The 104,860-nt window shown below is 39.7% G+C and overlaps 3 protein-coding genes and 1 long non-coding RNA gene across 14 annotated transcripts; 2 read left to right on the top strand and 2 right to left on the bottom strand.

Annotated features, from left to right (window-relative positions):
• Positions 1-6,472: 6,472 nt before the first annotated feature.
• LOC113016822 (PI-PLC X domain-containing protein 1-like) lies at positions 6,473-13,755 on the top strand. 2 transcript variants are annotated; one of them, XM_080296774.1, is made up of 7 exons: positions 6,473-6,711; positions 6,880-7,016; positions 10,231-10,356; positions 10,439-10,594; positions 10,999-11,129; positions 11,741-11,811; positions 12,675-13,755. In XM_080296774.1, exons 1-7 carry the CDS (start codon positions 6,609-6,611, stop codon positions 12,947-12,949), a joined length of 999 nt encoding a protein of 332 aa, XP_080152900.1. In that variant the 5' UTR covers positions 6,473-6,608; the 3' UTR covers positions 12,950-13,755. The 2 variants fall into 2 exon arrangements, with proteins under 2 accessions (XP_080152900.1, XP_026015745.1); XM_026159960.2 differs by having other exon boundaries at positions 11,023-11,129.
• Positions 13,756-13,966: 211 nt separating this feature from the next.
• Positions 13,967-32,527, bottom strand: LOC113016582 (NACHT, LRR and PYD domains-containing protein 3-like). 4 transcript variants are annotated; one of them, XM_026159484.2, is made up of 18 exons: positions 32,421-32,527; positions 31,159-31,203; positions 30,905-31,007; positions 25,599-25,709; positions 25,391-25,501; positions 24,392-24,470; positions 24,083-24,284; positions 21,613-23,404; positions 20,630-20,803; positions 20,346-20,513; positions 20,068-20,232; positions 19,225-19,398; positions 18,788-18,961; positions 16,596-16,757; positions 16,066-16,239; positions 15,015-15,188; positions 14,887-14,933; positions 13,967-14,790 (listed from the first exon to the last, which is right to left on the bottom strand). In XM_026159484.2, exons 2-18 carry the CDS (start codon positions 31,175-31,177, stop codon positions 14,252-14,254), a joined length of 4,368 nt encoding a protein of 1,455 aa, XP_026015269.1. In that variant the 5' UTR covers positions 31,178-31,203; positions 32,421-32,527; the 3' UTR covers positions 13,967-14,251. The 4 variants fall into 4 exon arrangements, with proteins under 4 accessions (XP_026015269.1, XP_026015270.1, XP_026015268.1 ...); XM_026159485.2 differs by lacking the exon at positions 32,421-32,527 and having other exon boundaries at positions 21,613-23,287; positions 31,159-31,311; XM_026159483.2 differs by lacking the exon at positions 32,421-32,527 and having other exon boundaries at positions 31,159-31,311.
• A 12,163-nt stretch (positions 32,528-44,690) lies between these two features.
• On the bottom strand, positions 44,691-101,810 carry LOC113016060 (uncharacterized). Of its 7 annotated transcripts, none has more exons than XM_026158557.2 (43): positions 101,538-101,810; positions 66,152-66,693; positions 63,430-63,510; positions 63,291-63,350; positions 61,726-61,801; positions 61,279-61,350; positions 59,420-59,562; positions 59,320-59,337; positions 58,474-58,680; positions 58,371-58,397; positions 58,186-58,248; positions 58,022-58,105; positions 57,893-57,943; positions 57,653-57,793; positions 57,464-57,517; positions 57,118-57,162; positions 56,916-56,978; positions 56,032-56,163; positions 55,756-55,821; positions 55,647-55,673; positions 53,531-53,629; positions 53,413-53,448; positions 52,437-52,523; positions 52,210-52,242; positions 52,066-52,101; positions 51,909-51,968; positions 51,528-51,605; positions 51,288-51,323; positions 51,134-51,187; positions 50,688-50,759; positions 50,526-50,591; positions 50,410-50,437; positions 49,939-49,971; positions 49,821-49,855; positions 49,579-49,695; positions 49,345-49,492; positions 48,698-48,762; positions 48,343-48,471; positions 48,212-48,244; positions 47,764-48,126; positions 47,480-47,677; positions 45,801-45,910; positions 44,691-45,709 (listed from the first exon to the last, which is right to left on the bottom strand). In XM_026158557.2, the coding sequence occupies exons 1-43, from the start codon at positions 101,611-101,613 to the stop codon at positions 45,499-45,501; spliced, it is 4,155 nt and encodes a 1,384-aa protein (XP_026014342.2). In that variant the 5' UTR covers positions 101,614-101,810; the 3' UTR covers positions 44,691-45,498. The 7 variants fall into 7 exon arrangements, with proteins under 7 accessions (XP_026014342.2, XP_026014338.2, XP_080153013.1 ...); XM_026158553.2 differs by lacking the exon at positions 101,538-101,810 and adding an exon at positions 77,130-78,039; XM_080296887.1 differs by lacking the exon at positions 101,538-101,810 and adding an exon at positions 76,668-76,822.
• LOC145424084 (uncharacterized) lies at positions 52,093-60,752 on the top strand. Its single transcript, XR_013905038.1, has 3 exons — positions 52,093-52,558; positions 57,478-57,541; positions 58,476-60,752. It is a non-coding gene; the product is annotated as an uncharacterized LOC145424084 (long non-coding RNA).
• Positions 101,811-104,860: the final 3,050 nt, after the last annotated feature.

The raw sequence follows: 104,860 nt of genomic DNA on the forward strand, positions 1-104,860 counted from the left end.
TCCTGGGAGTCAATATAGAGGAGAACCTTTCCTGGAGTGTGAACACCTCCGAGCTGCTGAAAAAGGCCCAGCAGAGACTGTACTTCCTGAGAATTCTCAGGAGGAATAACATCACACAGAGACTGCTGGTGTCCTTCTACAGAGCCACCATTGAGAGTGTTCTAACTTACTGCATATGTATTTGGTACACTAGCTGCACAGGGGCTCAGAGGAAAGCACTCCAAGGGATCATTAACACCGCCCAAAAGATCACTGGCTGCCCTCTCCCCACACTGGAAGTTCTACACAACGCCCACTGTTTTAAAAAGGCCCAAAACATCATAAAAGACACCTCACATCCTGGCCACTCCCTGTTCAAACTGTTGCCCTCAGGCAGACGGTACAGGGCAATCAGAGCAAGGACTAATAGACTCAAACACAGCTGTTATCCAACTGCAATAACACATCTGAATACTACAAAAAAATGTCCATCACGCCACTCTTTTTTTTTTTTTTTTTTGTCTTTTTTGGCCTGTCCCGTTTGGCTCTTTTGCCATCAGAATTGTTGTCTAAAGGCAAAGAAAGATGCCCAACGGATTTACTTTACCAAACTGACCATCCCAGCCTTGCCGTAATGGTCCATTTGATTCACCTTTTATTGTTTATTTTATTTTCACTTACTGAATACGGGACAGACTTGACTGGGGGAAAGAAGGGGAGAAAGAAAGAGGGAAAGAGAAACAGCTGAGAAGAGGGACGGGGGAGAAGGGCAAAAAACAAAAACCAACAGAACGGGCAGAGAAAAAAAAATGCATATATCAATCACCTGGATCACCTGCTGAGAAAGAAAAAAGAAAGCAAGCAGAAGAGAACAAGAGTAATAGAATAAACAACATCACAATGATATATGGGAATATGACAGTAAATACTAAATATTAAACATTATTGTGCAGCACATAAGATCAACAGAACACAGTGTGCTTTGAGGTAGGAGCCAAAAAGGGTGTAGTTTGTGGGTGTGATCACCCGTGTGTACACCTGTGAGCATGGACGCGCTTGTTTTTTGTTTTTTAAAAGGTTCCTTCATGCAATAATCTGCTAGAGGGTGTGGGGGGGCCACAGCCCCGTCCTCCAGGGCGTGAAGCAGGTGTGGAGGAGATCAAAACTCCAGACATCCAGAGGCCCTCAGAACACATCACGCCACTCTTGTGTTAATCTATGCACGGTCTGAAGCATGTGTGTGGGAATGTATGTGAATGTTTTACTGTTACATCTTATTAGTATTTTAAGTGTTCTATCTATTTTATTTATTGAATTTTATTGTTTTATTTATATTTTGATATTGCTAGGGATGATGCAATGATCGGGGACCATTCTTCATTTCGTTGTTCTCGTGACAATGACAATAAAGTTTCTGATTCTGATTCTGAAGAACGGGCCAAAATTTCTCAACAGTGATATGAGAGACTGATGATAAAATCATATTCTTGTCATAGTCAAAGTTACTTGGGTAGACGGAACGCCATGTTCCACATCTTGCATTACCTTTTAAAGCTTTAAGGAATAAAGGAAATTACTTTCTGTACTTTTTGAACCCAAATATTTGCCCACTATTCTTTAATATAGATTGTTAAAGCAGTTTGTGTTCTCTTACATTGGCCCAAGTGTTCATTTCTACCCCAAAAATCATGTCTGAATGTTACGCTGTGCTGCCTAAGTGCTTTATTCAGTATTCAGTATTTGTTTTCCACCTTGTCCCCTGTGGACAGAGATTTAATTATATTATGTGCCACAGACGATGAAATCATCAAATTATTCGTATTCTCTGAAACTTTTTTGTTGTTTTGTTCAACTGTTTTCCACCAGATACTTTTTAAAGCATCACATAACTCTTCCAGACTTTTTTGTTTTCCAGTGAAAAACATGAATAGCGTGCAACAGAACAAAACAGAATAGAATAGAATAGAATAGAACAAAGAGCCTCTATTGACATTGAATTTAGGATACAGCAAGACTTGGGGATCAACTCCGGTCACATATTTGAATTTACAATTTAAAAAAAATGTTACATAAGCACACAAGCGGCCACTGATAAAAGGAGAATTTAACATTAGGCACCACAATATGGAACGCCAGGACTGTCATAATGAATTTATTAAATACACCATTAAATTATTTATTAAATGTGGCAATAATTAATTAAATGTGTCAATAATTAATTAAAATGTGAAATATATAAATAATTAATTAAATGTGTCAATAATTAATTAATTAAATGTGTCAATAATTAATTAAAATGTGAAATACATAAATTATTAATTAAATGTGTCAATAATTAATTAATTACATGTGTCATAACTATTTATTTAATTAATTAATTCCAATTTTAATTAATTATTGCCACATTTAATTAATTATTTAATGGTGTATTTAATTAGTTCATTATGGCAGTCCTGGCGTTCCATAGTAGTGACCTTCAAGTAGAATTTCATTGACCCAGTGTTTTCAGTTTTTCATGCTCTGTTTATTTCTCACTCAGTCTCATTTCTTGTTTTGCTGTGCCATTTTCCATCCTGTGTCATTAGTCAGATTAAGTTCACTCACCAGTCTCTAATCACTCATCATTCAGTAAATATATTTAAGTCCTCAGTTTCCACCAGTCCATTGTCTTGTCATCAAGGTTGTCACTGCCATCGTTCCCATGTGTGTTGTCAGATCAGCCAGCCATTCAGTCGTTCAGCCAGTCAGCATTCATGTTCTGTCCATCCACTCACTATAATAAACCTCCGTATCCTGCGTCGTGAGTCCTGCATTTGGGTCATCTCCTCCTCGCATCCACACACGAACCCTGAAAACCTGGATGATTGAGCATACATCAAGACTAAGAATTTCTAATATTAGACAAAGATACCACAGTTAAATACAAAATGCAGTTTTTAAATTATGATTTAATTTGTTAAGAGATCAAAACTATCCAAACCCACCTGGCCCTGTGTGGGGAAGAAAGATTTGCCACTCTTGTAAAAATAATGAATTAAAAGTAATTAACATCATTTTTTTGAAAGCTTAGTTCAATTTCACTGTGTGACAAAGTGAAGCAGGTTAAAAGATCTCTAAAAGCAACACATCACACCACAAGCTAAAGAAACTAGTCTGGAAAGGGTTAAAAAGCCATTTCTAAGGTTTTGGGACTCCAGTGAACCACAGTGAGAGACATTATCCACACATGGAGGAAAGTTGGAGCAGTGGTGAAGCTTCACAGGAGCGGCCGTTTTATCAAAAGTACTCCAAGAACAACTCATCCAGGAGGTCACAAAAGAACCAGAAACAACAAAGAACTGCAGGCCTCACATGTCTCAGTTAAGGTCAGAGTTCAACAATAAGAAAGAGACTGCACAATTTTTTTTACCACTTTTTGAACTTGTTGAATTAGATTAAATTAATTTTAGTTTTTTTCCAAGTTTTAAGAAATTATTGTTTCTTGTTGGTCTATATTTCTACAAGAAATAGATGCCATATGTTTTTCAAAGAATCAAGTTGGAAGTGCGTTCTGGAACCAACCACCTGTTTTCTTGCAGTATTTTTGTTTCAGAACTTAAAAGCTAATCTCACATTTCCCTGAAAACATCTTGATAATTCCTAAGACTTTTGGGAAAATATTCTGTGGACTGATGAGACACAGGATACACACACACGCATGTGCACATGTACACTGATACTGATACGCCCTCACAATCACCCTCCCTTCCCCAAATCCAGCGCCTCCTCCCATTCTTACCTCTAATCCGATGTGGACAGCGGATCAGCTGGAGGTGTGACTGAAGATTGCAGTGGTCCCAGATCCAGCTGTACACTCTGGAATACTCTCTCATGTTGCTTGTCTGTGTTTTATTGTGTTATGGTGTGATGGTATCTGTGCATTCCTGTATTATCCTTTTGTGTTACACATTTCGCTGTTTTTTTCCTTTGCTACCTAGCCTGACCTGTCTCCCCAATGTGATGTTTGTGTATTGTATGTACGGTCGACAAGGTCTCGGTTGTGGACAACTGCAACTGACAAATTATGGCTATCTCATCTCATCTCAAAAGTAACATTTTTTGGAAGGTTTGAGTTACATCTGATATAAAACTAACAGAGTGACCTTGTCCAAGTCTGAATTTATCTCCAATTGAGATACTTTGACCTGACTGCGACCTCAAACAGGCTGTTCATGGTTGAAAACTCTCCAATGTTCCTAATTAAAACAATTCTTCAAAAATTCCGCCAGAGCGATGTGAAAAACTCATCATTTTTAGTTATTGCAAATACTTGATTGCAGTTTTTGTTGCCAAGGGTGACACAGCCAGATATTAGGTTTAGGGGCCAAGTACTTTTTCACACAGTGTCAATTAGGTTTGGATACCTTTTGTTCTCTTAATGAATGAAATAATCCTTTAAAAATAGAACTTTGTAATGTCTTGTGTTATCTTTGCCTATTATTAAAATATGTGAATCATGTAAGTGTGACAAATAAGCAAAAATAAATATGCTTTTTACAGCACTGCGTAGTTTAAATGATTTACAAATGAATGGGTTTTATTTTCATTTACACTCCACTCAAGTAATACTCTGAATTCGACTGAAATCCACACAAACCATTGTTTAAAAGACAGTCCTAAATATTAAGCCTAAGATGAGTCCTGGACCTAGATTACCCAGAAATCAATAGGATAACCTAATAGTGGAGCTAAAATAACTAGAGAAAATAAAGGTAGGTGCCTTCTACTTTTACCAGTGTTACTATTACTATTACCAGTAAGTTTGATGGTTTCCAGCCATAACTCACATTGTCTCCTTGACAATCTATGTACTGAAGGTCCTTCAGGAAACTGGGTTTGAGTCTGTTATCCTCTCTCTGCTTTCCTGTAAACAGTCCAATCCAATAAAAATGCCAAAACTAAATAAATTTACTGAGTATCAACTGAGACACAGTAACAAAATTGTAACCTGAAACTTAATCTAAAAAGATCACAGTGTCATTTGGCTGTCTGAGTCATACTCCAACCTAACAGTCACAAGAACAAGTAAGTTAATTTCATAGGGTCACAAGGTAAAAAGGTTCAATTTAAGGACTCCTCATAATTCAAGCATCTCTAATTGTCTAGTTATATTATTTCTAGAGCATTTACATGTGAAAACAGCTTCACCTTATTATATGAAACTGAAGACAACCATAACAAATTAATGCTTTGAAATCATAACTTAATTTTATTACATTTAATTTTTGACCGTGTGTGTGTTTTCTGTGTCTTGATTTAAGGCCATTTTTCATGCTGTCACGTCACACTGATTTCCCCCTAGTGGTCACAATATGTAATTACACAAAAACTGCCAAACTTTAACTGCAATAGAAAAATGCACAATTAATTAATTGATAGCAATGACATTTTAACAAATATATAATATATTAACATCACTATAAAAATGTATAAATAAGTAATAGTAATTAATAGTATAATATAAACAAAAATTGGCAATCCCTTCCATCCGGTAATTTAATGAGTACCAACAACCTTATTGCATCTTTAACCTGATCATTCATCATTCATTCAAATGGTTGCTGCAGATGGCCACCCCTCTCTGAGCCTGGTTCTGCCAGAGATTACTTCCTGCTAAAAGGGAGTTTTTCCTTTCCACTGTTGCCAAGTGGTAGAGTGTATTATTGTAAGGTCTTTACCTAACAAGATAAAGTTCCTCACGGTTGTTGTGATTTGGCGCTACATAAATAAAACTTGAGTTGAGTTAAATTGATTTGAGTCTTGGGTTTTTTTTCCAGTCTCTTTGTAAATGTTCTGTTTCTTCCAGTAAATTTGCAAGTGTTTCTTGTCAATTAAATTTTTTTTACATTTTCAATGTCGATGGAAACCCTAAATATGGCCTTTTTTTTGTCTTCGTACATTTATACATGTAAATGCAAACTCCACACACTTTTTTATTTTTAACGTTATACAGCCTACAAACTGGATTTGGCATCAGAGCTCTTTATACTTCGGTTTTTCTGTTTGAGCTTTAATGAAACGGCCTTTGTATTGCAACGTACTGTACAACAGACCCCAGTGAAGCAGAAGCATCATGTAGTTCAGCTTTTCTCCTGTAGATGGAGAAAGAGGGCCACTCCACGGGCCCAGGGGGCAAGAGGGTTTGATGAACTTGCCTAAAGCTTAATCTGAAAGGGTGCGGAAGTTGAATGGGGGGGGATATTGTTTTTATGAAAAGCAGGGCTAAATGACAAGACATCAGGAAAAGCTAAAATCTGTCGGGGTAGGACAAGCTCTGTTGTCTTGCTCTTTTTTTGTTTACTTTCTTTTTGTTTTTATTTTTTTAGTGTCGGGGGTAAATTGACTACTATGGTTCTCATTTAAAATGTAAAATTAGCACACATTGTTACCGTACTTTTTACTTTAGTGTTCTAACGCTACTGTTTTTTTAAGCAAGCTCTCGTCGCGTTTGGTGATTTTATTTTGAAAATCGCTAAAGGAAGTGGAGATTGACAACAACCGGAAGAGTTGGTAAATAAACCGTGTTCAGATCCCGAAGAAACTCAAAGAGCATGCTGAACATCTGTAGTAGGACAGGGCGGTAATAAGACATGGAGGACAAACAGCGGGAGCAGCTCGGAGGAAACCCGGACTGGATGTCGCGTTTGCCGGAGGAGCTGCTGGACGTCCCGCTGTGGAACCTGGCATTACCTGGTAAAACAGGAGCAACCAGTTCAGCCAGTTCAAGACAGAAAAGAATAGAAAACACTCTCATACAGATCACGTGTTTATTTTAAAAATATAATTATCCTTAATTTCAGGTTAAACTGTAATAAAAAAATTGTCTCAGATGCTTGTTGACAGGCTCTTCTCGCACCACAGGCAGCCATGACAGCATGTCCTTCAGCCTGGATGTCTCTTCTCCTGTGGTGAGATCGGAGTCCTGCTTCCTCAGACTGACTGACAGGCTGTTCCCCTGCTGTACTCGACCCTGTGTTTACCGCTGGGCCACCACGCAGGTATTTTACGGTCCCCCTAAAGGTGAAAGAGAACCAGGAACCTGCACCACCTCAGGTGAAGCTCCCTACCTCGTAAAAGGTTTGGGGAATTCATCTGAGGTTTTGATAATTTGATAATTACTGAACTACCGTAGTTTGGAAGGAGGAAGGCAAGGCAAGGCAAGTTTATTTGTATAGCACAATTCAACAACAAGGTGGTTCAAAGTGCTTTACAGAGACATTAGAAACAAAAACAAATAAAAAGCACGATTTAAAATAGATTAAAACAAGCAAACAAACTAACTAACTAAATAACAAACAAACAAAACAGTATGTAAAAAAAAATCAAAACAGATAAAATCAGAACAGTAGATAAAATCAGTAGTTAAAATGTAAGTTTTGAAATTTAAGCTTAAAAGTGTGGATTTGGTGCTTTATTCAAGTGCAGCTGAGAACAGGTGAGTCTTCAACCTGGATTTAAATAAACTGAGTGTTTCAGCTGATCTGAGGCTTTCTGGGAGTTTGTTCCAGATATAAGGAGCATAAAAGCTGAATGCAGCTTCTCCGTGTCTGGTTCTGACTCTGGGAACTGATAAAAGACCGGATCCAGATGACCTGAGGGATCTGGAAGGTTCATACTGGGTCAGGAGGTCACTGATGTATTTTGGTCCTAAACCATTCAGAGCTTTATAGGCCAGCATCAGAACTTTAAAGTCTATCCTCTGACGGACAGGCAGCCAGTGTAAAGACCTCAGAGCTGGACTGATGTGGTCCACTTTTTTGGTCTTAGTGAGGACTCGAGCAGCAGAGTTCTGAATGAGCTGTAGTTGTCTGACTGATTTTTTAGGTAGACCTGTAAAGATGCTGTTACAGTAATCAAGCCTACTAAAGATGAATGCATGGACTAGTTTTTCCAGGTCCTGTTGAGACATCAGATCTTTTATCCTCGAAATATTTTTGAGGTGATAGTAAGCTGACTTTGTTATTGTCTTAATGTGTTTTTCTAAGTTTAGGTCTGCATCCATCACTACACCCAAATTTCTCGCCTGGTTTGTGGTTTTTAGATGTATAGATTGAAGTTCTCTGGTGACCTGTAATCGTTTTTCTTTGGCGCCAAAGACTAAACCAAAAACTGTTTTTGTTTAGCTGGAGAAAATTTTGGCACAACCAGTCATTAATTTCCTCAATGCATTTACCAAGAGCCTGTACAGGGCCTTGGTCTCCTGGTGACATTGTGATATATATTTGTGTGTCATCTGCATAGCTATGATAGTTTATTTTGTTGTTCTTTATAATCTGTGCCAGTGGGAGCATGTAGATGTTAAACAGAAGGGGTCCCAAGATGGAACCTTGGGGAACTCCACATGTGATACTTGTTCTGCTCAGATGTGAAGTTACCTATTGATACAAAGTATTTCCTGTTTTCTAAGTATGTTTTGAACCAGTTTAGCACAGTTCCTGAAAGACCTGCCCAGTTCTCCAGTCGTTTGAGTAATATGTTGTGGTCAACTGTATCAAATGCTGCACTGAGATCCAGTAAAACTAAGACTGACATTTTTCCACTGTCTGTATTCAGACATATGTCATTAAACACTTTGGTCAGAGCGGTTTCAGTGCTGTGGTTCTGTCTAAAACCTGACTGGAAGGCATCATAGCAGTTATTCTGTTTTAAGAAGTAACTGAGCTGTTGAGAAACTGCTTTTTCAATGATCTTACTTAAAAATGGGAGATTTGAGATCGGCCTGTAGTTGTTCATTTTGTCTTGTCAAGGTTGTCCTTTTTCAGTATAGGTTTTATTACAGCAGTTTTTAGTGGTTCTGGAAACACACCTGATATTAAAGAAAAGTTGACGATCTGTAACAGGTCTGACTCCAAAGTCTTTGAGACCTTTTTGAAAAAACTTGTTGGCAGGACATCTAAACAGCAAGAGGAGGAGTTCAGTTGACCTAAGATGTCCTCCAGGTCTTTGCTGTTAATAGGGTGAAACTGTTTTATGGTGTTTAAACTGTTTTTCGGTGGACACAGTACATATCCTGGATCTGCTGTTGATGTACCAATTGCTTGTCTAATCTTTTGGATTTTTTCTGTGAAGAATTTGGCAAAGTCATTGCAGGCCATGGTCGAATGAAGTTCCGCTGGCACTGACACAGGAGGGTTTGTTAGCCTGTCAACTGTGGAAAATAAGACCCGAGCATTATGGCTGTTTTTAGTGATGATGTCAGAGAAGTAGGACCTCCTTGCATTCCTCAGTTGTAAATTATAATTGTGAAGTTTCTCTTTATAGATGTCATAATGAACCTGGAGGTTTGTTTTTCTCCATCTGCGCTCAGCTTTCCTACACTCTCTTTTTTCATTTTTCACTAGTGTGGAGTTTCTCCATGGAGACTTTTTCCTTCCAGAGATAACCTTCACCTTAATGGGAGCAATTGTATCCATTACATTTAACGTTTTTATGTTTGATCATGACTTACTGTATACAGTACTGTGTAACGAGCCGCCCCTCATTTCTTCATATTTTGCTTCTAATCAGACTATCTTCATTTTTTTTTTTGTTAAAGTGGTCTTGAGCGGTTCTCCAGGCTTTCCGAAGGTCCTTGAATGTTTTTTTTTGGACATCTGGATGCTTATTTGATCATTTCCCCCCAGTACTTAAACCATTTTCAGAGGAATGGTTTTTTTGTTTGTTGAGGCACTTAACACTAAGGTATGACTCATTCCAGCATCCAAAAAAGGCTCCTAACGCAAAGACGGAACAAGTGTTGTGTCTACACATGCAAATATCTAACCAACTTTAAACTGTATCTTTAAGCGTTTTGTTACTAGAAGCCTGTCACAAAAATGGGTTGAATGTTAGAAAAATAACAAAGATAAGGGTTTAACAGACATAAAATGTTCTTTTTAGCACCACCAGCTGAAAACTTGGCAGATCTCAGCAGTGTGTCATTAAAAAGTTTGAGGAAGCAAGTGCAGAAAAAAGAAGAGGCGGATCTATAAAACTATTTAAAAAAAGTGACTAGCAAGTAACCTGAAACAGGAAGAAAAAGCTGAGATATGTCATACTGCGCAAGAATTAGACTGAAAATCAGAGACAACAGGTGTGATGGAGTGATGAATGCAAATGTGAAATTGTACAGAGGAGATCAGGAGAGAGATACAGCCATCTGTACAACATGGTGGAGTCTCTGTCATTGTTTGGTTCTGGTGTTTCAATATTCATTCTCTTTCTTGGCTACAGCTATCGGTCCTTTCTGATCAGTGTGATCTTGGTGTTCGTTTCTTGGACCTGCGGATCGCCAGAAAGCCAGCAGGGAGCAGCAAATTGTTTTTCGCTCACGGCATATACACGCTAATAACCGTCAAGGTCAGTAAACTACACCAAAACTGCATTGATACTCAGAGTGAAGGCTAATTTACAGCAAATTTTAATGTCTGTCTGCATGCAGGAGGCTTTGGATGAACTGGCCGGCTGGCTGGACGCTCACCCCAAAGAGATTGTAATCATTGCCTGTTCACATTTCGAATCTCTAAGTGACGAAGACCACGCCCATCTGATGGAGTTCATCCTTCTGCTGTTCAGAGGGAAGCTGTGCCCACCACAGGTAGATAGACATTATTAGGATAATGATTGATTTCTAAAGTTTAATAATGCCAAATATTCACTGCTTTCAGCCTCTCAGATAAGGATTTACCATTTTAACTTCAGCAGATATAAATACATGGAACTGATCTCAACCACAGGCTCATTGGGAACCCCCGACTAAAACGAATGCATTTACGACTGTAGTCCTGCAATAAATCCTTTAATCATTTAGGTCATGGTGTTCAGTTTCTGTTGAAACTCTTTTCGACTCAGGTGTTTCAAATATCAGAGGTATTTCTCTAGTCCAGAAACCTGCTAATATACCACACCACAAACGTCACGCTCCGAAAATTAAAACGTGTTGCTGTAATCATGTTATTAGCCTGCATTGGTTTTGGCACAGTGTGCCTAATAAACTGACAGTTTGATTCATGTGTATGCATGCAGGAAACTCCCACTCTGCGGTCATGTTGGTCAAAAGGTCAGCAGGTCATTGTTTCCTATGACGACCAGGAGCTGCAGCACCCTGGGCTGTGGAATCGGATACCTTATTGGTAAAATACATAGACTGTATGTAGAAGGGTTAGATAGACTTCGTAGCTTAAGTGTCTTCGATTCCGTGATTTCGGTTCTGATTACTTTCTCTGGCAATATTAGTTGTTCTTTTTTTGTTTGTTTGTTTGTTTTGTTTTTGAGCATCTTGGTGTCTCAAAAGTATTAATAATAGATGTTGGTACAGTGACTTTAAACCACACTGAGAACAGCAACAGCCAAAGGTTCAAATATGACATAATTGGAGTGTCATATTTTAATGTGTGTTCACTGTCAGACATAATACGTGCTTGTTGGTTTATTTATAAATGGTGTGACATGGTGTGAAATACAATATTAAATATGTAAACACTGGTTGCATGTAATATATACACGTATGTAAAGATAGTTTGTTTCCTCCTATTTTCAAACCTTAGACCTTATGTGGTTTTCTTGGTCTTCTTCTCTCCCTCCTTCTTTTTGGGTCTTTGACTGGTGACCAAGACTGGTGGCCATTAGGGGAAAAAAACAGATTTAAAGCAGTGCCTGATTACTTTTACTTTTCAAGGCTACTGTCTGCACAGTTGTTCATGTCACTAACACTGAAATGATTGAACCTGTCCTGTGTGTTCAGGTATGCTAACAGCCCAGATCCTAAGAAAGTGATCACCTATCTGGAAGGCCAGCAACGGCAGGGAAGACCAGGTATGAGGTTGTTAGAACAAGTAGTGCAGTGAGGGAAAGTAGTAGCATTACAGACCTGTATTTAAAATGTTAGAGCAAAAGTACTGGATACAGAATATACTGTAAAGGTAGTTTACTGGATTTAATAACCTGCCAAAGGTACAAATGTTAGTTTGTACATATATATGCATCCCACACAGCCTGTGATGGCTTTCAGTACCACTGTTTCCTCTGATGCTGCTTCTTCTGCTGTAATTTTTTTTAATCATCAGGAAGCCAGTGGATAAAATTGGAGAGAAACTCCACGGCAACACAGCCACGCCACATACAACTATACTTGCTGCTAACAATGTTGGACACTTTTGCGGGTTTATGTAGTAGGATTGACAGATTCAATGCAGAAGTATAATTTATGCTTAAGCTCAAAATTCAAAGCGTATTCAGACTACGCAGGTTTTCAATAAAAATCCAACATGGATTCGGATTTGCTGCCCCCATGTGGCGAACGTTTTTATTGAAAGTTGAAAAGGTTTATTCAAAAATTTAAATGAAATGTTTTTATTAAAACAGAATAATTCCTTTAAATACCAAATTTCTAATATTCATATACTGTTGATTGAGCCACCAAAATATATAATATAATTATTATTAACCTTTTTTTTTTTTTTTTAAAACTCTTGAGATTAAAAATCTTTTACAAGAACGTCCTGGACAAGATGGACAGAAGTATTCTCATAAGTTTAATAATATAATAATGTCAGTGACGTAGTAAAAATACTCTGAAGTGTACTGCTTCTGCAGCTAGCTGGGATTTATTTTACCTCAGGTTTTATTTGCTGTTCGTTTCTTTAAGCACCGGCCTTACAGACGGTTTTGTTTTCCAGATGGTTTTTACGTCACTGGTCTGAACCTGACAGAGACCATGTTTTACGTCTTCCTGCACCCTTTCCAGAGCATGAGGATGTTGACGTTGAACTCTCTCTCACTGCTTCTCCAGTGGGCGGGTGAGCAGCAGCCAGGACCCGAGGGAGTCAACATTATGTGCTGTGACTTCGTCAGTATGAGCGAGTTCTGCTCGCTTGTCGTCGAGCTGAACTACAAACTGGTGGGCAGAGGCTGCAGGAAGCTGCCAGCATCCTCCAAAATAAGTGCCAGTTAATAATTTTGTGAGCCTGCCATCCTGTTTATACAGTTGTGTGCTTGATGTTTTTGTTTTTTAAGCATCACATTACCGTCTACATGTTTATTCAGGTTAATTTCAACATGCTTTACCTAAAACTATAAGGAGGTACACAAGTTACATGTTCTTTACACATTCACTGTGCAAGTGTAGTTAAAGTTTTATATTTTGCACTACTGGACACTTTTCCACAAATATTTGCACAAATATGACAATCTATATATTGTATATGCATTTTCTTTTTTATTTTGACTTATTTTTAATTTCTAATTCATTTTTCTTTTTCAATGATTTTTCTTACCTCATAACTCGTCTCTGTGCTGTGAACTTTTCTTTAGGGATCAGAAAGTCTTATCTTTGCATTTCACAATGCCACATGTTACAAATTTTAGTGTTTACTATCAACATCACGAATGCTAGCAGCCTTTTAATTAGCGTACAGCTATACAATAGTTAGCTTGGAGAACAACGTGCTGAATACTAGGTCTCTTGCACTATATCTTGTATGATGTTACATTTCTTTTTTGTTTTACTGTAAATTAATCAAATGCTGGTATTTCTAAATAAATATTTTCATATTTATTTTTCACATTGTATTTTATAAACAGCTGTGTGGGTGCTGTTTGGTGATTAGCATTGTCACCCCACACCAAGCAACTCTTGAGTTTGAAACTTTGCCTGCGTGGCTTTCTTCTACAGTCCAAAGAAACGCATGGGTTATGTCACCTGGTTATTCTACATTTACCGTCACACTGCCTGAATAATAAAAATCTGTGATTTTTGTACCTGGATTTGTTTGTAATTAAGATATTTAGAATCCTCAGATGATGCGCACAAACAAAATGATGAAGGCCTGGCTAAAAATGACTACTACTAATAATATAATAATAATAATAATAATTTTCAGTTTTCCAAAACGCCACAAGCTACAAAATGTTCAGGATTAAATAAAATAAATAAATTACATGTGAAAACAACAACAAAACAACAACAAACAAGAACTTATAGTTGTTTACTTTTTTCATACCAAGCTTGATGTCCAAACTTTGACTTAATTAGCAAAAAAGAAGCAACATCTGTCAGATATTCAAATATTAAAAGTATAGAAAAAAAACTTTTTTTAGACAAAAGGTGCATTTTTTAAAATCTCATTTTTAAAAACCACAGCCTCTTCTTTTTAACATCTATTAAATATTTTGCTTTTTTTTTTTTTTTTTTTTTTGCTGCATTACTGAGACCTATGGCTATTTCACCAGGAAAAATTAGCCTTTTTTGGATAGATTATATTTCTAACAGTGACACAGAAGAGTCTATTGATAAGAACCCAAACCCAGGGTAAAGTGGTTCAGTGAAGGCACCACAGAAAAAGGTGTACAGGTGAATCTGTGAATCAGGCAAGACTGCGTAGAAAGCCAGAGTGCCTTCAGTCCAGTCTAAATATACTCCCACTCTTTCAGAGGCAGAGGACAGAGGAGCAAGGAGAACTGTTTTTATATTATTGTGCCAGGCGTAGATGTTTTTATCATTGAACTCTAAATTCCATGATTTCTCATTCCATCCAAGCCTGCTGCCATCTAGAGCTCCCCTCCTTCTGACGCTTTTGTAAGTTGCTCCAATATCAACACCTCCTTTCCACTCCACCTCCCAGTAACAGCGGCCTGTCAGACCCGTTGTACAGAGCAGCTGGTAGCACCAGTCGAATCTGTCCGGGTGTTCAGGATATGGCTGCTTCTCTGGTGACAGTCTTACTTTTCTGTTATTCTCAAACAGGACAACATTTTTGTGGGCTGTGTTTGGGTCCAGTGTTAGTTCACATGCATCTAAGGAATACACAGAGAGGAAAGGGTGAAATACAGCAGTAAGTCTGAAGGTTTTAAATCAAACCAGAAATATAGTGTTACATCTTATATACTTACACTTCCTCAGACCAGATTTCAGCCTCTGAAGACCACTGTGGTCCTCGCTGGAAGGGGAAAATCAAAGTCAGACCAGACTGGAGTCCTTTAGCATTTCTACAGTTCCTGTACTCCAATGTACATCATACCTGAGGGAGTCCAGTCTCCAGTTTGGATCCTTCAGTCCCACAGATCGTAGCTTTACTCCCAACTCATCTGGATGGTTATAACTGAGGTCAAGTTCTTTCAGATAGGAGGGGTTGGACCTCAGAGCTGACGCCAAAGACGTACAGCCATCTGCCGTGATCAAACAGCCTGACAATCTGCAAGAGTGCAAAACTGAAGTGATCCATCCACCTAAAACTAATATATAATTTGCATGATAATTGGTGCAGATGGTCATATGCAAGTGAGACAGTGTAAAGTACCTCTCAAGTGTCTTTCAAAGCAAAAAAGTAATTCCTCAGGTACAGCAGCTAGTTTTAAAAATGGTCTTGTTCAAGATTTGCAAAAGAAACAGAAATGTGCTCATAAGAATCTGCACTCAGTCTGTCCACCACAACTATGAATTCATTAGTCTGACTTCAGACAAAAAAAAAGCCCTCTCTTGCTTTGTACACTATGCTATCTGAGAAGTTAAATGAAAATGTTTGCACTTTCATAACTGTGGCTGTTTGTGCATACTGTTTAGTGAAGATGTTTTATTTATTTATTTATTTTTTGCTTTTTTTTTCTGTTGTGTAGGTTTAGGTTTTTATTAATTATTTAGTTTTATTGACTCTGCAGCAGTTTTAAATGTAGCTCTTAAGGGTTATTTTCATTGTAGTTTATAACCTTTGTCTTATGGAGATGGAGTGTGTGTGCAAACACAACATTAGTTCAGTTTTATTTACATTATGCCAATTCACAATAACAGTCACCACAAGTTGTTTTTTTTATATTGCAAGGTAAAGACCTTACAATATTAGGATGAAGCCCCAGCCACCAGTTGATCCCCTATGAACAAGCACTTGGCAACAGTGGAAAGAAAAAAATCCTTTTAACTTGAAGAAACTGCTAGCCAGGGTTTAGGAAGGGGCAACCATCCTGACAGCAAATCGTCTACTAGGAAAAAAATGGGTCCCCTTGTCACAGTTGGCTGCCTGTCCAGTCTTTTCACAATGACCCTTACGGTGCAACACATATTCCTCAGATGCATACCCAAACGTTTGTAGTCTACAGTGTGGGCTCCTCAGTCCAGCAGAAAGCAGTTTTACTCCTGAATCTCGTAGGTCATTGTTACTCAAATCCAGGTGTCTCAGACTGCAAGAGTCAGAGCTGAGGACCAGTGAGATATATTGACCACATTTCTCTGTGAGATTTGTGTGATTCAACCTGAAAAATTAAGAATGTTTCTCCATGTAATTTCTGTGATCCATTTACCTTTGACTTTCATTATCATAATGAACAAAATATGTGTGTGTGTGTGTGTGTGTATATATATATATATATATATATATATATATATATATATATATATATATATATGAAGCTTAAACATATTTAAACTATGGTACAAACCAAGCCAAATTAAAGGATATTAGAAGTCTCAAGCATTGGCATATTTATAAACACCAAAGATTAAGTCAGAAACTCTGTAATTAAAATTAATTAAGTGATGTTAAAACAATAAACAGCACTAAAATAAAATTAAAATGTTTGGCTAAGTTAGTGTAAAAATGTGACCTCACCTCAGAGTTTCCAGTCTACAGTGTGGACTTGTCAGCCCAGTAGACAAAAGCTTGATGCCCGAATCCCACAGGTGGTTCTTACTTAAGTCCAGCTCTCTTAGACTGGTAGACTTTGACATCAGAACGTCACAAGTTCTTTCTGATAACCTGCAGCCACTCAGGCTAAAGGATTAGATTCAGTAAATGTGCGATTTGGATTATATATATATATATATATATATATATATATTTATTAGGGGTGCAACGATATTCGTATCGATATTGAACCGTTCGATACAGTGCTTTCGGTTCGGTACGCATATGTATCGAACAATACAACATTTGTAATTTATTTTATCAATTTTCCTTCTGACGATGCTGTCTGTGTTGAGCGCTCAGTGAATCTGTGTTCGACTACTCCGCCTAGGCTGCACTGTCGAGCGCAGATCCACTGAGCGCTCAACACAGACAGCATAGTCAGAAGGAAGAGAGCAGGGCAAGCTAGCGAGACAGAAGTTAAGCTCTACTTGCAACAGGCAAATTGAACCTCATTCAGATCTGGCGTTTGGAATTATTTTGGTTTTCATGTGACGTATGACCCTGAAGGTAAGCGAGTCATGGACTAAAGTAAAACAGTATGTTGGATGTGCCATGCAATGCTCAATTACATTGGTGTGAACTAGTGTGTTAGCGCAGTTAGCTCGTTAACGTGTTTGCCGTCTAGCCCCATGCACGGAGCGATCGGCGGTAGCTCGTTAATGGAGATTTGCCGTGTTGTGGCGTTAAGGTCATTTCAACGAGATTAACCTGAAAGCACTAGTGGGAACACAACGAATATGACTGCACATTTACGCCGACATCATCCTAGTGCAAAGACAAAAACAACGAGCATGCTACTAACTTTAGCCGAGTCATTTAGACAGCTGTTAGCACATGATTCTCCTTATGCTGCTGAGAATATAGCCCAGAAGAAGCGGATAGTATAGCTTTTATTTTGGAAAGAGCCATTTCTCTGTAATAAACTCTCTTTTCCAAAGATGAGCGATTCCTCAATCAGATACAGGGCTTGCAATATCGCTAGCCCGACGTCCTGGAGCTAGCGATTTTTTTCAGTCGGGCTACCAAAATCTTTCTCTTCCCTGCCCGTCGGGCTATTGTAGGAAAAATATATGTCAATGCTTTTGCATTCTTTCAGAAATGTAGCTGGGTAATTATGTCATTGGCATCGGTGAGCCACTGTCAATATGTGACATATTGAAGTCGCGTTTGAATTTGCGCTTGTTTTTTTGCTTTCACTTTGCAATCGTGCGAACTGTGTATAGAGAGCGTGATGATAATTTGTGCACCAATTCCTCTGACATCGTCTTATTAATCGTTAGCTTACTATGCAAACATGACAAGTGAAATCTCCCACAGCTTAAACATGTGAGAGGTTGATCGCGCAGAGAATCGCTGAGCTTATGTGAGTGAGCGTGTAAAAGCATTTCAGTTCTGCTGAGCCAAATAAGACAGGTCAGGGTGAAGAAGTGACAGCCAAAGAAAAGCTTACCACAAAACGGAGAAGTTATGACAAATCAGACTATAAGGCAAAAAGAAAGTGCAGCTTTATGGTTTCATGGACAAAAGAATTTCTGTGGCTGCAATATGATGAGCTAAATAACCGGGGCTGCACATAAGTGGTCCACAGGTGCGCATTCGCTGTCAAAATAAAAAACACGCACAAGGGTTAGGGTTAAATTTAAAAACTGTACTTTTGAGTTAAAATATATATTTATAATTTTAATAAATGACAAATTAAAAATGCATGAACATTTTTTTGTATCGAAAAAATATCGAACCGTGACACCAAAGTATCGAACCGAACCGTGAATTTTGTGTATCGTTGCACCCCTAATATATATATATATATATATATATATGGAACATTTAAATATGTAGGATTAAGGTATAAACCATTCTACTACCATTTAGGTATAAAGCATGGCAGAAGAGATTAGAAAACTTTAAAATGTCAGTAACTGTTATAAACAGTAGAACAGAGTGTACCATGACATAAAAATAACTTTCTATATCCATCGCACTGATATAGCTTTTTCATTTAGGTGCACCTACAAAAAAAGATTGACACAAATTTTGCTCAAATTAAAAGTAACAAATAACCAAAACCGACATTATGTATAGAAAGTATTAGAGTTTACAAGTTAAAATCTGACCTGAGAGTTTTCAGGATGCAGTACGGACTATGCAGTCCTGCAGACAAAAATGTCACTCCGGAATCCTGCAGATCATTGTTACTGAGGTCCAGATCTCTCAGACTTGAATACTGGGAGCTAAGAATTGTTGAGATGTCATTGCAGCATTTCTCTGTGAGGTTGGTTTGAGTTAACCTAACAAATGAGATACAGGTCTTTAACGTGTATACTTTAGAGCATTGTAGACTATGTTTTTAAAAAGGTCAATTTTATAGAAACTTGCAGTATCCATAATCAAATACAAACAAAAAGTTCTCTGTACCAGGTTAGCTGTTTTATTTATGAATAAGCATCTTATAAATAAGAAACATTTTACCAAAGGACAAAGCATTTGCAATTACATCTAACGTCACAGTTGCAGAATCAAGGTAGCCAAATATGTCTTAACCTGACCTCACCTTAGAGTTTGGAGTTGACAGTGTGGACTTCCAAGTCCCTCACAGAGCAGTTTTACTCCTGAGCTCTGCAGGTCATTGTCACTCAAGTCCAGCACTCTCAGACTAGACACCTTTGTGCATAAAGCTGATGATAACCCTTGACAGCATTGCTCTGTGAGACCAGTTCGACTCAATCTGATAAAATAAAAAAATACATCTTAAAATGTTTTTAGACCAAACATTTATGGGATGTGATACAGTGGCGTAGGAAACGTGTTTTGTGTAGGCCAAGAGAGTTTGATGGAAGTTGCCATCACACTGTCTCTATCATCACATCTCTTGAATAAAAAAAAAAGCCAATGGGATTTTTAAAAAGAGATTACTTTTAAAAGAGATTATTTTTAAAAAGAAATTACTTTTGGATGATTCTGCAAAATAAGTTCTGCAGGACATGTTTTGGAAATTTACATCTGTTTTTAAAGATAAATTTGATTATGTTGATTGTAATGTTGAACAAAATATGCAATTTTTAATGATCTCTGAAACATAAATTCCAAGTAATAAAATACAAATTTCAGGCTACAAATGAATAATATCAAGTTGTGTGACTTGAACATCATCGATACGCTTCTGTAAATGAAGTAATGATGCTAATTATCCCCCAAAACTGGAAATGTCTGAATTAGGTACTTGCTAGCAAACACCTTCTCAGGGACACTTGAAATCTTTATAATTCTGTTGTAGAACACAAGTCTGAAGGTTAGCCACAGATTTTATTATAAGCATGTAACCAAAAACTAATTTTAAAAAACCTAATGACTTTAAGATTCAAATGTAAAACTTTAACATAAGTCATAATCCAACCGGAGAGTTTCCAGTCTGCAGTGCTGATTTCCCTGTTCAGAGAAGAGCATCACTCCTGAATCCTTCAGGCTGTTGTTGCTCAGGTCCAGCTCTCTCAGATTAGAGGAGGTGAGAATGAAAAACAGCGTATCATGACTTTTCTCTGACAGATTACAACCAATCAGCCTGTAGAAGAATTTAAATCAGTGCACAAATTAAAAACAAAACACAACATACAGAATTATTTTAAATATCACACCACAGATTATTAATTGCTATGTAAAATAGGATATCCCGACCTGAGTGTTTCCAGTCTACAGTTTGGACCTTTTAGCCCAGCAGAGAGTTGTTTCAGTCCAGAGCTCTGCAGATTGTTGTAACTCAAGTCCAATTCTCTCAAACGAGAAGTCTGTAGAACTAATGACAGCTCTTGACAGCATTTCTCCGTGAGATTGTTTTGGCTCAACCTGGTAATAAGATGAATATAAACATGTTTTGTTTAGACATTTACCATTTCTGTTCAATTTTTAGCAGTTTCAGCAGAAACGACTGTGAAAATTTGCCCAAAATGTGTTGATCAAACCTTAGCTTTTCTAGGCTACACTGTGGATTTTTCAGTCCAGAAGACACCAACTTCAGTCCTGAGTCCTGCAGGTTGTTGTTTGTCAAATCAACATCTCTTAGAGTGGAAGACTGAGCGCTAAAAACTGAGGCCAAACCTTCACAGCATCTCTCTGTCAGATTACAGCCACTCAACCTACGTTTATTATTCATACAAAAGGGAGCAATGTTAATCACAACAAAAAAATCTACTGATATCTGCCAAAATGTATTATTATATGTTGGCCAGATACGTAGTTATTAAATGCATGTTCATGTGGTCACCATTAAGAAACTACTGAAAGTAATTATGGTATTAAATTCAGGTTTTAAGTACCCAAGTAAACAGCTCTGTATTTTCAGTGTGTTATTTCAGATCCTGCGTAAATTATATAAAAAATTTCCTTCTCATATAGAGGATGCATCGTTCATAGCTTTTAAATCACAGCTAGAACATTTAGAAAATAATGCATGCAGATCTAGTGCATTAAATAGCCCAAAAACGTTCCTAAAAACTACAGCAAAATTTAAGATACAGAAACTCTGGAACAAAGACTCAAAATCTCATGGTAATTAAAATGAGCATTTCTCCAAAACAAAACAACCAGACTACTTAGAAAGAATCAGGAACATTGATCAATAATGGAATTTTGCTGAAGCTGTAATTGTATCAACTGCCAGTATGTCATTAAACTCATCAGAAATAGTGAAAATATAGTTATTAATGAAGTTGAATGATTTCATATTTTTGTTTTACTTTCTTTCTGTATTTACACATCCCATGATTTCCTTTTTTAAGCTTTTCTCTTTTAGCTTTCTCTTTGTTTAATCTATTTTTATTTTTTAAACATATACATGCATTGATTTCTAAGTAAATTATAATTTCCTGACTTACTTTATTTTCAGCAGATTAAGCTAAATGCAGTAGTTCTTTAGCAGTTGTTTCCCATTTTTCAGGAAACTTACAGAGATTTGTTGGAGGCTTTGACCACAGGCAGCAGCCTCAGAAGACCTTCATCAGAAGCAGAGTATTTCTTCAGGTCGAACATGTCCAGGTCTTCTTCTGATGACAGTAAGATGAAGACCAGAGCTGACCACTGAGCAGGAGACAGTTCATCTGGGGAAAGGGTTCCTGAATTCAGATACTGTTGGATCTCCTCAACCAGAGAATGGTCATTCAGCTCATTCAGACAGTGGAACAGGTTAATGCTTCTCTCTGGTGACAAACTCCTCCTGATCACACTCTTTATATACTCAATTGTTTCCTGCTTCCCAAGAGAGATATTTCCTTTCTGTGTCACCAACCCACCAAGAAGTGTGAGATTTGTTGGCAGGGAAAGACCCAGAAGGAAGCGGAGAAACAAGTCCAGGTGTCCATTGGGACTCTGTACAGCCATGTCCACAGCACTTTGGAAAAGGTATGATAGCTTAGATTTGTCCCTGAATAAATTTGACCACCAAGTTTCAGACTGAAACAGATTCACGCCAAAGTTTGTCAAAGTCAGAAAGACATAAAGAGCAGCTAGAAACTCCTGAACGCTCAGATGGACAAAGCAAAACACTTTCTCCTGGTGCAGCCCCCTCTCCTCTTTAAAGATCTGTGTGAACAATCCTGAGTACACCGAGGCCACTCTGAGATCAATGCCAGATTCTGTCAGGTCTGATTCATAGAAGATCAGGTGACCTTTCTGCAGCTGCTCATATGCTAGTTTTCCCAATGACAAAACCATTTCCCTGCTCCCTGGATTCCAGTGTGGATCCACCTCAGCTCCAATGCAATACTTGATGCTCCACAGTTTTGCTTGAACCACCAGGAAGTAGATGTACATTTCAGTCAAGGTCTTAGGCAGCTCTCCTCCTGCTCTGGTTTTCAGCACATCCTCCAAAACTGTAGCAGTGATCCAGCAGAATACAGGGATGTGGCACATGATGTACAGGCTTCGCGAAGTCTTTATGTGAGAGATGATCCTGCTGGCTTGCTCCTCTTCTCCAAATCTCTTTCTGAAGTACTCCTCCTTTTGTAGGTCAGTGAACCCTCTGACCTCTGTCACCATGTCAACATATCCAGGTGGAATCTGATTGGCTGCTGCAGGTCGTGTGGTTATCCATAGCCGAGCAGAAGGAAGCAGGTTCCCACAGATGAGGTTTGTCAGCAGAACATCCACTGAAGTGGGCTGTCGAGCATCAGTCAGGATCTTATTGTTTTGGAAGTCCAGAGGAAGTCGACACTCATCCAGGCCATCAAAGATCAACACAACCTGTAATTCCTCAAAGCTGCAGAGTCCCACTTCTTTGGCTTCAGTAAAGAAATGATGAAAAAGTTTCACCAAACTGAAATTTGTACCCTTCAGCAGGTTCAGCTCTCTGAAGGTGAATGGAAATGTGAACTGGATGTCCTGGTTAGCTTTGTCCTCAGCCCAGTCCAGAGTGAACTTCTGTGTCAAGACTGTTTTCCCAATGCCAGCCACTCCCTTTGTCAGCACTGTTCTACATGCCTGATCTTTACCTGATGAGGCTTTAAAGATGTCCTCACATGTGATCGTTCTTTCTGGTCTGGCCGGTTTCCTCACAGCGGTTTCAATCTGTCTGATCTCGTGTTCATTGCTGACCTCTCCAGTCCCTTCTTCTGTTATGTAGAGCTCTGTGTAGATGTCATTCAAAAAAGTTGGGTTTCGCGTTTTAGCTGTCCCCTCAAACAAGCACTGGAATTTCCTTTTTAAACTAAATTTAAGTTTACGCTGACATACTGCAGGGGATTCTGCATAAACACACAAAAACAACATATAAAATTATCCCTCACAAGTAAAGTTAGAAATAATGTTAAAGTTTAGGTTGCTGACAATTTTGAAAACTAAAACCACAGATACTTTTACAAAAGGTTGTTGTAGCTTCTATGTGTGAAATATGAAGCCAATGCTGAACCTGTATTCTTTCCAACAAAGAACAAACTTGCAATTAATCAATGAAAAACATGCAAAGACCTAAACTCTGCAACTTTTGCACTTTTTACTGTCTTCAGCTTTGAAACCTGTGTGACTGAGATCTTAGCCATGTACAAAAAAAAATCCAAAAATAAGATCTGGTTTTGTCAAATCTATATTTTCAAAATAGTGTAAGTTTAAAAAAATATACAAACAAATAAAAATTACAGGATTATGGCCATAGTCACTGTCCCCATTGTTACCTGTGGTTTCATAACACCAAGATGGCCACAGTCAAAACATTTAGCTTGAAGCACTAGCAGTAAACTGACAATCAGTCAGTGATGACGAATGGGCTTCAAGTACATAATAAACTCGTTAATCTGTTATACCTGCATTAACTGCTCAATGTGGAGTTTAAAGGGCATCTTTATACTGTATATTTGTTTCCTTTTTCTCATTGTCTTCCTTCCTCACATACCATCCATTAAAATGCAGCTGTAAAATGTTCTTACTGCTCTGCAGAGAATCAGCCAGGTTCTCGTGGTTTATTCTTCTCAGGAAGTGCAGTGCGATGTTTTGAAATGCCTCTCTGCTGCTCCTCATGCCCTCATTCATATCGGTGTCCATTTCTCCATCTGAACACTTTGATTTTAAAAGCCTTTGCATTCGCTTCAACTCGTCTTTCACAAAAGTGAAAATACTCTCCTCAAGCAACTGAAAAATTATATAAAAAGATGAAACATATACTGTGACTAAAAAACCAAACCAAACAAATCAAAAACTGCTGAGACTTTGCTAAGTGCACACTGAGACAAATTTACCTTAAATATTGAGTCTATGTCTGTTTGATGGTCCTCCACACATGAAGCACTATGAACCTCTGAGATGTCCTGATACAGTCTGTGAATAAAAATGAAACACACTACACTAAAAAAATTCTCTTTTTGATAAAGAATGACAATCTATTTTACTGGAAAACTGTTTTTCAGCATGTTGCCACTTCAAGATCATTCTCAACATGGTTCTCTTGTTGCACAAAATAAATCCAATAATTCATAAATAAAGTGCAGAAATTGGTAGAAAAACTGTGTAAATTATAAGTTATAAAGTAGTTTTTTTTTTTTAATTAATAAAATTTGTAATAAACATGCAAAGTCGCAAAAAAGCCCCCCATCATTACTAAAGTTTACATTGCGGGGTTCCACAGGCTCAATACTTGGTTCACTGCCATTTTAGGGTTTTATTGAATACGCAATGAAATGCCAGATTGGATGGATTGCAAAGATCTTCAATGTATTTTCAGTAAGTGCCACATAAAATATATGTATATATGGCTACCAATGATATGGCAGCCATAATAATGATAAACATATGTAACTAGCAAGTTACCTCAACAGTTTTGTTATTGATAAGGGGCCACCACAGCAGGTAGCTCCACATATTAAGTCTGGCAGATTTTGTGATTCTTGCTCTTCCTAAGGAAGCCTACAAGGGATTTTTCCCAGAGAATTAACTCATTAACTCATTGGCCCAGTTTTCCAACAATTTTCAGTGTACACAAAGTGTTTTAACGTGTACCAGTATTAGGTTTATGACAGTTTTAGGGTTTCAGTATGTTGCCACAAGTCATTTTGACGTGCAGTCTAGAGGAAACGTCACAGTCCTGATAATAATAGAATGAATAAAGAATAATGAAATGAAAAAAATGTGTTAAAAGTTTAGACTGCAACATAAAATCATTACTACTTACATACTTTGCTCCTTAACAGACTTGATGTGATGTTAATAAACTGAGGTTATATAGTGACACGCTAACTCACTCTGTGCCAGAAGTCTGCTTTCTGTTAAAAGCAAGAGGTGGCTCCTTGGAGTGGTCACTCATGACCGAATCACAGCTGGATACAGGACAACCAGGCCTCACCTCCCCAGTCCTGGCAGAGAAACACCAGACAAAAGCATTATTGTTATTATATCTGCCAAAAAACAGTTTAATAAATGCAAGTGTAGCAGATACTGCAGTGGACTAACTCTTTTCCAGAAGATTGTTGTCTATTAAAAGCAAGAGGTGACTCCTTTGAATGATTGGTCTTGATTGAAACAGAGCTTGGTGCAGTTGATGTAGTCTGCTGCCGCTCCTGGCTTCAAAACAAGAGAGTTGTTAGTCTCACTAGTCATGTAGGAAAACCTGGACATATCTGAGCAAGATTCCTATGTCTTGAGTCTACTATTGTTCGCGTTGCTGACACAACTGCAGTGCTGCGTTTACTCATTCTCTCTTTTTCTTTTTTTCCCCCCCTTTCTTGCCAGTCCTGTTTGGCTCTTTTGCCATCAGAATTATTGTCTAAAGGCGAAGACAGATGCCCAACAGATTTACTTTACCAAATGGACCATCCCAGCCTTGCTGTAATGGTCTATTTGATTCACCTTTTATTGTTTATTTTATTTTATTTTCACTTGCTAAATACGGGACAGATTTGATTGGGGAAAAGAAAGGGGAGAAAGAAAGAGGGAAAGAAAAACAGCGGGGAAGAGGGATGGGGATAAAGGGCAAAAAACAAAAACCAACAAAATAAGCAGACAAAAAATACATATATCAATCACCTGGATCACCTGTTGAGAAAGAAAAAAGAGAAAACAAGCAGAAGAAAAAAAAAAGAGCAACATAATAAACAACATCATGATGATCTATGGGAATATATATCGTAAGCACATATGGACACAGACATACAGGCACACACAGATACAAACATCCATTCCCACCCTCATGCTCTCATATGCAAATACTCAGCACTCACCCAAAGTGGAAACAGACATAAAGAGACACTGTACACACGATCACACTCCCCAAGTGTATTCTATACCCCAGGTCTAGGTACCCTTGCCCATGGAGGGGGAAACTGCACCCAGACCCAGGTAGTGTTACCCTTTTCCCTGGGGTGGAGAGAAGCAGACTGTCCCGACTCGGCAGCAGCAGGGAGGCCCCACATTCCAGACCCCAATCGGACGGCCAACTCCTCCTCCTAGCCCCCCGCTCCAGCAGGCTGCAGAGAACGGGGGTGTGTGAAGATTCCAAACCTCCCTCCGCCCGCTCATATGTAGTGTTGATGCATGTGTGTTCTAAGATGCATTTAAAACCCAGGAGGGCATGGAGCTACCTGCCAGAGAGCAGCAGGTAAGCGCATAGCCCCTCCTGATAGCTCTCAATGTCTGCATGTATTTAAAATTGAGAGGTAGGCAACGACACCAGGGGTGAGGTTGGATTCCGTATAGCTTGCCCACCCCCAAGATACTATATGTATGTGTTATGAGAGTGTGAGTAATGTGAATGTCTATGTTGTGAGATAAAATTGAGGCACAGGCAGTCAGAGGGGGACAGAGAGGGGGATGCATCCCCTGCACCCTGGTGACACACCTTTACCCCAAGGCCCTGCATGTGTGGGTGATTGTGGTGGAGTGGGAAGAGGGAGGCAGCTGGAGATGGTGAGGGAAGGAAGGGAGAGGCAAGTGACCCCTCCCTGGGGCCAGCTCCCCCGCTGACCCCAGTAGGCACCCCCACACTCTGCAACCCGCCATGGAAAGGGGGCCCAGGCCCATCCGGACCGGGGCCCAGTTCGGCAGCGCCGCCTGGCCCCACAGAGCCCGGGACAGCCCACCCGACCCCACCACAGAGAAAACTGCACCCACCCTGTCATCCACTTGGGGCGATCGTGGCTCAAGAGTTGGGCGTTCGCCTTGTAATCGGAAGGTGGTTGGTTCGAGCTTGGACAGTCTCGGTCGTTGTGTCCTTGGGCAAGACACTTCACCCGTTGCCTACTGGTGGTGGTCAGAGGCCCCGGTGGCGCCAGTGTCCGGCAGCCTCGCCTCTGTCAGTGCGCCCCAGGGTGGCTGTGGCTACAATGTAGCTTGCCATCACCAGTGTGTGAATGTGTGTGTGAATGGGTGGATGACTGGATATGTAAAGCGCTTTGGGGTCCTTAGGGACTAGTAAAGCGCTATATAAATACAGGCCATTTACCATTTACCACTCATCTTCCAGACTACACAAGACAATCGACGCCCAGGCTGAGGTCTTCCTCCACCTCTCCTGTATCTCCCCCTCCTGCAGAGTGAGTTCCTGAAGAGAGGAGACCTCCTGCAAGATGTAACAGCCTCCCCCACCAGTTTAAGAGCCCCCCAGGTGGCTCGATGCACTGGCGGCACCCTGCGCCAGGGCTGGGCCCCCATGCACCCACCCACCCACAACCCCGGCAACACACCAACCAGGACCCAAGCCCCCGAGGCCCAGCCAGGGCCCCAGCCCAGAGACGGAGCACCCCCAGAACCCCACGCCCGTCCCGGACCCACCCAGGGGCAGCCAGGCTACAAGGTCAGTAACCCACGTCCGTCAGTACAGACCCTCCCCTAGCCCCGCTGCACGGAGCCACGAGGAAACCGTCACCTAAGAGCCAACAGAGCCCCTAATAGGCCATGACCGTTACCCCGGGTTGAGCCCCCCAAGGAAGATGCTCCTGGGGAATCCCCCAACGCCCCAAGCCTGTCCCTACCCCCACACCAATCACAACAGCAAAGGTGGGACCAAACTATGACCCCCCACCCCCACTAGGTGATGGAGCTGATCAAAGGAGCCCAGAGCAATTGATCTGATGTGGTGGCAGAGGCTGTATCAAGACTAATGTAATCTAATAGGTAATTTCTATATTGGTTATAATTAAGATTATTTTTATTTTTCCAGTTCATGAGGACTGTTTTCTTGGCAATGCATAGGGCAGTGAAAACCATATGGGCGATATTCTTTTCTGAAGTGACATTATCTAAGCTGCCCAACTAGGGCTGCTCAATTAATCGAATTTTAATCACGATTACGATCTGGGCTTTCAACGATCATTAAAAATGACTGAGCCGATTATTAGCCCCTCCCTCATTTATCCGCGACACCTTAAAGGCCGTCTGTGAAAATATTGTCGGGCATAAACCGGTCCGTGGCGCAAAAAAGGTTGGAGACCGCTGATTAAGAGGACCCGAGGGAAGCTCGGAAAGCTAAGCAGAAGTTATTTGGAGAGTGACTGCCGTTGGTTGAAAAGAGTTTAAAAAAAAAAAAAACTTCAGTGGTGTTGCACACTATTTTATATTATTTTTTAAAGTCATTGTTAACCCTTTAAAGCCGGTCAGAGCAGCACGCTCCGTTTTGCGTAACTATTTTTAAATCCCTGTAGAACCTGAACCGTGTAAGCTAGCGCAATAATTTGTTTTGCATATGAAACCGGAGGAGTTGTACTTACATCTGATGCCATCAGCTTGTCCTCGGTCACGGTTTCGTTCCACATATAGCTTTGCAAAAATTGCATAAAAAGCGCTTGCAGGAACAAAAACATAATATTCCAGAAACACGCTTTGCCGTTCCTATCAGCTGTTTGTAACACTTCCCACAGTAAAATGATGCACATGCTGTTTTCTTTGCAAATTTGCATCATAGGATTGTTTTTTGTTTTTCCTGCAGTATATAAAAATTGGTGTATCTCCAAAATAAAACTATGAAGACACTCAAAATAAATTTCCTGTGGTGGGAAACTATTTTTTTGCAACTTTATTGTATTTAAAGTTTTGAGGGATAAACCTCTTAAATTTCTCCAAGTAGAAATATATGTAAACAAAACAAAAGCGATTTTCAAATTTTTTTTGTAGTTTATTGCACTTTTTTGCAATTTATGTAATTACTATGGACTTAATGCATACATATTATTAAAATATGGGCTATAACAGTTGTATTGATGTATAGCAACTTGAAATGCTCCCACAAATGGCACTACAGCATGTAAAAAAATAATATAAGCTCTGGTGGACTTGGTTCTATAGTAGGTCTTAAAGGGTTAAATAAATATCGTCAAATAATCGTGATCTCAATTTCAGTGAAAATAATCGTGATTATCATTTTTGCCATAATCGAGCAGCCCTATGCCCAACAAACACACTAAAGGGACTTCGATAAGTCTTCACATATCTCGCGCGAAAACTTCTGAACTGGTGGACAGAACCAAAGAGCGTGGACATGATTGTCCGGTGAATTGGTTTGGCAGTGTGAGCAGTTGTTGGTAGACGTAATGTCATGAACTGGCTGTGTGGCAGGCAGGAAATAGGACCCAAACGCAAACTCATGGGAAAACAGGACTGAACTCAAAATGCAGCTTTATTGCTGACAAAAGATGACAAAAGATAACAGCGATACAAAATAACATGAAACTAAACTGGGAAGTACTAAGGAACGGACTTACAAGGAAACACACGGAGGGGCACACAGTCATGAGGGAGAACGCGACACAGAACTGAGGGAGACGCAGACATAAATACACAGAGAGTTAACGAGGGAAGTGGGAGCACACGGGGAACACAGGTGACACTGATAATCATAACAAGACACGGCAGGAGTGAACGCAACACTGACGGGAGACGGACAACGTAAAAAAGGAAGTACACAGAGGTTCAGACAGGAGGAGAGAGAGCACAGGGAGAACACAGACATAACGGGCTGGGGAAAACATGGAATAAAACACAAGGAGAGACGAGGGCTCACAGATACACAGGGGCACACAGGAGGTAACCAAATAAGGAACATCTTTAACAGAACCTAGGAACCACGGCATAAGGAACAAAATACAAAAATACAAGAAAACTAAGAATGCTGGGCCAATATGGCCCAGGATCATGACACGTAAAGCCCATCTTGAACATCCGATGACCTGTATAGTGTACTCTATGTAGTATTTTGTATTGAATTAATTGAAGACTGGGATTTCTAATTAAATGAAAGGTTTTTAAGCAAATCTGAGACCAGAAGTTTTGGTCTAAGTTAACTGATAAATCCGCTTCCCATTTTGCAATAGGAAGTGATATTGATTCATCCGTTTTAGAAAGCATTCTGTATATTTTGGAAAGTAATTTTGGGGTTTTAAGAATAAGAAATTGAACCACACTTGGTGGTGTTTGTAGTTCAACTTGACCCAGTTTAAATTTCTTTTTTACTATGGATTTAATTTACTCATTCTCAGTCATTCACAGCTCACTGACAATAGTGCTGGCAAATTATTCAGCAGGATCAAGTTTTCGGGGATACAGATAACTGACAGCCTCTTAATACGTCAGTACTGGTTGAAAAGGGCTGACCGGCATCTGCACATCAGGCACTGCAGCAGATCGTCTTCACTGTGTCTATATGCCTAAATACATTGAGTTGCTGCCATGTGATTGGTTAATAAGATACAAGTTAATAAGCAGTTTAACAGGTGTACCTAAGGATGTGGCCAGTGAGTGTGTAAGTGTCAGAAACACAAGTAACTTACCTCTGAGCTTCAGTGGGCCCACAAAGTTCCCCTGGTGTAGTGTTTTTAGAGGGAAGGATCCCATCATTTTTCCCTTCTACAAGATCCATGGTGGAGCTCATATCTTTATACAAAATACACCCAACTTACAAAACATCTGAGACTAAAGATTGCTTTCTAGAACACGTCAAGGATATTGTTAAATTCAACACATATTTTCAAAGTGTTGTCAGAGCTTCCAATATTAATTATATTTCCTCAAAAGAAGCAAATACCTTTTAAATTCTTATCCATCAAATCATCAGTATTTTCTGTGATGTCTGTAAAGGAGAAACAGAACATGGAGTTTGTTGTTTATTATTATTTTATTATTAAGACCCTGCATATATTGGACTTGCACATATGTTTTCCACACTCACTGAAATGGCAGCACAGATTACTTTTTATGAATGATGACCCCCACCCCCTCTTCTGATCTCTATTTTAATTTTAGTTAATTTAATCTTAGTTAGCTCACAATAAATGGATTCTAATTTATTGTTAGATTATTTTCTTGCTCGGTGTTAAGCTCTTAATATATTCACACTTATATAGTGCTACTGGCCACTCAAAGTGTCCCTAAGTTTTACAATACTTACTACTTCCTCATGACTATTTATACTACACCAAAGTGTATCTATATTAGAAATACTGAGTAGAAAAAACGTGTTTTACTTTATTATTACTCCCCAAAACTAATTACAACTAAATGTGAAATTAAGCCTGAAGAGTTTGTATTAAGGATACTTTGTCTTGTGGGGCACCTTGTCTTGACTGAGGTACATCAAAGTGAACACAAGCTCGTTAACAATTACCTTAGTATTGTCGCATTTATGATATGTACGATTTATACAAATCGAAAGTTTGTGTTACAAACTGTTTATGCTGTAAAAAGTAATTTGGATTAACGTTTGTGACAGGCTGCTTATACATGTGATGTTTTTAAATGCTTTTTACTTATAATTCTTGTACTAATGTCGAGGGCTGCAGCTATCGATTATTCCATCGATTAATTGAGTAATCAGATAAGAATGAGTTTTGTCTTATTAATGAGCAATATTAAATAAACAAAAGGGGAAAAAAACCACAGGTCTTTCAATATCAACTGCTCATTTCCATTATAAAATTGCAATATTTAAAATCTCTAACAACAACAATAACAACTAAACCCTTTAATTTTATGCACATGTCTTTTGAAATCTATTTTTTGTAGTTCTTTCCAGTTCTTTTTCTACATATTTTAGTAGAACTTCTGGAGGCTTACTGCAGATTTGTGTAAAGCAAGCGGAAGTGGATGAAGACTCTGGCTCCAGAGTGTTTTTAGTCGCAAATGTAGGCAACGGCGCGCTACAGAGCCGTGTGTTAAACGAAGCATCGAAGCAAAGAATTTGTGTCGAGTTTTTTGGCTGTACTGTCTCCAACAGGGTCAGGAGATGCTGCACTTCACTTGTTCTGACCTAAATGCATTTTAAAGAGAGAAAATAAGATTTTACAGTACCTTTTCATGGTGACAGTAACGCTCCAAGCTCACTGAGAAAATCCACCATTGAAAGAAGTGCACAAATCCCACTATCACGCCCAGGCGTGAGTCACACCAGGGCGTGTGACAAAGGTAGAATAAACGTAACGCTCCCTGGGCTTTTTCCTTGCAGGCAGTCAGTGCCTCTGCTCTGATTCGGAAGCATTATAAAGCCATAACTAGTAACCATAGGTGTTAAAAATAAAGACATAACATTTTGCGTAAGCTTTAGTTATACCAGTACGTTTCCATAAAGCTGCAAATCTGATAAGGAAGCATGCCTGAAGTCGCAGCTCAGGGCAAACAAACACACATCACAGGCTGAGGATGAATCACAAAGATAAACTTGGACCTCAATGAAGCTTCAAGTTTCACTCTGACTGGAGAAAAAACTGTGACATGATGAACAAATAAAACCTTTAGTGATGTTAAAATGGACTTTTTACCATAAAACAGGGGCCTCTGCACACTTCTTCACTCTGCACTGCTTCTTTTGAGAAGCCTGATTCCTGGCTTTTCTCTTCTGCATTTTGCTTAGTGAATAAAAATAACAGCCTATATTTGGCAATCCTGCCTCTGCACTCAGAGAAACTTCCTCTTTCTTAGTTTTTTCTCCCCTCAAACTGCAGTCGTTGCTTTGTTTTGCTCAACACTTTGTACAGTTTTTGCTTCTCTTTTCTCACCTTTCTAAGAGCTGCAAATGATGAGTTCACTGTAAGTTCATTTAACTGCTTGCATTTTAGCCTTAGCAGGATTTTTCCAAGGCAACTTTATAATACATGAGGTTTCATGTGAGTAATTAACTTAATGGAGAAGCAAATCAGTACAACAGGTACCAACAAGACTGGAGAATAGAAGGATGTTTGTGTTCACAGGATTTTTACCATGGGAACGGGTAATTAGGGTTAATTCAGTCTTGGATTTAAGATCCTCCTTATGACTGCAAAAACTTGTTTGAACATCATCACATAAGCTTTGCTGATTGTCAGAGTAATTTTAGTAAAATCAGTTCATTCTGCCTGGCAGCTTCATATTTAACATCATTTGTCCGATATATCCAGTCTCCCTCCTCTGCACATGTTCACACCATGTCAGCGCCGCTTCTATTCCTTTGTCTCTAAACCACCTCAACGTAAGTGTCCCTGTGATGTACTCATTTCTAGCTTATCCTCGTCTCTCCTAATAAAGACCCTGCCAGCTCCATCACATGAAATACAATACAATATACAAAAAGCAATTAGATATACAACCAAAACACACAGTGGAAATACAAACATTAAATCATACTAAGTTTAAAGTGATCACAAATCTGCTTTGAGACATTGTTGAGAAATGCCTTCAAAGTCTTATTATAATTCCACAATTTGCTTCATTTTTGTGACACCACACTTGATTTCTTTAAATTCCTAAAGCTCAAAAGAATTAAACAAAATTTAAAAGTCCTTAAGATGCTCATGAACAAAATTTATTAATAGGAGCTACAAACTCATATATTTTTCCTTGATTTTTGATGACACGTCAAATTCCTCCATTTACAGAGTTCCTGTGTAAACATTCAATTTACCGGACTTTGGACAAAGGATTTTCCAGGACTTTTTACAGTTTACACACAGGCGTCTGATCATGAGTCACTCTTCTTCATCTAGCCTCCTGAGAACCACCTTATTCGTTTATGTCCTCTGTAATGGACACTTGTTTTTGGTCTATATCTTTTTACTACTTTGAGCTACCCTAAGAAGTCCCGATGGACATCCTGGGCTTTCCATTGATCTCTCATGTGTTTGGGTGGCCTCTTTTAGCTTCAAAGAGGAAGGGAATAACAAAAAAATTCAATGGGAAGATTCTCTTTTCCTCAGTTTTCAGGAGGCTAGAATGTGGCAAATAAGAATGCTAAATGTAATGTGTACTCATTATTATCTACTCTCCGTTGTATCTAATGTCATTCTTATGGACTAGATTTCTTAAGGAGACTCCTGGGCAAAACATTTCCCACCCAGTAATCCGTGGTCCCAAGAAAATATCTCCCACACCATTACACCATGAGCAACCTGAAATGCTGATACAAAGCAGGATGGAGCCATGCTTTCAAATTTAAACCAAATTCAGACCTACTATCCAAATGTTGCATCAGAAATGGAGACTCATCAGACCTTCTGTTGTCCAATTTCCTGCTCATATAATATAGTATAATATTATATATAATAATCATATATAATATAGGAGTGATACCCGATGTGATCTTTTGCTGCTGCTGCTTCAAGGTTTAACATGTTTTGGGCTCAGAGATGCTTTTCTGCATACCTTTGTTGCAACAAGTACATATTTGAGTTACTTTTGCTTTCATCAGCTTAAAACAGCCTGACTAGTCTCCTCTGACCTCTGACATCAGCAAGGCGTTTTCACCCAGAGAACCACCGCTCACTGGACATTTTCTCTTTCTCCAAATCCTAGAGATGGAAAATCCCAGCAGATTAATAATTTCTGAAATGCTCAAACCAACAACCAAGCCACATTCAAAGTCAATCAAATCCCCCATTCCTAATTCACAGAGTTCAGGTAAAGGCTGTTACCTGTAAATACACAGATCTTTATGTGTTTTACAAGTGTAACTGAGTGCAAGTATATATTGCACACAAAGATGTGCATGCTGAATAATGTCATTAACTAAATGAAGTCTCATTTTATGCTGCTTTGGATTCTGCTGTGGGCTTTTCCCAGACCAGCGGGGGATTTAAATCAGATTTATTTAGGAGTGAATGAGATTTAACTCCAAATAGGATCTCCAGGTCAAACCATTTGTAAATTTATAGTGATCGTGATTTTATCTCAGAGGTATTTAGATCTCTGAGAGTCGACGCCACCTCGTGGATGAGCTTTTTTTTTTACTTGTTTGTTTTCTTTTCAATATTTAGCCACTAGATGGGGACGTAGGGCTCCAAATGGCACAGTTGTTTACAGGTTATTTGTGACACCGAGTCTGTTTAACTACACTGTTCAGAATCAAAGAGTCCTAGACTGCTGGTGTCTCTGGTTTATTTTCAATGTACTCTAAACTGTTAGGCCACAGGGCTTTGATGGTCAAATTGAGGTTTGTACTGTAAACCTAGAAACTTCCATACTCTCTATATTTGTTTATTACAAAGAAACTGTTTATTTTAGGTAGTACTTAGTTGAATTTGCAGGAAAGTACAGGGCACATAAGATGTGAGATGAGGAAATATTGCTTATTTTTACTTAAATTTACCATGAAATAACCCAGTACTTAAAATTACTTAACCATTTAATTATGGTTATTATTTATTTATTTTTATGTTATTTTTTTGTTGTTTCCTGTACAAAAGTTGTTACACAAAATTGCATGTAATTACAGGCTACTTGTGCGTTAGTCACAGGTTTCACAGGTGACTCCATAATATGGCTCCCATTCCAGAAAGTACAGAGTGCTTACAGCGCACTTGTTTCATTGTTTCTTGCAAAAACCTGACTTGTTGCCTACAAAATGCATGTAAGTACAGGGTACTTGCACCTTACTTGCAAGTCATGTTATAAAGTGTTACTATTTTCTATTATAATGAATGCATTATAAGAAACTATTTGTCTGTATTATCCATTACCTGCTTATTAGGTACGCATAGCTAAGACATGGTTGCCTTCATGGAGGTTATGAAAAAAGGTTAAAGCCTATAAAGCGATGGTTTTGTTTTGGGGGTTTTCTGTTGTTGGTGCACAAAAACATTTTATTAAGAATTTCTGGATCACTTTCATTCACAAACATTCAAATATATATACAAAGCCCCACCCACTTTGTTGGGCCAACTTTTGTTTTTTTCTATTCGACTATTTTAGAGAAATACAATGCTTAACATTTTTTTACTACCTGCCATAAAATATAAACAAACAAAAATTATTTTAGATATCTGTTTTGTTTTAAATTCAAACTAACTTTGTTATTTGCTTAAAAAATAACAAACTGAATTTATGATTTTATACGCAAATTTGAGCCAGCAGACTGGACTTCTCTGAGAAGTAAGAAATTAGTCAAGCACAACATTTTACCACTAAAACTAAACGATTTAAGAAACCAACAACACAGCCCTGTACTTGATGGCACCAATACATCACTGTTCCTCTGCTTATGGGACTGGGTGAAGATGAAAGGTGAGCAAAGCACATTCTATGAGGATTCAGTCTGTGGGACACAGGAGAGACTCCCAAATAATGACATTCTGGGACAGATAAAATGGAAAGGGCCCTGCCCTCTTTCTATTTCCCCAGATGCAAACTGTTATGCCACTGTGACAGGCCTAGTGCCCCCTCCAAAGAGGTCAAGGAGATTAGCCCCTGCTGATATAAATGACAGAGGTGTGGACTCGAGTCACATGACTTGGACTCGAGTCAGACTCGAGTCATTAATTTTATGACTTTAGACTTGACTTGAAAAAATGTTCTAAGACTTGTGACTTGACTTGGACTTTTACACCAATGACTTGGGACTTGAATTGGACTTGAACCTGTTTACTTGAAAAGACTTGATATTTTACCCCAAATATAAAATTTAACATGCATATTATATAGAGATTGAAAATGTGACGTCATTCACGGGTAGAACCGCAAAGGATTCTGGGAACTCGTGGCAAGAGGTACTAGCGCACACAGACTTTCAATTGAAATCAGTTATACAGCGATAAAAAGAAACACAGAAATGTCAAGAAGCTGTTGTATTATTAACTGCAATAGCCGGTCGCATGACAGCCACGGGAAGCCGACGGGTAAAGAGATCGGTTGTTATCGGATTACGTCGTTGAAGAGAAATTGTTCGAGCCATGTTTCCGAAGTAACAAAGACGCGACGGATGGCCTGGATTGCAGCCATTCAAAGACCAAATATAACGTCCCAGAACACTCCAGCTCACAGGTTAGTCTGCTCCAAGCATTTACACAAAGGTCAGTGTTTTTTAGTAGTTAATACGTCATTTTCATAACATAATTGGTGATATAGGTTACAAGCAAGTCTGGCACTGAACAGAAATTGTCGCGCTATGCTCCTTTATTTATTGTGCATAAATAGTGAATTGTCCTGACACAATATTGCGTTTCGCTTCTGTTATTATGGTACACTGACAAAAACATATACTTTTATTCACAGGATAAAACAGGTTTTTGTATCACTAATTGCCCAGTGCGATTACAGCATACAATATTATTGTCACTGCTACATTTCTGTGATGCTACCAGAAATTATTTCCACTACTAATTAATTATCGTTGAGCTCAAAGGTCCTATTAATAAACGGTTAATGAATGTGTATTTATGACGACAGTTTGTGAGACTGGTAAACTTATGATACGTACGATGGTCTTTCGTTCTACACGGTGCATTTCAAGGTCCTGCACCCATCCGTCGGTAAACTGTACCTGGGCTTGTTGCAGTGACCTGAAGTTACTAAACTTCATGAGTGTATGCACTCACTCCAAGAACCGTATGATTATAAATATGCATATAAATATGCTACGATGAGATAGCTGACTTCATCTAACTAGCAAATGTTGTCCAGGCTACGTTGGTGATGCAGTTTTTTTTAATGTGTATGATATTTTTGTCATGCGATTTTAAAGCCGGTCCTACAAGCGCATCCAAGAATAACATGCAGCTTATCTCAGAACTGTCGGTGAAAATTATTCTTGGAGCTAGGTTTAATTGAGCTGCATTTTAAAGAGGTGCAGTTTCACAATTTGTGTATATTTTCTACGTTCACTATTTTGTCATGTGTTGAGAAAAACACAGATTTAAAAATTACATGGTCTAATATTTACATTTAGCATAACTGCAACATGCTTTTTTTCGTTTTTTTGAATGACTCGAAAGGACTTGAAATTCAAAGTTTCAGACTTGTGACTTGACTCGGACTTTTACACCAGTGACTTGAGACTCGACTCTGACTTGCCTGACATTACTTGAGACTTGACTTGAGACTTGAGGACAAAGACTTGAGACTTACTTGAGACTTGCAAAACAATGACTTGGTCCCACCTCTGATAAATGATGTGAGGCAGATGTGAGGTGACACATATAAAAGCTGTTTTATATGTGTCAATATCTGCAATGAATCTGTATTGATTAACGAACACTGAACAACTGCCATACACCTGATATACAATGCCCCGCATTGATGATGCCCTGTATTCCTTGTCAGGCAGCCAATGGTTCTCAGTATTAGATCTGCGTATGGGATACGATCAGATAAAAAAGGCTGCGAAGACAAGGAAAAGATGGCATTTATTTGTCCCCTTGGTATCAAAGTCAAAGTCAGCTTTATTGTCAAAGACCAGTCATACACAGTGTTGGTCAAGTTACTTGAAAAAAGTAATCAGTAACTAATTACTGATTACTTCCACAAAAAAGTAATCCTGTTACTTTACTGATTACTTATTTTCAAAAGTAATTAATTACTTAGTTACTTAGTTACTTTTTAAAAACACGATTTACAACCTGAAGAGGTGATAAAGCGATAGATCTTTCAGCCCAATTCTATTTTTTCTGCATAATCCATCATACAAAATGTAATCAAATGGAAAAGTCTCTTTTAAAACTTGTTTTATTAGTTTTAACCTTTTAACTTTATGCATCAAGCAAACATTTAATTATATGCAACATTCTCTGACTTGAAGAAATTAGTTTAACATTTAAACCTATTTTCTGCACATTCCAGCACAGAAAATAAAATATTTTTTGTGTTTACACTCAGTCTTTCAAATAGATGCAAGTAAAACACAGCAGAAAATAAATAAAGTCAAAGACTAGCGGTCCTTTTGCTCTATTTTCACTTGTAAAGCAGGACTGACGTAGGCGGAGGTTTACCCTGGTGCAGGTGTGCCGTGGTCAGTGGAAGAATCCGCGAGTTTCTCTGTGAGTTTCCCATTACGTCGTAGCTACTCGGTGCTTGCTTGGAAGTTTAGGGGTTTTTTCGCTGTAAAAAGAAGTTTTCTTCCCACGCACAACGGACACTAATGTTTTTGTCACTTTTTATGGAATCAAACTCAAAGTAAGGTCAGTACTTCCACGCTTTAAACGCTGCACACTCTCTCCCACAATCGATATGTGATCCATTGTTGATCTGCACACAGCTGTTGTCACTAACGGCGCACTTGCTTACATCACTGTCATGAGACATTCTCGCAAAAAAATCATGGTTTTAGTAACTCAGTAACGCAGCGTTCCTACGGGAAAGTAACGGTAATCTAATTACCGTTTTTGCAATAGTAATCCCTTACTTTACTAGTTACTTGAAAAAAGTAATCAGATTACAGTAACGCGTTACAAGTAACGCGTTAATGCCCTTCTCTGGTCATACACATTTGAAATTGCAATGCTCGCATAGCCCTCAGTGTACACTAAAAATCTAAAGATGAAAAAGTAAAAATAAAGTAAAATAACATCAAATAAGTCTTATGTACAACACAATACAATACTATACAATTATTTAAACAGCAGTGTCCAACACAATCATAGTGATTGTGGGCCAGTTCGTGTGCGAGTGGGAGTGGGGCAGTCAGTGAAAGGGCAATGGTGGTGGGTCAGAGTTTGTATGTTTGGGGTTTTGGGGGGGGGGGGGGGGGTTCAGAAGGAAAAGATGAATGCTGGTCTGGAGTTCATGTGTGTGAGAGCAGGGAGTGAATTCAGCATCCTGACAGCCTGATGGACGAAGCTGTGTTCCAGTCTGCTGGGTCTGGCCCGGAGGCTCTTCAGTCTCCCTCCTGATGGCAGCAAACTGAAGAAGTTGTTGGATGGATGAGTGGAGTCACCTGTAATGCAGGTGACTCAACTGTGCCTCTGTAGAAGGTGTGGAGAGCAGGGAAATTATTTTACTGCTATTGGTAAATAATCATCATCATTACCATTGCATTAATAATATAATTTACAGTATTGATATTGTATTCAGAGGTTTAAACAGTGTGTGTGTCTTTCAGAAACACTAAGTTGCAGGCAGGAGTTGACAGGAAGTTGCAGAGAGTTTGCAGAAGTGAAAGCAGAGTTTAAGTTATTCTGAGGAGCAGGTTAGACGAGGCTATTTGAATTACTAGGTTATTCAAAATGTCTGTTATACTTTTATATTCTTTTATTAAGCTTTTAGTAGAGGTTCTTGATTAAAACATTTATTCAACATAGTACATATAGTTTCAGTTAGGTTATTGTACCTAAGGATGAGCCTCGGTTCTGGTAAACTGTCACATGGTGGAGAAGATGGTGACAAATCAGAAAGAGTGGTATAAGGAAATGCAGTCTTCTACAGCAGGAATGTCTAACTCATTTCACATCGTGAGACACTTTGATCTTAAATAAGCAGAACTAGTGAAACTCCCCTTTCAAACACAATAATAACATGGACTGAACCACCACTCACAACCACTAGCACTTTATATAGCCTCTGTAGAAACTATCTACACCCTCACTTATCTTAACTGCACTACTGTATAGCTCTGTGTAAATAATCATTCTGTACATTCGATAATCTTTAATCCTACAACTGTTTACAACTTGCATAGTTCCCATTTCTGTATAGCTGTGTATCCCAGATTCTGTAAAGTTATTTATTTCATTTCATATTCTGTATAGTTTTTCATATTTATATCCTGTTCATATCCTGTACATAGCTTGTACTCACTACAGCCTGTACATACTTATAGTTATAGAATATTCACAACATACTTCATACCGTGTACATTATAACATACCATAATAGACCCATTTCTGTAATATACTCACATATCTATATTATTGCTAATATATATTGTAATATATCTATATCACTAAAGCACTTCTGGATGGATGCAAACTGCATTTCGTTGCCCTGTACCTGTGCATGTGCAATGACAATAAAGTTGAATTCTATTCTATTCTATTCTATTCTATTCTATTCTATTCTATTCTTTCTGTCACTTTAAAGGAGATCAGTAGGAAGCTTTGTGAAACCTGTAAAAACAGTTAAAAGTCCTCAAGACCATAATACATATTACACCATAATTTGTCTGATTTTTAAGAATTTATTTGCAGTGTGATTTTCTAGGTTTTTTCCCCCCTCATTTTGTCTCTCATAGTTGAGGTACACCTATGATGAAAATTACAGGCGTCTCTCATCGTTTTAAGTGGGAGAACTTGCACAACTGCTGGCTGACTTAAATACTTTTTTGCCCCACCGTGTTAATGAGTATCTCTACATGTCGGTTTATATGTATATATGTTTTTTTATTTATTCTGTTTGGTTTGTTAATATGAGTGGTGGATCAGTTAAAGTGGTGGTTTAATTATAGCCCAGGATAACTGTTGGGTGGTGATGACTTGTAGAGGTGTTTAGGATAAAGGATAAACAAAGTTATGCTGACAAGTGGTGTTTTCTGTGGTCATCTTCTGTCTTTTGTCAAAATAAAATAAAAGTGTCAATCATTGAAAAAGTGGATTTCAAATTAGTCTATATGCGCAGTTTCTGCTGTTTATTCTACTGTTGGCGCTGCATCACATCATACAGAACAGCAATCTCAAATATGGTCCTCTCAAGGATGCAGAAACCCCAACCATTTGTTGTTCAAACTTTCTGTTCGTGAGGGGCAGCCAATCAGAAGAAACTTAATTTAAAGGAACAAAAATGATGTATCAGCATGGTTCCTTTGTTACCAGTGTTGTTTAAGTGTGGCCTTAAAAGGGGGAGGGGCTAAAACAGAAAGGCTGAACGGAGGAGCTGGGAAAAGATACATGAACTGATGTCGTCGTCTTTATGTTGTTCTGGTTCATCAGCACTAATGTTGGTCCAGGGGCCTGTTCTTCGTACCTCGCTAAGTAAGTTAGCTGGATTAGATTGTTGACGATTTCGCGTGATCCTGGATCGTTCGGTTCCCCGAAGCTCATCCGGGACTTGCTGTCATAGCAACAGAGCCGTAAGCGTAAACCTGCTGGGGAGCAGGTTTACTTTATGTAAACAGGATTAGATCGCGGCCACGCAGGTATGTCCGCTTCATTTATACGAAAGCAACAGCGATATTTTACCACTGTTTCACCATAAATAAATAACATCAATGTAACTAAAGACAATGCAGCACTTGATCCTTTTATTGATGTCACACAGATACATACAGGTTATTTCCTAAAAAAGGGAAATGTACTATTAACATTCTATTACATGTATGTGATTATTACAGATGTAATTCATATTTCAGAGTAGTAATTGTAAATTACTTCGTGTAATCAAGATGAGAGACCACGGCTATAAAAGCGAAGGTGGATTTGGGAAGCCTGTCGCAGCCATGTCCTGTCCGTATACGCGAGCAGCCCATTGCGGAAGGTGCAAGATTGATAAGGAGAGTCCTCAGAATTCAGCGTATATTGCGGGATAGACAGGATCCTTTAGCTCAGCGCGACAGTGTGCTCATAGAGAGATATCGATTTTCCCGTGAGGGTATTATTTACTTAACCAACTTGTTGACGAGGGGGTGCAGGACCACCACCTGTCTTTTTTTCCTCTGCCCTTTTCTTGGTTGCTGTTATGAACAAACTAACAGAGTATTACAGGCCAGTATTACCTTGCCAAGAGACGAAAAGCAATCTAAGAGATAAATATTACCATTCTGTAGAATACTCCTGTATTCCACTTTTACTTGTTCCCATGTTCTTGTGGGTCCTGTTGTGGCTCTAATGTGAAAGGGGATATAATATAACATATTATAATATAATATAATGCCATATGATATTGGACAATATAGTGTCATATGATAGATCTACCCTACCGCCTACTGGTGTTGGCCAGAGGGGCCGATGGCGCGATATGGCAGCCTGGCTACAACCGTAGCTGCCTCCACCAGTGTGTGAATGTGGGAGTGAATGAATAGTGGTATCGTAAAGCGCTTTGGGTGCCTTGGAAAGCGCTATATAAATCCAATCCATTATTATTGTTATTATTAAATTACCTACGAGTTTGATTTGTCAGCAACTTTCTGCCAGCCCTCTCTCCTTGCTTTTGCAGCCTTTGCAGTGTTCTCTTGCGTTTTAATTAAACTCTGAAACTCCTGAAATCCCTCACTCATGAGTTCTTGCTCTGCTGCCGGAAAATACCGAGCACGCCCCTTCGACATTTTCGCCGACCAATCAGCGGGTTGACGATCAATGTTTCTACTATCGATGCGTAGCCCCTTTTACGACACCCAGTGATGTCACATTCCTGCGTCCAGCTGTACTAATCGTCAACAGCAGGTGTGTTCGGGGAACCGGATTAGCGAGCTCACGGTTAGCGCGATGGTTTGGTCTTGGATGTGTCATTTGATCTTGGATGTAGTAAGCGACGTACGAAGAACGGGCCCCAGAGGTTCAACATTGCAGGTAACCAGTCACATTGCTGTGATGTCATAGTTTTGCGATGTGATGTTAAAACACCATCACACCAAACCCTAACCACAGTCGTGTAACCCTAACCCTAACCACGATCACATCCCAACCCCAACTCTAATCCTGACCCTATTTTGGATTTTTTCCCGAGTGGACATCAGCATTTTTTTTCTGCATCACAAAACTATTACATCATAACAATGTGATTAGTTACTTGCAATGTTGAATCTGGACCAACATTAATTATAACGATTCAGTATCATCGCCAATATCAGCAAACAACCATCAATCCCCTGTATAAGATAAACAAGGGTAATTTTGACTCATGGAGTTGGAAATAAGCATAATACTACTTTATCATTAATACAAATATAGTTTTTAAGGCTACAGTTAAATGAGAAATGAAGTGTATACAGAGTGTTTGTAAACAAACTGTGATTAATGTTTTGTCCCATTAGGTCTCAGAAGTAATCAGCACATGTACAAACTTCTTAAAGGCCGCTGGTAAACCAGCAGATGATGAGATCCACGACTTACGATTAAACTTGCACTTTTTTCCACACAAATTTATTAAGAGAAACAAAGCATTTCAGCGTGTTGCTCACATGACAGAAGGCACAACAGTTAATGCACATTTCACTGCATTGGTTACAGCTGTTAGCACACGAAGAGGATGAAACCTCTCCACTAGAGTGGCAGTGGGCAAAAAGCCAGCAAAAACACACGACATGACAGATTTATGGCAAATCACATACACATGATGTATGTGATTTGTTTGCTTTCTGTGACTGCAAACAAACTCATTCTTACTTTGCGCATGTACTGGACTCACATCGCAAATTATAGGCAAAGCATAGTTTAGAAAAAAAATAAATATCCCTCTGTTATGGCTAAAAATACAATTTGAAAATATCTTCCCTTGAAGCAGAGTAAAAGTCTGTGGGTTACAGATAAAATCAGTGTAAAGAAGCTTAAAACACACACTTCACATACAAAATAATCAATGTTTACTTTGCTCTTGGACACTGAACATTACATTATCATAATTTGTTTGACTAATATCCATTTTCACTCTATATAAAAACTAGCTGTGTAGTTAAAGGCACAGAAAACCTTATTTAAACCATTTTAACACTTTTTCTCAGCCCAGAGACACAAACATAGTTTCTCGTGGTACAGTATAACCTCTCTGAGATAAATCTAATCACACTAGTCACGATGTGTTCTCTGCTGCAGGGTGTTGTAAGTTGCCAAGGGGGTCACAGAAATTGAAAAATGACAGTTTAACAGCAGCCTGTCCTTTCAGAATAAGACCAGATATGGACTTTAGTCACAGAGCAGAATTCTTTCTATAAACGGATTTTTCTGTTTCACTTATCACTGATATATTTATCAGTCTACTTCTTCTGTGGTGCACAACCTTAAGCTAGCGGTGGTTATGATTATTAGAGACACTGCTAGCTGGCAACTTTCAAACAGCAAAAGAAATGACAGAGAAGCTGCACCAACATGGCTGCCAGAGACAGTTACAGTAGGTCACCTGAGCTTAACTTGCGTGGGTAATCCTGTGTAGCACCATAGAGTAGGAGTTAACATACATAAACGAATTATTCTTTAGAAAATTCATATTTACAAAGGCACATCATAGTGTGTGCGTGTTTGTGTGTGGACAAAAACGGTGTCCGTGTCTATCTCCTGGAGTGGCCGGCGCTGTTCTCGATGCACAGCACGACGTTGGAGCTGGAGCAGCTGCTGGAGCTCTGCTGCAGCAAACTGCCACTCTGCAGCGGCGACGCCATGCCGGTCAGCGCGTGTTCGCCCACACGCCACGTCTCGCAGAAGCTGTCGACATGCCGCTCGCCTCTGCTAGTCGACCCGTGCCAGACCATCTTCTCTGGCCTGTGAAGAAACAGAAAAGCGTCATTCCTTAGCAAGCCTTAAAGACGTAATGCTAATGTAATGTTACGATTCATGCTGATTTGAGCCTCACCATGTGTTGTCGTGAAGAACGTCCTTGCCATCAAACGAGTAGATTGACACGTTTTCCTTCATTCTGCCGCCGCTGAAGATGTCGTCCCAGCTGTCAAACAGAACCTCGTCCTGGTGAACGCGAGGCACATGAATGAGTCAAATTACACTTTGTTGGGAATGTCAAAGCTTTAAAATGAGTCAACACTTAAGCGAGTATTTGAGGCTGGCTTTAATAGTGACTCAGTTCCACAGACTGTATGAAAAGGATGGAAATAATCATAGTGCCACACATCTCTGTGCGCACCGAGAAGCTGAACCAAGGATTTGCATTCATCACTCCATCAGAACCTTTGCCATTGACTCAAGTTTTTTTTTCTTCAGCATATTGTTTTTGGACTTTTTCTGGCTTTATTAGACAGACTCAGTGAAGACTAACAGGAAAGCGAAGGTAAAGAGAGACATGGGGCAAAGGGCTGGACTTGAACCCAGGCCGGCCACTCTTACCCATGTGGCATATGGTCGCCTGCTCATCCAACTTAGCTAAACTGGCACCTGCTCAGACCAGTTTTTGTTTGATATTCATACCTACCATTCTCAGTTGTTTTAAGGACACACTACACAATATCCTAAAATATGCCAAGTTTTCAGCTAATAGCTCTTTGTAAATCACTTTGTCGCAAAAATAATATTTTATGTCTGTCAAACTGTGTTATCTTTGGCATTTTTCATTGATTCAACCAAAGAAATGGGAACAAATGATGTGGTCTGTGACAGGCTGCTAGTAACAAAGTGTCTAACAATACAATGTATAACTCATTCCTTGTGTTAGCTACCTCTTTTATCACTGAATGATGCACAGGTCAGTGTTAAATGGTTTATATTCCTTTAAAAATGTTCAGGTACAAAGACTAGACTGACAAATGAGTGAAAAAAGAAATCCGGGAGAACTATTGCTGAAGAATGCTTTACAAATTAGAGTGTCCTGTGATGGCACGCATTTTAAAAACAGACATGCCCTCCCTCAATTTAAGTCTTTACAAAATCCAAACAGCACAGTAATGCAAATAATTAGCCCGGTGTACAGTTGATGTGAAGGGTCAAATTAGTGATTCATAAACTTTATGTGTTTATACTGGGCTGTAAATATGTTTACTTCTGCTGTAGGTTTTTGTCCTTTTGAATGTGGAACTTTAGGGTGACTGACTTACTTCTTTGACCAGTCTCAAGTGGCCATTAGAGGAACTGCAGGTTTTTGCCTCAATTTTGCCCTCTTATAATCATAGCCTAACAGAGAGATTACAGCTGAAGCAAGCTTCGATCTGAAAGTTAGCATAGCGGTATCTTTGACTGACTGATGGGCAGCTGTAGTTGCTAGCTTGCTCCTGAGTCAGTGGTGTCTTCTAGAGCATTTTTAATCGATAAAGATCTTGGCTTCTTGTGCTCCAGTTTTACTGAATGAATTTCTATATTTTATTCGTCTATTATTTAACACTAATCTGTACCCTTCCATCTAAATATAGTCCCTCATGGCTCTAAAGACTGTAAGGATGTAACTGTAAGGATAAAGTCACAGCAGGAAGAGAACGGGTGATGTCACTGAGATTATGTCCATCTATTTTATACAGTCTGTGAGAGCAATGCATAAACTTTCACGAGACACCGGTCACGTCAGGTTGGGTGAGAACACTGTTTAACTACCTTCAAGTTGACTACTGATAAATTATGTCTGTCAGTTTTGCGGACGATGCTGTGGAGATCCTGGAGTCTGGAAGACAGGAAGGCCCGGAAAGTTCCCTTCATCCCGATGCCCTGAGCCTGGGTGAAGCACAGGAAGTCTGCACCGCGGATGCCCCGCATGGAGCCGGTCTGAGGGCTGTTCAGAGCAATCAGGTGGAGCTGTGGGGAAACATGCCAAGAAGTAAAAATGTATTCTTACAATGTGAGTAGCTAGACTTTGAGATGTACCAAGTGGTTTGTCTTACCACTGGCCCAGAAGTGTGATAGTGGACCGGACTCTGGGGTTGACGTGGGGGTGGTCTTCGTGGAGTGGTGATCGGGTAACGAGTGTCCACAACATAATACCTGTTATCAGGTGAGTTTAACCGGTCTGTATAACTTGGAAACCTGGGATCTGTTAGTTCCGGGTACCGTGGTTCTGACTGATACCGCGAATCAGGCTGGTATCTGGGATCGACGTAAGTAGGTTTATAGTCAGGCTCAGCATGTGGTTGGGCCGGACTCTCATGCGGCTGGTTGAAGTGGTTGGTGGAGGTGCCCGTGTGGGAGTGGTGGTCTTGGAAGTAAGGGACAACTGGCGGAGGCTCCACAGCAGCAACCTCATTACCCTAAATATGCAGCATGTGGCTTGTTAAAACTGGGCACGCTATATACCTGAATTACCAGATAAAAGACAAATAAAATTATGCTCACATCCTCCCTGGGGAAAGCGATGTACTCCCCAAGCTGAAAAATAAGAAAAAACAGAATGAATATAGATAAAAACTCCACAGTTGAAGTATTTTTGCATCTTTCCGGCTGATTTATGAAGATGAATGTTTCACCTGGACTTGACGAACTCCATCTCGGACTCGTAGGTAGAGATCTGTTTGGTCTAGTATGTACACCAGAGAGCCCTCAGGTTGTCTTCTAGCTGTAGCTGTCATCGTTTCGTAAGACCTCAACACTGTCACCTGCAAACACAGACCACAATGTGGATTACTGTGCAGCCGACACGTGTGTTTTTGTTGTGGTTTTAGAAAATTATTTAAAAAAAACAAAACTGGATGGACTTCCAAGTTTTATGCTAATCCATTGAGGTAATCAATGATAATTTCCAGCTCTTTAAAATTTGAACGCCCAACATTTTTTTTAAAGTTCATGACAGACAACCAGAAAATAAACAAAAGTTTTACTCACCCCAGAGGTCACACCAGGCACTCCAGGAGGTCCAGGAGGTCCTGGTGGTCCAGGAATACTGATAGCTGTGGTTCAAGCACAGATTTGTTAAACATAGGCTAAATGCTTGGATAAGCATTATCGTTATCGTTGCAGGCGCCAGACATGGAAAAGAGAACGCCTTCTCAAAAGACATGAATCTGAGCACACAGAGTTGAAATGCAATGATGCAGTGAAGTTTTCTTCAGTATAAAGTAATAAAATGATAGTTATCTATGGGTAGACAATGAACAGATAATTCAGCACACTTTAAATGCTACATCATTGTCCAAATTCTTAAAACCAAAAACCAAAAAACTAGTTTAAAAGTGAATATAAGCAGGAGGTTTAACTTTTACAGGCACTTTTGTATCAGAGGCTTTTGTTGATGACAAACCTGCCAGAATTCCATCTATCACATAAAGTTTTCTTGTATATGTGGGGAAATTTTTAGAAATGATAAGCAGCTCTTCATGCACAAAAACTCAGAGGACACTTTAAAATGCAAGACTGTTAATCCAGGTGGGGTTTAAATTAAAGGAGCAGCAAGTCATTCAAATTTTAATATATAAATCACCTTCTTTTAAGAAGTCTTTCATATTTAAGGGATGTTTTCCAGTTTAACTCACTCTGTGTGCCTCTGTAAGATCCATCTAGTGATGCTCCTGGAGGTCCAGGTGGCCCTGGTGGTCCAGGTGGTCCATCATACCCTCTTCCAGGTGGTCCAGGTGGCCCCTGGGGGCCTGGTGGGCCAATAATGGAGTCTCCTTTAGGGCCCTAATAAGACAGGAGGACACAGAGTCTGATTTACAGCATCTTTAAAAACATGAAGTGGCAGTATGTTTTCCAGAGTGTGATCGTACTGGAGGTCCAGGCACTCCCGGGGCTCCGACTCCGCTTCCTCCATACCGGGGGTCATAATATCCTCCGCCTGGCTCTCCTTTCTCTCCTTTCACGCCACTTTCACCTTTCAGCTCATTCTGGGTAGACACATTAAAAATCAGAGAGAAAGCCAGCAGTACAATCAAAACTCAAACCGATTTGAACAACTTAATCTTAAAATATAAAGACATAAAATCTAAAGTGTGCAAAGGCGAGGGATTACCTTTAAACTGTAAATGTCAATGTTTGATCCAAAACCTGGAACAGACAAAAATGTCTTGCCTTAAATTTGTCCACAGACTGAAAACTTTAAACATTTACACGTCTGTCAGGGACGTTACCTGGTGGTCCCCGATCTCCTTTCTCTCCTTTAACTGTTAAAAAACAACAAGTTAAACAACCACAAGAACACAGCATTTCCTCAAATCCTGACTTTATTTACTGTAACTGCAAAGGATAACGACCCGTTATTAGAGTCAGGCCAAACATAGAGGCCAAACAACTGCTGCTTCTGAACCTTTTAGTTACTGCTAAACTCCACCAGTGGGACGGTATAATTCAAACACAGCTCTCCACCTAAACCCTTTTTAACTCTAAAATCACTGTGGGGAGAAATCTTTTTGAGATTTTTGGAGGTTTTTTAACTGCTGGACCGAGATCAGACAGCTGTTGCATATCTTCCAGCCTTTCTGCTAAGCCAAGCTAACCATGACGCTTCACATTCACCATACAGATATTAAGGTAATATATTGTACTTCTTAAAATGTTTCTCATAACGTTGGCATCTAACATTGAATTTGAAGTGAACTCACCAGCGTAATACCTGGAGTAATCATATCCCTGAAATTAAAAGGAAAGAATTAGGGAACTTTAACCCATTTTGACCGATATATGCACCACAACAGGAAAATATCATCTCTGGACTCACTCCGAGTCTGTCAATAGGAACAGGAGGTCCGGGAGGCCCAGGGGGCCCTGGTGGGCCTGGTGGTCCCTGAGACACAAAAAATAATATTGATTACTGTTTCTGTAAAAGATGACAAATGGATTGAAATCAGGATCTGATAAAAGTCAAATCTTCAGCACTCACAGGGTATCCGTATCCAGATCCACTGCCTGCATCTCCCTTCTCTCCTTTGGCACCGTTTAGTCCTGGTCGACCCTAAAACAAGGTTGCAGAATGTCACAGTTACATTCTGACATAATGAACTTCTAAAAAAATAATTAATTATTAATACTGTCTTCCCTCTCAACCCTGCAAATCAAAGCTTCCTAAGATTGGACTCCACTGTTGTTCTCTTTTCACAGTTGCTGTCACATAAATCTAATATGAAGAATCAACTGATTGCCATAGTATTTGCACAAACCACTACATTTCTGACTTCATACTTTTACACTTTATATTTGTAGCCATGAGATCAGCATCAAGGGTGATATTTCCCTACTGGGCAGTTGTTTGTGTCATTACTCCAGTCAAATACCTTCCTAACTATGTGAAGGCTTATCATGAAATCTTTGTAAAGATGCCAAACTTACCGATCGGCCAGGAAAACCAATCTCCCCCTTCTGGCCTTGAGGACCTTGTGGACCCTGGAGAAAAATGTACATTGAAGCTCGTTATACTAATCTGATTTTGCTAACTTGTTAAACAAGTCTAAAGTTGTGAACTTTTAAAATTTAGACAACATACTGGAAATCCCATTGGGCCAGGACTTCCTCTCTCGCCCTGCAAATTAAGACACAAGCACACTGTAAACATCACACACAGTGATATTTTGATTTAAACATATTAGGAATGATCACCTGAACTAGAACTATCCATGCCAACACTGATATCGGTATCGGATCGACACTAAGGCAGCTGGATAAATACTTTGTTTCTATCATCAAAGTCCATAATGACAGATTTTTTTTAACTTGATTTATTTACCGGCTGTCCTGTCAAGCCTCCCAGGAATAGAGGTCTCCCATCAGGCCCCGTGATGACACTAGGCTCTCCTTTTTCTCCCTGAACAAAAAGCAAGAACTTACAAAAATACTACTGGAAACAGTATTTAAGTCACAAGGCCTTTAAAAAATATTGTTGATATTAAAATATTGAACTCCATTCGTTTCCTGTTACTTTAACACAAATTGTGTTAAATAATTTGGAAAGTAAAAAGTATGTCACTTACTGAGAGGAATGTAATTAAAAATCATGTGAAATCATGTTAATATGAAAATGTATTAAATTAAAAAACAATGGTGCACAAAATATAATGAATATACATGTCTTAAAATGTGAAATGAACAAACAAAGATATGCACCTACCTTAGGTGCATATCCTGGTGGCCCTGGGTTCCCTTTTTCCCCTTTTGGTCCCATTGGGCCCTAAATCCATACACACAATATAATCACTTACTTGCATTGTTTTGAATCAGTTGGTTTCCTACAGGCTCAACTGTTTGATGATCATGGTGATACGTACTGGGAATCCTGCCCTGCCTGGAATACCTGGTCCAACCTGAAAAAGAAACGCAGTTTGAAAATGCTAAAATATTCTCTCAACTTAATGTTTTGTGGCGACGCTTTTGATAAGATTGTTAGGGGACTGAGGGGCGCATCCACCTACCTGCCCTGCTTCATTCCAATAAAGGTCGTTATACTAGCAAGACAAAGTTAGGTCAGTTAGTATGAATGTGAATGAACAAACAAGCATGCTGTGGCTATTAGTGTAGATGAGTAACATCAGGAGGAAAATCGATTTAGACAGGCTGTGCTGTGTGGGTTAGTGTTATTTCACATATTAATCCAGAATCATTCAACCTCTGTACATTTACAAGTTGAATGAAGACTCACATCTCCTCCTGGCTGGTAGATGATCTGTCCTGGAGGTCCAGGAGGGCCTGGAGGTCCAGGTGGTCCACCATCTCTTCCTGGCAAACCCTGTTACAAATTGGTGCATTATCAGGCAGAAATGGGTGAGTATGCAATATGTTCAGAGCATAGTTTAATCGAGTCCTTGTCTGAATGAATATTGCATTATTGAATATTGAACATGCATATGAAACTTTTGACTGGTACTGAATAATAATGGATTGGATTTTATATAGCGCTTTTCAAGGCACCCAAAGCGCTTTACAATACCACTATTCATTCACACACTGGTGGAGGCAGCTACAGTTGTAGCCACAGCTGCCCTGGGGCAGACTGACAGAAGCGAGGCTGCCATATCGCGCCATCGGCCCCTCTGGCCAAAACCTGTAGGCAAGTAGGGTAAAGTGTCTTGCCCAAGGACACAACGACCAGGACAGAAAGTCCAGGGATCGAACCGGCAACCTTCCGGTTACAGATGCGATTCCCAACCCCCTGAGCCACGGTCGCTCCAATATAAAGGCATCATCTGCATATAACTCAATCCGATGGTCAGCGATCATAACATTGAGACATACAGAAATAAAAGGACCTAATGTAGAAACCTTCAAAGAAAGTTTTGTTGGTAACTATAATTGCTGTCATCGGCATATAACTAAACTCCACAAAAGGAAAGTTTGCATGAATTCAATAAAACTAATGAAAAAATAGGTAGGCCCAAACAGAACTTTGAAGCACTTGCGATCTTGCACGTGTTGCTTCTGTTCTAAAGAAATCTTCAAAGAGATCACATGATCTATGACAAATTATCCTACATACACATTCCTTTCATCGATTTAGATAGACAGTAAACTCTAGATAAATTATAATAACTAAAAGGTTATTTGGGAACTGCATATGCTGATGAAGCTGATATGAAATGAAGAGCTTCCTAACAACTTTAAGTCTGCATTCAACTCACCCTCTCTCCTTTCTCGCCACTGTCTCCCTTTGGACCCTAAAAAAGAATCAGGATACTGTATTAGAAGACCATATCATTAATACTAGTACGTGTACAGTAACACTAATGTTAGCCATACTTTTTCTCCAGTTGAACCATTCAAGCCAGGGATCCCAGGAGGTCCTCGTGGTCCTTCTGCTCCTTTGCTACCAGGTGTTCCTGGTAAACCTGGATTTCCCTAAAAAAACAGTAAAACATATTCTTTACAGGAGTGGTGAATTCATAAAAGTATGACATAAATTCACTGAATTAAAATGGAATGCTGCTACTAATATTGTTAATAAGACAAACTTTGGAAGACTTTTTTCATTTATGTTAATGTACATATAAAACATAGGTATGGTTTCTCACTTAATATCCAGGATTTTGGGGGGTTAAAAAACTGTGCTTATGAATTGTGAAACAATATAGGACTCATGTAGATGTAATGACTACTGTAAGTATCCTTGGGCAAGATACTGAACCCTAAGTTGTTCTGTGATGTATGCATCAGAGTGTGAATGTGGGCTAAAAAAAAGTGCTTTGATGAAAGTGCGTGAATGATGGATCACAAATATGAAAATTTAAAAAAAAGGATATGAAGGATTATAATAAATATTATTAAAACACACACGTTTTAATAATCACTTTGTGTGTGACGATGTTGCACTGAGACTGATCCACACATTAAGGAGGGAATACTGCATATACAGACAAATACAGACATTTATACTACTCTATAGTAAGAGTCTATAAAAAATTTTGTAAGCATTTTTTTAGATCTTCATTTTTCTATGTGTAATTTATTGATATTAAAACTAGGCTAAATACTAATGTAATCTTTATTGTCAGGTCTAATAAGACAAGTCTTAGATGTTTTTAACTAACCCAGAGCTTATCAGACTGAAAAGCCAACTGAATATGTGATTAACAGATACACAACAGAGCAAATAATTGAGCAAATCATTTGAAAACACATATATAACTGATATCAGTAATAAACAGAAAACCAAAGTGGCCCCAAAGTCGAACCTTGAGGCACACCTTTTTATATTTGATTCAGACCCTTGTACTTTGATGTGAAATTTATACTTTATGTGACTTAAGTAGCCACACTCATGCCAAAAAAAGAAGATAGCTCGGATGCTAAACAAAAGCAAAATTACTGTGGAGATAGTTGGATTTGATCCTAATTCGAATTGATGTTAATAGGGGCAGGGATGGCTCCAGGTCAGGGGTTTGAATCCACTGAACGGCTACCCTGAGGTACCCCTGAGCAAGATACCGTTCCTACAAACTGCTCCCTGGGCGCCCAATGGCTGCCCACTGCTTCACTGGGTGAATGGGTAAAATGCAAAGAGGAATTTTTCCCATGGGGATCAATAAAGTTTAAGAAGAAAAAAATATACTACAGTGGCTTGCACTGCTGTTAAACAGTGCTCCATGGGATGTTCAAGGCTTGGGAAATCTTTGGGAAAGCTTGCTATAAATTTCTCAATAACTTTATTCCTGACCTGTCTGGTATCTAAACCCAATCGAGAATCTGTGGCAAGATCTGAAAACTGCTGTTCACAAACGCTGTCCATCTAATCTGACTGAACTGGAGCTGTTTTGCAAAGAAGAATGGGCAAGGATTTCAGTCTCTAGATGTTGTATAGGAATTTCTTTCACTTATTAATCACATTATTGTATGATGCCTTGGTGCTACTGGATTTTAACATGTCTGACACTCATACGTTAAGAGGGGGTGCAGTAAGGATGTTGGGGGAAACAGGAACTCCACAGGAAGAGTCTTTTGTCTCTTCAAGGACTCTGGGAGGTAGCAAGGGAGTGTAAACCTTAAGGTGTGAAACAGCTGTGTACTGCCTTTTGTTCCTGGAGAAGGTATTTAACTGAGAGCCATGCTAGGCTCAGTGAGACTCTGCTGACCGTCTGCCCCGTGGTCATGCAGGGGCTCCACAAGCTTGGTTGTATGTTCTTTGTGTGTTTGGATTAAAGAATGTCAGCTACCGCTCACCGCTCGTCTGCAGGCTTTATTTAAGTGGAAAACTTCCACAACAATGTGCAAAGCTGGTAGAGACGTTCCCTAAAGGACTGGCAGCTGTAATTGCAGCAAAAGGTGGTTCTACAATTGAATCAGGGGGCTGAATAATTACGGTATCATGGACATAAAGAAATAACTTATTCAAGCCATACAGTTTTTCTGGCATACTTACAGGATGACCTGCAATACCAGGTGGGCCCTGGAAAAATATGGCACAGGACAGCATGAGATATACAAAAATTTACAAGGAACAACAATCTCCCATATTTGTAACTCGTTACCTGGGGTCCAGGTTCGCCTCTGAGTCCAGGCAAACCACTGAGTACCTCATATCCATCTTGATCGCCCTGTATGGAGATAATTTGAAGTCAAAACAACTGATCACTTCTAGCTTCTCATCCACTCAGACTGTTTGGACTGGTTGACATTTCAGAGTAGATATCAATGGTTGCTACCGGCATCCTCAAACTAACAACTTTTTTTAGCTTGGTACTTGCTCTCATCTGTCCACAAAAAACAAAAGAAAACAAAAAAAAGGAGAAAAGGAATCTACTCACATAGCCAATACGATATGGTGGCCCAGGTGGTCCGGGGGGCCCTGGTGGTCCCACTGGTCCCATTGGACCTGGAAGCCCTGCCAGGCCAGTCTGTCCTGATGTCCCCACCTGTCCTGGTTCACCCTGAGAGCCCTTAGGTGGCAGAGGTCAGTTGTAATGTCAGATTATGTTCAACACTGTATAAAGAGGAGAAGAAAAGTAGGACAGGAAGAGCAAACGGTGGCATGACACAGGCACGTGCAGAGCTGGAGGTTAAATAGAGATGCGGATGAAGGTTACAGTTAAGGTTTGGGGACCTACTATGCTCATTAATGTGCCTGTATTTATTTTTGGATTGTACTAGAGCTGATTGTATAATTCAACAATGGACAAACATGCCTCTTTATCATCGCCCTGTATGTCTGAAGCAAGTCGTGTTAGTGCATGTCTCTTTCTAACAGGACACTGTCATATGATTAGCCAGCTTCTGGAAGCTTGCTGAGGGGCAGTACCCAGTGCTTGTGAGCTGTACGGCCTGTTCTTCATAGGTCCCTGTACCAAGTAACTATTTAAAGAAACCATTTTTGGTGAAAGTATCTAAAAATCTGCACAGTGTGAAGCCTGATTTATTAAAACTTTGGTCATTTTTAATATGAACACCTTGCTTTGTATATGCATGACAGAAACTAAGGAAACGCAGAGTAGGTCCTTAAATGAGTGAAGAAAGTCTTTTATGGAAACAGAATCTTTCACAGCTGCAATGTCTTGAAAGATTCTGTGAAAACAGAAAATAATAGTAATATAATAATAATAATGATAAAGAGTAAATAATGCAGAAAACTCGAGAAAATAAAATAAATCATCACAGCAGAGACATGCCCCAGGACCACCAACCCATTACACACCGTAGAGGATGGAGTAAAGTAAGAGAACAAGCCGGTGAAAAAGCTGGAGCCTTGTGCATCTTGCTAAAGGAAAGCAACAAAGAATGTGAAGAGTACATGGATGGGCCACCAAGTACAACATTTTCATATCAGTTCAGTGGGGAACATCTTTCTGCTTTCAATGATGAGAGTTTTAAGGGCTGAAATTAAAAATGAAGCTCACCTTTTCTCCAGCTGGTCCTGGAAGACCGAGGTCACCACTGTCACCCTGGGGAAAGAAGATTTAAAACAAAATATATGATAGTCAATACATTCAAAAGAAATGTCTATTGAATCATTACATTTAGTCCAGGATTGTAGGCTGTATTCATTTAAATCCTTCTTGAATTTTTTTTTTGCTGTTTTGTGGTCAAAATAAAAATCTTTAAAATATTTTGGTTAATCACTAAATAAAACTAATGAATTTCTCATTCAGATTTTATTAATAAATGATTAAGTCTTTTAGTGAGTACATTGTCTCTTGCTAGCATGTACCATAGTACAGCCCCACAGACTGAGTCTATCTTTACCTTTCCTCCTGCAGGTCCAGGTGGACCGGGTAGCCCAGGAGGACCAGGGGGTCCCTACAGCAGCAAACACAAAACAGAGTCAGTATTTACTATACCTCAAATAAACATCAACAACATTTAAAAGCAGAACAATGAAGGCATTGGGTGGTAAGGAAGTAAAATGGTAAGTAATCAAAGTAAAATACTCACTGGCAATCCCGGAGCACCATCTTGCCCAGGTGGTCCAGGAGGTCCAACAGCTATTGGACCATCAAGGCCCACTGCCACTGAAGTACCAGGGATCCCAGGAGGGCCAGGAGGACCTGGGAGACCCGGTGGACCATGTGGACCCTAGATAACAAATCCCAAAACAATCATATTACCACCTCAAGTGACTACTTTTTACTTATGTTAAAAAAAACAACATAAAAACCCCAAAACAAAGCATACCCGGATTTTATCCAAGTCTGGGAATCCCGAGCCCTCCATGTCAACAAATGTCTGTAAGAAGCATAAGTTTAGTGAAAAGTTTTGGAAGTTATGAAATGAATGAAAAGAGTGTGTGGAGCCTGGACTTACTGGACGATCACCAGTACCAGGTCCAGGAGGTCCAGGTGGACCTGGGGGGCCTCTGGGTCCCGGCTGACCCTCTCCACGTTCACCCTGGAGGATTTTAAGACCACGGATTATCACGTTACATAATGCCATGTGTCTTCTTTAAACAGATGACTTAAATAGGGCACCTTTTCGCCTTTGGCACCAGGACCTCCTGGAATTCCTGGAACACCCTGCAGCCCAGGAGGACCCTGGAAACAGAAGCAAAAAAACCCAAATTACACTGATAATATTTCAATCGATTTATCTGGAAAAGCCTATAAATAATTCTTCTTTTGTAGCAATATTTCAATGTGAAAACAGAGAAACTCACAGCTCTTCCATCCTCTCCTGGATCACCCTGAAAGATTAATGAACAACCTCTGAGCAACATGAACCTCCAAGCATTAAACAGCTCTAAACCTCGTTGTACTCACAGGCTCCCCATCAGCTCCAGGAGGTCCTGCAGGCCCATCTGACCCTGGCAGTCCTGGTGGTCCGGGGGGTCCGGCCAGCTGCTGCACAATAGAGCCATCCCCAAGTCGGACCACCTCAGCTGCAGGTCCTGTAGGACCAGGTGGTCCGGGAGGCCCCTGAGCCCCACGATCTCCTTTTTTACCAGTGTAGCCTTTGCCAAGATCACCCTGTGAGTGAGAATGTTGGATTTGGAAGGAATGTAATACTTAGTTAATACTTAGATTACAGGTTTAGATAATTTAAATGTGAATTATAGTTTTAAGCTTTATGTGTATAATAAAGGCAATAATAGTTTCTCTAGCAGAGACACAGTAGATCTGTTGACAGCAGAAACAAAACATGTTGTTATGGATGAACCTGAAATAATTTCTATCATTTCTAATGGCAAGAATAAAATTTCAAATTCAATCTGTATCATAAGTTTTGCTCCCGGCTGATCGGCATTTAGACATTTCTGCTCTTGTGCTTCAATTCATTCATTCTGACATGAGCCTTTCTGCTCATCTCCAACATGTTTTTATTCCTTGATTCGACCAGAGTAGCCTTCAATGATTCAGAACTCAAAATAGTTTTAGCTCCTCCCCCTATAAGGCCATCTTTTCAACTATATGTGACACCGGACAGAGCCGAGTGCGAAAAACAAAACTCATGGCTCTGAGACTGAGATTTTAGAGTTTTCTGAATCCTGAGCTTCTGCATTGAAGGGATTATTTGTACACATGCTGACCTCCTTATTTTTGTTTAGCTCATTATGTATAAAAGCCAAACTGCATGTGTATGAGTACATGGACAGACACTTTACATACCTTTTCACCTTTTTCACCCTGAAAAGCAGGAAGAAACAGTTGAGTGCATCAGCCATACGATCACTAAAAACACACTCACAGACACAAAGTGGTGTCTTACCTTCTGTCCTTGGACTCCACCCTGTGCAGAGAAACCAGAGCCAGAGCTGACACCTGAATCTCCCTTCGCTCCTACAGGGCCCTGGTCCCCCTTTGAGCCTTTCTCTCCTCTGTCTCCTTTTTCACCTTTAGCACCGATTGTACCTGAAGTAATTTAGCAAGTTAGGAACATCTAGACTGTGCCGCAGGACAAGAATGCTTAAATACAAATGTAATATGTGTAAATGTAAGACCAGCAACTATCAATGCATCATCTGCTCTTATATAGCATATGGATGTCAAGCACGCTGATCCAGCAAACAGTCCTTCACCATCACCCAAAGCAAAATGTGAAATTGGAACTGCAATAATCACAAAATGAAAGCACAGAAGATGCCAAAGCAAAAGCCAAAAAATGTCTTTAATGAAATTGCCTTCTATTTATTTTTCTCTGCAAATAAGGACAATTTTATTTTAGAAATCAGTCCTATAGAGGGAAGCAGGAATTCTTGCTTCTCATTTCAAGGTTAGCTGTATCGTTTCTTCAGGGTTTTATATTTAACTTAACAGGTCCACCATAAATAAATAGATAAATAAATAAAATAAAACCATGTTGATCTGTAAGTTTGCTTTTGGTAAAGACAAAAAAGAGACAAATATTAAAGCAGACACATTAGCGCTGCTTACAATTAACGTTGGTTTTCTATTGTTGGTGACGGCTGGAGTGAAAATGTCTTTATGAGCCCAAACAGGTCACGAGAGGCAGAACATGCATGTTTTACTGTTTTTTGTATTTAAACTAGTAGGTTTAGTTGCTTCTGCTTAACAATAAAAAGTTACAGTAGTTTTGTTTGTGGACTAACAAAATTAGTAAATATTAAATAAAATGAGTGAAAATGAAGTAAAAACAGGAACATAAATAAATAAGTCAACAGTCAAATAAAAAACACACGAGAATAAATAAGAGGAAAAAACAGGAAATAGAAAGTAAAAAAAAAAGTTCAAATAGGAGAATGGAATGAATAAATAAAAATAAATAAATAAATAAAAAATGAGCAAAAAAAAAAAAAAAGGAGGAAATAACACCATTAATGAAAAACATAAAATCTGAAACACCAATTTTCATCTTATTTTATGTATTTTTATATTTAAGGTATATGGCACTTTTTTGAGCCATTTATTCATTCATTCATTATTTTGTCAGTGTTGGACCTCCATGATCTTATTCATCTTATTCATAGCCTTTTCCTTTTTTGTTTTCTCTAGGTCACGAGCAGTTGTCCAAGCATTTCACTACATATCGTACTGTGTATGACTGTGTACGTGACAAATAAAATTTGAATTTGAAATTTGAATTTGAGCGTTGCCCATCGTCACTTATACAACAGAACGTTTTACTCAAGAAATGTCCGATAGAGCATTAAAGGTAAGTTATTATATTATGTTTTGCACCAAAGTTGACTGGAACAGAGATTTTAATAAAGATTATACCTTTAAAATGTCATTTCTACCATCCTGTGATTTTAATTTAAGCCAATCTGATTAAACAGAGTTCCTGAGGACTATTCAGAGTAGCACTACAAGTAGAAATAATGTTGGATGTTGTGCTACAAATTTCAGTAGTAAGTAGTCAGCTACTTCAGTAATCATCAAGATTTGCTCTCTTGGGGACAAAACTAAGACACCATCGCATTGAAGCCTGCTGAGCGGATGCTGACGTTCAATCAACCTCCACCCATACACTGAGCAGAATGAGAAAGCAGCAACAGCCAGAGCGCTCCTTCTTTACTGTGATAGGAAGGCCACAGATTGATTAGGACATGATCCTAATCTGATGTGCTGCCAGCCGTTATCAGGACCCTTTTGCCCCCTGCGACCCACCTCTTGAGCCTAATAATCCAGGCTTGCTGAAGTCCTGCCTGCTGTACTCCACGGAGGGCTGATACCAGACATCTGAACACAAACATACCTTTACCTGCTGCTCGGAGAACTCATGAAACATGTTTGTGGCGTGACGGAGAAAGGAACGGTCCTATTTCACGAGCAACTCACTCAAAGAGAAATTACTTCTTTTATCATCCACTAGAGGGAGCTAAAGAACTTCTAGTCATACACACTCCTTGCAGCAATCTCCTCACATGGGTCCAGACAGGCAACCTGACGTAAACTTTTCTGGCTTAAAAATGTCTACATGATGTTTCTTTGGCAGCGCCTGCTGCATGATTTAAAAACTTCCATTACACATTTATACAGCGCAGTGACATGCTGAGAGTCCTGGAAGAGCACGCTTAAGCTCTTTAGTTATAAATCAACACACTTTCTCTTTACCTGTTTGTGCGAGTGTGTTTATGTGTGAGGAAATCAGCGGAGGTTCAGGCAGTGGACGGAAAGGTGGAGGGGTGGTCTGTGGGGGGGAACGGGACACAAATACAACAGTTTAAAACATCTGGAAATTCCATAATGGAATGCAACCACATCACATGTACATCTACATTTATATGTAATTTTCAGACAATATTTGTGCACAAGAGCAGACAAATACTTCCACCAGGTGGTGGAAAGCAGATAATTTGCATTCAGTTGAAATTGAAAGTTTAAATGAAATGTTCACCACTAGGGAGCAGTGTGTTACCAGCTGATGTATTAATGATGTTTTGGGATATGTGTGTTTTTTAAGTTCATCCAACTGTTTTTCATATTCTCTATGGTCTCCCATATATATAAAGGATCCTAGTGTAAAAATATTTCACTGCAAAAGATTTAACTGAAAGAGATCCATAAATTAAAAACAAAAACTACTACTAAATAATGTTAAGCCAAATGATCGCTCCACATTTGGAAACTCTTGGGGGCAGTGAGTGTGCTTTTACTGCATTGGCAGTGTGTTTGGGATCACTGTCATGCTGAAAAATTAAGCTTTTGTCAGACTCTTTTCAGATGGTATTGCATGGTGGCTCAAACTCTGATGGCACTTTTCTGTGTTTGTAATTCATCAGTTCTGACAAAGATCTCCAACACCACTGGCTGAGATGCAGCTCGATGATGACTGTAGACACTCAGTGTTGCACCTCCCTCCAACCTGCCCCGTACATACTGACGAATCAAAATCAAAAACTGAAATTTGGGTTCATCACTCCATCAAACCTGTCTCCACTGATTTTCAGTCCAGTCCAGTGTAATTTTCATACCTCAGCCTTTTCTCCTTATCAAGAAAAGCGTCTTGACAGCCACCTTTTCACTGAGACCATCTCTGATGATGCTTCAGTGAACGGTTTCTTAAGGACTTGACTTTCAGATACTGTTCATCTGCGGCAGGTATCTTTTTGGGGCTGCCACTTCTCTTTTTGTCCTCCAATTGTCCATTTTCCTCAGATTTTTTAAGGATGTACTGAGCTAATAGCTCTTTGGGAATCATTTAGTCATTACAAGAAAAATAAATACTAGTTTATGTCTGTGAAACTTATCTTTGGAGTTTTTTATAGATTTAACTAAAGAAATGGGAACAAATGATATGTTTTTGCGACAGGCTGGTAGCAACGACTAAAGATACAAATTAAATTTTTTGTTGTTGTTGTCTGTTATGTATAGACAAAACACTGGTTCATCCCTTCAGTTAGGTGCCTTTTTATAAGCTTGAATGATTCATAGTGTTACATGGCTTAACAAATAAAAAAGTTTCCTCTGATAATGGTCTGTTAAAAAGTAGCTAATGTCTAAAGAAAACTTTGAGAGACCTCCAGAAAGCCATTAATAAGCAATTCAATGCCTACAATTCCCATAATGCAACTAGGCCCTGCTGTTCCTCTTGAAATACATCTCGAGCTGAGATGATTTCAGAGACTGTAAATCACTCTTGTATGTTCATATAAGACATCCACAAAGCTCATACAGACCTTCACGCTGCCTCCCATCTGCCTCCTCTCGCCGTCGCCGCTGCCATAGTCACCAGAGCCCTGCGATACAGAGAAAAAACTGTGTTTCACAAAAGCCTTCTGGTGGTTTGACTGGAATATTGGAAACACAAGAACTCACAGTGTCAGAGTCGTCCTCATAGTCGCATAAACGCTCAGCTGACCGAGGGTTTCCCACCAGTCTCAGGTCTGCCATGTCACCCTAAAACACACAGACAGTGAATCCCACCATAGGTATTATCAGAAGCAGAGGTGGGACCAAGTCATTGTTTTGCAAGTCTCAAGTAAGTCTCAAGTCTTTATCCTCAAGTCACAAGTCAAGGCTCAAGTAATGTCAGGCAAGTCAGAGTCGAGTCTCAAGTCACTGGTGTAAAAGTCCGAGTCAAGTCACAAGTCTGAAACTTTGAATTTCAAGTCCTTTCGAGTCTTTAAAAAAAAAAAAAAAACGAAAAAAGAATGTTGTAGTTATGCTAAATGTAAATATTAGACCATGTGATTTTAAAATCTGTGTTTTCCTCAACGAAATAGTGAACTTAGAAAATATACACAAATTGTGAAATTGCACCTCTTTAAAATGCAGCTCAATTAAACTTAGCTCCAAGAATAATTTTCACCGACAGTTCTGAGATAAGCTGCATGTTATTCTTGGATGCGCTTGCAGGGCCGGCTTTAAAATCGCATGACAAAAAAATCATACACATTAAAAAAAACTGTATCACCAACGTAGCCTGGACCAGATTTGCTTGTTAGATGAAGTCATAATCTCATCGTTGCAAGAGAGAAGCACCACCTACCGTTCTTTATGCAACTTCAACTGTCGGAGAAAGTTGGAAGTTGTTCCATCTCTGTCTGTGATTCTCTTCTTGCATGTTTTGCATATTGCAGTTCGGTTTTTTGTTGACTACTTCATAGTTTATGTACCTGAAAAAAATAACTCCTTGCAGCATTTTTGAGCGTTTTTTTTTTTTTTTTTTTTTAAATCTGGTTAATTTGATTGACTGTGCTACAGCTCACGCACACATACGTACGGAGTGTGGTTTGAATAAATGAATCAATGAATTAAATTAATGGTGCACACTTTCTATATACAATGTATGTTAAATTTTATATTTGGGGTGAAATATCAAGTCTTTTCAAGTAAACCGGTTCAAGTCCAATTCAAGTCCCAGGTCATTGGTGTAAAAGTCCAAGTCAAGTCACAAGTCTTAGAACATTTTTTCAAGTCAAGTCTAAAGTCATAAAATTAATGACTCAAGTCTGACTCGAGTCCAAGTCATGTGACTTGAGTCCACACCTCTGATCAGAAGCATGCAAATTTTATGAGCTTTAACTGCAGCCATCTTAATTTCTTCCACAGTTCTCCACTTCAAAGAGAGTCATATGATCACCAGAGTCCCTGTCTCAGAGGTTAAAGGTGGCACTACCTCCTTATTGTTAATGACACAAACCCTGGACGGAGTGCCGCAGGGCGACGTCACAGACAAGAAAGAACAGACTCCCAGATACCTCTGGAGGAGGATTTGTTGCTGTTTTTCATTTTTTCCTGTCAGAACTGTGAAACATCTCTTTAGCATTTCCTCTGCTGGTACCCTGGAGATTATGCGTACAAAACAGGCGTCTCATTCTTTTGCACCACACTGTTGTATAAAACAAAAACTGTTAAAAACTGTTTAAAAGTGATAATTTCTCTTTCCCGTTTTATAGCATTGCTGTAGCTTTATGCTTATTACTGAGATGAGTGCCATCATGTTGGTTTGTCCAATTCTTAATGCGTTAAACTTTCATATTTCCTAAATATTGATAGTGATCAAATCCTCAACACATAAAGAAGAAATCTTTTCTGGCGTCTTTATTTTAGCACATTTATTTGTGTGTTGGAGCAACTGAAAGTATGCTGAATTAGCCATGAGCATTTCCTGTCTGCAGCATATATGTAAATGTACGTGTAACTGTATATGAATTATTTTGAAATCTTAAAAATGCAATTTTTGTCAACCAAGTTCTGCTGAAAGGATCCTTCCAAAAGAATAATGGTCACTGGTGACCTTTGACCTGGCTCATTTTTTAATTTACAACTTGCTCTTCTCAAAAGCTTTGAGGAAATGCAAAAGTCATTTTCCAGGAGTGGATTTTGCAGGGTAAATGGATGACTGTAGGTCAATACTTCCACTCACAGGATCAGGTAAAGTGATCCAGTCCAATCTACAAACAAGATGAGCCGCTGTAGGCAGGCTAAGCCGCAGCTTGGATGAGTCACCCTCTAGTCTTTTATACCCAATGAACAAAATTAATAATCATGCTAAAACTGCATGAGCTACAAAGTAACACATACAGAGACTGTTTTATTGTTATTACTTATTTCTTTTAATCACTAAGCAGCGTTCAGTAAAAACCATGTTAAGAATCTATCAGCTGTGTTTCAAAGCAGACCTGAGTAAGAGCAGCATCAGTTAAAACTTTCAAATACTTGAAATCTTCTTCATGCATTTTTGGACTTCATGTAACCTTTAAAAAATATGATGTTGTCATTATTACTACTCAACCCACTAAGATTTTTGAGACATGTGACCATTAACCATGTGATGTTAACTTGGCTGCCATTTTTGACATGACAGAATCATGGTGACGGTGTGGGATCAGGGGAATAAGGCCCAGTCACACAGGCCCAGGGACCGGTCAGTGAACATCTAACAACCAAAAGCCAAGACGGAAAGATGAATATTTCTGGACTGGTTGCTGGCAGTCCCAAAGTAAATGATTGCTGAAGTCCCAGTCACAAAGGCCTACAGGTTGGTTATCATCTGGCAATCACCAAGGAACATCAAATCTGTGGATCCACTTACCAGGAACTTGCCATTGTCAGCTCTTCCCGCGTGACCCACAAAGAGTACTGATGCAGGGTCGAGATCCATGGGATCCGGCGAGCGCTCAAACTTCACCACCTGTGGCTCAGAGTCGCAGCCATGGTAGAAGGCCACCTGCTCCTCCATGACTGACAGCGAGAAGCGACTCCAGGTGTCCACCATGCTTGGCACCTCAAAGCTGGCAGCCTCGTACGAAGCCTCAGAGTCGGGCTCGGTGTAGAAAAACTGAACCTTCTGACGGCCAGCCTTCACCGCGCTGAGCTTGACAGCAACATACATGAGCTTCTGGGTGGCATCTGTGATGGAGAAAAGGATGGAGGCGGCAGGAGTGGAGGGCTTGACATGGAAGAGGAGGGAGAAGTGGCGGTAGAAAGGGCTGGGGACATGGACCAGGGCTCGCTGGCCCGGGACCACCGAAGGAGTGAACCGATAGGCAGGCTCCCCATTTGGCCCATAGGTGGTGGTGAACTCTTCTAGTGGAGGTTCTCCAATCAGCTGGAGTAAAGAGATGCCGCTCACTTCTGTGAGAGGGAGGAGACAGGAAGTTAAAACTTAGTGCACACAAATAAAAGAGAAAATTGACTTTCAGTTGCCAACCATTGAAAAAAAATGTTTTCAATGGTTTATATCAGTTGGGTGACATTTATGTTGTTGAGTAACAAGTAAAAATCCTTCATAAGAAGAAAAATGTACATAAAAACTCACAAACCAGCCAGTGTAATTAGTATTACACTCTCATATGTGGGACTGAACCGATAGTACTGATGCAGTATTATCTTTGTGCAGTAGAATTACACGTTGAAGGGTTTATAAGACGTATAGATGTAGCCTCTTGGTCTACAAAGTGAAACCACTGGAAAGTCATTTTAACCTGCATCCTTTGTAAAGGCCAATAAAATGACCTATAGTCATCCCAAGCAGCGTCGTGTTTCAAGACAGCAAGATGGCGAGGGCAAAAAAACCTCAACCTAACGAGCTGTGCTCCTCAAAGCTGCCACTAGCATAGCATGTTTACTGTGTCCATTATAAAAGGCTATTACATAAACATGTAAACATCTGCTGAATCTGATGGAACTAGAGAAAATGTGTATTCCCTGACAGGCTGATAGCAGGTGCTAGGTGAAATTGGTTGCACAGAGGTACATGGTGCTGCACTGAAAAAGTCTTTGCGATTGCTTTGGTTGCTAGCAAACAGCCACAGTTTGCTAGCTTGCATAGATAAGACCAGCTTGTTTGAAAACACTCAGCTACTACTACTACTACTAAGCAGTAGTTAAACTATAAAGACAGAAAAGGAAACCCTTTACTTTCAAAATGAAAGCTTTTCCTTACACTTACTTGACACCGTTTTTCACTAGTTCTTGTTGGTTATTTCCTGAGTGTGTCAGCTTTGGTCTTAAACCAATGTATACAATCAGGTTTTTGGACAATGGCAACTTGTTTTGCAATTTTGCTTCTGTACACCACCACACTAAAGTAAATCAAATAATCAAGATGTGATTCAGATTAAATTCAAGGACTTAAAAAAAGTTATTGTAAAGTTATTCTAGTCATTTTTTACACAGTTGCCCATTTTTAAATGCTAAAAGTGGGCAAACTCAAATACTTGTGGCACGTTAAAGGTGTTTGAATGTTTTCTAACACTGGATTTTACTGGGTGAGGAGGCATAAATTTCACAAGTGCTTTTCACTGCAAGATTCATAGAGTTACGAGTCTGCTGCAAAAGTAGCTGCTAACTGAAGTGACCCTTGAAGATCCCATGTCTGGAACAACAAACCGAAAAGTGCACTGACACTGCAGGTCACATGCTAAAACCACAGATCCCAAATTCAGCAATGAGGGTGATTTAAGAACAAAACTTTCCCAAAAAAAACATGGCTACAAGGCATAGGACACACTCTGAGACTTCAATAGTGGGGCACATTAGTGGAAAAACTGCTTGAGTTTCAATTCCCACAGACTAAAATAGCCCAAAAGGGAAATGAGAAGCAGCAGATTCTCATAAATCAGCCTCACAGGGGAGAAGCAGCATTTTTTTTGACCAGGATAGGGTTTGAGGCTTGCCATTGCACAAGTGCAATCTGTGCATTAAAGGCGTACAGAGGTCATCAGTAGTGGGGGTCTCCCACATTTCTTAGTGATGGGAATTTTATATGTTCACGTGTGGTCAATATTTAATGCCATTTAAGCCACCTTATTTTTCCCTTTGGGGGGTTTGTTTGCCTTCCACCTGCTTATGCTGCTGTCATGGATAGTAACAGGACAACCAGATCATAACTAACTGCTGTCAGCCTGTAAACTCTCTCGACCTGCGCAGCAGCTACAAGAAACCTGGCTCCTCTGGGATTATAGGATTTGATCCAACTGGAGCTTGAGATCGGCAGGGTGGAGGGCTTCTCAGTGAAGGCACCTGCTATTGGTTCTTCTCAAGGCAGCACAGCTGCTGCAGCTGTTGTGTGAGCTAAACCATATAGTGGTATATATTTATGCAGTTTCAGAAAATGACAAACGACAGCATAAATGTGAACTTACAGTTAATCAAAAATGGTAGACTGAAAATGAATTTCTCAAGGGAGGCCCCTACTCTAATTCCATACATGTTCACATCTGGAAGCTGTCTGGTTTTACCACAGTTCTCCCACTAACCCAACTCTACAGCCCAGTAACAGCGAAGTCTCCCATGAGGGAGGCTAATGTCTGCCAGCAAGCCATTAGCACTGTGGTTACAAGACCATTACATAACAATTACGCAAAGTTTTCTAATTTCTTTATCTGGGCTGCAATCTAGTCTCAGGCTTTTAATTTATTTCTGTTTCTTTCCTGTGAGAATGCAGGGAATAAGAAACATGCTTATTTTTAGAGTTTTTCCTGGCAGGATTTTATATTGTTTTACCTCTTCAGACATTGTAAAAAACTTTTAAACATGTTTTGATTTCATAAAGCACAAAATATTATGTATAAAGCAATAGATATATTTAATTACTTATTAAAAAGGGACAGTGCAGTTTGACATAGTTTCAATACTAAGAGCTGAGCTGAGGGAAAGGAGTCTCCATGTGTAAGACATGTTCATTAAATTCTACAGGCATAAATTTGCACTGGAAGAATGTTAAACTTTGTTTTATATGTCATAGCATCAAGAGGATAAAATAACCTGCACAGCATTTATCTCCAGTGTCTTTCTTCCCCAACTTTAGTATTTGTTTTTCCATTTAATAACGGAATAGTTATCATATATGCCCAGAATTATCCTTATTATACACTTTATTAGGTACACCTGATCAACTGCTCACACGACAACATCTCGATGCATTTAGGCATGTAGACATGGTCAAGACTACCTGCTGAAGTTGAAACTGAGCATCAGAATGATGATGCAAGGTGATTTTAAGTGACTCTGTATGTGACACGGTTATTCATTTGAGACTATTTCAGAAACTGCTGATCCACACTGAGTGGCAGTTGTCTGGGTAAAAAATGTGAAGGCAACATTAACCGTTACAACCAAGCAATGCAGAAGAGCATCTCTGAATGCACAACATGTCCAGTCTTGAAGCAGATGGACTACAGCAGCAGAAGACCACTCTTGACCACTAAGAGCAGGAAACTCAGGCTACAATTCACACTGACTCACCAAAACCAGACAACAGAAGATTGGAAAGTCATTGCCTGTCTGAGTTTTGCAGCAACGTCTAATAGGAGGGTGAGAAGTTGGCTCAAACGATATGAAAGCATGGCTCCATACTGCCTTATATCAACAGTTCAGGCTGCTGTTGGTGTGATAATATGAGGGATATTGCCTTGGCACACTGTGGGCTCCTTAGTACCAGCTGAGCATTGTTTAAACACCACAGCCTACCGGAGTGTTGTTACTGACCATGTCCATCACTTTATGACCACAGTGTACCATCTTCTGAGGATAGCACGCCATGTCACAAAGCTCAGATCATCTCAAACTGGTTTCTTGAACATGGCAATAAGTTCACTGTACTCAAACGGCCTCCACAGTCACCAGATTTTAGTCCAATAGAGCAACTTTCGGAATGTAGTGGAACAGAAGATTTTCCATTGTGGATGTGATCATGTGTCCGTGGCACTTTGACATGCAGCACATGTCCATATGGACCAAAATCTGTGAGGAATGTTTCCAGAACCTTCTTGAATCTATGCCACTTAGCACACCTTAGTGTGTTTAAGGTGTGCTAAGTGAATGGTGTTTGTCATAATATATATAAAACGTAACTTTGAGTTTATCAAAAACATGAAAAAAATGCAGTTTCATTGGATTGGCAAAGAAAAAAACAAAGTTTGATCCAAATGTTGCTACATTTTGATTTGTGCATTTAAGGAAGTGAAACCCCGCCTATTTTATATAAGTTATAATGACAAACAAACAAAGCTAAAACCACAGAAATTTGGCGTGTGCAATGAGCAGAACTGTTGCAAATTGGACAGTAAATTATGTTCATGAAGGAACTCCTCACGTTAAGCTGTTCAAATTGTTTTTTATGCTCTTAAGACATCAGCTCAGATCTCTGCATGGGACACCGTCGAATAATGAAATACTGATTTTTTTTTGTTGAAACCAATCACAGAAAGCTCATTTCTGACCTCCTTTCTTCACGCTAACAGTCCCCATTGTATGCAAGAACAGCCCACATCAGTGTTTCGCGGCCTTAATGACCTCATGTTCTCAGTTACAGGGGATTACTGGGGTGCCATGTGTGTATTTTCTAACATGTAACTCCAGAGAAATCCGACGCCTGCCTGTTTTAGCGTGTGAAGAAAAAGACACAGGCAATGAGAAGAGGCATGGACTGACAGATGGACAGACAGAGGGCGGGAGGGAGGAAATGCACGGCAACTGTCCATGGGAAAATGGACCATGAGGGACTGTTAATGGGACAAAGTGGACGGGCCAGCAGCCCGAACTGACTCAACGCGGCAGTTAAAACATGCAGAAATGTCACAGTGCAACTAATGAACTCCTCCAGAGGGTTAGCAGTGCAGAGACCTTCCCTCATCCTGGAGGGGGAGCATAAGAAGAGTTTATACTATCCTGTAAAATCTGCGCCTAAGCCTGAGTGTTACTGCAGTCAATGTAACCACACTGTGTGCTTAAATTACAAAGTACAACGGGCAAAGTAATGCAAGCATGTGATGGTTAAAGTGGCCTAAAATAGAGAAAAATGTAGGAAACTACACCCTCATTCTTGCTTGACCTGAAATGTCCTTTACTTGCAAAAGCAACTCAATCTGCCTTCAATAACTACACCAAAGCATCTACTGTGTCTGAACAATTTCAGTAATTTCAGTGTTTTGCATGAGGAATATTATGCCATTGTCCTGGTATTCCCAAAGCAGATCTTAATATATCTGCAGCAGAAATCTGCAGGTCTTGATTTGGAGAATTGAGGACGTGGGTAAGAATAAAATCCAGGACTCTTTATCGTAAAACACAACAAACACTTCATTCACACAGCTGGCCTGAGACTCGGGCTGTTAATTGCACTGAGTCTCGTCTGTGGCATCAGTTAACACTTCAAATGGAGCCTGTGACACCTTCACCCAGCCTCTGATCCCCGCTCAGACTCTAATCCACGTCTGAATGAGCCCAGAGCCCAGCGCCAATTAAAGTTGATTGAGGGGGGATCGGTGCAGCTCAGATGACATCAGCTGGATTCTTCTTTTTGTTCACATCTTGCTCCTCGAAGAGGCAGAAGAGCTGAAAAGCTCGGGTTTTTGGCTGCCCTCCAAAACAAATTTGTCTATGTGAAGAATTTGAGAAGTATGAACGGTGACAGGTAGCACTGGTTCATAAATTTAGCCTGCAGCACATGTCGAAATGCATGATTTATTTCATCATCCATTTTGCTAACAGGACCATATTTCAATGTGTCTAAAGCCCAGTTTTTATATTTTAAGTCTGTGCTAGCTCTCTTACTCTCCAATCTGCTACAGGGTCAAACCTTAACCGTTGCTGTCGTGATACATGTGTTACATGCATGAAGTAGGGCAAAAATTAATTACTCACAGAATGAATGTACTGAAAACTGGATTCAGTAAAAGCACCAAATCTGACTTTTAAAAAGAGGAAAAAGTGCAGAAAAACACTGTGCTGGAAGGCAAAGCTAGGGAATTATTACAAAACAGATATGAAAACTGAGAAAATATAATTTGATAAAGCAAACTGCTCTAATACGTTTTTGAGAGCTTGTTGCTTCTAACAGTTACCTGCAGACTGTTTCCAGTTTCCTTCTCTAACAGGCTCCAACACTCCAAGGTTTTTTTGTTAATATAAAAAAAAAAAAAAAGTTCAAAACATTTTTATGCATTATCTGTCATTTAATGGTTAATTACATGAGGGGAGTCTTTGCCGGGACGATTTTGACCCCCGGGCCTTATGTTTGACACCCTTTCTCTAATGTATTTACTGCCAAGTCATCTGTCAATTTGTTGTATTCTTCAGCTGGTCGCCAACAGCGTGAAAGCAAATAGCAAAGACTGATCTTTCAGGCCACTTAAAAGTTTTTTGCTTTGCTTTTCAGTGATGTTGAAAGCTTAAAGCTTGGGCTGCTGGTGGCACTACTTTTTATTTTTATGGGCTGAAGACAGGCTGACAACCTTGCTTTCACAGTCTGTGTTTTTTTAGGAACTAATAAGGGAACCAATCAGCAGCAAATGAGAAATAATGATAAACAAGCAGCTCACAACCAGCTCATTAAACTGCCGTCTCTTTTTTTTTATACCTGAGTCCTAACTGAGCACTAACCATGCAGCAGGAGAACCCAGAGGCCCTCCAGGGTGGGCGTGGCCTCTTGAACCTCAGCATCAGCTGGAAAAACTTTAAACAAATGGAAGTGACTCAGTGTCTGTTTGAGACACTATAAATGACACATAAATGGTCCAAAATGCATTTAAATTGCTTCCAAGTTGAAGACCCAGTATTTCCCCACTCACATAAAAGGCTTTCTTATACTTGTGCCTCATTTTGAATCTCTGCTCATCTTCTAATGGTGTCCCAAACACTCGACTGCATTCCATCAAGTGTGACTGGGTGAAAGGGTGGGTGACTGTCGTGCCCTCTGCCCTCCTGGCAGAGACTGCAAGCCTCCCCGTCTCATCCCATCACAACGCTCTCTTGTTACCGACCGCAAGACCGCCGCCCTTTCACCCAAACCGACCGCACAATCGTCACACTCAATCTCTCGGAGCAGACCTTTTTCCCACCCACAGCGGTTATCAAAAATACCTTCCACAAGCTTCTCCCCACTTCCACCGCCACTGCCACCACAGATAGCCTGATTGTTTCCTCTCCATCTGGGAAACTATAAAACGCCATCCATCTGTAAACCTACATAACACACCAGCTGAGTAGAAATGATGACACGATAACTCGAGACAGAAAAGCGTGGCTGGCATGCAGGAGTAGGATGTGATGGGAGGAATAGAATGATTACTGCCTACTGTGAGAAACCAACCTACATCTAAATGTAAAGACAACATCACGACTGAGAGCGTATACTGAGTGTTTTTGATCAAATGTAGGCTCCCTTAACCCTTTTGTCATCCCTTGTGCAGGTGTTTGGAAAATCACAGGCAATAAACAGTTTGACTGACAACCACAGGGACGTGTTATAACCCGTACACCCCGAGCAAAAACAGTGCAAAAGCTTGGCTGCATGCATACACCAAAGTCTCCAAAACGTACTGCAGTGCAGATTCAGGAGTCTGCTGTGGGGTGAAACATAGCTGTGTTGGTGTTTTAAAGCCACAAGTTGTTGTAAAGGTCATTCAAACATTTGCAGTAAGCATTCTCGTGGGAAACACACGATGAAGAAGGTTTTCATGTGGCAGAGGTCAAAGTTTTAATTTAAAAAACCCCAGGAATGTCCAGCCAATGACGTGTGCTGTTAAATTTATTAAGGCATTAAAAGGCTGAACAAGAGCCTCTGATATATTTGTCAGGGTTTCACTGCAAAAGTTTCTAACCTAATGTATATATGATTTCTAGTTTACAGTATAAACATCTAACATGACCAGAATAGATTTAAGTGTCATAAAAAAGATGCAGCTACCATCAAACAACTAGCAGGCATGCTGCTGCTGACTGCTACTGACTCTACACATTAAAAATGCCTCGTTTGCAGGAGACAAGACAACAACATGAACTGCTGCGTGCAGCCTGGCGACAACGGCGTGAACTCAGGTGTTTTATCATGCGTCAGGGGAGAAAGTGACACCACAGCAACTTCAGCAGTTCCAACATCAATGTTTTTGCATGTTTTGACCATTGATTTACAAAAAGTGTGTATTTAACATTAATCAAACCCATCTTCCAAATTGCAAGCTTTTTTCTGACTTTAAAATACAGAGGACCAAAACCGCCTAAATAAAATAATACATTAAAAATTAGAAAATGAAAAATAAAGATAATCATCTATATTTTTAAATTATGTAGGCAACACGTGTCAGCTATATGACAGTGTATACATAACTTATGTGTGTTGATTTTTACCAGTATATTAACCCTTTAAAACTCCGCTCCGTTTTGCGTAACTATTTTTAAATCCCTGTAGAACTGGAACCACGTAAGCTAGCGCAATAATTTTCTTTGCAAACTGCAAAAAAACCTTTGAAACTGGAGGAGTTGTACTTATATCTTATGCCATCAGCTTGTCCTAGGTCACGGTTTCCTTCCACATATAGCTTTGCAAAAATTGCATAAAAAGCACTTGCAGCAACAAAAACATAATATTCCAGAAACACGCTTTGCTGATCTGATCAGCTATTCATAACACTTCCTATGTTGGAACAGACGTCAGCGCGAACTATTGCATGTCCGCCATTACCTGCCTGAAACCGGAAGTGACGTCATTTTCGCAGAAATGTAGTTTTTTACTTTCGGGGCCTTATAAGCCTACACTGGTGTTTTTAAAAGTCATGTTTGAGTTTATGCTTTTATTTATAGTTTCTGGGATGCTTAGAACTCAAATTGCACTGCTGGAAACAGTTTATTTTGATGCACATGCTGTTTTTTGGCAAATTTGCATTATAATATTTTTTCTTCGTTTTTCTTGCAGTATATAAACATTGGTGTATCTCAAAAATAAAGCTATGAAGACACTCAAAATAAATTTCCTGTTGTTGGAAACTTTTTTGTGCAACTTTTTTGTGTTTACAGTTTTGAGAGACAAGCCATCTTAAATTTTGCTAACTAGAAATATATGTGAAAAAAAAGAAAAAAAAAGAAAAAAGATTTTCAATTTTTTTGTAGTTTATTGCACTTTTTTGCAATTTGTGTAGTTATTATGCACTTAATGCATACATATTATTAAAATTTGGGCTATAATGGTTGTATTGATGTATAGCAACTTGAAATGCTCCCAAAAATGGCACTACCGCATGTAAAAATGTAAAGATAACTCTGGTGGACTTGGTTCTATGGTAGGTCTTAAAGGGTTAATAATTAATTATTACAATTTACATTTAGATATGTTTTGGGGTGTTTTTGGATAAATATAAAATATACCAAAAACATTAGCATCTCACATACCAAACTTGATTACCTAACCGCCAAATAGTTGATCATATGATAAAACTTTTTTTTGGTACTCTGGGTCCTCTGTATAACAGAATTTCGATATTTATTACAGTGAATATGATGCCTTCATTCATTTTTGATATACTGCTGATCAAATGGAACTGCACTTAAAGTTTACTTTGATAAGAATCTGGATGTAAGAAAGTTGACTAAAGCCCTTTGTGACCTCAGAAAGAGGCGTGTGAAGACTGTGAAGCCTGAACTGAACCCTGCTTGAGCCTGTGAGCTACATAGTTGCTACACCTGATCTTCTAAAACAAACTGATGTTGCATTATGGGTAATGTAGGCACAAGAATATAACAGATTTTTATTTTTTTAAAAGATGATGAATGCTCTTGTGCATTAATTGTGACAATATCCAAAACAGAATACTTTATTAACTATACTTCAGTAATTTGATCCCAGATTTTTTCAAAAGTGATGATGATTGTTTCTAAAACTTGTGAATTTACAGCCTTAGATTATAATAATTCATATATTTGGGGTTCTGGATTTTAAAAAAAAGACATTTAATAATTTTATCCTGTGATTTGGAAAATTGAAATTTCTTACAAGCAACAAAATAATAAAAAAATTATCATTAGCCGGAGCCCCAGTAAATGTGAGGGTCATTATCTTCCTCTAATAAAACAAACCCACCAGTGGTTTCATGGTAGGAGGTCAAATATATGTGAAACTGTAATGTATAGCACCTGTAGTCACATGAGCCAGAGTACTTTATGGGCTCTATATGATCAAATTAAAGTGGTAAAAACATGCATCACGTTTAAAGCGAATCATGTGATGGGCAAAGACAATGATGCAGCTGGACACCAAAACAAACACACATAGACGCTCCGGATTCAAAATGTATCGTCACACAGGATACATTCTAACCCGCCGCGGTTACCTTTCCAGTTACTAACTGACATGCACACCGGACGCCCGGGCTCATGAGCTCTTTCAGGCAGGAGGTCACACTCCACTGGGAGACGCCCGTTTTCCAGGAACGCCCAGCAGCTGTCTTGCAGTGTGTGGCAGAAGCTGCGGCAGGGCAGGTTAGAGACGGGGGATGGACACCTGGGAGTCAGGAGGAGGCAGAGGAATAGCTCTGCGCTGTGGTGACATTCTGCTTTTGTGAGCCAAGCCCACTCCTGTAGGACCGCCCCCGCCTCCTCCACTGAGGTGTGGTTGAAAAAGTTGGGCAACGAGAAAAGGCGTGGCTGTCTGCAAACGGGCCAATCAGAGGGCGCGGGGAGACAGGGTGGGCCATTCAATTTAGAAACGCCACCTCTAATTGTCACGTCTGACTCAAATCCATCCCCTTCCCCACCCCCAGACCCTTCCTCCACCCTCTCCCCCAAGAACCTGCCTGGCTTCATCGTCACGTCAGACTTCTCCGTCTTCTCCGTCAGGCCGGCACTAACAGTCCAGGTGGTCGTGGTCGCATCCCACGCCTCGACAAACTTACGGATGCCTGTGGCCACGTTGATGATTTCTTCCCCGACCCCGGACAAGTTGTCATCCTCCTCTTCTTCCTCCATCTTTGCACCAGCGGCAGTCTTAGTAGAACCTTCCTCCTCCATCATTACACTGCTGGTAGTAGTAGTAGTAGCACCTTCCTCCACCTGCTTTGTACTGGTGATCATTGCTACAGTGTGAGTGGTTAAAGTGGTAGCATCAAACGTAACCGCTTCTGTCTTTGTTTCTTCATCCGTGGTTCTCCAGAACCAGGCCTCCAAGCTCCCGGAGCAGAGGATGAGGAGCAGCGCTGCAGTCTGGAGCCTCCTCCACATGGTGCTGGCTGTTGCAACAGCGCTGATTCCTCAAAGCACCACCTGTTAGCCAGACGGGCAGCAGTTAAATCGAGGCTGATCAAGGGCCACTGAGCAACCAGTGAATGAAAGCAGAGGCATAAAAACTACTCTGGGACCCTCCCCACTGAGCTCCCAGTGCAAACTCCTCCAAAAAAAAAAAAAAAAAAAAGGCCTCAAACTAAAACTCCTCCCCTGCGTGACTCCTGTGGGTCTCCTTAGAAAGCATACAGGCATGCTTTTTACCACATAGGCACACCCGGCCTAGACAGATGAGTCCTCTGCAGAAATATGGAGTTTTCATAAACGCACTGCAGATCATAAAGAAAAGGTTTAGTTCATACTCTAAAGGAAAAGCTCATTTTATTGGTGAGCAGGACTGAATAAAAGTAAATAAGTAAATTAACCAAAGAAAATATTAAATATTACTTTATAGGCAACAATTATTTAACCACAATTTAATGAAGCATAATGACAGGTTACGTTAATAAACTTAAGCAGAGATCCTACTAATTCTATTTTTAAATTTTTAGAAGGACGAGGCTCGCTGTTTCATGCTGCTTCGAGTCTTTACGCAAAACTACACTAACTGGTTGCAGGCTTTATGTTGGTTTTTTACCACATAGGCACAAGAATGGTAACTCTAAGCAGCTGCAGAAAACTAAACTGTGTCTTCAGAGCAAACAAATGACTCCTAAAGTCATTTCCAGCAGCCGAGATGCCAAAAATCCTTTCAAAATATGTACGACTCTTGAAAAAAAGCTGGGTCACTGTGCAATTATTTCCAAATCTCTTTAAGCTATATTTCATTCACAATAGTACACAGAAAACATGAAATATTTACAGTGGACAAAAAGTGAGTGGTACTAAAAAGAAACCATTGCAGGAACATTGTGCAGCTAATTGGGTTACTTAGCAACAGCTCAGATGATTGAGTACATCACTCTCCAAAACCTGTGTTTAAAATCGGTTATCAACGCTCAGTTCAAAAGCCTGAATCTCTGAAGGTGTGGAGGAGGATCAGTGCCTGTGGGATTGGCAGTTTGAACACCTGGGCGCCATCAATGCTTAAAGATATATACAGGGAGTGCAGAATTATTAGGCAAGTTGTATTTTTGAGGAATAATTTTATTATTGAACAACAACCATGTTTTCAATGAACCCAAAAAACTCATTAATATCAAAGCTGAATGTTTTTGGAAGTAGTTTTTAGTTTGAGCTATTTTAGGGGGATATCTGTGTGTGCAGGTGACTATTACTGTGCATAATTATTAGGCAACTTAACAAAAAACAAATATATACCCATTTCAATTATTTATTTTTACCAGTGAAACCAATATAACATCTCCACATCCACAAATATACATTTCTGACCTTCAAAAACAAAACAAAAACAAATCAGTGACCAATATAGCCACCTTTCTTTGCAAGGACACTCAAAAGCCTGCCATCCATGGATTCTGTCAGTGTTTTGATCTGTTCACCATCAACATTGCGTGCAGCAGCAACCACAGCCTCCCAGACACTGTTCAGAGAGGTGTACTGTTTTCCCTCCTTGTAAATCTCACATTTGATGATGGACCACAGGTTCTCAATGGGGTTCAGATCAGGTGAACAAGGAGGCCATGTCATTAGTTTTTCTTCTTTTATACCCTTTCTTGCCAGCCACGCTGTGGAGTACTTGGACGCGTGTGATGGAGCATTGTCCTGCATGAAAATCATGTTTTTCTTGAAGGATGCAGACTTCTTCCTGTACCACTGCTTGAAGAAGGTGTCTTCCAGAAACTGGCAGTAGGACTGGGAGTTGAGCTTGACTCCATCCTCAACCCGAAAAGGCCCCACAAGCTCATCTTTGATGATACCAGCCCAAACCAGTACTCCACCTCCACCTTGCTGGCGTCTGAGTCGGACTGGAGCTCTCTGCCCTTTACCAATCCAGCCAGGGGCCCATCCATCTGGCCCATCAAGACTCACTCTCATTTCATCAGTCCATAAAACCTTAGAAAAATCAGTCTTGAGATATTTCTTGGCCCAGTCTTGACGTTTCAGCTTGTGTGTCTTGTTTAGTGGTGGTCGTCTTTCAGCCTTTCTTACCTTGGCCATGTCTCAGAGTATTGCACACCTTGTGCTTTTGGGCACTCCAGTGATGTTGCAGCTCTGAAATATGGCCAAACTGGTGGCAAGTGGCATCTTGACAGCTGCACGCTTGACTTTTCTCAGTTCATGGGCAGTTATTTTGCGCCTTGGTTTTTCCACACGCTTCTTGCGACCCTGTTGACTATTTTGAATGAAACGCTTGATTGTCCAATGATCACGCTTCAGAAGCTTTGCAATTTTGAGACTGCTGCATCCCTCTGCAAGATATCTCACTATTTTTGACTTTTCTGAGCCTGTCAAGTCCTTCTTTTGACCCATTTTGCCAAAGGAAGGGAAGTTGCCTAATAATTATGCACACCTGATATAGGGTGTTGATGTCATTAGACCACACCCCTTCTCATTACAGAGATGCACATCACCTAATATGCTTAATTGGTAGTAGGCTTTCGAGCCTATACAGCTTGGAGTAAGACAACATGCATGAAGAGGATGATGTGGACAAAATACTCATTTGCCTAATAATTCTGCACTCCCTGTACAGGTTTTAGAGCAGCATATGGTCCCATTCAGACAACGTCTTTTCAAGGGAAAGTCTCACATATTCCGGCTATACAGTGCTAAACTGCATACTACATCTGTTACAGCAGCACAGATTAAGAGTCCAGGTGCAGACCAGTCAGGCATCTGTACCCATTCGGAGCATCATGAGAGGAAAAATATGACACCATTCCTCTTCCAAAAGTCCGTCGGCTCTTCTCCTTCAGCTCCTTGACGTTTACAGACTGTTGTTAAAAGATGGCAGTATGCTACTGAGGGGTAAACAAGGCCCAACCTTTTTCAGATGTGTTGTTTTCATCGAATACAATATGAACAAATATTTTCATTTAACCCTTTCACGCATAGTGGTCACTACAGTGGACAGCTATTCAAAGTCAGTTTTCTTGTATTTGTGTCAGTGCTGATGGTATACTTGCACATAAACCACTACATTGGACAGTGATGTGTCCACTCCATACCCTGCCACCCACTGGTTGTTTAATGCTACTATAGATGTATGATGTGTTTTATTGAAATTATTGTTATTTAACCCTGTCATGCATGAATTATGACAACCTCAATCAGGATTTTTTCTTAAGTATTTTTATTCATCTTTTCATGCCTAAAGATGTCATAATTCATACATGAAAGGGTTAAATAGTAAAATGTCTTAATATATTTTCTATACTCTAGTGTTAATACAATTTCGATTTATGAGATTTGCAAGTCACTGTATTCTGATTTTATTTACATTTTCGCTTTTTGAGTCCCAACGTTTTTGGAACTGCGCTTGTACATAACTCAACAGTTATCATTACAGAAACTTTTGCTTCAATCTTAAAAAATATGTTTTTGTTACAGAGAAGCTTAAGTTAAGATATAAAAATAACAGGCCAAAATTATGTTTTGTGAATATCTTTAATCTGTTCATATTTGTCCTTTTTTAATTGTTTATGACAGCATATCTGGTGACACTACAGATGTGCAGATATCCTCATGTTAAAGTGATAATGACAGTTGACAGTGTTTTGTTTCCTTGGGTTTTGAAATTTTTAAAATAAACAAGTGAATCAATAATTGAAGACGAGATGGCAGTGTTAGCTCATAAGTTTGAGCATTAAACTTCACAATCACACAAAAATACACTTTTTTTTCTAGCTTCTGCACATTTCAGTCCGTCTCATGGCAAAGCAAAAGTAATCTGCTCAAGTTTGTGGACACAAATCATTTCATTTTATTGTTACAGTCAGCACAGCTCTGAGAAATGACCCCTTTCAGTTGAAGTATATTTTATGTCAGCAACACAGTTTATCTTCAAGTCTTCTCCGAGTCTCTGAGTCACCCATGAAAATGAAATCTTCAAAAGTCTTGAACCCTTGTTGATCCTACCAAACAGATTTTGTCAAAGCAAGTGAGTACAAAGGGAAGTAAACAGTCAATAAAAACTCAGCTTAAGAGTAAAAGTAATATTAATATTTTTTTATGGTGTCAATGGTGCCCTCTAGCTTCCAAGTGTCCACTATTTCCTACTTTAAATTTAAATTTAAGATTTACTAATGCAAACAAACACACAAAGGGGAAAAAAAAAATTTTGCCCCAGGATTTATTTATTTATTTTTTGTTTTCTGTAATTCATTACTTTGCTTAGCTCATATTTTTGATTTTTAAACAACATAAAAATACAAAATACACTTCTGAATGTGTTACTTTTTCCTTCTCTCATGTTTTTATTCAAACAAAAATTTAGCTACATTTCCAAACCAACTACTAGAGAAAGTTAAGAAGTACTCGGTACTCAGATTACCCCGTGGCCCCCAGGTTCAGATCAGTACACTAAACTGTGCAACATTACAAGCAAGGACAGCACACTGTAACAGCAGAGTTATAACAATGGAAACATTTCACTCCAGGATTCATACTGTTCATGTAGTATTTTAAAAACTTTTCTACTTTTAAGTAAAAGATCTTTGTACTTCTACTTTGCATGATTTCATGGGAAAAAGGGACAAAAGGAGGAAAAAGGTGGGAAAACTGAGCACAGCAGCTGACAGGCTAAAATGGTGAGAACAGCAAGGGCACGGTGAGTGACAGAGCAAGAGAAATTATCTCATCTCTCAGGAAGAAAAGGGAAAACAAGGGAGGTTCAGTCACACGGCGCCGATTGCTTCGGTGTGTTTAGATGTCTGATTTATGCCTCTGTTTTAATTTTTGGTAACTACAGTAACCAAAAATTAAACCACCAAGTCTACTTTCTGAAGCTTTGGGAGGAACATAATCGGATAAACAGCGTGAACGCAGCTGGAGAGAGGCTGAGCAGCAATGTGAGGGATGAATGAGAGACAGCAGCTGCCCTCCCGAGAGACCGACTCCATTGCCTCATCGGAAAAAATCCTCGGAAAAAGCACTCCCTCCAGGTTCTCACAGATGGGCAATTGGGGCAAAAGGATTCCTCTCCACCAACACTCCTCCTCCTCCCTTTCCTCCTCTTCTTCTTCCTCCTCCTCCTCCTCCACATGGCCCAGAGTCCCCTCATCATCCAGCATCTGCCAAACTCGGACAACCAGCTGTTACACATTCCAGCTGGTGGACCTCCCACACCCACGCTGCATGACACGCTGCCGTATCCCCATCATTTGTGCATTCATGCAACATAACTGCTGCTAAAGAACACTGCTGAAGAACATTAGAGTCACTGGAGTTTACTCTGGTGAAACTTTGCTTTCTTTAATGCATCATTAACTCCTTTATCTTCCTATTTTCCTGTGCAGACCAGCAACAGAAGAGATTATAATCTGCTAATCCGCCTCATTAAGGGGCTCCTGTTTGTACTGCCAAACTAATGGTGCTGTAATCAAGGCTATTAATTGATCATTAGGCCAACAAAATCTAAGAAAACCTGGTGTCTCCAAGTGTCTGATTTTATCAGTCTGACCATCCAAAAATCCTAAATGTCAGATTTACAGCAGGGAAAGCCATAAAACTGACATTTAAGAGCCATGACCAGGCTGCTTTGTAAAATGCTGTTAAATGACCAACTAATGTGCCGCTCATTCTGCTCAAAATCTCAATTCTCCCATATTGGCTTCTCTTCATTGGCTCCCTGTTAAATTTCGAGTCAAATTTGGAATCCTTCAAATCACATACAAGGTCTTGAATAATCAGTCCCCATTTATCTTAACGACCTCATACTACCGTATCACCCGATTGGAGCACTTTGCAATCAGACTGCTATCAGATCTCTAGCTCTCTTCCACAGTGTGTCTTTGCTGGAGGTTTCTTCCTGTTTAAAGGACTTTTTTCCTTGACACTGTTGCCAAAACCCTTCTTCATAGGGGGCCATATGATTGTTGGGGTTTTCTGTTTATCTTACAATATTTATGAACTTGTGTCTTTACAGTTATGTGTTTCCGTATTGTGGATGTTTTTTTACTTACTTGTACATAAACCATTTAAAAATATTAACAGCTGAGCCAACTTACTTTACATCCCCCTTATTAAAGATCTACAGGTTATATACATAAATATATTTTAAATCCTTACTAGGGATGGGTACCGGCACCGGTTCTGACATAAACGGTAGGCCGAAAAGCAGCGCACATTTTGGTGCTTTATTTCGGTGCTTTTTTTTCCTGTCATACACTTTGGATTCTAGCCAATCATTTTACCTTTGCAAGGATAGTAGGCAGGTCCAGGTATGTACGTTCTTTTAGAGCAGAGCTACAGATTAAAAATGCTCAAGGCGAAGCGGTCAAAAGTCTGGCTGTACTTCACAGCAAAATATGCAAACTCAGCAGCCTGCAGCAAGTGCTTTAAGGTGATAGTGTGCAAAGGAGGTAACACCTCGAATCTGATGAAACACCTGGCAACGTATAGCATTTTGTTAAAAGCCGAGAAATGCGCCGTATTTGATAGCTTGCTGCGAGACCTCACACCGAGCACATCTACTGCGGGTGGTTTGCCTGTTATCCAAACCGAAGTTAGCAACATCCCCCAAAAACCCAAAGAGGAAAGTCCTGGCCCCTAGCCCTGCCAGTGTAGCAGAAATGATGACGGATGATGATGGCAGCAGCCGCCGTTCTTCTCTGCATGAGTAGCTTAATGTTGTTAGCCTAAATCGATAGCCTAAATCGTGTGTAATTTACGCCTCAGCGTAAATTACACACGATTTAGGCTAACCACGTTATTAAATTAATGCATGTAAGGTAAACTAGCAAACACCGTCGAAGTTACATGCGGCTGGCTTCGTGTTTGATGGCAGATGCTCCCTTCACCCTGGCCAAAAAGGCTAAAATGACCAAAGAAAAAGTGGGAAACAGCTAAACATGAGAGGTTTTGGGACAAAGTTTGTGTTTTTTCCATTGATTAAGCTCTGCTTCCTGCCAAGAGTGATGCCATAAAAAAACAGCTGAACATGAGAGGTTTTTGGACTAATTTTGTGTTCTTGATTCTTTAAGCACCGGTTTGAGCACTGAGTTTCATAAAAAGTTGTTGCCAACAGGTGTCACCTTGGGAGAGGAATTCATAAAAAGAGCATAAGATAAACAAAAGCAAAAAAAAATCAGGTTTAAACCAGCTTATAAAAACCTTTTACAACTCAATTTTCTATTACTAGAAGCACTTTTTGCTGCAGATCTTATGCCAAAGAGATTTATTATCTACAGAAAACATTCTAACTGCAAACACAGTCCCCTTTGGATATATGAGAAAGGTTCTGCTTGCATTGTTTACTAATTTCTTTCCAGCTGAAATTAGTAAAATCGTGGTTGAAGCCAGACATACTGAGGAGTACAGTAGTGACAAATATGACTAAAACATAAAAAAATGAAAAACCAAGTGAACAAAGAACACTCATGTTTCAGCTTTACAGTAATTACAGGCAGTTACAGACTTCCTGTCTGCGTTTTTTTGTCTCTCTTTTGTGACAAAGCTCTTTCTTTGATGAGGTTTCTGTTGATTTTCATCAGCAGGGAATTAAAGCTTGCATCTTAATAACAGACAAATGAATCAAAAACTACATAAACTTCATGAACTAGAGTTTTATAACATTTTTATTTATTGTTTTCACATTTACGCATCGATGCATTGTTCTGACTAAAAACCAAGAAAATACTTTTCTTTTAATTAAAAATATAAAAACATCAGGTTAGTTTTTTTCTTTCAAATAACACAACCCCCAACGCTTTCTCCGTGTCCATCATATATCACCATAAATCCCCTGCAGGCTCTCAAACATACGTGCTAACGCTCCCTCTGCGTTCCCAGCACTTTTCATCACCGTCAGCTGTCAGCTGACTCTGACCTGCACAGGGCCACAAGCAGGGTAAGTAAATACACGACTGCGTTCGGGCACGCTTCCTTTGTGCATTGTGTTTTATTATGAAGGCAGCTGTTGCTTACATTTACACTTCCACACATACAGCTACAGCGAGGTGCAGTCATATGTAGTGAGCTGCAGCTGAATGCTGAAGCACCAGTAACATTGGTTCTGCTGTTGCCACATCATAGCAGCATGTTCCTCCTAAAGCTCACATGACAACCATGGTGATTACTGGAGGAGGAAAGAAGAAAACTTAATACCTAAAACTGTATTTCTTCTTTTTATTTCAGGTAACTCTGGTTACTTAACCCTCTCAAGGCAGGCGTTGCCGATTTGCAACAGTTAAAAACTAACAACTTGATTACCCCACATACATATTTTATGAGTTTTTTTTTACTCAGAAGTACCACTGAAGGACTTGGTTGTGCATTAGCAACTAAAACTTAATTTGAGCCTGAGAGGGTTAAACATGACCACGTGAGAGGTTTGGAGAGGAAACTTCTGCAACAAGCCCCAACTAGACGCTGCTTTGTTTCATGACTCTTCCTAATAAATTTCACTCTTCTGAAAACATATCTGGCTTTGCCAAACAGCAGGTCCCGAAAAGATGTCAGCCTCACCTTGGCTCAAACTTTAAACAAAAAAAGATCTACAGAGGCTTCATTATCAAGTGTTTCGGTGCATCTTTGTCGACAACTGGGGGTCTACACCAGAGCAGATGGGGAAGAGCGAGACAGTCATCCGTGTTAACTGTGGGAAGCGAGTTCAGTCAGATAGAAATACGACACAGCAATTACAAAGAGAGAGCACGAAGTTCCCGGTCCAACAAGATCATTTCATTTATTTATTACACAAAATATCGAAGATGGAAGATGAGATGTGTGAGGAAGAGGCTCAAATGATGTTGCCATTTATGTTGGTGGTCTGTGCAGCAGATGCAAAGATATAAACGCTGGAATAAATCTGCTGGTGACAGGAGTGAACTTTGCAGGGTGAGTCAGCCTCCAAATATGGAGATTTAATCCATTAAAATGCAACACCATGAAAGAAAACTGAGGCTGAGATACAGATAAATGTGTCTATTTCACATCAGAGCAGTGAGATATAACTTCTAATATGGTGCAACATCTAATTCAAACTTCATATTAGCATTGGGAAAGCAGCACTTTCAAAATTTATGACAAACATAGCAAAATCGTAAGTCCTGATGCAGAGGTAAAGTGCACTAATGGGACCAAATGTGCACACTAAGATAGCATATGTAGTTTTTCTTATCTTCTATCTCAAAGGAATGTTTAATTATGGATTTAAGATGCTAGAAAAACTATTTCAGCTCTGAAGTTCCTTCTCTGCCTGTCATTTTATTTTCATCTTTATCTTTATTTTTTTTAATTGCTGTCACAAACTGAAAGTGTGTAGACTGAAGCTAAAGCTCTGACTGAAATACAAAATCATCCCAAACCATTCATGTCAAATCTTTGTATTCAAAGCATCTTCACTCTAAATCTACCACAATATTGGATAATTGTGTTATTTCTGTATGATTTTTTAAAGTTTTGATATGCTACAATTACATTATGTTAGTCCTACCATCAGGTGTAATGTGATGTGTATTTGTTGCAGCTCATGTTAAACAGATTCTGGACGTTAAGAGGTAATTGTCTACTGCAAATAATTAGAACTATGTTATAATATTCTAAATCTTTAAATTTCACTTAATTTAATAAATACTGAATTTGCTGACTCTGTTTTATTTGTTAACTTTCGTCCTTTTGTCTTGTTTCCTCTCTGTTAAACTCCAGAAATACGTAAAACACAATCAGATTTACTCTGAAAATCAACTTTTCTTGCTTATTCATTTCAGGTCAACATCTGCAGCACGTCCACATGCTTTCTGTCATGTCCTTTAATTGACAGTACTTGACTGGCCCAGCAGATGGCAGCAACACAGAGGCTGCAGGGGTCACATTTACAGCAGTTTAAAAGCTTTCTGTTCTTCTTTAATAAGATCAGATAAGTACTAATAACTGCATACTTTATATTACAATACATTACCAGAGGCAGCTTAAGCATGACTGCCAAAGGCGCACACAGTGTAGTTTCTAAAAATGCAAGAACAATCACACAAAGAGTCAAATCACCATCATTCTGGGCTTTAAATTGGTCAAATAAACTCAAGAAGTAATGCCAGAGTGAGAAGTTAATTTACAAACTGACAACTAACCATTAAAAATTATCAAACTGTAAAAAAACAAGACCAACATTTAATTTAATACTTAGAAGTCACTAAAAATAGGTTTTGTATTGTGACCCTGGCTGTATTTGTTAATGGCCTACTTGCTCTCATTCTCTGCTGATTTAGAAACCGTAACAGGCAAAAAGTGTTGAATCTTAATTTTTCCTTGAAGATCTCGTCACCAGAAAAATGGTTTCGGTGGGCTACAATTGGACTGCAGGGGTCACATTTTGAGAACGCCAGCTTTAATTATTTAAAAACATTGAAAAGTAAAAAAACAAAAATAAAACAAAACCAATATTTGCACTTTTGACTTGTATGGAGTCAAAAAGTGCAAATATTTTTTTCCTCACTTTCTTACGATGCCGATATACTTAAGGTTATAACTGTACTTTTTGGCTAACACTATATTACACTTTTCCATTAGCTGTTTAGAAATTGCAACAATATTAAGACACGGACCGTATTTTCCAGACGTTCAAAATTATTTTATCTTAGTAGTAGAAAAGAGGGGCTACTTTCAGCTGCTCAATTATTCACAAGGGGTCACCACAATGGGTAGCTCCACATCCTTGATTTGGCACCAAATGCCCTCCCAGATGCAATCCCAAAGGGATTTGTGTTTCCTCCCAGGATCAAACTGTGAATCTTTTGCTTGTTAGGTTCCTCCACTGCACTATGAAGGACATCATCTTAGTAGTAGCAGTTAAAGTAGTTAATTCTGGTTTTGACTGTCCAAGGACTTTTTTCTAGAATTTTGCAAACTGTCGAAGTCTGGAGAGTTTTTCTACTTGTTTAGATGCTGTGAAGTTGATTTCCTGAACCAGGGAAATAATTCTGTGATCATCTACTTTGGTTATCTTCTGTTCTCTTTCAGATATTTTGGTGTTGCTGAGCTGGTCTGTGCATTCAGTCTTTTTAACAATGTACCAGATTATTGATTTGGCCTCTCCTAAGGTTTCTGCCATCTCTCTATCAGATTTTCTGGGGGATTTTCAGTCTGATGACGCCCTTCTTCACTTGCACCAACATCTCTCTGGGATGCCATATTGACAATTTCATTGAACACCTACCAAATGCAACACCTGGAATCAACTCCAGGTATTTTACCTGCCTCATATCTTGTGAAATAATGAAGGAACAGACCTCAACTAGACAAGAAACTGCTTGTTAGTCAATTGTCCAATTACTTTTAAATGAGGCGTGTATATAAAAACAGCTGTGATGCCTAAATACTTCTGTTAAACCTCTTGAACTGAAGATTCAACTCTGCACTTTAGTCACACACTGATTGTTTAATTAAAAACCCACCGTGGTGGTACACAGAGTCAAAATCTTAAAAAAGTGTTCATAAACTTATGGACCTAAATCCACCAGCCTGGACGCCCAGGGCTGAATGAGGTTTGAATACCATCAGGACACAGGTCATTCATTTAACCTGCAGTTAGTCTGATGTGATTTATATCTCGATTTCTAGCAACAGATGGGAGTGCCACAGTTTTAAATGAATTTATTATTTTGTCTTAAATTTACAGTTGAATGCGTTTACCCGCACATCACTCACCGTTAATGCGGGCAGCTATTATTTTAAAGAGGCTCTTGATGCCAAATAAAATAAAAGAAATGCTCCCACCTGCTTTTTGGAGTCGTACCAAGAAAAACTAATGCACAAACTAAGAAATCAACTTGTACTTACACGTGTATCTTGATAACAACATTTCACTGTGCTCCTGGCTGCTTTTTCCCAGTTATCAAATAACTCAAATTTTCCAAAGTCAACGAGCAGAATAAAAGAAAGTTCCCTGCAGGGCATCTTTGGCAGAAGCTCAGCAGAAATCAACACCCATGACCCCCCCAACCCCCCCCCGCCTCTTCCTCTCTCCTCCTCCCCCCCGCGGTATGTCAAAGTGAGTTTCTGGCACGAACACGAGCAGGGCATTTACAAACAAGAGAGGGGGTGAGACGGTTGGGATTCACGAAGCGGCACGGGAGCTTGAAGGCAACACAGTCGACTCCTTTTTTGGGCAATCCCCAACTGAGGAGATCTGTTAAAGAAAGCAGGTGGTAAAGAGACATTAAGCAGCGTGGCGTCAAGCTTGGTGGCTCCTCCTGAATGTGAGACAGTAAGAATAAATGAGAAGTGACGCCTCTAATGAGCTGACTGACAGGAGAAAATTAAAAAGCAATAACCCGGCGTTCTAAATGATTAAAAGTTTTTAAAAAAAAGAAAAAGAAAATGATTTAGCAGCCCACATCTGCGATATTATCTTCATGCCAAAATCCTCGCTGTGGTCTCACCTGTCAGACACTCTGCAGCAGGAGCTCGAGGGGACGTGAACCCAAGGCCTCAAGTGCTGCAGGTTCAAATTCCTGCAACCCAGATACTGGAATTCAGTCCTCATAAGCGCTGTGGCGCTCTCACTGAGTCATAAAATGACAAAGAGCACAAAAGCACTGAGGCGCACAAAAGGGAGCTTCTCAAATACACGATACGAACATCAGACACCGTCCCGCTCCAACAAAAATACTGCGTTTAGGCCTAGTTTTGGTACTGTGTAGGCAGCAAAGCTGAGGAAATAAGAACTAGTGTTCCTAAAGCACAACATGAGTACAACATGGGATATCAAACCCAAACATACACAAACTTAAGAAATCTAGTCAAGAAAACCATCCATTCTGTATCCTTCATAATTCCTCTGTGTCGCCTTTAAGATGTCAGGCCAGTTTCACTCACATCAACTAAAGTAATCGGCTCAGATGCCCAACAGTGTTTTGTAGACATCAACCAGGTACACTGGTGGTCCCTGAAGAATAAGTTGAATAAGAATAAGTTTAAAAACCACTTGTTTTATCCATCTGAGATGCCAACATGATCGATTTACTGGTAGACAATTACAAGGTAATCAGGATAAACCAGTTATTTTTCTCTACTCTGTTTTGTGACAGTGTTTTTCCTTTCCAGAAGAGAACTTCCACCCTTCTCTAAAACCCCACTTTCATTCTTCTTACAGGCCACGGCAAGTTAAGTTAATCAAAGCCAACATGAGAGGAGGACAGACAAGTGATGAACAAGAATCAGAAAATGACTTCAGCTGCTGAGTCGTGTTAAATAACAGTTATTAATGTTGCTACTAGAGATGGACCGATCCGATATTACGTATCGGTATCGGTCCGATACTGACCTAAATTACTGGATCGGATATCGGAGAAAAATAAAAAATGTAATCCGATCCATTAAATATCACGAAAGCACCTCACAAAACTTGCAACACGCCGTAACTCGCCTCAGAACGTTAGCACGTCGGAGCAGTATGCATCACGTGATAGAGCGGCTGTGGCATGCCTGTGGTGGTCTGGATAGCATTTGGAGCTTCGCTAGCAATCCGGCATTTCATCTCCGACAAAGTTATCCCGAGAGAAGTAAAGCAAGTTTGTAAGTCCATCTCTGAATGTTTGTAAAGCATTCCTGCGTTAAGCTTAACAAGCGACTGCCTCTTCTTGCTGCTACTTTGATCATGAAACTGCTTAACAATCAGCTGATCGGCTTTTCTGTCGCGAGTCCGTGTCTCTAGTTTGCTTTTGGCCCACTTTGCACCAGAAAGAGGAAACCAGCGGCTGAACAACAGCAGCACGTTTAAGCTTTATCAGCTATTGTTAGAATGTATTTAATATTACTTTCTACTCGAGGATCTTTTTCTACGTAGCTGACGCTGGTAACTGTGCAGGGGCGGATCTAGCAAAGTTTAGCCAGGGGGGCCGATAGGGCATTAACAGGGAAAAGAGGGCACAAAGACATACTTTTCTTTCTTATTCTCATTTAAAATGTCTAGCTTTTAATAAATAATTATCTGACACCCAAAGTTTTAATTTGATGCAAAATGAATAGAAGTCCATTACTGTATATAGTGACTATTAAGTCTAATATATATACCCTAGTAAGCTATAGTACCTTTTCCTTTGGGAAGGTACCATCTGTGCAGTCTGCAATTTTGTTGAAGAAAGATGTTGAATCTATTTAATATTTCTTGAAAAATAATTGATTTCTGTGCATTTTTTTTCACACTGCATCAAATTAAGGTTGATTACGTCGATTAAGCATCATGAGGTGGAGCGTGAGGGGTGGTTCCCTATTTTTTATTTATTTATTTTTGTTGTTGCTGGGAGTTGGAACCATATTAGTTAGGTTGCTTAATATTTATGCTAAGTACTCTTTAAAATACCAGAATAGGGAGGATGGTGTAGGTTTAAGTTTATTAGATTGATCAGTATTGCTGAACTATGAAATTTTTTTTTTGCATACAGGTATAACAGAATAGCTTTAGTGTAGTTGTTGTTTTAAACTTGAGTATGAACTTATACAAAATGCAGCAAGATATTTAAAAAACAGTTTTGTTGATTAAAAAACACTATATCGGATTCATATCGGTATCAGCAGATATCCAAATTTATGATATCGGTATCGGACATAAAAAAGTGGTATCGTCTCATCTCTAGTTGCTACAATCAGTCGGCCCTAAAACCACAAACACCGTGGAAACCCTGCATTTGGTGACACATTTTAGAATATCGATTCACGACTTCCTAGTCTATTTTTTAAAGCTGCTGCTTCAGTCATCTTCATCGAATGGTGCAATTTGTTATACTTTATTCTTACCATAACCTAAAGCAGGTGGAGGATGGCTGCAGATCATCCACAGGATGAGAGCCTTCCTGGAGAGGAAGCTGATAAATATTTGCAGAAGGAAACCATGAAGGTTAAGAAAGCAGACTGTCTGCCTACTGTCAGTGTATACAGAGTAGACAAAATATTCAGGATATTATACTTTTTCTTGCAACTAAGGTTCCTTTTGTCAAAAATGGAGGTAAAGAAAGGAAGGATCCTAATTCCTATATAAAGTCCCTGCATTTTATTTCCTGATCATAACCAGTGCCATTAGGTGCAGGTTTCTCACATATGCAGACTTGTGAGAATTCTGAGAAAAAAAAAAACTTTTATTCAGGTGATGCAGGTAATCCAAAGAGCAGCCTTAATTGAGAGAACACACAAAAAGGTGTGCAACATGAACACAGTATGACTCCACAAAGAACAGATCCAAGCTGAGGTTTAGGCACAGGAGGTGATCGGGGAGAGTGGAAACACCAGGGTAACAGTGTACAAGTGAAACTAATCAAGACAACAACAAAAGAAATAAAACTAATAACAAGGCACCAGCAATAAAAATAAAACTGGAAGTAACAAAATGAGGAATCACATGACCGAAATGACAAGATGCACAATTACACTAAAGAGCACATGTAACGCATATCTGTAATAGTCTATCTAAACTAAACTAAACTACCCAAGCAATCCATCCATCCACTCTATTCCAATTTTCCTCATCAGGGTCGCATTGGGAACAGAATCCATGCCAGCTACCAACGGCTGTAAGGCAAGGTTCACCCTGGACAGGACGCCAGTTGGTCCCAGAGAGGCAAGACAACCACTCATACTCATGTTCACATCTACGGGTAATTTAGAATCAACAATTAACCAAACTCCACTAACTGCATGTCTTTAGACTGTGAGAGAAAGCCAGAGCACCAGAGACACAGGGAGAACATGCAAACTCCACGCTAAGACACCCGAGCCAGATCGTGGAGTCAAACCCAGGACCCTCTAGCTGTGAGGCAATAGTGTTAACCACCACGCACCATTCTTCCCAACTGGGCGACCGTGGCTCAGGGGGTTGGGAATCGCATCTGTAACCAGAAGGTCGCCGGTTCGATCCCTGGGCTCTCTGTCCTGGTCGTTGTGTCCTTGGGCAAGACACTTTACCCTACTTGCCTACTGGTGTTGGCCAGAGGGGCCGATGGCGCGATATGGCAGCCTCGCTTCTGTCAGTCTGCCCCAGGGCAGCTGTGGCTACAACTGTAGCTTGCCTCCACCAGTGTGTGAATGTGAGAGTGAATGAATAGTGGAATTGTAAAGCGCTTTGAGGTTCTCGAAAAGCGCTATATAAATCCAATCCATTATTATTATTAAAATCCAAGAACAACAGCCATATAAAAGACCAAATAATGATTAAAATGCCACCAAATAACCACAAAACTCACAGACTATGGCATGGAGTCAGGTGTGGATGTGCTTTTAGGTCTAGATTAACATTATATATTGTACACACCCCCTCCACAAAAGCTTTAAGACATTGACAAATACTCTGGCATCAGCAATATTGTGTTTCTAAAGTGCTTTTCCTCAACTGGTCATGCTGTGGTTTCCACTAAAACCCTTGTGAATTAAAAGACTTGCAGCCTTTGTTAGCAGCTGGCCCGCCCCCTCTGATTGTTTCAAGCACTGGAAATGAAACAGTGGTTCCTCCTCTTGACGCTTTCAGGACAGATTATAATGCACAAAAAGAAAAATGATGAGAGTCACCACTCATAAAACCCAGTGATGTTTCACCGTAAAATGCCTTTGTAGACAGCAAATTGACAGCAATGAGTGAGCCAGCGCACAGAACTATGATTAATGACCTCTCAGTCATAAACAAGCAGCTTCTGTGTGAGAGGTGGCGTAACCTGCGATTACGCACTGGAGATATTAGCTTCAGGCAGAGTTCTTCAACTTGCAAAAGCAGTGATGTTATAACAGAAAGCACCTGGAAACACAGGGAACTTACACACTTTTTTCCACCAAAGTTCAAAGATGAATGTTTTATAATCAGCCAACTTCAAGGTTGACAGGAACAATTCCTGTTCACAGCTGTGCAACTAAAGACCTTGGGCTTATTGATAAGTCTGCAGTAACATGTAAACAAGAGGATATAGAAGGCCGATAGCAGCATTCATGCAAGAATCTGAACCTGAAAAGTGGGGAAAATGCAGTTCAGCACACAGACTTTATTAGTTTATGCTTTCCTCGAGCAAATATCAGTAAGACCCAGAAAGGCTGGGAAGCAGATAATACAATGTAGGCTGTGATAAACTCTGTCCCTCACATGACCCTAAGTTGGATTAGTCTATAACCTGATTTTGTATTCTGAAATATAACCAGTAACTATGCCTACATAATAAATACAGCCCAGTAAAGGAGCCATTGTTTCTTCTGGTGGTAATAAGCTTAAAGAGGCTATAACAACTTGTCTTATCCTGGTGTTTTCTTGGCCTGAATTTGGTCAGACCCAGCAGAGAATAAGGTGTTGTAGCTGCAGGCTGAATAAACTCCAGCAGATCAGCTTCATAAAACAAACTCCTGACACTCCTTGTTCTCCACATCGCTTCAAGGAAATTTCTCCACCCACGTTTATCTGTGATTACACCTTTTGTCCTTTTGTGTGTTTCAGTTTCAGCTCTGCTACATCATCGAGATGATTAGACCTGCACACTGTAACCACTGAAACTTCAAAGCTCTTTTTAAAAAAGGCACTAATAGGTGTTTTCTACCTGCTGTCAGTTGTGTAAATGTCACACAGCTGAGGTGAGAGCTCAGGCTGACGGACGAGAGGATGTTTTGCTTTCCGTCCTCCATCTTTCTGTGAAGCCTATCAGCTATGCCATCTGAAGCGGCTCTTCAGAAGCGCTCTGTGTTACTGGGGAATGCTTTGTTTTCCCAGTTGCAGTGCTGGTGCTTTGAGGTGGTGATGATGGTCCTGGCACACTCAGCCGTGGCTCAGTGCTCTCACCTGCTCTGCTCTTTAAGATCTAATCAGCAGGCATCCACAAATAGTGTGTGAATGTATGGAGGTCCTGGCTTTGGATTGTGTCCCAGTGTTTGGGACTTGAACATGGCACAAGATTTGCTTCTTTGTGCTGCACCACCTGCTGTGTGAACATCTACAGTTTGTTTGTGCACAAACCAAACCCTGACCTAAGCTTCCATCACCCCAAAGCTGTAGCAGCTTCTAAGAAACAAATGTGCAACAACTCTTCTTTATATCTTGCTAGGAAAACGTGAAATACATATAAGACATATAAGACAAAAATAGAGTTTGTACAATTCAAACAAGCTTGATGGTCAATATTTCGCAGCTTTCTTGTCATTTCACTAAGCAGTCTTCAGAATTAGTTCTCTGGCCTTCTTGAAGGACATTCAAAGCCCTTCTTGGGATGTTTCTGCCTTGTTGAGGCCAATCCATCAAATCACAGTGTTTAGGGTCATTGTCATGCTTTCCAGGTGGTCCACGGTTTTTGATGACAGTTTCTTTTTCATTTCTGATGAGGCTTCAGTGAACAGTAGATGGATCAACTGAAGGTCCAGATGCATCTCTCAGGTTCTGTGTCAGGTCTTTTTTGGACTTTTCTCTGTTTCTTAAGGAAATGACTGACACTTCTCTTGTTTCCTCAATTTGTTTAAGGACACACTACACACCAACTGAACAACTAAGCTAAGGGGGAACAACTAAGCTGTAGTGCCTCTTCACCTCACTGTGCAATACCTTTTGTGCAATACTTTTGTAAATAGTCAACAGTGCAATAGACCTCAATACTTGAAATGTGCAATTCACTTGTATTTTTATTTTTTATTCCTATTTATTCTATTTATCCCCTTCGTATATTTTATTTATATTGTCTCTGTATTTATATATATATGTGTGTGTGTGTGTGTATATATATATATATATAATATTCTGTAACTCTGTAACTTCTGTCGGTGCTGTGCTTTTTTGGAAATCGAATTTCCCAGAGGAACCCACCCGAGGGATTAATAAAGTTCTATCTAATCTAATCTAATCTAATCTAATCTAAACTGTGATATGCCAAGGTTTTAGCTGAGAGCTCTTTATTAATCACCTTGTTGGTGCAAAAATATCATTTTCTAATGGGCAAGATCAGTCAAGATCATGGGCTGAATAAAAAAGACGGGCATAGCTCCCAACAAGCTACATCCAACTTTTGGTTGGTGTTGAAATTTGCCACATGACTAAGAAAAGCCAAGCTAAACAACTAGTCAAGATATTGTAGATAAAGACAAGTCAAGATAATTCAACGTAGGTTTGGATGAGATAAGTCACGACATGTGAATCAAAGATAAGATTAAATCTTAATGACACCCATGACAGAAACATGCAGGTCATAAGGTTTGATCATTGTGTAAAAAAATAAATTTCCGAATTTTTCAAAAGCACCACAGATGAGGGTCCATTAGATACGAATAATTTAAATGTCATGACAGATTATATCTGAAACAGATGAGTCAAACAGTGAGTCTTTATCAGGACTTGACTGCAGCATTCAGTCATTAGTGGTGAGACGTGTGTTTATAAATCACATTTATACCACACTGACTTACAGTAACCACAACTGTTGTTTTCACATAAACAAATCTCTGACTCAAATCTAAATTCGACTGATAAGAGTCAAACAATGATTTAATCTTGATTTATGTTACGTTTGTACTGCCATACAGGAAGAAAATCTTCGTTGCTAATTATTTTCTATATCAGTAAACAAGATTCAGTGCCAGAAAATTGTGAAAAATGTTGTTATAATGAGTGTTTGCTTGTAAACTCTTACATGAGCTTCAACCTGGCCTGCAGCTATAACATTTAGATGTGTGGAATTCCCACAGTCAGACAATAATGTTCGACCTGTGCTTGCATTTCATGGGCTCGAGGCATCAACTAGAAATTTCCCATGAAGTGCAACACAGACAGTCTTGATGGTAGAAATGGGCCTTGGGTTCAGACAGGCTGGTCTAGTGGTACATTTAGAAGATAGAAAAAAACAACAACTTTCTAATTATCCCATAAGCTCCCCTGTATTACCCCTGCTTTAGACCCTAAGGCACCTGACAGTTATGTTTACAGCCATTCATTTAGTGCAGCACGGTACATGGGTTTTATTATCCCCTTTTCTTGTATGTAGGATCGTATATGATGGAAAAGATATACTATATAAACACAGCTACAGTAAATTTAGGAGGCGCTAAATTCAGAGAAAGACAACCGAGAGGGTGTAAATTCTGGAGAATTTACCTTCATATTGATACAGATAGTAAAGTATAACTCCATGATCCTCATTCTTTGAGTTTCCTTATTTGGTAAACTTGCTTTTCTGCAACCTGCTTTCCCAGAAATCCTGTGAAACCTGCTGCATTTCTATCACATTACCTTTGCCTTTGCATTTCAGCCACTAACCTAAAAGTTAGTATTGCCGACATACCCTTGACAAAGAGCCAGTGGGATTTTATATAGTGTTTGTTAGAGTTGTGTAATTGTAAGGAAGCTGTAGATGAACTACACAACAGTGACATGATGATAATGATGATAATCACCTGTATTAAGTTACTGTGATCAGCACGACAGCAATGCTGGTTCAATTGTCCCCAACAATCTCTCAATCCTGTTTAACCACTTGTTGGCAAACACCGTCTTGGGCACAAGCAAAAGAATTAAAAAATTCCAAAGTGTAACGTGAATATATCTAAAGCGTACCTCATGTACACTACCAAAAATCAAATCAACATAGCCTATTGAACTGTTGCTGTAAAAATGCCAACTAGTTTCTGGATTTTAGGATTAGTTACGTTGGCATGATCAAAAAATGCAACTGTGTATTAGTTCTGTTGATGGTAAAAATTTCTCTGATTTTTAAAAACAACGTATCTTATAAAACATTGTTCTGGGTTTGTTACCCTGTTATAACACATCCCACCTTTGAGTCATTTCTCACTAATAATAAAAATGTATAATTTATTAATCCCCGTGGGGAAATTACTCTCTCTGCATTTGACCCATTCACTCGGTGAAGCAGTGGGCTGCCACTAAGCAGGCGCACCGGGAAGCAGTGTGTAAGGACGGGACTCTGCTCAGGGGTATCTCAGGGCAGCCGTTCAGTGGATTCGAACCCCCAACCTTCTGATCATGGGGTGCCAACTCTACCTACTGAGCTATCCCTGCCCCAAAAGCTTGAAATGGCCCGTACGGGGATCGAACCTTGGCATAATTAGCACCACGCTCTAACCAACTGAGCTAACCAGCCACTAACAGACAGATGAAGAACAAAAAAGCATGTTCAAATATTAAAAGTTGACTGAAGAGCCCTGTCTTTTTTTTGCCAAAGTAGGGGAAACTTATTATAGTAAAATCCTCATCGATAATAAGAATTGTGGGTTTATTTTATTGAATTTAATGAATTTTGGACACATTTTTTTTTACAATTTTCTTTTTTATTTATTATAAATCTAAGAAATTATAGTTGTACCCCTGAACTACATGCTCAGTTCAAAGGCCTGGATTCTTCCATGAAGGTAGCTGAAGCATTTCTGCATAAACAGTGCTTTGTCTCTACATGATTGTGCGGGCATGTCTGAATGTCAGCACAATGTTGTGTGTGTGTGTGTGTGTGTGTGTGTGTGTGTGTGTGTGTGTGTGTGTGTGTAGCCTGCAGAGGAGGGAAACCACAGCCAGGTAAAATTAGACGAGGTGAAGTGTGTCTGGGAGGGAACGATGAGCCCTGAAGAGGGGAAAATCTGAACAAACTGCATATCACCAGCTTCAACACACACACACACACACACACACACACACACACACACACACACACACACACACACACACACACACACACACACACACACACACACACACACATGCAATAGCCTCAGCCCTTGAACCTACTTGTAATCTTTCCTTAAATATTTGTCTTAAAGAGGAGCTTAGCTGTAAAGTGTAATATTTGTATAAAACACCAGCACACACACACAGACATGGCTATGGGTATGAGTGAGTCAGAGCCTCAAACTGAAGCCACTGTTAATGTGTGTTTTCACACATCGTTCAAACAAGTCAAAAAAGACAAACAAAAAAAAAACACAGTGAGGATTAAAACGACTACAAGGAGGTGCAAAATAAGAAGGCAAAGGTCCAACATGTTCTTGGAGATGCAAAACAAGCACAAGGAGAAGATGAAGATAATGATTAAGTGATTCAACATGAAGCTGTGGACCTGGGTAACTTACGAGAGGAAGACGTTATGCTGCACCTGGTTGTTACTTGGCTGTGTTTCTTTAAAAAAAGTAAACACCTAAACGCTATCTTTTTCTGATGAAAAGCTATTACAGTAATCTACTAGATTATTAATCTTTATTCATCTTTTATTGGGCATTGGTGCAACTCCTGAACTCGGACTATGGGCGACAGGTCTCACACTAATATGTGAGATCCTGTTGTGAAGTCAAGCTGAACATTGGACATCACCAGGTTTACGGTTTGAAGGAAGGAGTGGATCAGAAAATCAAGGGCTTGTCAGCCATAAGTAATCCCATTCTAAATCTACAACACAACCAAGGATGCAACTGGAAGCGTCTCTTAATCGTACGCTGTAACCTTCCACATTTCCTCAGGTGTACCTTGAGAAATGTAAGTACACGTCAGGTCAACGGAGAACACAACAATTGGCATGGAAGGTCACAGCGTGGGGTTTAGATTTAAGCGTTGAAAAGGCAGGGCATAGGTTTACTGCCAAAGTCTAAATCAAGCCTAAAGCACAACCCTCATTATTATCTATTTTTTACTTTAAATAATTTATAATGTCATAAACATTAGGCTTGTATTGAATAAGACTCAAAACTAGAGCCTGAGGCCATGAACTCATCAGAAAATTGACTGTTGAGGTCTTCATTAAGTGAACCGTAAGGCAGTTTCCCCCACAGACTTCTAAAAAATCAGACCTCTTTTTGAAACGAGACTGTTGGCCATTAGAGATAATGCCAGTTTAAAGTAGTTCAGTACTGGTTTCACTTTTCAGATCCATTATTTTAATAGAGTCCATAATCTAAAATGAGGTGTTTAGCTCCACTTCCTTTAAGCCATCTTTGTTCCGATTGGCTGTCCCGTACAAACAGAAGGTCTAAACAACAGGTGGGTGGGGTTTCTGTGCTCACAGCCATCATTGTATGGTTGAGCTGAACAATGTCAGTGAGAGCCAAAAGAGGTAAAAAGCTTTTGAAGAAACATACTCTGGCTCAGCTATGGCCACGTTTAGAGTATCACCATTGGAGCAGCATGTATGTGACAGAAAATAATCATGGGACCATTCTGAAAATGAGTCAGCGCTGACATTTATCGTCAGACAGTATAAAAGTTATGGCTGGCCGACGTCCGGCCGTCACATATTTTCTAAAGCCTGGAAACAGAGTCTAGAGGTCCGTAACTGACCGCTTTAGCTTCAGGTCGACCTTTCTGAATGCACAACAGCTACACTATCAACCACAGTAGAATAAAGCGTCCCTTATCTCAAAGCTGTGAGGGGGCTTTTTATTTGTCTCTGCCCCAGGGCCCAGCGTCTCATAGACGCCCATGTGGTGCCAAAGGAAGCTAGTATAATAAATGCAAAGTCCTCAAATGTAGGAAAGCACCAGAAATTCTTATTTCAGAACAGGTATGTGCACAATCTGTAGAAATCGCATCCCTCTGTAGTAGGTGCACTCTTACAGACAGGACAGCAGTGCATGTCTCTGACAGCGGAGGAGATGATGAGCTATTCATTATTCCCAATAAACAAGCCCAGACATTCACACCGACCACGATCTCATTCCAGCCTGGAAAAAAAAACCAACTCGAAGCTTTCAGGTCACGTGACTGAACTAATTGCTAAGAAATAGTTCATGAAGTCAGAATTAACAGTTGAAGTTACAAAACTGGACGTTTTTAGATTAACAATTATTAGAAACTCCGAGATTTCTCACCATTTTCAGGTTTTTAAGTTTTACAGTACTTTTGCAGCACGTTTTGCTTCTGCAAAGCTCAAAGGAGTATTTGAACACACGTATGAGAAAATAAAATAAATGCATCAATTTACCAGTTTGCTGAGACTGCGCCTGTGCGGCCACCAGCAGCGCGAGGATGCAGGTCCAGCACCTGTCGCGTGCACGCATCCCTGCGGTTATTATGACTTAGTGAGTCTGACACAGAAAGCAAATAAAATCCCTTCAGACGCTTCGAGGAGGGCGTGTGGTTGCTGTCATCTCCAGCAGCTGGTGGAGGAAAATAAACACAACCGCGAGACAAGCTTCACCCACCGCCTGTATACCTGAGGAGGACGAGCGCACCTTTACAGCACAGCACTATGCAAAACACTTTCAAGCCGGGAGGAGAGTCACAGCACAACTTCCACCGTGGGCTTTTCAAAGTAAAAGTCTGGATGAGAACCACTGGATGAGAAAACCAGCACCTCTCAGTATGTCTCAGAACTGTGCAACTGCTAAGAAACACACCACGAGCCAACTTTTAGGGAAAAAAAGATTTGAAACATTCAGTTTATGCAACAAAACGCAAACAGCAAGCCTGATCCAATAGAAGAAACTTCACTGAACATTGTAAGACTGAAAACAAGAAAAATGCAACGTATGCAGCAAAACCCGGATCCTGAGGAAGGGACTTCAATCACAGTAATATACAACTAAATGTTAAGAGCTACTTCCAGTGCCTAAACGTCCATTTTAAGGCATATTTCTTTAAACATTTAGTTGTAAATAAATTTGTCACCCCCCCCCTTCCAACCGGTAGTTTTTCCTCCCCACTGTCGCCAAATTCTTGCTCACATGGGATTGTTGGGTTTTTTCTTTAATTCAGTTCAGTTAAATTCATGTTTTAAATTCATTTTGTATGTAAATACTGTTGAATCGAACTGAACTGAATTAAAGAAGTTTTTAGGAGACGGAGTGAGTCACTGAGTTAACCAGGGTATTATAACATCTTGTGCTAAAATGTGTACAGCCTGGTTGAAAACTTGTTCTGTGAATGATTTCCACTGTAGCTGTGCAGTTGATGCCTTTTGAAAGCATTCCTAATAGCATCTATCAAGCAATATGCCTTGCTCAATGGTTCATGGAACTATTAACAGTTTTGCGCAACACGTGGGAGAAAGGTAGAGTCAGGTCAGTATCCAGTCATTATTATGAAAGTTTTGTCTTTGGCATCCACAGATGCAGCAGCTCATAACAAAGTGGTGCAAACAGAGTTGAATCCACATTTGACCAAGTTTGCCAAAGAGTTCTTGCTGACTTCAGTCAATCTGGAGACTTGAAGCCTGAGAAGCATGTTTTCAAATAAGTTTCTGAGGTTTGAACTCTCACAAATATCCCTTCAGGGTCCAAGAAAGCTCTTAAAACAACTAGTTTTTCAGCAAATTTTAGAGAACGTCTCCAAACACTGAGGCCCTAAATTTAACACAGTAGACTTTTCTTAATATAAACTTTATGCAGAGATTTTGGATGATGGAGAAATAAAAGACAAATCCAGATTAATACTATGCTCTCCATGTGTTTCAGTCTCTGTTAAGACATGTTTGCCTGCAGTTTGGCACCTGTTTGTGCTAAAATCTGCATTCCATGATTAGAGTAAAGCTTTACATGATGACAGATGCCCCTGAACTACACCCACAACCTATCTGCAAGGGGGAAGGGGGACCATTGGAGCCTTTACTTAAGTGCAACTCCAAATAAATTTAGAAGAAAACGTCCCATTATGAGGAAAAATGACAATAAAGGACTATTCTATTCTATACAAGTCCAAACTCTCAAACCACTTTGCTATCTGCAAAGAAGTCTTTACATTTTCCTGTTTGTGGAGACACATTTCTTCCTCTAAAAGTCAGTCATGATGACATGTATGCACCTTGGTGGGCACTTTCTCTGAATCTCTGTATTTTTCACTCCTCAACACCAAATCATTAAAAAACATATACAATCTAGGATCCATCAACCTACAAATTTGTCACTTGAGCTGCTCAAATTTAGATTAGAAAGCAGGTGAGACTTATAGCAAGTTGTATTCAGAACTGAACTATACGACTGAACAGAAAAATCTGTCCGTGTTTGGTTCCCATGCTCCTCGTTTCCCTGTCAGTCCTGTCTGCACATGTAAAAGTAGGTCCACTTTCTACTGTCGTTCAATCATCACTCGCTCTCCTTGAAAGGTGTTGTTTGGTGAGACCCTCCCTGTCCTTCATGCTTCAAAATTTAAATTTCATCCATCTTCTTTCCAGCTCTGGGCTGTCAAGCTCAGGAAGACTTGTCTTGAAGTTAGCACTTACAGTATGTAAACTAATGTGTTTGAACACATAAGTGTGTCCTCCCACCGACCTCCAAAGAAGAAGAAAAATAAGCTCTGTGTCACTTTTTTAAAGAAGGCTTGTTGACCTTCAGCCACCAGGTGACACAAATAATGGCTGATAAACTGCTAGGAGACGGCCAGATTCAAATCTGGAAACTTTCCTTGCATATCCTGTGCCATGTTATCATCATTGCACCTTTTCATCCCTGCAGATTCTAGCTGCCCTAGCTGCTGGGAGGACACACTTATGTGTTCAGACACATTAGTTTAAATACTGTAAGCCACTGAGCTCACGAGTTTGGAGTCGCTACCAGAGGCCATAAATCTGAAGACAGAGGAGATGCTGTCTGTGTCAAAGCCAGGGCCTGATTCTTCTACCTCTGCAACCCAATGGACATCAGCAACCCTCGGCTATTCAGCCCCAACCTTTCTAACTATATGTTTTTGTAACTATTCACTGTGTTTTCATTTTAAAACACCTATGTGCATAATAATTATTCTCCATTTCTTCAGCTTTTAAGTGCAAATGACTAGCTATCCTTGGAATCCCAGTGACTAACAAAGGGATGCTAGTGACCACCAGGTAATTGTCAATCCACTGACTGGCCTGGTAAAGCAGGGATTATACTTTCTGTAGCTGTGACTCTAATAGGATTTCTCCTGGGTATGAGTGATGTAAATTTTGCGACTCCTAGATGATGGAGTGGGTCTGTGTAATCCAGGGGTGGGGAAACTCCAGGACTCAAGGTATCCTGCAGGTTTTAGATGTGTCCTTGATCCTACACAGCTGATTTAAATTGCTAAATTACCTCCTCGACATGTCTTGAAGTTCTTCAGATGCCTGGTAATGAACTAATCATTTTGACCCAGGGTGAGATCTAAACCTGCAGAACACTGGCTTTTGAGTCCTGTAGTTACCTACCCCTGGTGTAATCTTCCAACACATTTTAGACTAAAAAGAAAAGTTAAAAAAAGTTCAACGAGTGAACCCAACTGATAAAATGCCGCCCCCTGATGGTGAAGGTTTTAGTTAGAGTATAACTATAAAAAGTCGCATCAGAGTCTTTA

The sequence above is a fragment of the Astatotilapia calliptera genome, chromosome 23 (genome assembly GCF_964374335.1).
Source record: "Astatotilapia calliptera chromosome 23, fAstCal68.1, whole genome shotgun sequence".
Classification (NCBI taxonomy): Eukaryota; Metazoa; Chordata; class Actinopteri; order Cichliformes; family Cichlidae; genus Astatotilapia; species Astatotilapia calliptera.

Coding starts and splice junctions, on each gene's coding strand:
- LOC113016822 (XM_080296774.1), top strand. CDS start 6,609: ATGGAGGACAAACAGCGGGAGCAGCTCGGAGGAAACCCGGACTGGATG. Junction 10,357..10,438: donor ACACGCTAATAACCGTCAAG/GTCAGTAAACTA, acceptor GTCTGCATGCAG/GAGGCTTTGGATGAACTGGC. Junction 11,130..11,740: donor TGGAATCGGATACCTTATTG/GTAAAATACATA, acceptor CTGTGTGTTCAG/GTATGCTAACAGCCCAGATC.
- LOC113016582 (XM_026159483.2), bottom strand. CDS start 31,225: ATGTTCTGTTTCTCCTTTACAGACATCACAGAAAATACTGATGATTTG. Junction 20,514..20,629: donor TGTAGCCTAGAAAAGCTAAG/GTTTGATCAACA, acceptor TCTTATTACCAG/GTTGAGCCAAAACAATCTCA. Junction 14,791..14,886: donor GAAATCTGGTCTGAGGAAGT/GTAAGTATATAA, acceptor TGTATTCCTTAG/ATGCATGTGAACTAACACTG.
- LOC113016060 (XM_026158553.2), bottom strand. CDS start 77,553: ATGTGGAGGAGGCTCCAGACTGCAGCGCTGCTCCTCATCCTCTGCTCC. Junction 57,794..57,892: donor CAGACTTGGATAAAATCCGG/GTATGCTTTGTT, acceptor TTTGTTATCTAG/GGTCCACATGGTCCACCGGG. Junction 51,324..51,527: donor GAGGCTTGACAGGACAGCCG/GTAAATAAATCA, acceptor CTTAATTTGCAG/GGCGAGAGAGGAAGTCCTGG.